This window comes from Lissotriton vulgaris, chromosome 8 (genome assembly GCF_964263255.1).
Source record: "Lissotriton vulgaris chromosome 8, aLisVul1.2, whole genome shotgun sequence".
In the NCBI taxonomy this organism is placed as follows: Eukaryota; Metazoa; Chordata; class Amphibia; order Caudata; family Salamandridae; genus Lissotriton; species Lissotriton vulgaris.
In genome coordinates this window covers 1,374,225,381-1,374,369,559 of record NC_141696.1, presented here as the reverse complement: position 1 = coordinate 1,374,369,559, position 144,179 = coordinate 1,374,225,381, and the positions used below count along the sequence as shown (strand labels likewise).

The 144,179-nt window shown below is 43.2% G+C and overlaps 2 protein-coding genes across 3 annotated transcripts; both read right to left on the bottom strand.

The window, feature by feature from the left end:
• Positions 1-38,015: 38,015 nt before the first annotated feature.
• On the bottom strand, positions 38,016-133,925 carry MRPS6 (mitochondrial ribosomal protein S6). The gene is made up of 3 exons (XM_086935355.1): positions 133,795-133,925; positions 54,849-54,988; positions 38,016-38,358 (listed from the first exon to the last, which is right to left on the bottom strand). Exons 1-3 carry the CDS (start codon positions 133,837-133,839, stop codon positions 38,175-38,177), a joined length of 369 nt encoding a protein of 122 aa, XP_086791481.1. The 5' UTR covers positions 133,840-133,925; the 3' UTR covers positions 38,016-38,174.
• Positions 111,394-133,989, bottom strand: SLC5A3 (solute carrier family 5 member 3). Of its 2 annotated transcripts, none has more exons than XM_086935353.1 (2): positions 133,795-133,989; positions 111,394-115,568 (listed from the first exon to the last, which is right to left on the bottom strand). In XM_086935353.1, exon 2 carries the CDS (start codon positions 115,287-115,289, stop codon positions 113,151-113,153), a length of 2,139 nt encoding a protein of 712 aa, XP_086791479.1. In that variant the 5' UTR covers positions 115,290-115,568; positions 133,795-133,989; the 3' UTR covers positions 111,394-113,150. The 2 variants fall into 2 exon arrangements, with proteins under 2 accessions (XP_086791479.1, XP_086791480.1); XM_086935354.1 differs by having other exon boundaries at positions 133,582-133,827.
• Positions 133,990-144,179: the final 10,190 nt, after the last annotated feature.

The window sequence follows — 144,179 nt, the reverse complement described above, 5'->3', positions numbered from 1 at the left end:
GTTGAGTACCACGGGACTCCTGCAGGACCAGCTGTCAATATATCACTAACTTTTGAACCATAACTTCTCCAACACCACTGAACAGATTTACACTAAATCACAAAAACCCACTCTCTGAATGAAGATCAAGCTTTAGGTCAACTTTGTAGTAATTCTATTAGGCTGCTTTTTCTAAAATGCTTCCTAAAATTCCTATAGGATATTGCATGGGGAATACACTTTTTGGTACCCCCCTTTTACTCGGCCCCCATTTTATGGATAACCCTCAAATCTTTCCATCCCAGAAGAAGCGGAGATGGATAAACCTTTTTTAGAAAGTTTCAAGAAAATGTATCAATAAGCATATGTACATATAAATGAATGGTAATAACAGTACTAATACTAAGACAAATCTTCACTTTACAGAACGTTATTATGTGTATTTATTAAGGTGTTCCATAGCGCTTAAATATCACCTACTGATCACTTCAGAGCGCTGGATATACAGAGTTCAGCCAATATGTACTGAGGAAATAATGCAGCGACAATTAATAGCTTAGCAGCAAGGAAGAAAGCAGACACTGTATTTGCAGCCCTGCCACTGGCTGACATAACACCACACATTGCAAGATTATTCGATAGCTGTATTTAAAGGTCCAGAACCAGTCGCCCTAAAGCCTACCTTTATATTATTAACATTGGAGGCCAGGCTCCCTAAAATAAATACTCCTTGATACTGCCCTGCTTATGGGTTGAGGGTCTCATCAGTAGAAGGAACAAACACTGGCAAAGCCAAGTGATCTGATTTGCCTGTTGAGTCCTGACTTAAACATTAAAAATGCCTGTCTGGAAGGAAAAAAAGCAAAACTGAAAATTATTATGATTATGTTCTGTACACTGTGCCTCTATTTAACTTAATGTGTGATGAATTAGTGTAATATTGTGTTATAAAATAGTCCCTTTGACACCGCAATGCAAGTGCTCTACAGGAGGCAGAATTATAAAGCAGCTAATAGAATGAGGTGAGAGAGAAATGCGTCTCCTGGCAAATACCCTGGGGTATATTTTAAAGAATTTGTCAAATATGTACCAGACAGCTGTGCTGTGAAACCAGACCTAAGAAGGGGAAAATAACAACATTGATGGCCCTGGGAAGGACCTTGGCTAAGTGAGGGGAGGCCTGTGCTGGTGATAAACAACGTCTCCTCACTGATAATATGGACTTCAGGCATGAAGCAATGGGTAACAGAAGAATGTAGGGATGAGGAAATGACAACAGATTGCACTGAACACAACAGAACCTGAATTAGATATATGGGATGAAGTGCTGAATTCAAGAAAGTACACCTCCAGCAACAGACCTCTCTGATATTTTAGAACATTTTCTGCAATTTATAATTAAGATATTACAATAATAATTTAGTTTGTAATATAATAAATATACGTAAACCCATCTTTGCAGCAGATTATTAGAATATATGAAGAAATAAATAAAACATTGATGATATAGAGCAAACGGAAAAGTTGATGCACACAGACAAATATTTGACGTATGTGGATGAAACGAAATTGACATCCAGTGCAATTACAGTGAGGGTAGTTTTGATGTAGTAGTTTTAATATTGTAACATAAAAAAGTATTAAAGAGATCTAAGGAGACTGCTATAAAATTAGTTTTGAATAACTTCTATTAGTAGCTTGTTTTACGCTTTGAAGAAAAACACCAAGCTAGTCAGATGACTGTGTTGGATGTTCTGTAACATAGAGGTCATTGTTGAAATATGTGTTGCATCTAATAGCCCCCAGACTAGCCACTTACCACAAATGCTAAATCTGAATAAAATATTGTGTGTGCGCACAATGGCACTGTGCCTAGTACGTGTTGTCTATCTATTACAGGATTGTTTGGAAGAAATCTATGCATTATAATGTACTGTGTGCTTCTGTGATTTGAGCAAACCTTCACTATTCCGTACAGGAAATGCAAAATTGATTACAGCAGGTTCTGGGTCACAGGGAACAAAATGGAGTGCATGCAGTTTAGGTTTAAAGTCTGGGTGGTGGTGTCAATAAAGATACAATAGAAGCAAAATAGCCACAAGATAGTGATTTTGAAGTCTGTTTGCAGCTAGGGTAGAAACGTTATGCATGAAGCATACTGTTAGCCCTCTCTGCAGGGTCACTCTCAAACTTTTTTTGCCTTCACCCCTTCCGTTTCCTGAACCCATTTTGGTTTTAGGAGTCTGTGAACTTTACCACTGCCAACCAGTGCTGAAGTGCTTGTGCCCTCCTTTAAACATGGTAACATTGGCTTACACCCAATTGGCACTTTTAATGTACTTGTAAGTTCCTAGTAAAATGGTACTACATCTATCCAAGGTCTGTAAATTAAATGCTATTGGTGGACCTGCAGCACTAATTTCACCCCTCACTTAAGTAGCCTTTTAAACATGTCTCAGGCCCGCCATTGCGGCCTGTGTGCGCAGTTTTAAACTGCCATTTTGACCTGCAAAATAAACCTTTTGCCAGACCTAAACCTTCCTTATTAATATATGCAAGTCACTTCTGGGATAGGCTTTACACAGCCCAGATGGCCGGGAGACGTGTTTGAAAACTAGGACATGTACCTTTAAGTTTTATATGACCTGGTAGTAAAAAACTCGAATGAATTTTTCACAACTGCAAGGTCTGCCTCTCCCATAAGATAACACGGTCATTTACTAAGTGATAACTTTCAACTGGGAGCAGATAGGAAGGTCGTGTTTGGTGTCTACAAAAGTATCATTTAAAAGCCTCTTTAATGATGAAGTTGGATTTTAAGTCACAATTCTGAAAAAGCCACTTTCAGAAAATTAGCATTTTCGTGTCCTAATCATTTGGTGCCTTCAGCCTGTATCCTGGGTAACATGACTAAGTGGAGCTGACAGCTGGTCTTTGTGTATTCTTCCCATACAGTGAGATAATGGGGAAATAGGATTGGCCATCTCCGTCATGATTAGGGGAGGAGATGCCACCTACCACATTTGCGCTTCACAAAGACTCTGCCTGAGCACACTCACAAAGGGCTTCACATTAGTTTTGTGTACCCCCAGACAAGCTGGTGTCAGGATATGGAGGAAACAACATCCAGACAATTTTGTGGGTGGAAACCCCCAGAAGCGTCTCCCATTTCAAAGATGACACAAAGTATAAATATTGTACCCTCAGACCCAACTCTTCAGTACACTTCTGATCCTCTGGAAGACTCAGAAGAAATACTGCTATGCTGCTCTTTTGCAAGAAGGACAGCCCTGCTGCTCTGCTACCTGAGTGAGAAGGAATGGACCTGCACCTTGAACCCAGGACCACAGGAGTGACTCCAAGGGCTAGTTGGCTGGCCTCCTGATCGGAGCCAAAGGGACTAAAATGATTTCAACCATCTTGAGCTCTGCATCTGGAGTCTGCCAGCTGTGAGTCCTACCCCGACCAAGTGGTGCCCCTCCAATCTTGGACCTTTTGAAACAGGGCTAAAGGCGCTCTGCCAGCCAAGCTGTGGTCACAATAGAACCGTCATATCTCGGTCTTGGGCTATTCTTTCAATCTGACTTCAGGTGTTGCCCATCTCCTAGTAGTCATCCTCGAAGCCTCCGCGCCAGTTGTTTCTTGACCTTCCTATTTTTCTTTAACCTTGAGCTTTCCAGGTCAGTAGTTGCCTGGTGGTGTTTGACACAGGCTTGAGGATGGTTTTACCTATCCAGCCCCAGTGTCTTATCAAGATTTCTTCAAGAGCAGGGAGTTGGAAAGTCTGCTGTCATAGGCCGTTGTTGATGATGGTATTTGGCCAGTGGATTTGGAGGATTTTCCTCAAACAGGGGTTGATGAAGGTCCCAACTTTGTTGGGGGTGGACACTGTTGTCCTCCAATTTTCTACTCCATACAAAAGGACCAATTGTATGTTAGTGTTAAAAAGCCAGATCTTGGTTTGACGTGTTAGATGCTGTGATGGAAATTGTTTGTTTCTTCTCAGATATATTTTGTGGCTTTTGAAGAGCATTTTTCCTCATACACCTATACCAATTTACACTATTTCATTGCATTTGCTAGGTAAAAGCCTCCTGCTATTGGTTGGACAAGTTGGAAGCTCACCAAGATTGCAGCTGACTGGGGATTCTTTGCTCCAGAAAAATGATATAGCTAGGAATCAGGAAATTGGCAGCATTGGTGGTTCTAGTGGTTTGAAAGAGGACTTTTTAGAAGTGGGCGTCTCTATTTGACAATTGTGTGCACCAAATAGGGACCCTTCCTTCTATTTAGGATAAGGGGAATACACTACTGAAATAATCTGTGCTCAACCCCTTGGTAGCTGGGCACAAGCAGTCAGGCTTATCTCAGAGGCAGTGTGTAAAGCATGTGCAAATAATCAACAGTAATACAGTGAAAACACTACAAAAGGACACTACACCAGTTTTAGAAAAACAACCAATATTTATCTTTGTAAACAAGCCGAAACCGATAAAAAGCTGACATACAGTAATCCAAAATAGACACTTTGCAAGCATAACTTCTAAAATGCAGTTCCTTGAAGCTGGTAGCTCTGCCCAAGGCTACCATGGTGCTGAAAACAACAGACTCCAATGTTCCAGCCAATCGCATCGGAGCAGGCTGGCGTAAGTGTCAGCAGACATGTAAACAGTACCTTTAGTTCTGGCCAACCGTGTTGGTGCAGGCCAGCCATGGCAACTGTTGCGGTTGCGATGTGAAGCGTAGTGATGTGGCGTGTGGTGCAGGCAGCGGCTCAGTGATGGTTGTCCAGTGGTGTGAGACCAGGGCTGCAGAGCTCATTGAGGCAGTGCTGACAGATCACGGTGCAAGCGATAGTCTCATTTGATGGGAGCTGGCGTCGGACCAGACCGTGGTGTGGGATGGGGCGGTGTGTCGTGTGACGTACGAGCAGTGCCCCGAAACCATGATGCGGTCATGTGTGATGTGGTCAGTGGGCAGCATCCTCGTCGGTGAGACCAGGTCGGCGTAGTGAAGCGAGATGTGCGGAGTGCGGTGCCCACAGATCGCGTGCAATCAGTGGCTCAATGGCGGCAGCGGCCGTCATCATCGGTGGACCAAGGTTGCGGTACGAAGTGCGACGGTGCCTTCAGGTCACAGAGCCAGCAGCGGTGTCTGTGTTGGTGTCAGCTGCTTTCCCCCTCTGAGGCAACTGAAACCCCTGTGCCACGGCTGCACCCAGAAGTAGGTGAAGTCTTTGCTGTTCCTGAGACTTCGTGAAAAGGAGGTAAGCTCTATTCCAAGGCCTTGGAGATACTCAGGAACAAGTGAGGAAAGTTCAGTCCAGTGCTTTCACTGCCCAAGGTAGAAGCAGTAACTGCAGGCCAACCCAACAAAGCAACAGCAGAATAAAAGGGGCAGTACTCCTCCTGGCAGTTCTTCCAGCTCTTCTTCTTGGCAGGCTCCGTGGTCCAAATAAGTTCTAGAGTTCTGGGGTCTGCGCCAGAATATTTATACTGTATTTCTCTTTGTTCTCTTGGGCAGAGAGTGTCTGTGCTCAGTCCAAACCAGTTTGGTCATCTCTGGCCCAGCTTCCTGGCAGGAGGTGGAGACAACATTGTCCAAGGCAGACCAGGCTCATTCAGGTGCAAGGAAATCTCCTCCCACTACTCTAAATGCAGCCCAGGTCTATTCAGCCCAGCCCTGACTCATCCAGGAAAGGCAGGACACATCTTGACCCCCCCACTGGCTATGTGAACAGAATGCACATCCCCAACCCCTGTCACTCCAAAGACAGACAGTCAATCCACAACCCAGTAGAGGCACACTAGATGGCTAAGCAAGAAAATATCTACTTTCTAAAAGTGGTATTTTCAAACACAGAATATACAAATAATGTTAACTAAAAGATGCATTTCTACATTCTGAGTTCAGGCATACTAAACTCTATTTCTACCTCTTGTCCCAATGGGAAGATATACTCGCAAAATGTTACCAAGTATTCCTCATTCTATCCTATGGGACAAATAGCCTTTCAACAGTGATAAACAAATTACACTATAGTTTACAAGTTGTGGGTCATGGAGCACGCCGTAACAAATCCAGATTGGTCTAGCAGAACCAGATGAGGAACTAGTGTTTTTATCCTAGCGGCTATCATTTTTGCTAACATTTTTGCATCAATATTGATGATTGAAAGAGGCCTATAGGACTCGCATTGATTTGGAGGCTTATCCGGCTTTAATAATGTAACAAGTAGGGCCTCTCGAAGAGAGGGTGGCAATGTACCCTTCTCATTGGCTTCTGCATAGACTTCTAATGACCGAGGGGCCAGATCCGACACGTAGGCCTTATAAAATTTGCTGGGCAGCCTGTCTATCCCTGCGGCCTACCCCATATCTAGTTGATGTAAATTTTAGACATTCGACGAATCGTCAGTCATATTTCCGGATCTAGATTGGGATGTTTGGGAAATAGAAAAAAAACAGCAGGCCTTTTCCATCTAAACACCTAGATTCTTTTAAAGAGCAACTCTCAAAGCAGGATGAGGATAGAGCATTAACTCATGGCATTTAAGTCAGAAAGTAATGTAGTACCACAACACCAAATTGCACCCACTCTCTCTATACTATTTCCAAAAAGTAGTGCTGCTTCACAGATCTTCTGAATCGATACACCACTTTGCAATTACGCAAAACATTTTTCACCATTGGGGCATTATGAAGAAACTCAAAGGCCATCTGGCCCAATCTGGGGCAAAGAGAATCACATGTGTTCAAGTAACAAATCTATTGTTTTACTGTCTGAGGTGCAGTGAGATATTTAAATGTATAACAGAGGGGAAAGGCTCATGATGATATAGTGTATCACTCAGAAAATCAAGGGTGTATTGTACGTAAAAGGTAGGACATATCCCTTACGTATGTGACATGTCCTGGTAGTGACAAACAGCCATTTTGGTTTCTCACTGCTGTGAGTCTGCCCTCCCATAGGAATGCATTGGGTATTCCCTGATAAGTGTTTCAGTGGTAATTCCTGATATGAGAGGAACAGGTTTGTCAAGTTTGGTATGTTTGGAATAGTAATAATATATGCTGCGCAATGGTGTGCGCACATTTATTATCACTATTTTAGAAATGCCACTTTTAGAAGATAATTATATCAAACAAAAGGCTCAGGGGAAACGGAAAATAGTTAAAACATTGGAAAAGTATCCTTTATGATAGTCAGAGAAGCCCAATAGTATCAAAATGATATATGTATTTATTTTATCAATTGAAAAAAGTTTAAGTTTTAGACATATAAATAATCTCATGCAAGAAAAACGCTGGTATACAACAAAAGCAATACATATAAACCAGACAGGTGGCGGCAACAATACATATCACAAAACACAAAAAGGAACACCATAAACATAAATACTGTGTCCTTATAATAACTTAAGCCACAGAAAAGCGTTGACGGCATGCACGTGGAAACGAGTTGGCGTTTTTGGAAATGAATATGCGCCTAAAAACGATGTGTTGGTGAACAAATTACTATATCACCACTGTGGTCATTAGGTGCCCCTTCTAAGGTCTTTGATGATTCCTACATTACGCTATTAAGTAGCAAGGCTTCACCGTGCAGTGATCTATTTTCAGTGCGATATTGAATCTCGATGCTGGAGGACCTGAATGTCTATCGGTCTATGCCGCATATTTTAAAATAGAAGATCTCTTGTTCAAGAATACCTTTTGAGTCCTGAAGATGACCGCTAAATAATGTACCGGTCGAAACGCCGTCGACGCCGTCGATGCTTTTCTGTGGCTTAAGTTATTATAAGGGTCCACCTCCAGGCACCACCAAGTCTGAATTCTATAATGGCGCAGACGGTTGGCGTGGCCAGGCGAGGGAAAGGGTTTGGGGGAAGGAACTGCTGGAAGAGAGACCTTCAAAATAAGGACAGGGACTTGTAAATAATTCAACGCACAACCCCAGAATCACCCCTTTTATCACTGTGGTATGTTCATATGAGATAATCTCCTGCCTCCTTTAGATGTAGTCCTAATGTTGTCAGATTGAGTCATGCACTTGGGAAATAGATAAAACACATGTAACCATATCAGTCATGTGTTTAAGTAGCAATCTATGCATGTATTTTAGTATTCATCACAGTAAAGTGAACCTTACCAAGCTTCAGCTTTGTTCGTGCTGTGTCTTTTCAGTTTCAGGAGTGCTGTAATAAAGGTAGGCAGTTCTGGGGTTATCTAGTGTTCACTTCAACTCGTAGCAGCTACTGAGGTCCCCTCTTGGAATTATTCAATGAGTTCATCAAACATAGTGGGACCAGCCTCGCTATTTACATATAGTTTTGTGCTGATATTAAGTGTCTTTTAGCCATACTAGCAATATTGCACAACGTTTTAGGATTAACCTAAAAGTGCACTTTATGAATAACACAAAGCCCAGTTGCGATCACTTAAACAGGGCAAAGCGCTTTCTTGAATTGTCCAAAAATTAAAGCTTTCCAGGTGCTTCACACTGAAGGCAGCGTGGGGCGTGGCTTGGACCACGATCATAGCGGACGCTTACCTGAAGAGCTCCGTCTTGGTCCCACATAAATCCTACTAAAAGCGAGAGTGGGACCCTAGACGAACGCAGTGGCTAAAAACTGAAGTTCCGCAATGGCGGTTGCTGAGTAGTTGTGATCTGGTCGGGACGTGGCAGAGCAGCAGAGGGGCATCCAGTTTGGGGATAGGAGTGACAGACCGGGAGCTGTGAAGCCAGCGGTTGTGGCTGTGAGGATCTTGCAGTGTGCATATCAAAGTGCTGGGAGTCTGGTGGGAGACCACAGACCCGACCCGACTGGTTGGAAGCAGCTTGAACGGCTGAACGGAATCCCGGGAGGGCACACAGGTCATATAGGCCCGAAGAGGGAGACTAACTACGACACCCGTTTACGGTGCACAGTAACAACTGGTGAGGCAGCAACGCATAACGGATAGGTCAAGTACCAGCTCCGAGTGTTGTGCGGCATCAGTGGATGGGAATGTCGTAAGGCTGGGAAACAATCTAAAAGATTGGTGCGCTCAGTACATAATTTTGCATATATGCTCCATTGACTCAACTCTACCCGTGTAGCCTTGAGCAAAGATAGCTTGGCACAGTGGATGGCTGGCTAGCGCTGGCACATGCTAGAGGTGGGCGAGTACTCTGTTGGACCCGCGACCCCCCTGCGGCAGAGATCCGCCAGAGGATTACTAGAGGGTATAGAGGCTGTGGAGTCTCGGCGCCCCAGCTGGAACTATCTACGAGCACCACACAAGTTGCGCCAGCCCTTTTTTTATGTCTGATAGGATGTCTGACGAGGTTCGACCGAGTTGAAGCATCAGAAAACAAGGCAAGGGAATACATTACCCAACACTTTGGATCTTTTTCCCCCAGAACAGTAGTCAGGAGGTTGGGGAAATAGCCAACAAAAACCTTTCCTTGCACCATCATCTGGATGAGATACTAGAGGCGATCTCGGACACCAAGGCAGAGCTGCAGCAGGATATTGGGGCGGTGTCAGTGGGACTGGGTCTGCTGCAGGCCAAACATCATAAGTTGGCGGACAGGGTTAAGTAGGCTGAGAACACGCTAAGCAAACTGGTGCCGGAACATAAGCAGGAGGCAGCCCATCTGGAGGTGACAGAATTAGAAGGGAGGGCAGAAGACGCTAAAGGGCGAAACCGCTGCAATAATGTCAGATTTGTGGGAATTCCGGAATCAGTGGAAGGGGCAGACATGCTGTTGTTCCTCGGAAAGTGGATTACTGAAGTAATGCCAGCTGGTATACTATCCAAATTCTGTGCTCTGGAGAGGGCGCATTCAGTGCCGGGAAGACCACCTGCAACGGGACGGCCCCCTAGACCTGTGGTTGCCAAACTGCTCCATTATAGGGATAGAGAGGCTATCCTACAGCAGTCCAGATCTCATGGCCCGTACATTATGAATAACAGTAATGTCTCCATGTATCCAGATTTTACGACCAATGTGCAGGCACAGAGAACCTCCTTTATAGCAGTTAAAAAAGCATTAAGGGAAGCAGGGCTGCAATACTCTCTAATGTTTCTGGCTAAGCTCCGAATAGTATTAGATGGTGCCACGCACTTTGCACCCCCCCCCCCCCGGATGATGCATGGACCTGGCTGGAGGCATATGGGAAGGGGGCTCCTTTGCTCAGTTCTAAACCGACCTCCAGGGGGGAGAAGCGTGGTGCTAGGACCAGGATAGGCCGCCCCAATATGCCGAAAGCTTTACAGAGGACAACAGTTTCCAGACGCAACAGGAAAGGGAGGCCGCTTTGAAGGGGGTAGCACAACTTCTGTCACTCATTGTCCAAGATCAAGGTGGTGACTCCTCATCTGATCCAGTCAACCCCTTGTCTAACTCGGAAGACCATTCTGGGAATAATGCGGAATTGCCGGAACTAACTCCACGCACCGCTGATGAGATTGCTTGACGGAAGGGCCCAGGGACACTCCAAACATAGATGCATGGGACACTTCCTTGGTAACAGAGATGATGTTCACTAAGAAGCAGATGGGGGGAACCTCGCCATTTTTGATGGGACCAGACGGTCAACACGCCATATTTATTGACTTTCCTTCCACCCCACACCAGAGTGCACCGCCATTGAGCTGAGGGGGGCGTACTGCTTATAATGAAGTTTTCTTGCAGGTTTGGGCGAGCTGACCGTTGTTGATCCGCTCGTGGGTTGGGGAGTTTTACTGTTGGGTTTGTTGTTTTATACCAGGGTGACCCAGACAGTCATTAGGGTTGGTGCTCTGGGGGAGGTACAGGGGGGGGGAGTGGGTTTACGCAGAGAGATGGCCAGTGATTCTAGCTTTGCAGAGGAGGTTGAACTCCTGACCTGGAACATCCGGGGTTTGGGCTCCTCCTCCAAACGCTACAGTATCATGAATTATATACAGGGTAGGGAAGCCCATCTAGTAATGCTACAGGAGACCCACCTTACGGAGGTGGAAGTGGCTAGGTTGTGACGTCGATGGCGAGGACAGCTATTTGCAACTCATTACTCTGCTTTTGCGAGGGGGGTGCTTGTGAGGATCAGGGCTGGTGTCCCTTTTCAGGTCTCCCGGAAAATAATAGATACAGAGGGGAGATTTGTTGTGGTCAGAGGCAATTTGAAGGGCAGGGAAATAATACTGGGAGTGCTTATGCACCAAATTGTGAACATATTTCCTTCCTCTATCGGCTTTCTGGAACACTGGCAGGGGTAATGGTGGATGATTTGTTTCTAGGGGGCAATTTTAACTGTGTGTGTGACTTAGGAGGGATAGATCTACTCCTCCACTGAGAGGTACGATAGCAGCCACTATGGCTAAGGGACTTAGGAACTGGATTGCGGGGTGGGGGTTCATAGATGCTTGGAGATTGCACAACACACAAAAGAGAGAATATTCCTACTACTCCCTGTTTAACCTACAAACGAGATTAGATATGTTCCTCTGTTCAGATATGCTGGCCCAATGTTAACTAAGGCTCAATACCCAGGGAGATCCCTCTCTGATCGCAGTCCCTTACCCGAAAGGGCTCCCATCCCACTGTGGAACCTAGATCCCACCTTACTGGAAGGCAAACAACACCTCTCTGAAGCTATGCCACTTATTTTGAGAAAAACCAAGGGACCGTTAGCTCCTTCTTGGAATGGGATGCATTTAAGGTGATAATCCGAGGACAATGTCTAGGGCATGTAGTGGGGGCTATAAGGGAGATTGCCCAGGAACTTGAGGCCCTGGAAGCTCAGATACTGCCATTGGATAGAGAGATAGAGGAAGGGGCTGAAGTGCAGAGTTGACTAGCAGACGTGAAGAGTCTTTAAAACTCCACGTGGGACTGGTTAAGGACACTGGATTACCGAACATATCAAGAACAACAACATATAGAAGGGAGTAGAGCGGGGAGGCTAATGGCCTGGTTAATTAGACCGGAAAGCAGGGGAGCTCCAATTCCTGGTATCTGTGCTATAGATGGGCATGTAATTTGCTCTCCAAGGAACATCAATGACTCGTTCCAGGAGTACTATGAGAAATTATACGGGACCCTAGGAAATGTACGGGGAGACAACTTAATTAAATATCTGGAAGGGCTAGGATTACAGGGATTAGACTGGTGACTCTCGAGAATCACTGCCACTGCCGGTAAAAGTGGGGGAAATCAGAGCAGCCATCAAAGACCTAGTGCGGGTAAAACACCTGGGCCAGATGGCCTCCCAGGCGAATATCACTCCTCCTTTGTGGATACACTGACCCCGAGGTTGGACCAGGTATATGCGACTGCCCTAGGAGAGAAACGTCTACCGCCATCTATTAGAGAGGTGCTAGTGATTCCTTTACCGAAGGCATAGAAAGAGTTAGCAGAGGTAACGGAATTTAGGCCATTGTCAATGTTAAACATTGATTTTAAAATCTTAAGCAAGGCGCTGGCGACTAGGCTTTTGCCACAGATGCAAAGATTGGTCCATACAGACCAAAACGGTTTTATTCCTTCACGCTCCACATCCAACAACCTGAGGAGATCATATAATGTTCTGTTTCATAGAGACCTGGGAGGGTACCCCGAAGCCGTGGTAGTAGCTGTGGACCTGGAAAAGGCCTTTGATTCCCTAAGATGGGACTTTTTACTAGCAGTAATGGGGAAGATGAAGATGGGTGATGGCTGGTCAAAATGGGTCTGCCTCTTGTACGAGAGTCCTAGGGCTAGAGTGCGCACAGGTAACACGTATCTGCCCAGTATTCCATAAATAGAGGAACCCACCAGGGATGACCCATGTCACCATTGCTTTTTGTTCTAGCCATGGAGCCACTGGCAGAGAGACAGGTAGGAGGGTGAGAGGCTGGGAGTGACTCTTGATGGGACTCACCATATAGTATCACTATACACAGATGGCATACTGGTCTATCTACGCAATGGATCTCGCAAGATCCCAATAATGTCACGCGTATTGGAGGAGTTTGCTGAGTTCTCGGGATTACGTATAAACAAAAAGAAAACATATGTGTTCCCGTTGAATCCTGCCCTTGCCCGACCACCGAACTTCCCCACTGGACCTGGAATGGGCGTCAACATCTTTCAGATACCTGGGAATACAGATTTACCATCGTCAGGTGGACCTGCTTGAAGGGAACTTTGGAGGTGCCCTGAGAACATTGCAGGCAAATGTGTCCTTTTGGCTAGGGTGGCTTTGTATGATATGGTGGTATTACCACGGCTCTTATATTTCTTCGTCAACCTGCCTGTGGTGATCCTGAAGATTTGGTTTAAGACCCTGGACACATTACTAAGAGATCTAATGTAGGATGGCGGCTGTAACAGGGTCTCCCTGCAGACATTGCGACTTCCACTCACAGGGGAGGACTGGGTGCTCCCGATTTCGAAGCTTACTACTTGGCGGCTCAGCTCAAGTGGTTGGCCAGGTGGCTCGATGGAAGGGGGCTTGATACATTATCACTGCCGGTTAGCAACACTCAAGTGGCCCTGCTCCCTAGAATGCTCAACTGTCTCCAGAAGATTCAACACATGGGGACATTACTCTCAGTGGCAGTAACAAGTTGGGATAGATATACGGCAAGAGCTAAAGATACACTGCTTTATGCACCAAACATACCACTAACGGGATTACCACAGGTAGGGATGCGTCCACCTCTTACTCAGCGGCAATTGCAGGGCTGGGAGGAAGCAGAAGTGTTGTCGGTTGGAGATTGCTACCAAGGTGGTGAACTGCTTCCATTAGCTGAGTTCCTGGAATATCATGGCCTACCATATCTTATGATAATTCAAAAACTGTCGACTTAATATTCGATACATTTTAACTACCGTTCTCTAAAATTGAGCTTCCGGGTAACCTCTATGAAAATTCACTTTAGGGGCTTTAAATTACATCAATCTCTCTGCATCGAAGAAATGAGTTTGTAGTAATGAGATAACATTTAAATGAATAAATGTTAGAGAGTTATTTAACAAGGAAAGAGTTGGACAAAAAGTTAATAGTTGTCCCTTAATATTACAGATATCATGAAATCTGTTACCCACTTCGCCTTTTAAGCACAGTGATTTGAAAGAATTCTTTATCTGAAACTGAGTGCAGTGGCACCGGTGAGTCATTTAACAAAATAGGATGTTGTTAGACACAGGGTGTCTGCAGAGATGACTTATGAGAATGAATGATCATGGTTTGTTAAATTGGGTGCATGGTCTGCCAAACTGAGTTGCTGGCAAGAATTGGTTTGCGCACTTATAACTTGAGATAGGCACAAGTGTACAAGAGAGGTATAAGATAGAGTAATCAATCTGTCAACGAATTGTATGTATTAAAATGATCGGAATTGCAGTATACATAAAAGATGATCACTGTTTGTATAGTGATACACATGTTCATTTGTTTTTATTTTTGCAATATAGGTCAATATAGACCCCGTTTTTTAACTAAACGTACTGTCCTGAAGAAGGTGGCCCTATTGCGAATATACCACTGAAACGCGTCGACGCCCAGAGTATATATTGTGTTAAATATGGAAAAGGCAGCAACAAGTTAGAGACAGGGAGTTTAGACCCATGCCTTTTGCTGTCTATGTAGATACCCTCATTAATATTGAGAAGACACAGTGAGCTATCTTTTTTATATTCTCCTTTTTAAATCGTGTTTTTTAATTGTTGTGGTTATGTATATGAATTGATGTTTTTTTGATGTGATCAAATCTTTGTGTAATACACATCTGTGCATTTTTTTAAAAAACTCATTAAAATATATCAATGTTTTGATAAAAAGTTGTAATCGATTTAACCACATGGCTGCTGCGGGGATTTTTGCGCTGTGCTGCAAATTGCCATTTTGCTGGCACCATGACGAGCTCAGCTCGTCATCAGCACACGACACCCGTGGGTGATGACGAGCTGAGCTCGTCATCAGCATCGAAAGGGTTAAAAGTGCTTTAATCATTAATGAGTGCGGGATGTATGGATTATAAGTATGGTAGCAGTAGAGTATTAATTGTTGAATATAAGGGAAATTCTTTTTTAACTTTACAGTTACTGGGTGCTCCATCCCTTTGGATCTCCTTGAGTTCGAAGTTTTGTTCCCAACCAATCTCATACACATAGCCACAGCAGGATCGAATCGGCACATCTTGAAGTCGCCTGAATGCTGCATGTCCTTCTCACCAGAACGCTGACCGATACCGGTTTCTTCATGTTTTCGTCAGTTCAACGCGATACACGGACAGCCCTCTGCCGTCGGTCCAGGAAGTCTGTCAGAAGAATAGCGAGCAAGAAGCAAAGGGTGGGCCCACTTTATAGTGTAAAGCCTCACCTAAGATGGCCACCACTAGAGCTTGCTGGAGCCAGTTGTTCCCGACACTCCAAAGCCCGGTGGAGGACGGCACCTAAAAATGAAACACAGACAAATGCTAGGGTACAACAGAAAAACAAAGAACAATGTTATGGACGGTGCTGATCATAGACAGGGCATGCTGGCATGATGTAGCCTAACAACGGAGTCAGGGCTTATACCTTGCATAATGTCCATATGCTTTCCCGCAGGGTAGCACAGCTACGCGGAGAGGTGACAAGACATCCAGGTTCCAAGGACTGCCAGCCTTGGCCTTGCCAGTACTCCCCTCTCCAAGGCGACCCAGTGGAGCTGGTTTATAGGATGAAGGAGATGGAAGCACTTTACCAAGTGCAGAGCATGCATATTCTCTGCTGGCTCCCAGGAATCATCTTCTGGACCATACCCCTTCCAGCTATAAATACCACAATCTAGGACAATGGCGTCTGGAGTCTAGGACACGGTGCACTTCATATTCCCCATGGTCCTGGACTACAAGTGGAGGCGACTTCACCTTACAAGCTTGTGGTGCAGGTTTCAACAGAGATGTGTTGAACACTGGATGCATTTTTGATTGAGCTGGCAGTTTCAACTTAAAGGCTATAGGGTTGATTTGTTGTATTTTTGGATATGGTCCAATGAATCTGAGGTGAAAAGTCTTGAGAGCCAAACTTTGCCATCAACAGCATATAGTGGTCCAGGACGGCATCTTTTGTCTGAAGAACTTGGTTGATTATTTCTGTGACTGCTGGAACTGTATTTGTATCCTTCGGACAGTGGATTGGAAGGTAAGTAGGTTGGAAGCTGTATGTGCATAGAAATGGCAATGTTTGAATGGATGAATGGTGAAATCAGGTAAGTGCTATTTCAGCAAACTAGAGCAGATGGACCCAAGTGTCATTGGCTGTGGTTCATAACACCAATTATGCTCAATCAATCAATAAATCAATCATTGTAAAGCACACTACATACCTGCGAGGGTCTCAAGGCGCTGGGGGGGGGGGGGACGCTACTGATCAAACAGCCAGGTCTTGAGTATCCTCCTGAAGGTCAGCAGGTCTTGGGTCTGTCGTAGGCTCAGTGGGAGGGTTTTCCATGTCTTGGTGGCGAGGTGGGAGAATGTTCTCCCACTGATGGTTGTTCTTCGGATGAGCGGGACGGTGGCGAGTGAGAGGTCGGCGGAGTGGAGCTGGCGGTTGGGGATGTAGAAGGAGAGCTGTCTGTTGAGGTAGGCTGGGCCGGTCTTGTGGAGTGCCTTGTGTGCGTGGGTGAGGAGCTTGAAGAATATCCTCTTCTTGATGGGGAGCCAGTGCAGGTTTCTCAGGTGGGGGGTGATGTGGCTGTGGCGTGGTACGTTGAGGATCAGTCGCGCCGAGGCGTTTTGGATACGTTGTAGTCATTTGATGAGCTTGGTTGGGGCTCCCGCGTAGAGGGTGTTTCTGTTGTCGAGTCTGCTGCTGACGAGGGCCTGGGTGACTGTCTTTCTTTATCTGTCGGGATCCATCTGTAGATCTTGCGGCGGAGAATGCAGAGAGTGTTGAAGCAGGAGGAGGAGATGGCGTTGACTTGCTTGGTCATTGAGAGCGTTGAGTCGAGGATGATTCCCTGGTAGCGTGCAGGGCCAGAGGGTGTCGGGGCTGCCCCCAGCACCGTCGGCCACCAGGAGTTTCCCAGGCTGAAGGATTGGAGCCGAGGATGAGGACCTCTGTCTTGTCCGAGTTCAGTTTCAGACGGCTGGTCTTCATTCAGTCAGCGACTGCCTTCATTCCTTTGTGGAGGTTGGCTTTGGCGGTAATGGGGTCCTTGGTGAGGGAGAGGATCAGCTGAGGTCGGGCTGTCGGGCTTCGTGTGCGAGCGGGACCATGTAAATGTTGAACAGCGTCGGGCTGAGGGAGGATCCCTGGGGTACGCCGCAGATGATCTCGGAGGCTTTGGAATGGAATAAGGGAGGCGGACGCTCTGGGTTCTGCCGGAGAGAAAGAAGGTGGTCCAATCCAGAGCCTTGTCTTGGATCCTACAGCGTAGAGGTGTGCGCGTAGTGTGCAGTGGCAGACGGTGTCGAAGGCGACAGAGAGGTCTAGGAGTATGAGTGCTGCGGTCTCGTCGTTGTCCAGCAGGGTCCTGATGTCGTCGGTGGCAGCGATGAGGACAGTCTCGGTGCTGTGGTTGCTGCGGAACCCTGACTTAGGTTTTTTGAGTAGGGCGTTGATCTTAGCGTGTTTCCAGTTTTCTGGGAAGGTTGCGGTCTCGAGGGCGAGATTGATGACGGTGCGCAGGTGGGGTGCGATGGAGCTACTTGCTCTGTTGAAGACGTGGTGCGGGAATGGGTCCGAAGGAGAGCCGTAGTGGATTGTGCTCATGGTCTTGATGGTGTCATCGATGCTCACGCTGGCCCAGGCTAGCAGGGGGTCGTGGTCGATGGTGTGCGGAGGGTCTTTTGTGTTGCTGTCTGTTGGGGCTGTCTGGGTGTTGAAGCTGTTGTGGATGTCTGATATCTTGGGGTGGAAGAAGGTGGCGAGGGAGTCGCACAGGGCTTGCGACGGCGAGATGTCGTTGGTGTTGATGCTGGGGTTGGAGAGTTCCTTCAAGATGTTGAAGAGCTCCTTGCTATTGTGCGCGTTGTTGTCGAGGCGGTCTTTGAAGGAGGTCCTCTTGGCCGCCCTGATGAGATGGTGGTGGTTGCGGTTGGCGTCCTTGTGTGCAGCGTGGCTGTCCGGAGTTTGTTCACTAGTGTCTGATTCAGACGCTCAGTTTGTCCGTCTGTTTGTGGGTGAAAACTGGTGGATAATGCCGAGACAATCTGTAGGGCAGAACAATACATTTTCTAGAACTTAGCTGTGACTTGAGGGCCTATGTCAGAAATTAATTTCTTTGGGATGCCGTGTAAATGTACAGTGTTATGTAGGAGTAAATGCGTTAACTTTGCTGCTGTAGGAAGTTTTTTTAATGCTATAAAATGCCCTAATTTCGTAAATCAGTCCCTTTCAAGCAGAAGGGTGGCGTAGCTCTGATCATAAAGCAGGCCTGTGATACAATCTAAAGAAACACATATTCCCAATGAGCAGGTGGTGTTGGAAATGGGAGCAGGAAACCCTTGGTTTTCCGTGGTCACTTTTTGCTCTAGCACAAACCTCATACTCATTGGTCCAAGTAGTGACATCTTGCCTCAGTGTGGGTCACCAGACATTTCTTTGAATAGCAGTCTTGGTTTGTTGTACACTGGGAAGTCAAGCACAAGGATGCTCATGATTCCACTGGAAGACTGTCCTTCTTGACTGCAGAGTCGGTGAGTATAACTTGGAATCATGAATTTGTAAGCCCTGCATGTGTTTCCTTTGGGCTTGTTGAAGCCATGATTGCCAGTCTACAACTTTAAAGTGGTAGTTTACTTGTTCTTAAAAATACTCAGTGGTTAGCACATTTAAAACTCTGGTTGGATCCAGGACAGATTGTGGTGGGTGACGGAGCAGACTCCTGTCGGGTTAGAGCATCAGCCTTGCGGTTTTCTATTCCTGGCCCGAAAATGAAAACAAAATCAAATGTAGTCTATACAAGCACAGAACTAGCCATTGGCCTTGGGTACAAAAAATAAGGGAGAAGCCGCAGGGGACTTGAAAGGTCTGAGAAACCAGTTTGCATGGTATTTATCTAGATATTCACATGGGTGAATATTGTCTTTTTCTGACAGTGCATGGATGCAACAACTTGGAATCACTGCTCCAAGTACCATATCTAGTTGACAATCATATGTGCGGTGTGACGGCAATTCTCTGGCTTGTCGTTTCGCTAAAAACATGATGGAATTGAAAATATTGCTGTAGAAGTAAGACATATTTCTCAGCTGCAGTAAAGACAGAATGTCAGGTTTCGCCTACCTTTAAGCAATTTTCTGTGCAATACAGAGACAAGGCTGTGATCGAGCGAAAAGTCCAGTCTATGCTAGGATTTTGTACCATTAACCAGGGCAACACTAAGATAAATCCATATTGAGGGTCTGTGTTTGAACTCAAATCAAAAGAACATCTTTGTGGTTTGCATTGTAATTGGTCCAGGGGTTAGCACTCGCCCATCCAGAATTTGGACATGTTCTGGATATTGTTAACGTTCACAGGGTAACTTCAATTTCTTTGCCAGTGTTTCATTGACAAAATTGCCCGTAGCCCCAGAGTCTGCTAAGAGTGTGATATTGTCAACTTGTTCCAAACCCAGTAGTAGCTCCATCCTCAGCACTGTGACAGATATGTTGGGAGGCTGGTCATTCCTGATGCTGCACTAGGCCTGGTTGTATGTGTATGAACCATACTTGGATATTTATTGAACGGACTATCAAAGGGATTCCTTTCCGTTGCGCCCCTTGTCTCAACCCTATGTTGTAACTGGGTCACCTTATCCGCTAGAGCGGCTGTAGTCACTTAGGACTCCACCAGTTTTTGTTGGACTTCAACTAGGGCCTTCATAATGTCGTTCAAGGTAGCCATTATAATATCGAGCCAGCCGGGAGAAATAGCACTTGTGGCTCGCTATTCTGTCAAGTGTGGTCTGCGTATTCCTCTGAGCTTGCTGGCTGATTATAACACACACAGACTGGAGAGGCGGGGTGAGGGAAACGGTTTGGGGGAAGGAACCGCGCAGAGGGAGACCTGTATGATAAGGACAAGGACTTGTAAATGATTGAACACACACCTCCTGAATCATCCCTTTTATCACTGTGGTATGTACATAATCACCTACCTCCCATAGATGTAGCTCTAATGTTGTTAGATTGCATCATGTGCTTTGAAAATAGAGAAAACACAAGTAACCATATCAGTCCTGGGTTTACCGAGCAATCTGTACAAGTAGTTTAGTATTCATCACATATCATCTCACAGTGAAGTGAACCTTACCAAACAACAGCTTTGTTGTTCTTGTGTATTTTCAGTTTCAGGAGTTCTGTAATAAAGGTAGGCAGGTTCCTGGGTTATCTTTTTTTCACTCATAAGCCGTTACTGAGGTCTACCCTTGGAATTATTCAATGAGTTCAACAAACATTGCAGGGTCAGCTTCGCTATTTACACATAGTTTAGTGCATCCTTTAACCATGCTAGCATTAGTGCACAAAATTTCAGGAATACACATGAAACTGCATTTCATGAATAACACAAAGTGCAGTTGCGCTCACTCAAACAGGGCACTGCACTTTGTTGAAGGTGCTTAGCGCCAATTACCAAGGAAGAGCCTGCACGCTCTTACCAGGAGGCTTGACTGACTTCATACACACAGCAAAAATGAGATTGAATCGGCACAGCTTGAAGGCCCCCGAGTGCTGCTTCATGGGACATGTAGTTTGTGACGCTCTAACACTCTAGTGGAGGACCGCACCTAGAAATAAAGCTCAGACAAATGCAAGGGTACAACGGGAAAACAAAGAACAATGCTGAGAGGTGACAAGGCGTCCAGGATCCATGGGCCACTAGCCATGGCCTTGACATGATGTCTAACATGCACACAAAACCCTTATGCTGTCTACTGCCATGGTTGTACAGAAGGTCGGTGATGTCTAGTAAATTGGAGGCTGTTGTCCCTGAATTTGTATTGTTGCTAATTGAATCTTTTCGAGGGTATCAATAACCCAATGCACATTCAGTTGCTCTTTGTTTAAGTTTTTAAAGACAAATCTGCTCTTTTGCCAAAAAGGAGTTTTCTCTCAATAGGTCTGCAAGTCCTCTAAGAACCCTTCGGTTCTGTTCAATGTATACCTTCCTAGCGCAACACTTTGTCCGACAGACCTAGCCATTATAACTGCGGTATCTAATCCAAGTTGAAAGGTATTTAAAGGCTGCTAAACCACCATGAAGCAACTCTGAAAATGTATGTGGCAGATTAGCTGTGGCCAGCAAAGCTATTTTCAACAAAGCATAATTATATCTAGCTGGGAGTCTCGTGGTTTTAAAATCCTTAAGATAAAGACTACCCGGTGTAAAAAGTTTCCCAATTAAATGTAGTTAGTTACACTTTGTCTGGGAGAAAACATTTCGATTGTTTTTTACACTAAGCAGCTGACCCACTAGGCTCTAGGGTGCACAGAAAGATAGAGTGTGAGGGTGCAGCCCTATATTTACAGAAGCCTGGTCTTGCCACTGCTGGCACTGATTGAGACATTCAAAAAACTTCCTTCACATGGCCCTGATACCCTACTTAAGGGTGAACTAAAAGCTGAACTTTGTTTTTCAGGGCGTATTTCCATGAACAGAGATGACCTAACCTCTACTCCAAGGACAGCGGTTTGAAAGGTTTCTGTGGCTTTCTTCACAACAGATGTGACATGCCTTGCTCAACCATCAGATGGCCATCTGAAGAGAAACAAATTTACCTCCAAAATGGTTTCTAAACCACTTTCATTTTGCTTGTCAATCATCAAGTACGATGTAAAGTTTTCTGGAGTATAGGCCAAACGCACAAAGTTTAGGACTAGCAATTACTTAACTACGGTTTTCTGTGAATCACAATTAGGAAACTGCTATTCCAAATGCACGAAACTCATTTAGCGATTCTTAATGGGGTTCCTAATCGACCTACCTCATGAATATTAACTCCTTCCATGCTCATGACGAGCTCAGCTCGTCATGAGGCACACTAGAGCTGTGCTCATGACAAGGTGAGCTCGTCATGAAATAATGCCTTTCAAGCTTGTCCAGCACAGGACGGGAAAAGCCATAGCAGCCAAGGTGTTAATGAGGTATATCTCAATTTGGGACCCATTAGGAATTGTAGCCATCACAGAGATTTGAGTTAGTTAGATGCAGCCCGTTTGCCTTAAAGGAAAATGGGAATCATTTAAAAAACGAAAATAAAAAGTTTAAGTTTCATTTTTTTTTAGAGTGGTCTGTGGGAACACGGCCTGGTCTTTCAAATATTTATATCAACTTTTATATAGGGGAGACAGCAAGGTATGGCGCTTTTCTACTCCAATGGAGGCATGGAATTGGCTGGAGGACTGCGAGTCGAACACAACACAAGAATCGAAGTAGGGACACATCAGAGACTGTTGAGATGGGATCAGTAAAGGACAATGCAGAAGTACTTCCTCACAAGACAGACCCTTTTAAGGCCCACAGGCAGCGAGTATGCGGTCTGGTGTGTGTGTGTGTGTGTGAGTGTTTGAAAACTTTATTCCTTTTTTTTGTCAAACCATAAACGTTGCAGATAAAAACAATACAAGAAGTAAATTTCATAAGAAAACAGCTTAAGAAATTTAAAAAGACCCTAGAGACCCAACAGGGCTCTACCAAACAGATCATTTACAATTCAAAAAACCTCTGTCTGCCAAAATAACTATCAATTCAGTTACACTTAAATACGTCAATTTTGTTAAGATTCTACTAGACATAGCACCTCACCCTGTATATAGTGCTTTTAGCCAAAAAGCCCGAAATGAAACCGCTTAACACATTTAAAATTCCTAAGAACACAGTAAATCAGAATGCGTCCAGATCAAACCATTTAAATTTCGTAGCCCTATATCAGACACTATTAGACAATAAACATTCAATTTTCTTTATAAAGTGAATAGTGCCTTTAGCCAATGCAGAAAAAGAACTCAAACACAGACAGGCACTTTACCGACAGATAGTTGTACAAAGTACATGGTGCCAGTAAAAAAGTGCAAGAAGGAATTTAGGAGTCTCCAAGAATACAGATATTCTTACAGGGAGAACAAGGCAATCATTTTCCGACTTTCCTCCTCGAACGAATTGCAGGAGAAATAAATCTGTAGATCATCTCACAGATATATGCTGATTGAAGTAGCTGTAGAAGGAATTAGGCTGGCCTGCACTTTCTAATATTCAGCACCCTCAAGTATGGTTAAATGTATTCCCTGCGCAATTGTCATATAGCTGGCAGAAAAAAGAAAATGCAGCATATTCTGTGACAAATTACAGTCGCAAGGACAGGGATCCAAATAGGTGTTGTTATATGTTTTACCAGGATACGACCCCAGAAGATGCGCAATACCAAATCTGAAACTCGAAAGAGAACATTTTTGAGAGGAGCTGAAAGGGTACAAAAGATTTGGCTCAATTCCATTATTGGTAACCAAGGGTAATTCCATTGTTGTTATCCAATAGTGGTCTGGTGTACCACTGAAAGACTCTTGGGGCATTGAGCAAACCAAGCAGATATGTGGGCCTAGCGTGAATACATCATCAGGCCTAGCGAAATATGGACTGGACCGAATACACAGCTAAGACCTACTTTTCTGTATCTGACATATTCATAGCTTAAATATTTGATCTTTATAACAGCTAATGATGAAATTGCACTTACATTATGCATTGGGGGGAAATGGGGGTGGCCGGTGGGCCGTCACGTGGTTTAAGCCCACCAACTCATGGTATTGTTGATATGAGGCGACAGGCACTCTGCAAATTGGGATGGTGGAAGGTTCTGTAAACATAGTGCAGGGTAGCGGGGAGGGGGGAATTACATTTTCAGGGGTCATGTGCCACCTTCAAGGTGCGGTAGACTCTGCATGTGTGTAGTGGGAAGCGAACAAAACAGTGATACGAGGCTATGCACAGGCTACAGCAGAGGGGAGGAGGAAGGAACAGAGACTCTAATATGAAGGCCTAGAGAAGAAATTATAAGACGTGAAACAATGACTAAGAAGACCGGGGCACAGGACATGCATGTCAAACATCAAATCCAAAGTAAACAACAGGAAATGAGAGACACTGTTGAAAATAAAGCCAGGGCGCAGGCCAGAGCGAGTCAGAGTAGGCTTTATGAGGTTGGGAATAAGGCCAACAAATGGATGGCCTGGTTGGGGAAGAGAGACAAAGAAAGAAACTGGGTGTTAGAGATCTGTACTCCTCAAGGGGAGACTCATAAAACAGGAGAGGAGACAGAAGCAGCATTTGCTGATCATTATGAGACACTGTATACATCAGACTCAAGCAGAACAGGAGCAGATTGTGCGGAGCTCTTCAGAAATGCTGATCTCAACGTGCTATCTCTAGAGAATTGTGAAGAGCTAGGTAAGGACCTCACAGCCGATGACATAGGCCATGCCATCAGAGATCTGTAGTCAGGCAAAGCAGCTGGGCCCAACAGTCTGCTGGCCAAATTGCTTAACGGAATGGCATCTGAGGTGGTATCACATATGCTTACTATGCTTCAGGAGGCATTGGAGTAGGGCAGCCTCCCAGTGGACCAACGACTAGCCACAATTGTAGTCATTCCAAAGAAGGGCAAGCCCCCTGAAGACAGTAATTCACATCGGCCAATCTCACTACTGAATATGGAGGCAAAGGTGATGGTAAAGGTAACAGCGACCAAACTGAGTGGTGTAATAACGTCCATAATCCACCCCAATAAATCGGGCATCATGCCCCACAGAAGTACCAGGCTCAACTTGAGGAGTCTACATGGCGTACTACATATTACTACAGAGAATCAGGAAATTGCGGTGTTGCTGTTGGATGCCCGCATAGCGTTCTGACAGCAATGAAGAACGAGTTACTTACCTTCTGTAACAATGTATCTGGAAGAGACTATGTCTCTACCAGATACATCGTTACCGAAGGTAAGTAACTTGTTCATCTGAGAGAGATGTTGTATTTTACTTACTGATGCTTAGAGTGTTAACATCTAGAACCTTGACTATGTCATTGGAATGCACAGTATCAAGTGGGACTTCACTTGAGCTTGCAGTTGGAGTTAGGCTTGACTGTTGGTGCTGCTGGATTATCACTCCTCAATAAATAATATTTATCTTTTAAATATTTGAAGACAACATTATTACACTCGCGACGAGGGACTCAGCTTCATTGGGGACAAGCATAATCAGCACCAATTCGCCTGGAACCTGGACTTCATTATTCTTACAAATCTTGATGTGATTTACAACTTTCAAGTGGATGAATTTATTCCTAGCGCTTCTTATTGGATATTGGATTTAGCGCTTCTCATTGGATATTGGATTTATTTTCTCAAAATATCATGCACACAAACTTCTGCGCAAAGCCCCGGCCTGTAGATTACAGGCTGTGGATGTGCGCAGAATAGGTGCTTCGGTGGGGAGTCGTTTAGACAAAATGCTCTGAACGTGAAGTTTTCCCCTGCCACGTGCCTAAGGGGCATTTCTCCTGCTAACGTGAAATTGATCATCCCTCAACTTTGAAGGGGGCTTTGCGCAGAAGTTTGCGTGCATGATATTACAGATAAGTTTATAATTTAATTTCCTTATCACTTTTCTTCACCCCGCCTCTTATGGGTTTGGCTCCTTAGTGAGGGCTACCTATGAGGCTAGGGTTTATACGGTCCTGAGGAATGCTGAGCTGATGTTAGGCTCTTGCAAGAAACATGTCGACCGTTTAGGACATTTGGTTCGAATTAACTCAACTCTAACCTCAGTGAGGAAAAAGAACCCTCAGGCACCAACTGAGTAGTCGGATGCCAGTTGTCTTCATTGGGTCCTTATTATAAGTACGTGAACACTACCTAGCAACAAAAAGGTGCACGGTTAAAAAAGAGTGTGGGCTACTCCCCAGACCAGAACATTATTTTAATATAGGGGTAGCTCTAACTCTATTAAAAACAGTTGTGCAAAATCGGACAACCTTATTACAGACGTCTAGCCGCAGATTCCTTAACTTAGAATAGATACAAAAGCCATACCCATATAGGAGGCGTGTCTGCGACACACCCCAATAAGTTGCTGAGGCAACATAGCCTTCAACAAGGGGACGACCCCTCGTGGGGACCGCAACCAGCGCGGCCACACCAGACCATGAAGCTCAGAAAGAGCGAAAAAATTTGGGAAGCAAAGGTACCACAGCATGAAAACCTGTGTGTATTCCGGGTGGGAGAAAGAAAATCATAAGCTAGATATGTCTGTGTGAAAGGGAAAGTTCATGACTTTGCAAGAAGTGGAAATGAACCCAGGGACTGATGGATACGCAGCATCAGACGTGCTGACCGTAAATAAAATCCAGAGGGAAGACAACTGGTATGACAGAATCAACACACACCGATCCAGTATGCACAACAGTGGACAAAAACAACAGTTGAATCCTGTACCAGCCAAATACGTAGCACAGTAATGACAGGATGCCGATCCATAAACATAAAGTGCCAGTAGTAGTACAAACAGAAGACACGCCGTTGGAGAGTCACTCTCTTATGAGGCATGTGAAAGGGCTGAAGGCAACCATCAGAAGCACCCAAAACAGGACTACAGTAAGAATGATTGTCAAGTGGAAGACTGGACGAAACAGAAGCATACTGTGCGGATGGTAGAACCACACAAAGTAGAACAAGAACCCTCCTGTAGGGTTGTGTGAGCAGCCCAGATGCGAAAGACGCAATAGCAAGAAGGCAACTGGCAAAAAGGGGCACCAAGCAAGCTGGACATCCACATAAGAGTACTTAGGCGAGCAGACTGGGTCAATGACCACGGACACCGAATGAAGGAACGTCGACAGCATGATTTTGCTGTGTACCAGCACAGCAGATATAGAGGCAAATAAATATGCCCAAAAATGAAGTGTTACACAGAGGATGCAAAAAGTACCAAAAGTCATGATGAAGCAGAAGTGGACAGAACAATATCCAGACTGGTAAGCCACATTAGTCCTTCACCCGAGAGGAGCAACGGTCCCCCGCAAGACAGAGGAGGAGACGGAGCTAGACACGACAGTCGGAAACAGTCAAGACAAACCGAAGGGTCCAAGGACTCAAGAAGCGAGTATCCTAAAGAGAACACTCTCCTATAGAGTGGTACAGCAGGAATCCAAGAAGTGTGTAAAACACCTGTATACGTAAAGCAGCAGGGAAATGTGTAAAACTAGCTGTTGAGAAAGTGCCCCGAAAACGAGGGCACATGGCAAGGTACAGTAGAGAGGTACAGGGCGAAATCGCCACCTTGAAAGACAAGCCCAGTAAGGGCTGAAGTACGAAAATTTTATTTACCCCAGCCCTTAAAGGGGAGGGGAGAACCAGCACCACCGAAGTGGAAGGATCAATGCAAACATCCTATGACAGCAATCATACCAGGGTGCATTCCCAGGTTGCACCAACACTGAGAAGGGTACCACCCAATCGTTATATCTTGGCACAAAAAGGGGAAAAGGCGTCAGTGGTGAGAACTGCGCCTGGACTGAACAGAATAAGGCCCTAAGATCACAGCGTCACAGTGATCCTCTGCCCCATTAAGGGCAGAGGATCACAGTGACGCTGAAAAAAACCCCCGTGAGTACAGGCGAGGCAGAAGCCATACGGTAAGGAACCCATACCGAGGCAGGGAAGGACGACCTGAGCCTACTGTACCAACAGTGCAATGGAGCGATGCTAACTTCAGGATCACAGAACGGCATTAAAAAGAAGCCCACAGCAAGATTGTGGTGAAAAACTGCATAGGAGCATACCAAGGCTAAGGCAGTCACCGAATAGCCTATAAATACCCCACATAGGGTATGTGTCGACCCCTGCGAGGGGGAGTCCTCTTGGGCAAAGAACACCTTCAGAGGACTGAAAGGAAAGACAGAACCAGCGGTACGGCTGCACGTAAAGAATACTTAGATAGTGGAACCACCGCCCACACTATCCGGGTGCTACGCAGAGTACCGGGACATGTACGAAATCAGACCAACAAGGCAACATTGCCTACGCAGAATAAAATACTGATAAGGCAAAAAGGACATGCCGCAAGAGTCACGGTAGCCCTGACATGAGGCGGGAGACCTCTGAATCTGTGTGGCTATTAAAAAGGTGCACGCCATTGAAAGGTAGATCCCTAAGAGCATCCAGAACATTACCAGGGAAACGACTGTCTGGCAGCCAAGCATGGCAGCGCAAAGCCACTGACTGAGCAAGAGCATGTCCCACTGAGTCAGTGGCGTCAAGAGAAGAGCGGAGGGAGAATTGTGCCATTCCCCTGCCATCATGCAGAAGGCAGATTAATTCAACCTGCAGGCCTTCTGGAATTGAAGGTAGAAGAGCCTCAACCAAGTCCCAAAGGGAAGAGAATGTGCTGCGAACTTGCAAGCTGTATTCAAGGCGCGGATGACAGCACTGGCAGAGGCAAAAAGATAGCGACCACATGCATCTAACCACCTAGACTCCCTGGTGGCAGGCAACAGAGGCAGGGTGGAGGAAGACTAAGTTGAAGGCTGCCTGAACAACTAGGCCCTGAGCCCTAGGGTGAAGGGACAGACAGAGCCGATCATTAGGGCCAGGACGGTGTCCACGAGCTGTGGCCCGATCAACATGGTCACCCAAGGAAGGCCTTGCCCATGTGCCCAGCATGATGTCAAACAAGGATGTCCCAAGGTGCAGCAAAGGCTCCACTTCAACCGGCTCCATATGGAGAAGATCCAACAAAGGTTCAGAAAGCAGATAAACAACAGGAGACTGAAAACAAAATAGCAGCCACCCTGTGAATAGCCCGTGCGTAGGCAGCACTAGCCTCAGTTGCCATGCGGGGAGATGACAATCACCCATCCGTAGGGGATGGCTGGAGACTAACTCGTCCACTAGACAGCAACAGTGGAGGAGCCGGGGGCTGATCTGGAGTCCACGCCACACAAGGTACCTGCACAATGGGCCGAAACAGCCGCAGATCAGGGGAGTCCAGAAGAAGTCAGCGTGTGGCATAAGAGGAGGCTAGACGCCAGCATCGGCATTGCCAGACGCCGTGTGGGTGTCGCTTTGACGTCCGAGGAGTGGGGTGGAATATCAACCTCCTGAAATAGAAGAGACGTGGATGTCTGCACCGGCAACGACGGACATCGAGCAGGAGTCGTCTGGACATCGACGACCTTCAAGGGGGACTCAGGCTGGGCGCCGTCCGACGTCGACCCCACTGCAACATGTCGGGAACAGGACGTTAAGCCCGGTGCCGCCTCCGTCGACGCAGGGAGCCGTTCAGGGCTATGTGGAGATTGACTGGGTGGGCTAGACGTACGACTGGGAGGACCCACTGGGCCGTGTCCCGTCGTTGTCGAATCAGCTTCGGAACCGGAGTCGATGCACACAGGCCGAGCCAAGGACGAATCAGCCAGCGAAGACCCAACATGAGTGCCTTCCACCTCTATGGGACCCGAAGGCACACCAGGGAGAGGGGGAGACCCAAAATAAGAGCGGAGTGCTTCAGAATAAGCCTCCATTTGGGCTTGTGTCGCTCCGGCACACGGAAAGGGCGGACGCCCATCCCTGGCAGGGAGCAAGAAGAGCAGGCGCCAGCGTCACGGGTAGGGATGGAAGACCTCGTGGACTTACGTTTGTGCTTACCCTTCGAACAACGTCTGCGGGAACGACCTCCGTAGTGTGCTCGATCCAGAGGGAGCGGAGCGACGAGAAGTTGCAGGATCGGACAACCGTGCGGCCAGCAACCGTAAGGACTTTGGTTTCATCCGCTAACAATCGTCGCACTCTTTGGAGTCGTGGTGCACCAGAGGCACTACCTACAGATGGTGTGCGGGTCCGTCACGGACATCTGACGTGCACAGGTGTCACACGCCTTAAAGCCTGAAGGCATTGAAAAGTCCCAAAAAATAGGCCAAGGAACCGCTGGTTTTCCAGGATCCACGTTGGGACGCGGAAAAGAAAACTGCAGTCACCGCCGTGGGTGGGGGGCATATATGACTCCGCTGACATCACGTCCGTGGATGTCAGAGCGGAAACCGTGCGGCGCCGCCCCTGGCATGCAGAGGTGCTGGTGCGGAAAGTTTTCCGGATCCAGACTGACGCCTGGGGATATTCTACGTTAAGGAATCTGCAACTACGGGAAAGTCACAGCCCGTTGCTAAACATAAAGGTACGAGGCAGGGATGCACACTCTCTCCTATGCTCTTTGCCCTGGCCCTGGAGCCTACGGCTGAGTGGGTAAGGTGCGACCCGTTGATAAATGGAATAACGCAGGGTGGCTGGGAAGAGAAGATCTTGTTCTCTGCCCATGACATACTTATATGCCACGAACCCCGCTCCTCAAGTGGTCGAATACTTCACATATTCCCGCTATTTAGCAGCTACGCAGGCTACCAGATAAACTGGGACAAGTACCTCCTCTCTGTGTTGGCCGGGCCGCCTGACCTTGCCACCCAGCGGACGAGCCCTATTGATTAAAAAAAAAGTTCAAGTACTTGAACATAATGATATCGAAGTCAGAACATGAGTTTCTAAACGACAACTTATTCACACAACAGACTAGGCTGCGTGGGGATGTGATACAATGGAGACGATTGCCACTTTCATTAATGGGAAGAGCTGCCCTGTTTAAAATTATGCAAAAAACAACAGTTGATGGACAGAATGCAGAACAATGTCATACATTCACCCCAGTACTGAGATCTGGGCCTAAATCCATCGTTTTTTTGCACTCCACCCCACCCCCTTTTGAAGCCCCTTTTGTACCACTCTGTTTAAAATTATGGCACTGCATCGTTTGTTATATGTCCTTCAGAACACCCCCTGTAACGTACCACCAGACTTTTTGGGGGAAAGTCGACAGCAAATTACTACAGCTCTTATGAGACAGGGGAAGTTCTGGGATAGCGCTGCACAAGCTACAAAAGAGAGTCTTTGAGTGGGGACTGGAAATTTTCGATATCATGAAGTACTACTGGGCTACACAGTTAGTCACAATGAATAACTGGGTGTTTGTGGGAAGAGAGGAACCTGCCTACAGAGTAGATCGCCACTCGATGATACGGAAAGGGTACCCTGCAGCACTTTACCATAGAAAGATGGGAAAACAGTTATCATCACACACACAAACAGTAATATACGTATGGAGCGAAGCAACAAAGTTCCTGGGTTGGGAGGGCAAACTAATGGAAAGGACTCCCTTATGGGATAGCGACTTCCTACGGGAGGGTGGTGAATATAAGGGCCTTCGGAAATGAGGACTTCTGGGGATTGACTACCTAGGAGATGTATGGAGGGGACAAACACTTATTGATTTCGAAGATCTAAAGGCAGAGTATCAGATGACTGACTCAGGACAGTTCTGTCACTTGCAACTGAAACACGCATTGAGGGTTCATATCCCAGAGGACGAGCAAATACTAGAGTTTGCGCCACTCGAGAATAGGGTATTGCTAGATCCAATGTCAGACAAGGCCACCTCCCTGATATACAGGAAGATAATAAACATTACTCCAGATCCCCTGAGAGCCCTCTGAGAGGCATTGGAGGCCAAACTAGGCATACTAGAGGATAACGATTGGGCAGAGGCATTATAGAGTCATAGGGAGGTGTCTGCAAGGGCACGGTTCCCACTCATTCAAATCCATATTTTACATAGATCATACACCTCTAGGGTAGTATTGCACCATATGGGCGGCAGCAATACTGATCGATGTCCTGGGGCTGTCAGGAGGTGGCCGCCTTCTTCCATATACTATGGACCTGCACCCAAATCCAGCCATATTGGATGGAGGTATCGCTGGTCATGTCCGAGGTGGTGGATCAGGAGGTCACGTTAGAAGCTAGATGACATATACTGTGTGTGACAGGAGTATAACCATTGCTGAAATACTCAAAGATCTGGCTCATGGTAGTGATATAATGGCAAAAAGAAATATAGTAAGGGCGTGGGGAGCAGACCAACCTCCGGCATCGCAGAGTGGCAGGCAGACCACGCAGATGAAAAGGTGGTGTACTAAAGTCGGGGTGCCTAAGGAAGTGGGATAAGATATAGGGTTGGTAAGTGGAATATAGAGGTTTTTGAGGAAAATACGACCGTAGAAGATATGCTGGAAGGGCTTGTGCTCCGAGAATTCATAAACAAAATGGAATATCATGGAATATCATTGAGGTTGAATTAATTAATACTATACGGCAATAGAATAATTGTACTGAATGTGAACGAACCTGGAACCCTCATGATGACTGTCCAGGAAACTGTGTGCATCCAAATGTGTTGCTAAGCTTTGTTTAATAAAATAAAAAAAGAATTAACAACATACATACAGGGGAAGGGATCCCATGTGCAGCCATTCCCATTTGTGGACTTTTCCAACATCCTCTGAGGAGTTGGTAAAAAATTAATGTTTTGTTGCAAAACATTCATAGATGCCACTGCGAATCAGTATTAGGAAGGGCCACCTTAAACACATCCCTTCCAAACACAGATTTGCAAACCCAAATCGCAATTTGGTTTTTGTACATTTAAAAAACCTTTATTGCAAACCATGCCGTTTCTCTCTGCCCCTCTTGTTATCAGCTTCAGTTTGAATATGAGACAGGGATAGGTCTCAACGCATCCCTATCTCCCATCCGCCTGATTTTGAGTCCAAAAGACACACAGATGTTGTCCATCAATTTTTCTTTTTGATATAGAGTCCAAACAGTATAACTTGTGGAGTCTCTAGAATTCGTCAGAAGTAGAAGTTTACATCTATTAGAACTCAATCTGGTGCAAGTTTAGGTCAGGGTTACAAACAAAGGGTATGAGAATGAGAGAGGTCGGTGATGAACTGAGGAATCAGCAAGGGGGGTCATATTGCTCAGGAGCAAGTGCCCTCACACACCAAGATGGGTGTCATGCTTCATCATAGGGCATACTCCTTGTCAGGCCGGCACTGCAATGCCTGACGGGCACCCACAAGGAGGGTATTTGCCAGAAATCGTTTATTTTTGCCGTACATGAAGTGCGAGTATAGATGTGGGACTGCTAGTGTAGATGGGTGGGTTGTATGATGTTACAACGCATTCCGTTGCAACACATGCCTTTTCCACGCATGCGTTACAACGGAATGCCATTACCACGCATATGGTTTACCACGAAAATGCCTTTACCACGCATACTTTTACACAATTTTCTTTGTTTAACTATGCATGATAATGGCATTTTCATGGTAAACCGACTGCATGGCTGATTATGTACTTCAAATCTATACATATATTTTTTATTAAGCCTAACTTAATTAATTATTATAATTAAAAAATATAATTACAGTTTCTTTGTACAGAATTTTCCTTCTTCTAACACTGTTCAAGTGGTCCTTTTTCTATTTTAAATGCAGTATGTAGAAGCGCGTACGTAATCACGTCGTTAGGGAGGCTCATCCCATGAACGACAAGAGGCACAGAAAAGCGTTCTTTAGGTAAGTTTTGGGGGTTTATCTTAAACCCATTTGTTGTTTTTTGGGGGGGGGGGGGGGGGCGGGGGAGTCCCCCCGCACCCCACCCTCTAAGCCCCCTTTTTTTTTCGACCTTTAACTCACATTCCTTTACTACGTATTTGGTAGAAAGGATTGCGTGGTAAAGGTTATACGTGGTAACCACGCATGCGTTGTAAAGCAAGCGTGGTTAGTGCATTCGTGGAAATTGCCGCGTTGTAGTGGCTGTTTCCCAATGGGTGTTGGTGAAAGTGTGCTTAAAATCGACTAAATGGTACCCTGACAGTTTAATAGGTAGGTCCTTTCGCCTGTTTAAAAATGTAATAGTAATGGCTGTCAGCAGAGATAATGATCTGTGTCAGCTCAAAGTATTCTGTATAGGTGGGTCGACATGTTTCTTGTTGCTATTAGTCGTTGTCGATCTGATGGCAATTAATCAGATAAGAGCTCCCTAATTTACACAGTGGTTGGAGTCATATTACATATATTAGTAAAGGTCACCAATCACTATTTATCCCTGTAAAGTGACCTGAAGTGTATATAAAGATATCTTCAAGAAGTAGTCATAGGAACTGGCCAAATTTGGGTAGACGTTAGGGGCCCCATTGGGTGAATGAAGAGCTCCTGCTATTTATCAGTCTTAGTCTTCAATAAAACAGACTGAGGCAGAGTTGAGTCTGACAACAATAACATCAATGACAAAAATGTCAGTGGTCAGGTAACCATGGTGCTCGCCAGCTTTGGAAGCTTTGTAGTAACTAATTTCAAAGGGATTGAAGAGAAAGCAGACAACCGGCCAAAAGCCATTGGCTCTTTAAAACCCTTGCTTCTGCTTCTGTGGAATTTCTCGAACAACTAAATTGCTTCGAAGAGGAAAAAAGTTCTTTTTTTCAACTTCCTTTTGCTTTATGTGCTGCGAGAAGAGGTGGTCTTCTGTTTTTTGCTGGGCCAAGGAGAATGGCTGCTATATTTTTCCCTCGATCTGCAAGAATACCTGAGACGTTTCTTGAGAGAATGCATTACCAACTTCGCTATCTTCTTTGCAATGGTTTTTGGAAGCACTAGAACATATAAACAGCAGAACGAGGCTTAAGATTAAGACACCAGAGGAAGTGTGTGTCTGGATTTGACATCTGGCACTTGCAAGACCGGCATGGTTATGGGAGAGACACCCAAAATGTTGACAAAAGAGAAACACCTAAAAATGTCAAAATGACCTACAAAATTGAGTTCAAGTTCCAGATCATGGGCCAAAGATGAGACAGAAAAATGAACAGCGCCAGTGCCAAGACATCTTAAGTAGCCAGACTGGTGTCCTTTCCAGTGCTCTTGCTTCTCCACTCACATCATCATTCAGGACCAGTTACAGCAGAAAAAATCTAAAGTCCCGAAGGTGAAGCCTGCTACCCAGAGCATTAGCAGCTCATAGCCACATATCTAGCCTTGTGGGTGTCCGCAGTAGCACTGTGTAGATAATCTGGTTTACTGTCGGAAAGAAGATGCCAAGAAAAAAGGCATAACGGTTACAGAACATAAATTCATATGCCAGTTCTGTCTTAACACCTTGACTGCTGCAGCAATTCCCCCTCTGTGCTGAAAATCCTTGGAATCCATTGTTCATGACGAGCTCAGCTCGTCATAAGCAAACGACAAGTGTACTGCATGACGAGCTGAGCTTGTCATGAGCATGGAGGGGTATTAAGGTTTGTTGATGATAATATTGGTTAGCCCTGTCAGCCTTAGGCTCGTCTGCCTCTACACTTTTTGCCTTACTCCACCAATTTTGCTGGTCTCGCTTTTGTTGGCCTTAGGATCTGTGTACTTTACCACTGCTGACTAGTGTTAAAGTGTGTTTGCTATATCCCTAAAACCTGGAAACACTGGCTAAATCACAAATGGCACAATTTATGTCCTCATATGCCCATGATAAAGTGGAACTACATGTACCAAGGGCATGAAAGTTAAATGCTAGTGGGCCTGCAGCACTCATTGCTCCATCCACTTAAGTAGCCTTCAAACCATGCTTCAGGCCTACCATCGCAGTCTGTGTGTGCAGTTTTAAACTGCCATGTCAACCTGGTAAAATACACCTTTTACCAGGCCTAAATCTTCCTTTTTAATGCATATTAGCCACCTTTTCAGTAGTCCCTAAACATCCCAAAGGATAGGGTGCAGTGTATTTAATAAGTGAAACATGTACTTTTAAGTTCTATTTGTCCTGGTTGTGAAAACCGCAAATTCATTTTTCATTACTGCAAGCCCTACCTCTCCCATAAGATGATAATGGGTTACCATATTACATTTTATAAGTGATACATTTCAACTGGGGTGTCTAAAGGAGTGTAATTTAAACCACTCTTTAAAGGTTAAGTATTTTAAGTCACATTTCTTTAAAGGCCACTTTTAGAAAGTTGTACAAAAGGGGGTGGTGATGGACGGAGCATCTGAATCAATCAAACACTCACACCCAGTCAAAAGATCTGGGTTTAATCCATCACCGTTCTTTAGCCCACTCTGCCATGCCAGTGCAGACATGGCTATATGCAAATCAGTCTGACCCTGTGCCTCATGGGAACAGTCCAGCCCGAACTGCCAAGCCATGTCTTCCCTGGACCGGTTTCTGGCATTCCAGCCGTCTTCAGCACGGCTTGCTTGAATCCAGTGGCAAAGTGAGCAAGGGACTCACGTCTGAGCATACCCTGCCACACTTATAGCAGCCAAAAGCAGTACAAACGGTGATGGATTAAACCCAGATCTTTTGACTGGGTGTGAGTGTTTGATTGATTCAGATGCTCCGTCCATCACCACCCCCTTTTGTACCACTTTTAGAAAGTTGGCATTTTCTTGTCCCAACCATTGGGTGCATGCATCTTGCATCCTGGTTCACATGACTAGGTGTAGCTGGAAGCTGGTCATTGTGTATTGCTCCCAGACACTGAGAGAACGATGGAATAGGTGTTGGCAGGATGAGCTATCTGGGACTTGATGAGAGTCGTTGTCACCTACCACACCTACATATTACAAAGGCTCTGCCTGAGTACACTCACAAAGGGTTTGACGCTAGTCTTTTGTATCCCCAGACAAGCTAAGGCCAGGGGAGGGTGATAGGGAATACAAAACACATCTGGGGTGGAAACCTCCAGAATCTTCAACTACTTCAAACCTGGCACCAAGTATGAATATTAGACCCTGAGACCCAACTCTTCAATACACCTCAGAAAGACTAAGGAGGACTGCTGTGCTGCTCTGCAGCAAAACATGACTGCTACTGTGTTGCCCTGCTACTCTTCTTCCCTACTGCCTGACTGAAAAGGTCTGGACCTGCACCTTGAACTCAGGATCGCATGAGTGACTCCAAGGGCTAGCTGGCTGGCCTCATGATTAGAGCCTTAGGGACAGAAAAGGCTCCAACTACCTTGAACCCAGCACCTGGCCTCTGTCTGCTGCGATTCTTGCCCATCAAGTGGTGCCACCCCAGTCCTGGATCTTTGGATGCTTGCCTGAAGGTGGTCTGGTAGCCCAGATGTGGTCCTGTGAGTAGAACCAATGCAGTGGGATGCATCTCCTCGCAGCTGCATCAGAATCGTCCCTGCACAATGCATCCTTGACGCAGAACCTTGCATCTCAGCCTCCAGCTTCCTCAGAACCTCCACTGAGCGATGCATCCTCAACACAGGCCTTCGCCTCGCAAGCTCCTTGTCAAAGGCATTCTCATGACCACGCAGCCCTGCTGTTTTTTCAGAAACACAGAAGTAAGGCATCCTTGACACAGGATCTAGCAACACCCTGCAAACAGGATTGAAGGTACTTTTTGAGCGGACCTACCTTGGTCCCTATATCCAGCCCGCACTCCATCGCGTTGTGGCTGAACTTGTGACTTTGCCTCGTTCTGGCTTGACCAGATAACAACAGTTGAAGCTCTGCTTCCAAGCACTATTTTTATCTAAATATTTAAAATTGCATATCTCCTGTTCTACTAACTGGGTTTTTGTCGTTTTGTCGTCATTAAAATATCATCAATCTTTCTAAATTGGTGTGGGAGATTTCATTGTCTCTAAGTTAAGTCTGACTGTTTGTGCTAAACTACCAGAGGGTTAACATAGGTTAATTTGGGGTTTTCTTCTGACTTCACCCTGACAGGCTTTGCAGTTGCTGCTTGACTAGGGTTTCACTCCTCGCCACTAGTAATTCAATTTCCTACAGTATCCCTATATAGAACATAAATGGATTCCTCCAGAGACCCAATATCTCAAAACAGCAATCAAGGAAACCTACAAATACTCTAGTAGTTTTTTTCTGAACACTCTTGGAACTAACTGCAGTAGAAGATTGAAGAAGCAATACCCAAGAGGTCGCTAGGGGCCTCTTAAGTAACACCCACCTTCTCTACCCCAAAAGCAACATAATTCAACAGTAGAGTTAAATAACAGGAACAAATGATATTACATTTCCAATTGTGAAAGATAGTTTTCATCTACTCTGAAGATAGCTAGTGAAACGTTCTTTGTTGAATACTGTTCATATAATAACGTAGTCACATTAGGCATCTCACCAAACAGACATAATGACTAGCCATTAGCTAAATATTTTGTGCATATTTATTATTTAAGAGGAGTACATAGTTTGTGCATTTTTTCTATTTTGAAAACACATTTTTTAAAGTTTATTAAAAAAGCTATTACAAGAAGATAAGTCCCTAGAAAAGGTAACCCGGGAGGTGCATCAGGAAGAGCAGGCATTCATTTCTTCTTCCCGTATAACTTGGCTGCATAGTCGACAGGGACCATGCCTAAACATTCTTGTTCTGATTTTTTGGCATCCTGATTTAAGACTGTTGGCCGGATCACATCAATGTCACGTGCTAAGTGGTCCAACACACTTGGGATGATTGTAGGCGGTGCATTAAAATCCACAAGAAAATACCTGCATGGAAACAAAAAGTGTCACAAATGCTATTACTTTAAGGTAAGGTTGTTCCATGGTTCCCAGAAATACTAGTAACACTAACCTGATGCTCTACCTAAGCAGTACACAATTTTTGCTACACCTGATAACCAGTATCAAACACATAACAAACAGTCAATTCGTGTTTAAAGAAGCATATGTAGTAGCTTAAAAAAATCTTACATTTTCAGTCATGTAAAATAAGAGATGATGAGCAACGCTACTCATGTAAAAACCCATAAATTATGATCTTTTGTTTGTAAATTAGTTTCAAAAAGCTACTCTGCAATTAGAATATGAAATCACAATTATAATGCAAAAAAAGTTATGCACCATCGTTTCCAATGTCACTACCTAGAAGAAAAATACAAATATTCAAAGCATACCCTGGCATTCAGACTTTCCAACTCCCAACTCATGAAGAAAGCATGAAAAGACACTTAGGCTGTGTAGGTCACAGCCTAAGCATGCATGCATCAAACACTACCAGGTAAGACCTAACCCGGAACCCTCAAGGGAAAAGGAAAAGAGAAAGGCCAAGAAACACCTGCCGTCAAGGCTTAAGGCTGCTTACAAGGAGATGTGTTACACCTGGAGTCAGAGTGAAAGAAAAGCCCAGCACAGAGATAGCTGGAGAGTCCCGGTTGATGGCCTGCACCCCAGAAGAGGTAAATGTAAATGTAAATGTAAATGTACAGGAATTTATATAGCGCAAATCACCGAGTGGTTTCTAAGCGCTTCGTTAGGGAACCCGTCCTGGTATTACCCTGTGAGATAACCCCATCAGGGTATTCGCAAGGTGAAAGCCAGGCATCCCGCCGCGAGGGGCCGTTGTGGAGATTAAGCAAGCTATTGCCCAGAGCCGCAGAGTGTGAACCCGTGAATCGAGTAGGCACCGGAGAGAGAGAATTTTCGAGTCCATGGACATTTTTAGGACTCAAGACCCCGCCGAGCCGGGAATTGGACCCTGGTCCCGGGCTGACCTATGCTTCCAGGTCTGCCTCCTCTAACCAGTGAGCCACAGAGGTAGTAGGCATAAGTAAGTAATATCGTTTGTATGATATGGTACAGTATTGTAAGGTATGGATTGGTCAGATTTTAACATAGGAGCACTAGATCATGTTTGAGTTTGGAAAACATACGGCTAGCAACTTTCAATAAATCTCTTGACCACTATGAAATGCCTGTGATGACGTTCTATAAATATTTTGTGTTGATATTCTATAAAGTACTAGCAGTCATTAGTAAATTCAGCACATCTGCCACCAGTGCAGTTTGGCACTCACGCCCAAGGACAAAGGATGGTGAAATTCTAAGGAGGGAAAAGATCTGAACAAGACCAAACCTACTCCAGAGCCACACACATACATACAACACTTGTTCATTCTGTAGAGCCTGTAAAGACTAGCCCTAAAACAACCCTTCAAAAATCCCTGTAATCGACAAGCAAAAGAGAATCACTCTTCTAGAATTGCTGGAGGCATAGCCCAACTACAACGCATCCGGAGACGCAGCAGCCCATGCACTTAAAAAAGGAGAAAGCTATCAAAAGATTAATTCATAGGACATCCTTTAGCTGCCGGAGACCGAAACAGCCCAAAGGCAAAATAGTGAAGGAACACAGATGAGCCTATTAGGTCGGGCTGTAGAGTCCAGACCAGATTGGACAAGTTGTCTTGCCATGCCAAAACCATCAAGCACCACCTCTACAATGAGGACACTGACATGATCTGGAAGGAGAGGAACCACCGTCTTTCAAAGGGCATTTGAGTAATCCAACAACAGACAAATAGTATTGCAAGAATGTAGGGGCCCGCTCCCCTGACAAAAATGCTTTGTTCTTCAACATAGCTAAATGACACTACTCATCAGACATAGGAGAGGAGGACGAAGCAAAAGAAATATCACTGCGTCTGGGAACTGAAGAGGAAGGCCACTACAAAACATAGTAGAGGCACAGAGGACAAAAAGTCTGGTGCTTCCTTAGCTTAGCGATAACGCTTGTGATCTGAGTATGAAAATCTCTGGAAGCAAGGCACGCCTACCGAGGCGCACAACGCCCATTGGGCTCAATGGGCTTCAGCCCCCCCTCCCCCCCCCCTCTCCCACCCCCCACCCGGCATGTGTGTCAGCCCGGCTAAGACAGCTTCCCGGGCACACACACAGCCGCACCAGCGTACTTTACAGGTCTTTAAAAGACCATTTACTTGCTAACGAGACTTTGTTTTGTTTTCACCCCTTCTTAGAGCCCCTGCATCTCCACACTGCATATGACTGGAAGAATCAGCCCCCCCCCCCGTCCCCGAAATTTGTCTCTAGTTGCGCCTCTGCTTCTACCTGCCTCTCAGGGCCAAGCGGGCCGTAGCGGGCACTGGGCGTTTTCCCAGTGGGCCAGAAGGGTGGAAGCCATTTTGGACATGTGGGGGCTGGTTTTGTTACTGGGGGCAGGTTTTGCAGCATTGGTGCAGCAGTAGCAGTCCTTCTCTCTAGCACTCCTCTCTCCCTCCTCCCAGGGCTGGTCGAGCAGATTGCCAGGACTGGTTGCTGTTCCCAGTCCAGCCGTGCTGCCTCCTACAGCCCAAACAGGGACCTTCATGCCCTAAGGATGGACAACAATAGTCCTCATAAGGAGGAGCAAGGCTGTAGAATATCAGTCAACGAGTTAGTCTTTATCTCCACCATAGGTAGAGGCAATTTCAAGAATAAGCAGCGTCCCACAAACTAAAATGGAAAGAGTCCCCCAAAGGGCGGTTCAAATACCAACCATGCACAAAACCAGAATCTGGAATCAAACCACTACGGATGAAAATGCAAATAGATCCCCATCAAAGAGTAAGAAAGAGTAAGAGGACAAGCGAAAACAGCCTCTCAGAATCCAATAGCAGCATCAGAATGCAACCTCATGGTGGGCAACGCATTAAAGCTGGAACTAGAGGCAAAGGAACACTCAGAGTCCAGGAACCCAGGCAATGCCATTCCTGATGTCCATTCCAGTATATCAGACGAACAACTCAAAAAGGCCTCCAGAAGAAGAACTGCAGCCAGTGAGGTAAAACATTTGTTGAAAAGACCAGCCAAGTCGACTGACACTGAGACAAGACCGCCAAAGAACCAAAGGCATCTTGTAAATTGATACTTGTATAGCGCACTACTCACGCGAAGGGTCTCAAGGCGCTTGTATGAATACCGCTGTGGAACCCATCCTGGCTTTCCCTGTGAGGCGTCCACTCCTGGGCACCCCCAAGGTGGAGGCCAGGCATCCTTAGCGTTGTGGGGGCCGATGTGGAGATTAAGCAAGCTATTGCCCAAAGTTGTAGAGTGGGACTCCATGATTGGAATAGGCACCGAGGCGAGAATTATCAGGTCCGTTGAATTTTGAGCCCAAGACCTGCCGATGCGGGGAATTGAACCCTGGTCCCGGGCTAGACCTCTGCATCAGGGTCTGCCGCTCCAATGATTGAGCCACACTTCTCCACATCTTGAGGTTCGGAGGTGCACCAGAGGAGGCTGAAGGAGGACAGAGTATCACTGCTAAAGCCTGTGTGAATGTCACCACGTGAGCAGGGTGCGCACCAGGAAGGCTGGAACACAATGCGGAAGCAACAGGTCCGGCACTGGAATGTAGACGCTAGCACCGGGCCATCGCTGAACTGGGCAGGAGCCGAGTTATAGGACAACAAGGTCAACATCAGGGAATGGGTCCCACTGACAAAAAATACCTGCCCAAAAACTAAAGTGGCACTAGTTTGGGGGTGGAGGTACACCCTTCAAGCAGACACAATCACAAGAGGTAAGCCCTAACTGTGGGGCCATCTCCTTAGAATCACTCAAGCAGCCCGACCTTGGCCCAAACCTGGAGAGATGACGGCCCCCGTTTACTGCATTGACCCGCACAGACATCCAGATGCACAGTGGAGCAAGATGAGAAGAAGTCGAGCAGAAAGTGTGAAACAAGGCAAGGCGCAAATGGACACCTAAGAAATAATGACTGCCACTACAAATAGAGAAATTCAAGGACAGCACCCTAGATCCGCAAAGGGCATGGAAAAAGCACAGATGTCAGTGTCCCCAGTAGCGACGTGCACGGTTACATAACATTATGAAACTGGCGGAGCCAGAGTCGAGGCAGTGTCAAGGTCCCCCCTGCTGTCCTGGGAGAGCTGATTTGTCAAACGTTATTGTTGTTGCATCTGCAGGAGCCTTGCCAGCTCCAGCTAGAGTCAAGGAAGATGTATGAGGTGAATAATCTGCAGGTAGAAGCCCCATCAGAAAAAACATACTATTTGCTTTGAATTACTGTAACCTTAGGACAAGTAGTGTAAACATACATGAATTACTAAAAAGATTTTAAAAAGGACTAGGATTGCAAAGAAAAAATATATAAAAGAAAAGGATTGGCCAAATGCACTTCTTTTTAGACCTGTGTCCACATGTGATCAGACATGTAACTCACAAGACCCAACGCCCCTCGCTGTGGTGGGTGGAAGCAAAATCTGAATGACAGCAGAACAGACTAATGATGAAGAGGTCTGGCCCAAAGCTCCTCTAAGTATTATTTATATGCTTTCATTTGTAGGTATGAAATTGACCAAAGCCTTTTGATTTTAGGGGCTTTTAGTGATCCATGGGTCTCTTGTTGTGCTACACACAGTTTTCTTCTTTCCTCTACAGCATGGGGCATTTAGTCAACCTACTTCGGCCACTGACAAATTTCACTACGAGTGAGGACATTCTGTGTTTTCACGTAGAGCACAACCCCACACAGAAAGTTGTTCCCTTCAGTGCCAAGGGGGACAATGTTATGTTAGCTTGTTGAGACCCAACATTGATTTTTGTTTACAGGCAACGTGTTTTGTTACTTGGCAGGGTCACTACAGCTACCACAACAATAAAGATTTTACAAAAGAAAACGGTAGCATGTTTTTCAAAAAAGGATCCATTTGGTGATGGCTTTATTATACCCTGCAACCCATCAGGGAAATACATGTGCCTGTGATAAAACAGATTTACACCCATTTTGCTTGGATTCTACAAAAGAAATGACAAGACAAAACAAGCATTGGAAAGCACAAAGTTTGGCAGCCGACGGCAAACCTATTGGCTTTGTCAATGCTTGGTTTTTTTTTTTTTTTTTCTAATGTTGGCTGGAGAGACAGCTAAAGCAATATCTAAGCCAGGGCTAATAAACGCAAATGCCCTCCCACAAAACTCTTTCAGCTCTCCAGAGGTGCTACCCTTCCAGTCTGTAGGGAAAAGGGCCTGGAGAGGGAATTGGGGCAGGGCTGCTTTGCATTAGTCATCCGGCCAGCTTGTCATGGCTCCGGCCCAGTGTGCTAGCCTCTCTCTCTGGTGAATGTTAATAATTGCAAAGCGGATGACTGAAATGCTGATCATAGGAGAGCGGGGGTCATTGTTGTAATGACCTTTCAACATGTTGACCACGCCAGACATGGACATACCTGAGGGTTTACAATGTTCTGAAACCCCTTTGACAGGCCAGCTATGAGGCCTTTGTACGGAGTTGAGTTCAGACTGTTCACAATTCTTCTGCAGCGCAGTGAGGTTCTCTCAGTGGCATATAAGCACTTAATAAACATAAGCAAATGTTCTGATGTTGCTATAATGTGATTTATCTCTGTATCCCGGAAGGCGGGGGCTGGTGCAGACACTCTGACTGCGTAGAATGGTGAAATGAATTGCATGCTGTCAAGCATTAACAGGTATTAATTGCCCTTGTCCTCATTATGTACCTTTGGCTAGGGCCCATAAATGGGCCATTATCAGCCTTTATTGTTAACGCTCTCAGAAGCGGGTAATAACAGGACTACCTTATGTGGACCAAAACCTGCATTTACACCCTGTGGCAACGCGGGGTGCCCGTGGCACGCACCTAAGACCAAAACAAACAGAACATATATTTGAAAAGTGTCCTAAAAAGTAAGCGCGAGTGCGGTATTTCGTGAAATAATCATTTAACACCCTGCCATTCCAAAAAACCTCGGGTTGGGTATGTACAGACACTGTTCAGCTTCGTACCCATACCTGCCCTCCCCCACCTCCTTTTTTTGTACAAGTGAAAGTCGGTATCAGCATCCGTAGAGGGCTTTCTTTGTGTTTCTCCCCTCCCACCACCTACATTTATTTTATCATGCCAGGCTTAGCGCGAGCCTTCCCCTGGTGTCTCTTTCACAGCAGTGGAAATTTCCACAGTGCTGATAAGTGGCGGCGGCAGCGGCGGGCGGGAGGGAGGGGCGGGATGAGGAAGCGAAGATGCCACCGCATTATCTGGGCTGGTGCTTGTTCTGAAAAAGTGCGCCACCTTTTCATACCTGCAAACACACGGAACCAGCGGCAATGTGATAATCCTGCCCCCTCCCATAAAGCTTTCATATCGAGGGGAAGCAAACGACGTAGGTGCGATGCTTGGAAACAGCATTAACGGGCGGCTCGTTTTAAAGACGTTTACATTTTACAGTAAATTGGTACTTCTGTAAGAAGTGATGCATTTGCAGGGTACGGATCTCCGGGGGCGTGGGGGGTCACGGGATGCCAGCGCTGTGAGACTGCTGCAGCCAACCATGAGACGGGGTCCTATTTTAAGCCCCGTGAGGCTGAGAGCGGATTCTGCTTCAGCTCCCAGTGATGTCATGAAGCAGAGGAGGATGGCTGGTAAAATTCCACTCATTCTGTCACCAGCGAACTGAGCTGTTTTTTTCTTCAGATGCAAATAAATGTGTTGTTCAGATGCAGGGACGGGAAACCCCTTATCTAGTCATTTGATACTTTCAAGGCTGGCTGGCTGGCTGGCTTAAGGAAGGGAAAACAGAAAAACGGTAGCATGTTTTTCAAAAAGGATCCATTTGGTGATGGCTTTATTATACCCTGCAACCCATCAGGGAAATACATGTGACTGTGATAAAACATCAGATTTACACCCATTTTGCTTGGAATTCGAGGTGGGAGTAAAAGTAGGCAACTTGATTAAAATTTCCCCACCCACATACATTTCTGCTTGTAAGTGTACCCGTTTCCTATCAATTTTCTCCTATCAAGGGTCACTAACAAAGACATGCTCACAGACCTATAGCTGGTGTGAACTCCCACCCGCGGATGGGGTTATTTATGGGCATCGTCGGTCTGCAAATGCTTATCATTAATGTTGGAATAGAGACTCATTGGAAGAGCAAGCAGGGAAAGGAAAAACGGTACTAGGTAAATAGAACGGAGAAAGAAAGAATGATTATTGGAAGAAAGGGTGAAAATTAGGAAGTATGGATGAAGGAGTATGTTCAAGAATGAGTGGGTGAAAGGATGACTGAATGCTAGGTGGATGGACGAATGAAAGGATGGGTAGATGGATGAGTGAGTGAATGGATAGGTGAAAGGATGGCCACAGGGTGGATGAGAGAATGGATAGGTGGATGGACAGCCAAAAGTATTGCAGAGTAAAGGATGGATGGATAGGGGGAGGGACAGGTGAAAGGATGGCAGAGTAAAGGGATTGATGAGTGTGAAAAGATGAGTGGATGGATGGCAGGGTGGATCAATGCTAGAGTGAATGGATGGCAGTGTGGAGGAGTGGCAGAGTTGACAAATAGATGGCAGAATTGATGTATGGCACAGTGGATGGCAGAGTGAATTGATGGCTGGCAAAGTGAATGAATGGATGATTGGATAGTAGAGTGGATGGGTTGATAAATGAATGGCAGAGTGGATGGATGGTAGAGTGGACTAATGGCTGGATGGATGGCCGAGTGGATGGATGAAAGATGGGTGGATGATAGAGTGGATGGATGGATGGCAGAGTGAAGGGATGGATGGCAGAGTGAATGGATGGATGGCAGAGTGGATTGATGGATGGCTGACTGGATGAATGAACGGATGGCAGAGTTGATGGATTAATGGATGGATGGCAGTGGTTGGATGGATGCAGAGTGGATGGGTCAATGGATGGCAGAGTGGATAAATGGATGGATGGTTGAGTGGATGGAAGCGTGGCTCAATGGTTAGAGCGGCAGACCCTGATGCAGAGGTCTGGCCCGGGACCATGGTTCAATTCCCGCCTCGGCGGCTCTTGGACTCAATTTCCCCGGACCTGCTAATTCTCACCTCGGTGCCTAGTCTAATCATGGGTCCCACTCTGTGACTCTGGGCAATAGCTTGCTTAATCTCCACAACGGCCCCAGCAGCGCTGTGGATGCCTGGCTTCACCTTGGGGGTGACCAGGAGTGGACATTTCACAGGAGAGCCAGGATGGGTTCCAAAGCGGTATGAATACAGCGCTACGAGGCCTCCGGGTAGAAGTGCGCTATATAAATACTCTACATTTACATTTACATGGATGGCTGGCAGAGTGGATGAACGGGTGTCAAGATGGATGAATTGCAGCGTGGATGATGAATAGCAGAATGGATCAATGGCAAAGTGGAATGATCGATGGGTGGCAATGTGGGTAGATGGTATAGTTGATGGATGGCAGAGTGGATGGATTAACGGATGGCAAATTAGGTAGGTGGATCGATGAATGATTGAAATATTGAACAATCAATGAAAGAATGGATGATAGAATATAAAATTGAAATAGTGGACATCATTAAGTGGTTGGAAGAGTGAAAGAATGAATAGATAGGTGCATGGATGGAGGAGATAAGGAAGCTGTTCTAGGGAGGGTTCAGCTCATTTGCTCTGCTTGCTTTGAGGCATCAGCGCTTTTGTTCAAAGTGGGGGCTAATTTAATTTTCTCATACATGCCAACCCTCCCGAATCATCTGGGAGACTACCGATGTCAAGGCTAGTCTCCCGCCTCCTGATTCCTGCATGGAAAACCAGATTCCTCTGCGGGTTTCAGATGGCAGGGGCTGGTCTTGTGTGACTCAGATTATGCACTGCCTGTAACCTGCTCCTGTAAGCAAGTGCACACAAGTTTTGTTGCCCTTTCTCTGCCTGCGACAGCAATTTCTCTGTTCTCTTGACAGGTAAGGAAAAAGCCTTATATTTGAATTTTTAATATCCGATCCTGCAGCAGCACACTTGCAAGTCCCATACACGGCAATAGACCCGATGCAGGCCCCAACAGAAGTTAATGGGAGAAATACATTCTCCCGATTAGGTTTTAAAAATCTCCCTCTTTCCTCCTCCAAAATGCTGGTATGTATGTTTTCTGGCTACTCCCTCGTCACAGAATTAAGGGCCTGATGTACAAAGCCACCTGCAATTCACAAAATCGATTTGCAACCACAAAATTGCCTTTTTATGTACTAAATCCATTTAAAAAATGTCATTTGGAAGGGGGGTGTTTAGGGCATCCCTTCCAAATAGCAGTTCCTTAAGATATGTATCAATGTTTTCCGACCAAAACCTAGATGCAAAACAATGAAGTTTTGTTTACGTCTCAAAGGAGGTAGTAACCTATTTGCAGATGGGAAGGAGTCCCCTTGGTACCTCTTCCTCTTTGTGAATGTTAAAATAAAATAAAGTTTGCTGTAGAGTGGTCAATGGGACCACTATCAACTCTCATACAAACAAGAACATTTTTTGTCTAAATGCAGACCCATTTCCTTTAAGGAGAAGAGGCTGCATCTGAATTTTTTGTTTTGCTTTATTTAAAATGTGACAAAAGATACCCCTAGCAGGCCAACATTCCTGTGATGGTACCCAATCGTAATAAGTTGCAATTTGCTTTCTACCACATGAATATTAATACAGTAGGTCGGACAGCAATCTACTACAATTTGAAAATTTGGGATTAGACCTATTAGTGAATCACAAGAAGGCCACCTGGGTCTAAACAGAGAGTAGAGAAAAAGAGTTGGAGAGTGCTGGAGTATTCCTTTTATAGGACGATTCCCCTCACCCACCCATAGGTGACATGCTTTATCACAGGGAAACTCTTGACATTGTGAACCTAGTCGCAATGCGGGCTACAATTCCCTCTTTGAGAGGGAGGAGCTCAGGGATGTTTTAGTGTAGTAGAAGAGGTCTCCTAAAACCTGTGAGAAAGCAGGGTGTGTTGGAGGAAATCAAACAAGGTGATTAGTGAAAGTGGGATAAAACTAACTTTAAGGTACACCATGAAATTTTATTGGGGCATCCGTAGGTAAGACTAAAAACAAGTCCTATGAGAGGAGGGGATTCAACCTCTCGTAGAAAAGTGTTGGTCAACATGTTTCTACCTTATACCCTCAGTAGAGGTGTGGCGGCTTTCATCAGGTACCAGGAAAGAATAGTGAAAAAAATAAGAGTCAAAAGGTTGTTAAGCGTGTGTCGCAAGAGCCTAATCAACCTTGAAAACGGAATACTAAACCATTGGTTGGAGTGATTTTCACTCAGATGGATGTCCACTGGTAGAGATGTTCTACCTGTAGAGAGACAAGAAATCGGGATACATACATCACTGAAAACAAACCAGCACTCAGAAGGATGAGTAAATAAAAGAAAACAAGTGTGAATAATCAAAATGTGAATTTCCACATTTGATGAGTATCTTAGACCAACTTTTAACATTAGTCATGTCAAAACATTAATGTATTGGAAGCTTGCCCGCATTATTCAGTTAAAATTAACCAACTCTGCCTCGGCGTAAACTCGAGGGAGCATATGTGTCCTGTAGATAAGGGAAGCATATGAGCAATCAACTCAAGAGCTCAATATCGCAGTAAGCAAACATACATATAAACAAACATGGTTCAGGCCTGCTGACTGCAAACATATGAATAATTAATGACTCCAAGTTCAAGAGTAAGATTTAAGGCAAAATACTGGTAACCCTCAGGGAACATATGATCGAATGCACACAGGAATAACTGTCAGTTAAAATGATTACACATATTCTGATTGATCCTTTAGTAAACATCAGGTATACTGTCAGTTAACAGCTCTTTCCCCTACTCGGTCTGGGCGTTCTATGGCCCATACACATTATCTTTGTATGTCCTGTGAGACTGTGTGTCTCAAATTTTGTCCATGTGCTCCGGGTGTCCACTTATTAATCATTACCTTAGTCCATCACCGCACCACTCTGTGTAATGAATGATAGTTATTACTAGTCTCAGCACTTTGTGCTTTAAATACATCTATTTTGAGGCCCACCTTATTTCATAAGGTTATTACTGTGTGCATTCTATCATATGTTCCCTGAGGGTTACCAGTATTTTGCCTTAAATATTACTCTTGAACTTGGAGTTATTAATTTTTCATATGTTTGGAGTCAGCTGGCCTGCATCATGTTTGTTTATTTGTTTATCTGTATGTTTGGTACTGCGATATTAAGCTCTTGAGTTGATTGCTCATATGCTTCCCTTATCTACAGGACATATATGCTCCCTCGAGTTTACACCGAGGTAGAGTAGGTTAGTTTTAACCAGTGGCGTGGGGGCATTGCCTCACTGCTTTCTCGCAGTGCAAGAAGGCAGAAACATATATGGTAATAACTACCACCATTTATGTTTCTGCTTCTCGCACTGCGAGAAAGCAGAAGGGCCTGGTTGGGGGTGGGCGGTCCTGCTCGAGGGCAGGGGGGGCGACCATACAGTCAGTACCCACAACAGTGGGTAAACCACTCCCCCCCCCGGCCCTCAAACAGGACCACCCACTCTCCCTTTTTCTCTATGTAGGCTGCTGCATGCAGCCTACATAGAGAAAATGGCCAAGCTGGGACGCTCTCCACTGCGCCTCACCAATCACAACGCTGCCATTGCAGCATTGTGATTAGTGGAGGGGAGGGAGGGAGGCTGCCTTTCCTATGATGACGATGAGAGCTGCAGGAAATGGAATTCGAAAACGCTGGACGGCGGGAGTCGGATCCATCCAGAAGCTAAGGTGGCGCGGGACGGTAAGTTTTATTTGATTTTTTAATTAAACTCCTCCTGCTTCCCCCCCCGCGACGACCCCATTTCCAACCCCCCGTCATGCGGGCCGCGATTGTGAATTGGCATGTCTAAGTACTATTTCATAATTTAAAAATCACATTGTGAATGAAATATATCTGCAGTTTGGCCTGTGGCCAGCTACGGGCTCCACAATATTTCTATAGAAGACACAAAGGTGCATTGGGATATTTTCTAAAAGTGAACCCAAACTGACTGACTGACTGCCCCACAATACAGCATTGTGATCTCGAGCAGTAATGACTGCTCCATTTCTGCAGCAAATCAAAACCACTGTGAAATATTTTACAGCACAAACGCATTCCTGTCCTGCAACAACACTAACTTGTTATAGGCCCTGACTAAGTGACCGTGGATAGAGGACACCATAGGCCGGTGAGTCACTGCGCCACACGTAGAGGGAGCGCAACGAGCAAGACAGGCATGACCACTTTGAGCCAGAGAAAGACTTGGCGATCTGCAGATAGGCCATTTTATGTACACCGGAGACTTGTGGATTTCAAAACATCCGGGAGGGTTTGGAAGCATTGTGCGTGCAGAAACAGAGCCTGCCTCAACATCACCAGCCTGGGTGTTTCTGTACAGCCTGTTTGCTCGCCTCACCACTTTGAAATGTCACCAGCCGCCACTGTTTTTAACTGACTAAGCGGGTAAGCTTCCAAAACATCAACTTTTTCACAAGACTAATGTTAAAAGTTGGTCTAGGATACTCATGAAATGTGGAAATTCACAATTTGATTATTCGCACTTGTTTTCTTTTATTTACTTATCCTTCTGAGTGCTGGTTTGTTTGCAGTGATGTATGTATCCCGATTTCTTGTCTCTCTATGGGTACAACATCACTACCAGTGCACATCCATCTGAGTGAAAATCACTGCAACCATTGGTTTAGTATTCAGGGTTTAAGGTTGATTAGGCTACTGCAACACACGCATAACAACCTTTTGACTCACACCTCTATGGAGGCAGAAACAGGTTGATCGCCACCATTTTATGAGAGGTTGAATTCCCTCCTCTCATAGTACTTGTTGATAGTCTAACCTACGGATGCCCCAATAAAATTTCATGGCGTACCTTAGAGTTAGTTTTATTCCACTTTCCCTACTCACCTTGTTTGATTTCCCCCAACACACCCTGCTTTCTTACAGGTTTTAGGAGACTCTTCTGCTACACTAAAACATTCCTAAGCTCCTCCCTCCCAGAGAGGGGGTTGTAGCCCGCATTGCGACTAGGTTCACAACGCGAGGAGATTTCTCTATGATGAAGCATGTCACCTATGGGTGGAAGAGGGGAACCGTCCTATAAAAGGAATACTCCAGCACTCTTTCTCTATTCTCGGTTTAGACCCAGGGACCTTCTTGTGATTCATTTCTAGTTGTGGGGAGGTGGCTCATGCCGGTCTTTAAATCTCCTCTGGCTCTCTTCAATATGCTAACAGACCTATTATTACATGCGTCAGTCTGAAAAAAATCCTTTCCTTTAGGAAAAAGGTTGGTGGGCAATTTGTGAGCACGTTTTGTCAACCGATATTTCATATATTGGGCCCTTAGTGGTAGAAATACTGTTTTAGACTTTCTTATGCTACTTCTAAGGAAACTGTGTGCACCAGAGAGGGTGGTAAGATATTTTTACAGAAAATTCTGCCAAATGTCAATTTCTTTAAATATTAAGCCTAGCTTGACCTCTACCATCTTTGGAACTACTTGAGCCTAGCCTCCTCCTTTCACTACAGGCATGGTATCCTTTTGGTTTCAACTGCAGCAGGATTCTTCTGATCAGCCATGAGAGCCCGAGTCTCCATTACCATTTTAATTAAGTGCTAAGATCACTTTTGTTCATCCGTAAGATCTCCTTTTTTCAGAACTAGGGTCTCAGTATGTGCTTGAATTACCCTCACTGTCCCTCACCTATGATGTTAGAGGGTACTTTCACCCTAAAAGGCTATCCAGGTACTGGTGTGAGTGGACAGTAACGGAAAGCAATGTAATTCATCACAAACACATTTAAATCTTCCTTATCTCGTTATTTTTGTAACTTCAAAAGTGCCCAATAAAATCCTAAATCATATAGAATCATAAACACATTTGTCTTATCTAGCAACTTGTCATACTGTTCACATCAGTTCTACTCTTATTTCATGCATTTAAGTTCTATGCCAGTTTTCAAACTGTTTTGTTCCCTTCAAATTAATCTTGATATTAGTTGCCTGATTCATACAACCTGTCATATAAAATACAAAAATATACTTTCGGATCAAATACGCAGAATATTTCTAATACTGAAGAATGCGATCATTAATTTAATTATGTGAACACATATTTTGATTTGTATATAGTCAGGATATTTTCTGGGGTGACCATGCTAATTATAGAGTAGGACTAGGGTAGATAAGTGTTGTATAAATCAGGCAAATAATACCAATTTTCCTTCCTTTTGATCCACAGTCCTCTATCTTCACACATGGCAGCATCGCCTAACCCACCCCTGAAGTCTCCAGATAAAAGTCCATGACCATCAGAAACTTCCACCTGCTCCCCTTGGCAAGGAATACAATCCCTCTGCTTCCTCCAAATGTGAACTTGCACAAAGGTATGGGTGAATCCTAGAAATAACTGATGGTCAAGGTGCATTCAAAAGGTCTGGTTGCCCCGGGCTACCAGGGAAGATGGAGACATCATTATGGCGATGCTTGCCCTGCCAGTGATGACAATTTATATAACCTGCAAGACATAGTCTAAAGCCCCACAATGCAATAATATATCATATGAATATCAGGGACACAAATAAAAAAGGGTTGCATTTTTCCCTAAAATCTTTTTTTTTTTAAACTTTTTTTATCAATAGAGCTCCACTATCTGTCTGGTGGTTGTTAACCAATTTTGTTACAATTAAATTCGGAGCGGTCCAAATTGTCTTGTTTAAAACAGAAATGAAAATCAGGACAGAGAATGCGCAGGTATGCCAGAGTTGTTGTGAGAAAGCTCAAATTGTACAACAGTTAATACAGAGGGCCAGGTTCACAAACCTTTAGACTTGAAAGTTGGAAATCTACTCACACAGTCTAACATCTACACACTGAGTAGAATTTTGTTCTGAATTTCATGGAAATTACAAAGAATTTTAGGAGGACTTCCAGAAATCTGTAACTGGTGCAGATTGCTAAATTTACTCCTGTAAAATTCCATTTACGCATACTGAAAAGATCAGGCAATGTTTTGTATGTGGAAATGAAAAGCCACAGCGCATTTGTATTATGTACATTTTGTTCTTTCTTTACAGAGAATTTTTTCCCTTACACCCTTAGAAATCATGGAAGAGTTCTGTCCCCATTTCGACCATAACAATTGATGTAGTCCTACCCTTCACAGGAGTACATTTCCAAATGCTTTCAGGATGGAAAACGGTCTCTAAAAGTTTTATGAATATTCCAAATCGTACAATTCTGTGTCGTCCATAAACCTTTGCTGATGGGTCAAAATTGGGCAGCCCCTAACCCACCTTTAGAATAGATTTCCTCACATATAAACACCACCTACTAGTGGAACTTCTGTTAGGAAATTTCAATTTACAAGGCACAAATCTCCCCATTTCTTATTCTGGATTTTGCTTCTGTAAATGATGTCAGTGGCAGGTAAATTTCACAGACATTCGCATAAGTTTAGTGAATCATACCGCAAGACAGCAAGGTTTGCTTCTGAGGAATAACTGCAGACAGTTTATCAGCATATGGGGTTTTCCAAGAGGTAATTACCTTAATGTTATGTGGGGTGTTCAACTGTAATCCCAACAAAATAGGAAATCAATAAAAACTAGAGAAATAAATGTGCATGTGAGTATGCACATCTGTTTTTTAATCAACTCGCTTGCCACAGACAGGTCCTCTGGACAGTTCTTTGACTCTGCCAGCGCAGCCCCTCAGAAAGGCAAGCAGAGATCAAACCAAGCATTACATACTGTTCATGACTCAAGAATACTAAAATGGTCCTTTCCTCCCGTCCCAATGACCCATGCACAGTTGTCAGGGTCATCCTACACAAAGCTTGACACACCTCACTGGTCTCTGGTCAATAGCAGGGTATCTTGTTGACGAGTTTGCTTCAAAACATTTGCCTATGAAATTGTGTTTGGTATCAGGACTAGTCTGTACGGGTTTTTCCCCCAAGAAGAACCTCAAATCAAGCCCTCAAGAAGCAAGCAGCTAAAAACAACGTGCAAAAGACAAAATAACACCAAAAAAACACATAATGCATCAACGGAAGACGCTCTGTTGACTCAGTTAGAGACTCTTAAAATAAACATCTCCTCCACTGAAATAAAACACCTATAAGTAGTGGTATCCAAATCTTGCTCTACCAGGATTCTGAATTGAATAGATTCATGCTCACTTACCGCCTGATTTGACCTCACCCAAAAATGTCTACATTTTCTTTATTTGAATTACATGGTTTGAATCAGCATTAACGCTGGACTTATAACAAAATTCATTTCTTTCTTGGGAACTAGTAGGTAAGATGTAAGATGCCCAACCAGTCAGTTAAAGAACTAGTTAAACACATCTTCAGAAGGCTGTTTTTTAACACATACCCTCCTCTGCTGTGCCGCATGCTATGTTTGGAGATTTTATATGGAAGCGCCCTCTCGCCCAGGTTTTCCAGACTCCTTACAATTGCTCCTCGATCCATCAAAGCTTGTATGGTACGCTTCAGTGTCGCTGCTGTCTCAGGCTATTCAAGATAAATGAAAAGAGGTATAAGATTAGGCGAGATATCAAAGTATAAAATTAGTGGGGCCAAGAGAAAAAATGAAGGTAGAATTAGCATTTTCACAGAGTTAACTACAAAATAAAGCAATCTTTAAAAAAAAGAGAAAATACTGAAATGACAAAGTGCTAAAGACACGATCTATAGGAAGGTTAATTATTTTCTGACATACAATTTACCAATTCCAGTGAGCAGTGCTACGACATAATACAAAAAAGCACATGCAAGGCGGTAAGTAAAATATTTGTGTCTCCTTAGGATTATATAAAAATGCATTTTAACCCCTCCTCTGCTGGTGACGGAACCACTCCTTCATCAGCCGCGGTCGCGCTGTGCTGATGACGGAGCGGTTCTGTCACTGCCCGCTCGGAACGCCTGCGCGGCGCAGATTCCGCGCCTGCGCTGAACGATCCATTGAGCGGGCGGGCCAGTGACGGAACCGCTCCGTCATGAGCACAGCGCAACCGCGGCTGGTGACGGAGCGGTTCCGTCACCAGCATGCGCCCGCCACGCGCCTCCCCGCCCCCTTAGCACTGCGGCGGAATAGCCGCCGCAGTGAAGGGGTTAAATTGGTTATGAAAAACGAAGTATGTTTTGTATCTGTATGATAAACAAAGAAAACAATGGCACTGCACACTTCCCAAACCCAGTCCTGCAGAACCTCTCCTCTGTGTGCTATTCAACAGTCATGCCGTTTAGGATAGCTGGTACGTGTCAGGGGGAATTCTGCCAGTCTCAAGGAATCAGAAATAATGTACAGAACCTTTACAATCTAATAAATCGTGTAACCCTTTACAATTACATCACACTGGATAATGTAATAATAGATGACTTAACTATGAAGTAACCATGGGAACTATGATTCTCTCCAATATCATTCTTTGCCACAAGATGGTAAATATTTGGTGAACTGATTCTTCATGCCACGGTTCAAGTACTGAAATCTGATTTTGCACAAAAGCATTCAAGATCCCTACAGCTCCATACACAGCCTTCACAAGTTTCTTTCAAATGATTATGGAGCCTATTAGGATGGCGAGTAGACTTTCGTCCGCCCGCCATCCCTGCGGAGCTGGGACCGTCCACCATAGGTGTGCCGGTCCCGCCCGCTGTATCAGGATGCACCCGCCACACTGGCGGGCGCATCCTGGTAGTTTAACATTGCGGACGGTGTTGCTGGCTGCAGTACCGTACACAATGTTAAAAACGATGTTGAGCATTGCGATGCACAACGTGGCAGGCACCGGGCGTTGCCTGCCACCTTGGGTATTGCAACGTCGGGAGGTACCATAGGTACCCCCCAGGTGCAGCACCCCAACCCCATGGGTCCTGTAACGGGCCCCAAAAGTGATTTTCCGTATGCCTTTCCATGCAGATTCTCCGCCATGGAAAGGCATATCCCTCGCTGCCATCGTAGTATGAATGGCAGAGCCTATTGTTGTCTTTTGCCGCCCAGCCGGCAATCATGACGATTGCCGACCAGCGGAAAAGCAGTGGTCGGACTTTCCGTCCGCCGGGGTACCCCCCGCCATGTTAATATGGCGGGAGAAAATGTGGTTGTGATGGCGGGCGAATGGGCACCGCCGGGCGTGGCAGATCCGCCCGCCATCATAATCACCCCCAAAATGTGGCTTCTGGGCATGCTCCACCGTAAATAAACAGCATGCACATTCTCATATACTTTGCTGAAAACATAGGAGAAAATCCTTTTTCACACTCGTAACTGGCAATCGCTTACAAACTAATGCCACACAGATACAAAAATGGTTGGGGGCAATTTCAGAGCCTAAATCCATTGCTGGCATCCAGTAGGTAGCAGGATATTAGAACTTTTGCTGAATCATAGAATAGGAATATATAGAGATCCAAATTAGTTGTATGCTTATTGAATGAAAGAACAAATTCACAATTTAAAAGGCACTCTAAATCAATATATCTCAGTGTTTAGGAGCTCAACTAGCCATTAAGAACGATTTAGTAGACATTCAGGCTTAGGTATTAATTGGCAGAGGTCAGAAATAGTCATAGTTCAGTATGGGAGTAGCAGCGACACAATTGTGTGGATCGAAATTAAACAAACATATTAAGTATGTGCCTTATTATCACTATTAGGTGTGAATCTTCCAAATTAATCTAGACATAGTCCTTGAGAAGTCTGACTGAAGATCACTAGGATGCTAGTAGATGTTTGTCTAGGACACATATAGAAAAAAGGAATAATAAAAGAAAGCCATTAGCATAGTTGTCTTCCAGTATTTCTTGGATTCAAATATTTGGGGATTTTCATTAATGAAGACCCTAAAGAATTGATGCACCAAAATCTAGGATGATCCTTATGGAATTGTCAGTGATGGGGAAGGCAGCCCTATACAAGATAACTGGCAACATTTCTGTATATGCTGCAAAGCACACCATATGACTTCCCAGACAGCTTCTATAGTTTCACAAACGAGACCTTTACCAAACCTAAAACTGTACCACCTGGCAGCATAATTACTAGTGTAGAACAAATGGGAATACGTAGGGCAACAGGATGCAGCCCTGTTGGCCAAAAGAAGGGCATTGTAAACACAAGATGCACTGAGAGAACTATATGGTCGGGGAACCACACGAGTCACTCATACCACGACCGCGACTGTCATTACGTTTTGGAAAAAAACAAGTCGAGCAATGGTATGGAAGGATAAAATAATATCGGAAACACTGCGGTTGGAGTCTGGAATTCTGGTTGACTTGAAGATACTCGAGGGGTTTTACACAGGAGACCTCCTGTGTATATCTACGGTAGGTGACATCTGGGGACCCCCAAGACATGGTGACAATTGACAAACTTAACCACCAATATGAATTGGCAGATTACCAACATTATAACTATCTACAGATCTTCCATGCCCTGGCCATATATTCAGCACTATTGTGCGACATGTCAGATACATTATGCCTGGAATGCAGAGTGCTGGCTGACCCTTTACATAGACACAAAATATCACAAGTTAAAAGAACATTGGCACAGTAACTGTCAGACATCACTAGGTTGACTTAAAAGTAAATGGGAGCAAGACTAGGAATTCCTGGAAGATACAGACTGGGGAAAAGCCTTAAAATACCCAAGAGAGGTTGCAATACGATCTGTCTTTCACTTGATACTGCTAAAAATACTACTTTGAGCCTACAACCCCGGCATTACACTTTTTAAGATGGTAAGTTAGAAATATATAAATGCCAAAGAGGGTGTAACCAAAGAGGCACGCTGATACACACATTATGGGAATGTCCACGGCTAAAATACTTCTGGTCATGGGTACACCAGAATGTCTCGAGCAGCACTAACATGGAATGGGAGCTCAAACACTTCGTCTGTTTGGGGATCTGGGGAGATCAAACAATGACAATGTATACCATGTTATTCTAAAATTTTACACTCATTGTGGCCAGTGTAATGAGGCTATGGGGGAAAGATGGCATGTCCCGGGTGTCACAGTGGGCACCAGAATATGAACTGGTGCATGCTGGCTAAGGAAGCAGTATACAAGGCAATTCTAAAATATCTGGGGCCCATTGCAAGAAATTCAAGAACACAACTGAACAAATGACCACACGGGCCACACAGTGGGGACAAATGTTAGATCGGTAAGATGCGCAGCCAGTCCATACGGCCTCCGAGAAGAGCCGGGTATATGCCTGATTGGCAACCCGTGGGTATAATGCCTAACCGTCTGGAGTCAGCAATATATGTATTATTGAAAGAATGAATTAATGAATATGGGGACTTATAAAGCGTGCAGCTACTACTAGTGTCCCGGCGCTGAGCCCAAAAGCAGGAGGACCAGCTTAATCTTTGAACAGATGGGTTTTCAGATGTTTACGTAAGGTTTTAATAGCCTGACTGCTTCTCGGGGAACAGGATGAGTATTCAAATGTCTGGCAGCTAAAACGGAGCAGGCCGATCCCCCCCATTGTTTTCCATCTGGTAGGAGGGATACACAACAGAAGGGATGATTGTGATCTCAGAGAGCTATTGGAACAGTATGGGATCAATCGGTTCTGTATGTATTTAGGGTCAGTCCTGTAAAAAGTTACGTGTGCTATAGTCAGTCCTTTAAAGATGACCCTCTTCTTCACTGCAGCCACTGTATCTGGTTGTGGAATAGAGATAATTAGGTGCATTTAGGCAGGTTAAACATGAGGCGTATGGCCATGCTCTTTACCTTTTGAAGTTTTTGTATCTGGTAAATCAAGGTACAAGACATCAACATATTCAAGTCTCGACAGAATCAGAGCTTTTACCATAGCATCCTGAGAATTCAGCAAGAGGTTTTGATTATAGCTGTGACCTGGGGCTTAAGGGATAGTTTATTATCTATAAGAAGTCCCAGGTTCCTGGCCATATCAGTAGGAGGGGGCCGGCGGAGGTGAAGCTGTGCAACCGGCAGGCCAAGCAATGGACAGCCTAGCAGAGGATTGTTTCCAAATAGTAGGACCTCTGTTTTATCAGGGTTGAGCTGTAGGACATTAACCCCACAAGGATCTCCTGGGATTTTAACTGAATCATGGAAGAGAATTAGTGGCACTTACACAGATGGTTGTGAAAAGAGCCACGTTTTAAGCACCAAGTTAAATGTTGATGGAGTTCCAAAGAGAAAGGCCCAGCATCAAAATGGTGCACCCACCTTGGGAAGGTCTGAAGAATCTAGGAAGAGTCAAAAGTGAAAGCTTAGCTGAATGAACATCTAGCAGAACAGTGTAAGACTAAGTTTTAGTCAGAAATTGAGGACTCGAGCCATAAAAATAGTCTGTGAACAATGAAAAACCTTAAAAGAAACAGTTCTGACATGTGAGCACCCGCGGAGATTACGAGGCTTAGAAAACAACTCTTAAATTTGCTAGTGGCTACAATGAGCCTGTAAAACATTGTTTACATTAAGGTAAACATGTGTAATGTCGCCTCCACTTGACAAAATAGTAGTCCTGCGGAAATCTCAACTCTGGCACAAATGAGTTTGCACTAAAATCTCAGCTATAATTTGTACAGTTATACCACACATACATTCAGTATCATTGCATTGTCCCAAATCCAATTTATTTAAGAGTTTTATATAGCGCATTTGTCTGTTAGGTTTCATAAAATACTGAGTACAGTTAGAAATCTCTCAGCAAAGATGCTGCGACAAGTGGTTCAGACCCCCGGGACCATGCACACAATTCAGCGAAGACATCGCAGACTTCATCAGCCCGCACGCCCTCGCCTCCTCTGACTACATCCTCCTAGGCGACCTCAACTTCCACCTGGAGAACAACAAGGACAGCAACACCACCACCCTGCTGGACAACCTCGCCAACCTCGGACTCAAGCAACTGGTGAACACCCCCACCCACTACGCCGGCCACACGCTTGACCCCGTCTTCTCCTCCAGCAAGCACATCCCCTTCAGCCACACCACCGGACTTCACTGGACTGATCACAGCTGCGTCCACTTCAGCTTCAGGAGAAACAGGACCCACCACCACCAACAACAGATTCCCCGCCGGAGCTAGAGCAAGATCACCGCCGAGCAGCTCACCACCTCCCTCCGCCAGAACCCTCCCGCCAGCACAACGGACCCCAACGAAGCAGCCAGCAACCTCACAGAGTGGCTCACCAACTGCGCCGACCACCTCGCACCACTAAAGAACCCTCCCAGCAAGCCCAGAAGCAAGAAAGCCCCCTGGTTCACCAACGAACTCAAGGACTCCAAGAAGAACTGCCGCACCCTCGAGAAAGCCTGGCGCCACAATCAGACCTCAGACAACATGACCGCCCTCAAGCACGCCACCCGCAAGCACCACCAGCTGATCCACACCACCAAGAAGACAGCATTCAAAGAACGACTGAACAACAACGCCCAGGACAGCAAGGAACTCTTCAGCATCGTCAAAGAGCTCTCCAACCCCAGCGCCGGAAACAACAACATCACAACCTCGCAAGACCTCTGCGACTCCCTCGCCTCGTTCTTCCACCGCAAGATCGCCGACATACACAACAGCTTCGGCGCACTAGCCACACACCCAATTGCCGAACCAACGCCCCCTACCACCACCCTCTGCAACTGGACCCCGGTCAGCACCGAAGACACCACCTGCACGATGAACACCATCCACTCCGGATCACCTACCGACCCCTGCCCTCACCACGTCTTCAACAAGGCCGACTCCATCATCCCACCCCAACTGCGGGACATCCTCAACACCTCCTTCCACACCGCCACCTTCCCGGAGAGCTGGAAGCACGCCGAGCTCAGCGCCCTCCTGAAGAAACCAACAGCGGACCCCCACCGACCTCAAGAACTTCCGCCCCATCTCGCTCCTCCCTTTTCCTGCCAAAGTCATCGAGAAGACCATCAACAGACAGCTCGCCGCCTTCCTCGAGACGAATGGATCCCTCGACCCCTCGCTGTCCGGTTTCCGAGCCAACCACAGCACCGAGACCGCCCTGATCGCAGCCACGGATGACATCAGATCCCTGCTCGACAACGGGGAAACAGCAGCCCTCATCCTACTGGACCTCTCTGCAGCGTTCGACACAGTCTGCCATTGCACCCTAGTACAGTGCCTCAGCAACACCGGAATCCAAGGGAAAGCACTAGAGTAGATCATCTCGTTCCTCACCGGAAGAACCCAGAGAGTCCGCCTCCCCCCGTTCAGATCCGAGGCCACCGAAGTATTTTGCGGCGTACCACAAGGATCATCCCTCAGCCCGACCCTCTTCAACATATCTACATGAGCCCCCTCGCAGCCATCGCACGCCAACACAACCTCAACATCATCTCCCATGCCGACGATACCCAGCTGATCCTCTACCTCACCAACTACCCCTCCACCGCCAGAACCAGCCCACACGAAGGGATGAAAGACGTCGCCGAGTGGATGAAGAACAGCCGCCTGAAACTGAACTCAGACAAAACGGAAGTCCTCATACTGGGATCTTCGCCCTCCGCCTGGGACGACTCCTGGTGGCCCCCTGCCCTGTGCACCACTCCCAAGCCAACGGACCACGCACGCAACCTGGGCTTCATCCAGGACTCCTCCCTCTCGATGACCAGACAAGTCAACACCGTCTCCGCATCATGCTTCAACACCCTGCGTATGCTCCGTAAGATCTTCCGTTGGATCCCCACCGAGACCAGGAAGACCGTCACCCAGGCACTCGTCACCAGCCGACTGGACTACGTGAACACCCTCTACGCCGGAACCACAGCCAAACTGCAGAAAAGACTCCAACGCATCCAGAACGCCTCAGCACGACTCGTCCTGGACATCCCCCAACACAGCCACATCTCCGGCCACCTGAGAGACCTGCACTGGCTCCCCGTTAGCAATAGGATCACGTTCAGGCTCCTCACCCACGCACACAAGGCTCTCCATGACCTGGGCCCCAAGTACCTCAACGACTGCCTGACCTTCTACGCATCCACCCGCCAGGTACAATGGACCAACCTCGCCCTCACCGCCGTTCCACGCATCCGCAGAGCCACCGCCGGAGGAAGATCCTTCTCCTACCTGGCAGCCAAGACCTGGAACTCCCTCCCATCCACCTTCGGATGACCCAGGACCATCTTTCCTTCAGGAAGCAACTCAAGAACTGCCTGTTCATGCAATAACCTACCCCTCTCCCCCAGCGCCCTGAGACCCTTCCGGGTGAGTAGCGCTATACAAATGTCATGATTGATTGATTATGAAGTACTACGGGGTTGCAGCTGATTAACCATTGTCTGCAGTAATCTGTATGGTTCCAACATTTGTGTGAGGTGAGCGAGTGTTGTTATGTGGTAGGTTGAATTTTGGTTTAACTTTCGGTGGGATTAGTTCGGTTACCCAGGGCCTGCAAAAGAACCTGTTGGAATCCGTGGTGGGTGGTGGAATCAGGCGGGGAGCGGTTATTATTTCCTAGTTGGACCTAGGTATTTTTCGAGAGGTAAAGCTTTGATGGTTCTTTTGACTAATGCTAAGGACAGGTTTGTGCGTATCTCCTGTGGAAGTGAGTTCCAGATTCTGGGAGCATGTCCAGAGAAAGAGCATATGTATAACCATTCTTGCTTGTATCTGGGTGTTTCCAGTAGTAGTGTGTGTGAGCTCTAAAACTGTAATTCCTTCCTGACCATGTCAGTTTTCTTGATAGGTATGTCAGAGTAAGCTGGTGAAGAGCTTCACATGTAAAATACACAGTCTTGAAGATTCATCTTGCTTCAATCGCAAGCCGGATGAGATTGGGTGTAGAACTGGGAATGGGTTGGTAATATCGGACTTGTTAAAGGCGCCTAATTGTAACGAGGACTACAGACTACAATTTTACTTTGCTGCAAACACTTCCATGAAGTCTAGGAAAAGGAGGTGTATGCAACCTTAGTAAAATAACTGTGGGGCTATATATCAGTGCTTGAGAAGTTATCCGGTTCAGTGATCAACAACATTTTTGTATTCGCAATGCAACACTTATTTAACACATGGCTTTAGGACAGTTAAAATGTGGTGCACAATTCCATCAATCTTGACAACTCTATTACAAGCTTAAAAGTAAATATTCTAACACATGCAGGGGTTTCTCACGCCTTCGATATTAGGGCTGGGTTAATAATTTGCTAACATGATTAAAAAAAATTAGCAGCCTGGCGCTCTGAGGGAAAAGCTGAATCTGTAATGTGGGAAACATTTACACCTACGCAAGGTGACCTCTCCTTAAATGTGTTGCAGCTTGAAATACTCAAGAACAATGAATTCAGTGTAAGCAGTGAATAAACCTCTTGTAACATTTCAAAAAGGAATGGACGCCAAAAGAATCACATAAGAGCCAAGTGATTTATGCATTGTAGGACCAGAGCTTTAACTTAGATTACAATACCATAAATTGCTGTGATCGATTATCGCTTTTTAACAACCACCACTTCAGTAACTGCATATTTTAGGATGAGACCAACCAATTGGGATCCGAATCACAAAGCATTTAGGGTGTCCTACCTGAAACGTGGGTACACAAAAAAAAACTCTTTTTAAAAGCAAATTTCCGACTGAAGTTTAGAAAACGAGCACAACTGCAATTTTAAGGTCAGAAAGTGCACTTTAAGGTTTGCTACACGAGGCATTTGGAAAATACAATGTTTGGCAGCATTCTTATATCTCCTGCAGGTAGTTTTCCACAGTGGATAGACAGTCAATTTTGCACCTTATCAAAGCATATCTGCATCACATTAATGCAGTAGAAATTGCCCCGCCTCATAGAAAATCTGCAAGGGTGACTGCATTTTTACATTAGTTTTGAAATGTCAGATTTTTTGGAGGAAATCTGCTGCCAATTTAAGGGAAACGAAATGTAAGTAGATTTCCAACTTTCAAACTTGGCCCCTTGATAATATAAATGTTCACATCGTTCTTGAAGCAATACACCACTGTCAACACAGCAATGGCATATTAATGTTAAAATATTTCCTACATAAACAAACATTAGTTACAGTAGGACTTCTGTGACCTATAGAATCCCAACAATTCATTACTGCCGGTGTGTGACCTAGTCCTCTAGCATCAATGCATCATTGCTTTGCTCTCCTGTGCAAGTAAACTTTACAACAGACCCCCTAACCTTTAGCCTCAGGAATGCTTCCTGCTATGTTACATCTCTGAAAATGCAAGCACAAAGTCCAATTGCAATGGCCACAAGCGCTGTGTTCAGTAGATTGAAGGCATGATGGCTCGTAAGACGATGTGCAATTTTTCCAATTTTGTGTTCTTTTAATTCATTCAAAGTGAAATAGCATACTTTAAATGTTTTTTGGGACAAAGACTATTCTTGAGGGTCCAAAGTGGAGTCTGATGGGGCAGGGGAGAGGTGTGATACCTAGTGTAGGAGACTAAGGCAAATACTGATGATCACGCCGTAAAAGCTGCAAGCATAACAAGGGGACCAACCGTGGTACCTGAAGCATGGTTGGATGTAGCCACAGGTCTTTGCAGTAAAAGCGAAGTCACACCAGAAATGATTTAAGGGAAGAGATCACTTTCCTTATTTGAAGCAGACTAATACCCTCTAGACTGAGAGCAGCTGCGATTAAGCATTTGAAAATTGTAACAGAAAAGACTACAAGAATTACTGAGTATGGAATAGGACAACATTTTTCTACCGGTTAAATCTTGATTACAATGTGATCTTCGTCGGAGGCAGCCTAGGTGAAAATGTTCAGTAGAAAAAGAACAGCACCGAGAAGGATGAAGCAATGAAGCTATCCGGGGGGATAGTGCCCTTTCTGGATAGTTGCTCCTCCTTCACCCCGATCTTCTCAAGCTCACAAGTAAAGAGCTTTTGACAAACAAATGTCCCACAAAAAAGGTCCTTATCTTCTTAAGTTATGTTTGAAGCATTGTCATCTGGCCTGGCCTCTGGGCCTCACTCCTCTAGAGCTCAATTGTGCAGGGTTCCACACATCTTCCCAGCAGCCAGCCATCTAACTGGCTGTACATTTATTAATAGCCTCCTCTTAAACTGGACCTTCTCAAGAGTTCTGGACCTAAGACCCTCCAGAGGCAAAATCTCCTAGTACGCAGGCAGCAGAGTTGATATACAAAATGTGTGGACACAGTCTGGCACTGTCTCTCCTGGACTCGGTCTAGCTGGACAAAGATTAAGTCAGGTTTAGGAGTAGCTCTCGCAATGTTATTATAGCAGGCTGGCAGGGACTGCTCAAGCACAGCAGACGTGAAGGTTTGCCTCCTCCTTCTGTTTCAATATGGTTCTAAAGTACCAGAGGGACAGGTATGAGTTTTTAAACTTGGGCACAACCTTGCCACCGGTCGGTAATCTTTATCCAATCAATAAAACAATTCTTAAAATCTACTTTCCCATAGCTCCTGTTGTGGAAGGATGGCTGCCTTGTGGCACCAACCCTGCTAGAACTGTTTTCAGGCAAGAATCCAAAACCCTGATGACAGCTGCGTGGCTATGAAGCCCCTTTCTTCACTCACAAATAACTAGTTCAGCCCAATCAATCTCAAAGGCATGTTAACACTATCATGTGGTCCAGAATGTTCCACAAAGCGTGGAGCTCTTCACGAACAGATGTCAGGGCATCAATTCCAGGCCAGCACATCGCTCACCTTCTTAGTACGGTATGTTCTTCCTTGAAACAACAGGGTTTGAGACCAGGCTTGCAAGAGAATCTGGTCACTTAATGCAACATCCACAATGACGCATTTGACAAAAGGACAGCCATAACATTTTACATAACTGGCAGGATTCTCAAGATAATAAATACATTATTTCCATCACAAGGATACGATTTTTCCCATTTTAGTGTTTTGCTGACCTTTTGCAGAGCTAATTTAGTCTTTTGCCTTTCAAACACAATCTTGAACACCTACAATTTGAAAAATCTTTCCAGAACCAAAATAAACTTGTGTGGACAGACTTTTCAATCATATTCTGAATTAGCCCAGTTTCATGTGTTTGCAGAGACAACGTCTTATGTAGGTTTTCACCTTAACATTTGATGGCCACAAAACAAGGCAACAGTTTATTAGAAACGTGGAAAATAGTACATAGTGTATCTATAATAGATGCAATAATATATTACAGAGGTTTACCCTCAGAGACTCTTCCTGTTTGCAGTACACTTTTTTCAAAGTCAGAGCCAGGAATAGATGTGTGTTTAATATTAAGGAATACGGTAAACACATCAATTAGCTGAAACCTATGTTCTGGAGTTCATAATCGTAAGTAGTATAATTCGACCAGTTCAGTCAGCCTTCACTTGTTCCATTCCTGTGATAAAAGGAATATTGTATTGCAAAGCCCTCTTCCAAATTCCCCCTAACTACCTGTAAAAAAGTATAAGGCAGACCCATGCCTAATATTAGTGTACAGATGACAGCATCACGGTCCGCATACACTTAATGAAGCAGGCTCAGTGCATTCTTCAAGGGAAGTTATTTACCACTGGATTTCAACCTCCTGTTTTTAGCTCTGAAAACAATTGTAGGTACCAGTAACCTCCCTTCAACACACTGCATCATCAATTTATGCGCATCATTTGTGGTCCTTCCCAAGTCAATTCAATCAATTGGACAGATTAGTGTATGTTTATGTGTAGGATAAGCAGCTGTTTTTTTTTTTAAAACAGAATTTTATATAGCGCAAACTATTCATTTTTTTGTTAGGCACGCGGAGATTAAGTGATTTGCCCAGAATCACAGGATGTTCAGCTGTCATTGCCGAGACTTGAACCCAGTTCCCCAGATTCGAGGTCCACCGCCCTCTCCCCAGCTGTTCCCGATAGCAGGAGAAATGTTTCTTTTCAGTTTCACCTCCTGTAACCCTGATTTTACAATATCATCATTGTTTGGTTGTTTCCATTTCTACTGGGTAAATCAGGGCCAGAGAACACGTTTGACATAGCAGGGCGTTTGCTGCTGTTCTCGAGGGTCCATCTGCAGGCAACCTTATCAGGTCTGAATCCACAAAACAACAATTGAGAAGTCATACTTAGAGGTGGGTTGAGAAATGTCATTCGAGGAATAGCTACGGGCTATCTCCGAAGATCCTTGATAACTTTTTCTGAGAATCTGATTTTTACGTAGCATGTTTATCAAAGTCTTGTAGCTTTGGAGTACAAAAGTTATAGGATTTTCCATTACTTTGCCCGCCAATACATATTTTACCAACATTCAAATAATGAAACGCTGAATCTCCTGTGCAGGGTCTTTAACCTCTAACCTACATGTCACAAAGACTCCAACAACCAAAACATTAACCACATTGGGCTAATCTTATCTATAGTCAATAAAATCTTGAGGATGCTGCTGCTCGTGCCAACACTTTTGGAGTAAGAGCATCAAAGCAGAGAGCACAGGAGCCTACAGGACCTTGCATTCTTTGCCACCTTAGGTATATTTTTCTTTCAGGTTGGGATGAGTGCATAACAACTGGGATGAGAGTGTAGGAACACATCTTCAAACCACATACATAATTGCTTGCAGATTCTTGCTCTTACCTTCAGCTACAGAAGAGGGCCTGGTGGGTCTGGCCATTACTTGGTAAATTGCAAGAACAGTATTATATAAACAAAAGGAGTGGGGTTTGAAATGTTGACTGAATGGCAGTGGGGTGATCATGAAACCATAATTCGAAAACAAACTTGAAACTATTTCATTTTCAATGAAATGTGGCAGAAGCCTAGGAAAACCTTTGATGCTGTGGCCAACTAATTTGGGATGAATTTGGATCCATAAGGGTGCCCAATCAACACGACCGGTGAGAAGGAGCTGACCATTACTCGAGTTTCCATTGCCTTTTAAATTAGAGATTTTGTAATAACCGAGAAGACTGTGATTCATGTATGTCTGGAGTATAGAAGGCACTTGAAATAAAGAATGTACACCTCCTCATGCTACTGAAGGCCTTTGGCAACTTGCATTGTAATGTCGCCTCAACCCTAAAATGCTCTCAGCTGGTTTGAAACAAACCCGCAATCTAGCTAAAAGACTGCTGTGAACACAAGCTCATCTGCAGAAGGACACTTCAAAGAGCTTACAGTAAGATTCTGACACAATATGGGAAAGAAGGGATCCTGTTGCATTCTCAAGACAGGTGAGGCTATCTTTGCGTGGTTCATCTACAAACTAAATTTTCAAAAAATCTAAAAGTTAGATTTTTTGGATATTATCCGGTCCAGATAGAGTGGTATCAAAGCGGAAACATGGCAAAGAGCAGGGCTGACTACTGAGCAAGATATGGCGCATTATAACAACAAAAGGGGGTGCCAGTGCTGATAATAATAAATGAGAACTGTGATAAATCCTCCACTAACTGAAAATCAGATTCAGAAAAGGGAATGCTTCTTAGTCGCAATTTTATTATATATTCAATAATCTTTTATAAAATCAATTTTTACATTTGAGAACGAAACATTGAAGGGAAAAACAAGAATGCAAAGGGGACACAAGAAAATGCAATCAATTTGGAGCGAACCACCATTCACTACTGCAATCATATCACTTTCACCATACATTCAAAAACATACAAACTACTCTCACACATACCATATGTACATTATCTACAACAAGAAAAAAACGAAAAGCTGGTACTGCCTTAATATGAACACAATATTCGCAATTCGTATTGAAAAATAGAACACTATCAAAAGTTTTTTCAATTTAAAGCAATCTTAGCAAATTCGACAGAAATAGATAGTGTCCAACAAATGGCAAGGGATCTATGCAAAGATGTAACTCGTAGATCAGTTGGCAGACCAGTAAGGAGATGGGCCTACGCGTTTCGAATCTCCTTTATTTCTTTGGAGATTCTCATCAGGGCCTCGGGCAACTAAACAGAAGGAAAGAAAGAAAATGGAAATTTTTCTTTTAAAACAAGGAAAGTTGCATGAATGACAAATGCATAACAGGTAGACACATTAATAAATCTCATAGGCTAGTCACACACTTCAGAATCTCTTGAACTCAGTGGGACCCCAGTCTCGATATATCTATTAAAGGGGACACAAAATGGCGAAAAACAAGGGTACAAAACACTTTAGTCAAGACTCAGTGCAACTAACAACAAGGGCTGCTGCAGAATGACACATCAAGGTGAACCTAGTAACCACACACTGGTTGGCTGCTGAAAAGAGTGGTCAGAGTGGTGGGAAACTTACCACCTAATGTTGCTAGCGGTGGTCCAGGACGGAGAAATATTAGGGAGGTGACCAATTGCTCTGTGAATAGATGAATAAGGAATAGTCTCAACACGGGGGATGTAATTAAGGAGACAAGAAATCAAAGAGTGCAAGCCTCAAAAGAATCCCTTACCGCTCAGGAGAGCGTGAAGTGTCCTAGTGCTGATGGAGCCGAGTTTGGAGGGTGCCACGTTAGCCAGGGACTGTAGGGCGTCGTGTCTTTTTTATATTGCGGGAGGTTCAAAGTCCTGTATGACCAAAAGACAGGGTTTAAGGGAACAAGCCTCATGTTTGGATAGCGCTATATAACTGGGCAAAGACGTGGTGTCAAACATCACCTTGAAATCACGGATGGGAATGCCTGACTCAATCAAGCATACTCGGCGATGAAAGCAGCGTCAGCACAAGCAGGCGAAAGTCCGGTGTGCTGTCAAAACATAAAACACACGGTGGCAGGAGTTAAGGAGGGCAGCGAGAGACGATGGCTGCACACAACTGAAAAGGCAGGCTACGAGGCCTGGGGGGCAGGCAGCATACACTTACCAAATCCGAGGACGGAGGCATCGAATACCCGCAGCCGGTCAGCGTCGCGGCAAGCACTGATCACTCGCGCATGCGCGTTACCTATTCGCGAGTGGCTAGACGTGTTATAGGGAGCCTCGCCACTGTAAGGGGTTGGCTCAAGGGCGGTTCTTAGCAAGCTGGTGACTCCCAGCGCTGCAATACAACATGCTATGCAGCGGGGGTTTAAATACGAAGGAAAAATGCTGGAACCCCTGTAGGGGAGGGGTGAGGGGTAATTAAGGTGGTTGGGGAAGAATTGCAGACCAGGCAGCAGGCGCAAAAAGTACACACCACAGTCCGGGGGATTACAATTTGAAGATCTCGGAGAGCTCATTTAAACCTGACACTGCAGTGTCAAATTTAACAATTAGCATAGCTTCTCTTCTGGATAGAAGGAGGCTCATATCGCCTCCTCGAGGGTTCTTTTCTATCCTGGATATCACTGTCCACTTAAAGTCATTGAGTCCATGTTGCTTCTTGTTCCAATGGTTTACTAATGGAGCATTTTCAACATTTCTCTTCAGTCTTGATTTGTGTTGCGTTATGCGTTGTCGCACTTCTTGCTCTGTCTTTCCAATATACAGACAGTTGCATGGGCATATGACTCCATAAACTACAAATTTCGATTTGCAGTTGCTGAATACCTCATGCTTCCATGATATTCCCCTATGTTGAAAAACAGTACCCTGTACGGTTGTTTCGCAACAAAGGCAGGTGCCACATTTATGATGACCTAATATGGGTGTTAGACCCATCATTTGACGGAGAGATGGTTGGTTCTGGGTATGCATTGCGGCTCTTACCACATGGTTTGCCACACTATTCTCTCGTTTGAAAGCGAATAGTGGGGGATCTTCTAGGCTATCATCCAGGTTACGCACCAGATGCCAGTTTTGACCAATGATGCGTTTAAGCTGGTTCGCATTCGGGCAGAAGGTTGTTACACAGACTTGTCGTTTCTGTTCAGGTTTCTTTTTTCTCACACCATGCAGAGAAACTTGTGTCCAAACTTTGTGATAGGGGGTACCCCAAAAGATTGGTGAGGGATTGCATGAAACGAGCAAGGTGGACCCCCTGCGAAACTCTGTTGGAACGCAAAAAGAAACCTGAACAGAAACGACAAGTCTGTGTAACAACCTTCTGCCCGAATGCGAACCAGCTTAAACGCATCATTGGTCAAAACTGGCATCTGGTGCGTAACCTGGATGATAGCCTAAAAGATCCCCCACTATTCGCTTTCAAACGAGAGAATAGTGTGGCAAACCATGTGGTAAGAGCCGCAATGCATACCCAGAACCAACCATCTCTCCGTCAAATGATGGGTCTGACACCCATATTAGGTCATCATAAATGTGGCACCTGCCTTTGTTGCGAAACAACCGTACAGGGTACTGTTTTTCAACATAGGGGAATATCATGGAAGCATGAGGTATTCAGCAACTGCAAATCGAAATTTGTAGTTTATGGAGTCATATGCCCATGCAACTGTCTGTATATTGGAAAGACAGAGCAAGAAGTGCGACAACGCATAACGCAACACAAATCGAGACTGAAGAGAAATGTTGAAAATGCTCCATTAGTAAACCATTGGAACAAGAAGCAACATGGACTCAATGACTTTAAGTGGACAGTGATATCCAGGATAGAAAAGAACCCTCGAGGAGGCGATATGAGCCTCCTTCTATCCAGAAGAGAAGCTATGCTGATTGTTAAATTTGACACTGCAGTGTCAGGTTTAAATGAGCTCTCAGAGATCTTCAAATTGTAATCCCCCGGACTGTGGTGTGTACTTTTTGCGCCTGCTGCCTGGTCTGCAATTCTTCCCCAACCACCTTAATTACCCCTCATCCCCTCCCCTACAGGGGTTCCAGCATATTTCCTTCGTATTTAAACCCCCGCTGCATAGCATGTTGTATTGCAGCACTGGGAGTCACCAGCTTGCTAAGAACCGCCCTTGAGCCAACCCCTTACAGTGGCGAGGCTCTCTATAAAACGTCTAGCCACTCGCGAATAGGTAACGCGCATGCGCGAGTGATCAGTGCTTGCCGCGACGCTGACCGGCTGCGGGTATTCGATGCCTCCGTCCTCGGATTTGGTAAGTGTATGCTGCCTGCCCCCCAGGCCTCGTAGCCTGCCTTTTCAGTTGTGTGCAGCCATCGTCTCTCGCTGCCCTCCTTAACTCCTGCCACCGTGTGTTTTATGTTTTGACAGCACACCGGACCTTCGCCTGCTTGTGCTGACGCTGCTTTCATCGCCGAGTATGCTTGATTGAGTCAGGCATTCCCATCCGTGATTTCAAGGTGATGTTTGACACCACGTCTTTGCCCAGTTATATAGCGCTATCCAAACATGAGGCTTGTTCCCTTAAACCCTGTCTTTTGGTCATACAGGACTTTGAACCTCCCGCAATATAAAAAAGACACGACGCTCTACAGTCCCTGGCTAACGTGGCACCCTCCAAACTCGGCTCCATCAGCACTAGGACACTTCACGCTCTCCTGAGCGGTAAGGGATTCTTTTGAGGCTTGCACTCTTTGATTTCTTGTCTCCTTAATTACATCCCCCGTGTTGAGACTATTCCTTATTCATCTATTCACAGAGCAATTGGTCACCTCCCTAATATTTCTCCGTCCTGGACCACCGCTAGCAACATTAGGTGGTAAGTTTCCCACCACTCTGACCACTCTTTTCAGCAGCCAACCAGTGTGTGGTTACTAGGTTCACCTTGATGTGTCATTCTGCAGCAGCCCTTGTTGTTAGTTGCACTGAGTCTTGACTAAAGTGTTTTGTACCCTTGTTTTTCGCCATTTTGTGTCCCCTTTAATAGATATATCGAGACTGGGGTCCCACTGAGTTCAAGAGATTCTGAAGTGTGTGACTAGCCTATGAGATTTATTAATGTGTCTACCTGTTATGCATTTGTCATTCATGCAACTTTCCTTGTTTTAAAAGAAAAATTTCCATTTTCTTTCTTTCCTTCTGTTTAGTTGCCCGAGGCCCTGATGAGAATCTCCAAAGAAATAAAGGAGATTCGAAACGCGTAGGCCCATCTCCTTACTGGTCTGCCAACTGATCTAAGAGTTACATCTTTGCATAGATCCCTTGCCATTTGTTGGACACTATCTATTTCTGTCGAATTTGCTAAGATTGCTTTAAATTGAAAAAACTTTTGATAGTGTTCTATTTTTCAATACGAATTGCGAATATTGTGTTCATATTAAGGCAGTACCAGCTTTTCGTTTTTCTTGTTGTAGATAATGTACATATGGTATGTGTGAGAGTAGTTTGTATGTTTTTGAATGTATGGTGACAGTGATATGATTGCAGTAGTGAATGGTGGTTCGCTCCAAATTGATTGCATTTTCTTGTGTCCCCTTTGCAATCTTGTTTTTCCCTTCAATGTTTCGTTCTCAAACGTAAAAATGGATTTTATAAAAGATTATTGAATATATAATAAAATTGCGACTAAGAAGCATTCCCTTTTCTGAATCTGATTTTCAGTTAGTGGAGGATTTATCACAGTTCTCATTTATTATTATCAGCACTGGCACCCCCTTTTGTTGTTTATGATATAGGCTCAGCCTTGCTGATTAGAGCCAGCCCCATTTTGTTTTCACGCATTATAACAACAGCACACTATTTGGAAAACCAGTTTAAAGTTTCATGTCATGGTCCCACTTAGCTTGTGCAAGCGATGAGTAAGAAGCTAAAATAATCGCGAATAAATATTTGTTGTTTTTTGAAAAGAGATCCTAGTGTAATCTGAGCTCTGCTGCTTTACTAAAGTAAAGCACAGTCCGCTCTTCAACAGATTACTAAAACTGATAAGCTGTGAAATAAAACTGATACTTGTTCATGGACTTGCAAGAAAAGGTTTACATCTGAGATGGAGGTTGAAATGGGAGGTCCATTTATAGACTTAAGAAAATTTTTCTAAAAGTGCTGCAAGCCATTTTACAAACACCTTTAGATGCCAAATGAAGGAGTAAACCAATATTTTGGGACAGCTGGGCATTTCTGTTTGCAGATGCGAGAGAAACAATTATTGGTAAATGCATTAGATTTCGCCTATGTAATTAATATTACTTTTTTTGAGTTGTGAATTTTAGCTTGGTGAGCAGTTGTACAATATAAGTTACTGAAACTTCATAAACGTGTTAGGAATTGTTTACTGAGAAAGGCAATGTGTGCCTTAATAGAATTTTTCACACAATTATGGATTTGCCACATAACCCATCATCAGATGCATAATCTGCAGCTTAAAAAAAAAAAAACGTTTTCGGCCCAAAAAGTTAAACAGTTCCTAAAAACGCAGTGACACACAGGAGAATGTCCTTTTCAAAGGTTGACTGGTCACCTTTCTGTTGCTTATTGCTATATTTGGTGTTAAACCCCTATTTGGGAGTTAAACCCCTGCTTGTCAGCACTGTCTGGGCATAGGTTGTACACAACCTATGCCCAGACAGTGCTAACAAGTGCCGGAGGTCAGCGTAAGTTTAGAGACGGACACCTCCACCAGCAGGCACATGCATCCTTGCCTCACCTATGCATGGTGTACTTAAAGCCAGACAGCTGAAGAAAGCAAGGCTCTGAGTCAGAGTGTAATGGCTCGGATGTGGCTCAACGGCCACAGCTGCCGCCTTTGGAGCTGGAGAACCAGGTTCAAACCTCGGCATCGGCTCAACTTCCTGTGATTCTGGGAAAATTACTTAATCTCCCCATGCCTACCAAAAAAATTGATGTGTCATCCTGTAATGTAACTGGTGCTCAAATAAAGCATATCCATCTCGCGGTCTCAAAAATCTAGAGTGCAAAGTTGCCCATAGGCACGTGCGCAACCGTGCAACCTTTAGTAAATGTAAGCGCTAGTCTTTAATGTATGTGTGATTTTGCTCCTTATAAATAATAATAATAATATCATAATGCACGCTTCAAATATATGCTAACAGAAAGCAAGTAATTCAAGCGTGTGGTTACCTAACAAATGTATGCAGCTTGTCAGCATGCTTTAAACAACTCCATTTTATTTGAAAGGAGTCAGAGCCACAAAGCGTACAAAAGCAGACATTAGAAGCACAGTTCCCAAAAAGTTGCACCAGTAAAGGCCACATGCCACATGTTTTTGGTTTTGATGTATTTACATTTTTTATGTAGTGTGAACTTCCCCCAAAGGTACAGGAACACTTTTATGCAAGCTACAGTTACCTTACACAAACACACATTTTTAATTGATGGCACAGTGAGATTAAGTCATTTGACTAAAAAAGAAAGGATGTTGAGGCTGCGCTGAGACTTCAACCTGGTTTCGAGTTTTAAAGTCGTCAATTTTGGAAGTGCAACAATGGAACCCTTATCTCATCTAGGTGGTAGCTTTTTGCATATATGTTATCCTGCTCTTATTTGTAAAAACATTTGCATTTCCTCTTGTTTAGAATGTTAACTTCCTTCCATAGGTTCACCTTTAAAACAGGTATGTATGCACACAGAAAATAAATAAGCATACATTTGTCAACACCATGTGCGCAGGGCACGCAAAGATGAATTTTAAAGACAACAATGCCAAAGGCACGCAAAGATGAATTTCAAAGACTACCATGCCAACGTGTTGGCAGAGTAAGAGAATTAAAGGCCTAAATACCCAAAAAGCTAATATGTAAATAATTGCTGTAGAAATAAAAAAGCACGCTTTAAATGCTTGCACTCTGGAAATGTTAATTAAATGCTGGACTAAGGAATAAAAGTATAAGATAAATAATAAGGGTAGCGAGTGAAATGTAAGTATTGATGTGTGACACGGTTGGGCTCTGTTGCGTAAAACAGCATATTTCATTTTATTGGTATTTCTGTGGGGGGATTTTAGAATTAAAGTTACAGTTTGTAGCGTGGTCCTGCCATTTAAAAGTGCTGTTAATAACAGCTACTCGTTTGAGCGCTTTTACATGAGCCCTAGTTCCGTTACACAAAGGCACATTTTTTGGGGGGGTAGATACAGGAGATTAAGTGAATTGACCACATTTACAAGATGTAATGCTGGTGCTGAAACATGCACCAGTTTTCCTAGTTCCCAAGTCGGTAGATGGAGACGGCAGTAATGTGTGACACGGTTTCACACGAAAATGAGCAAGCACTGAAAGTTATTAATCAAAAGAGGTTGAAAGCCTATAAAAAAAAATCAAATTGACCAGAGAATCAAAGAAAGGGAGACAGCAATGCTGCCAGGGAAAGTAAACAAAATGTGCCATATGGTTTAATGCTGCCAGGGAAAGTAATGCCCCCAAAAGTCAGACACAAAAAGCGGATTAACAGTAATTCGGCAACGGAAACTGATAAGAGCCCCTTTTGAGATATATTGAATGCAAGAGATTTTAGGCAAAACCTAAAAAGCTGCCAACTCCAGATGCATGAAACCGAAATCGGAGGCTGGCACAGCCATCAAAACACAGAAAATAGACATTTATAGACAATATAAAAATGCCTTTGTAGCATGAAGACTATTGTACGCATACATAGCAATGAATAGTGCACCACTTTCTCATAAATCAAAATAATATTTTGCCATCCAAACCTAGCCCTAAATAGTCATTTAGAGTTTGTTACAGAAATGTTATGTTTTTCTGGTTCTTCCAAACTCTAAATATGGAATGAATTTCCTTCTCAGACATCGCTCTGGAGGAAGAAATGCAGTCAGTGTAATTTACTTTTTTTTTTCAGTTTCTCTAGAAACTGGAGGATTTTCAGCTCCCTCCAAATTTAATTGAGGACCACACACATAAATGTAAATCATGGTCTCTGGTATTGTCACTGCTTAGCAGTTCTATTAACCATAGTTGGTAGACATTCTACCGTACAAAAAGTCACTGACGAAATGGGAAACTAAAACAGTAAAGGTTGTGCTACCATACATTATAGGGTAGTACATTTATAGGGTACTACGATAACTTCACAAAGTATTGTACTGCAAAACACAGTAGCTAGTTCTCCTTTAAAGCACAGTTTACCATATTAGAACACATCTGCAATTGCAAGCATTACAATTCTCATTCTCACAAGAACTACAGGAACAGAGTGCAATAGAAATGATTGCCAAAATCTGGCCTCAAATTCAACAGTCAGGGCAGGGTGGCTCACCAGTACTAGAAGCAGGGAACACTGCAGCCAAAGTGTATATAACAACAACAAGATACCCAACATATATAATGCTCATGGGGCTGAGACTGTCTTGAACTGTATTTTGTCATGGATGCAGCTGGACGCATGTCTGCTGGGAATAAGAATTGAAATGCACCACCAAGCATATCAATCCCCTCAGATCAAATACTCAGGGACAACTTCTTGGATGCATATGCTACATTTAGACCTTACACCAAACAATATATTCACTAGCCCTTAAAGCACAACCCAAAGAACACCCATTGAGTCTTTGGCAAACTGAAAAAAAAATGTCATTGAAGAGGCTCGACCCATACAACATTAATCCCTTGAGAAAACTACTACCTAGTGACAAATGTTATGTCGGCTGGTATCAAATAGTTTAAAAATGATTTCAAACAATATCCTGATAAACTTTCAAAAAGGCGTCATTTCCCTGAAATAACCCAGAAACTCACACTGTTAATCAGTCTTTCAAAAAAAGAATTGTAGAAGTCGAAATCAACGCCCTCGTCGGTGTTATAAATTTGGAGCTCGTCTGGCAGTCAACAGATTATCACAAATACCTGAGGACAATAGCATTATACTAACAATCTCCCTCCCCCGAAAGGCCACTATAAGCTTTTCTGACAATGGCACCATCAAGCCCATAACAAAGGCAAGAATCTAGCAAAGTTTAAAACCTAATTTCACCTACTAGAGTGGAAAAGATCCCCTTGCTCCTTCGCCCCTAAATAACCAGTGAAGTGTTGTCTGGCCTACGAGGAGAATGCCTGATACAACAATGGACCCAGTATGCAGAAATAAGTTAAAGTGTGTTTACAAGACAAGGACCAACTACCCACTCTCTTCTGGTGAGCCCTACCCCAAAATCATCATATATGGCACATTTCCTACAATGAAAAAGTAGAATAATATCCTGAGCACCAACAGAAATTAACCCATACTACAGTTCCACTTGCCCACTCATCCACATACAGGAACTAATGCAGCAAAAGCAAGGGGCCATACCCAGCAAGAAGCAAGTCGCTTGTATAACTTGTTATACTGTGATCATTGTACAGTGTACTGGACTTCATAAGTCTCAAAACAGAGAGGTCTTCATCACCTGATTCAACCATCAACCACAATGGGATTCCCTACATTACCTAAGGAATAGGACCCCTTATTACACTCTATTGGGACCAACCAGCCTTGTGAGGAGAAACATTTGAACCCAAAAACTGTGTTCAAGAAACTTTTCAGTGAGTGTACAGAGAAATAAGAATTCAATGCTGCAAGATCAATGCTATCCAAAATGCCAAAATGAAATAAAACAAAAATTAAAACAAACTAAATCACCACTTACCAAGCGAAAAGGGGTGCCTCAATGTGGGCTTAAGTATGTCCTGTCATCTATGCATTTTTTAGGCAAGTCTAGAAAATGTTAAAGTCTTGAATACCGTTTCCAGATTACAGGCTACCACCCACTTTTCACTAACATCACACATATCATACATCTGCCAAAAGGTTACTTTCCCTTGCACCTTGAGCTTAGTGAAAACAGAATTTCTTAGAGCCAGTCAGACAACATCTGCTTGCTTTACGGAAACACATACTTTGTTAGATCTTTCAAAATTGAGCCACACAGCTTTGTTGGATTCTTTCTCCAAGACGATTTACAGGTTTTTTCAGACAAACTATGCAAATTTGTTCTGAAAGTATGAAGTTACTTACGGAAGAACTTGTCAAACATTCTTGATGATGTACTCAGATAACCTTTAAAGAGCCTCGAGGAAAAAAATGAGAGGATGTGTGTGTGGGGACAAACTTTTCACGACAAATGAGTGACTGGAAAGTGGCCCGGCACTCGTGGCTCTCTTAACGTTACATTATACATTATAGGTTATCAATTACTAACATGCTACAAAACAGACAACAGTATCATGGGTTGCACTTCACAATCCCATATGATGCTTTTGCTGAATTCAAATAAGTACTTTGGCCCCATACAAAGGGGCTCATTCTCACTATGTAAAGTATGCCATCATCATCAAATACTTTATTCAGCTCCACTAAGCCATAAAAGTTAGAGCAAATAAAAGAAGACCACATAAGGTGTTAAACTTCATAAATTTGAGAGAGACATGTTAAAACTCTAAAGGCAGGTATTGAAAGATATCTGTACGATAAGAGAATCCTTCAATAAGACCGTACCTTTATAGCGGTTAATATGTAATTTAAAACAGCATGTTTAACGGTTCCATTTCCATAGCAGTGCAATAAGCAAAGACTGCGGCATGAGGTCTAATTTTCAATGCTAGTAGTATAGGGAGGTCAAACCGTACTCTCTGTGCAGAGTAAAACGTGCCAAAAAGCAAAAAGTGCAAAGTGCTTTGTTCTCCTGGAAATTCACAGTGACAGCGAGGGAGAGACAAGAAACAAGTGCCTTTTACTGGGAAAGCTTGCAAAAAGTGTATAGTTTGGAGACAATTTACAATGACCTGGAAGTAAAGTGAAGAGCATGCAGAAAAACCCCAAGGGTGTTGTCTATCCCTCCCACTCTAGACTCTGCCTGTGACCTTTATACTTTTTGATTAAAGAGTGGTTTATTTGGAGTTAAAGAAATAGTCGACAAACTATCCGGGTTAAGATAAAATGTTGAGGCACCAAGTCTTTCAAAGCTCATTTTAATGAAATTAAGCCATGTAATATCCAGACAGTTGTCCAGCTTCAGACAATCCTGTAAGATTGTTCTGCATAGATGAGCTTCTGGGGTCTTCCAGATTTTGTGCCATAACAAAAGTGGTTGTAGCTTGATGTGATATTCTATATAATCAAGCCCAACCTCTTTGTGGTAAAAGGCTGATGGGGTAGAAGGTAGAACTGCCAAGAGACTTATACTTATTCGCCACAATTTGTAGAGATTTCCCACTAATGCACCCCCATTAGCCAGCACCAAATGTGGCTACAGGCATTTACTTTTAAAAATACAATGCATTTCTCTCGATTGTTTATGCCCCAGTCTTTTGGAAAATCTAAAAACTGCATCAACTGTTCTTTGGAATCGCATGGCTCTTGCATTCAGGGGAAATGTCCAGTTAAAATCTAGGTTGATCGGAATCCCCAAATACGTACAATGCGGAGTTTTCATGATTTCTTCCCCACCAAGTAAAAATTTTTGGTCTTCGCTAGTTTGGGGCAGCATTTCATTACAAAGGACTTAGTTTGATTTGTTTTTAAGTCCTAAACTACCCATAAAACTATTAAAAGCATCCAGCAAAATCTGGAGGCCATTAGCAGTTCTTGAAATGAGAACGGCATCGTCCGCATAAAGCAGCACAGGAATTTCTCTCTCATTGACCTTTGGCAGTACCTTCCCAGCAATTATAAGGTGCTCAACCAGAGTGTTAATATACATTAGAAAGAGAAAAGGTGCCAAAATACAGCCCTGTCTGACCCCAGTGATTGATGGAAAGTCCTCAGATAAATCTCTGTTCCTTCTGTACCGTACTCTGGCTATAGTATGTTCATGTAGCCTACTGAGTAGGGAGATTATTGCGCTGTCAATGCCTAATTGGAGCATTATGGACCACAGCTTTGGCCGTTTCACTATATCAAAGGCACATGTTGGGTCCATAAAAGTGAGATGGACACATCCTTTTCTGGGCTTAGTGTACTTCTGGAAGATCAGAGAAAGATATTGGGAAATAGCAGTGAGGCGGACTCTTATCTCCTTTTTTCTGAAAATAGGAACGATGATAGCCTTCTGCCAGGTCTTAACTAGGGGGCCTGTAATTGAGCTTTTTATAACACTTGTTATTAAGGGTGGCCAGAGCTGTGGGGGAGATTTAAAGAGGTCAGAGCGGATTCTGTCGGGTCCCGTGGGTTTCTCAGAGGGACTGCTCTCAAAAGCTATGATTACGTCTGGTACTTTTATTGAACTGCTTAATTCCAAGATGGCAGTTGGATCACAGTTAACTATTGTGTTAGGGCCTTCATTAAGAGTCTGCCCTTTCGGGTCAAAGACTTTGGAAAAATGAGCCACCCAGTCTTTGCTTGGGATAACACAATCAATTATTTGGAGGGCATAGTCCATGGGTTCAGGGAGTTTACTGTCTGCCAAAAAGCTTGGGAGGCTTTCATCTCACTTGCCATCCTAAGATCCTCCCAAGCCTTTTCCTTCTTTTTGAATTGCTACTTTGTAAATTTTCATAGCCAGGATTACTCCTGGCTGGTCTTGTGGGCCTTTACTCAGAGCAAGCTTTAAGAGTTTATGGGCTATAGAACAAGTTCCATTAAACCGCCTTGGATTGTGACTGGGTTTTGCCTCACCCTTGGTTAATCTGTCTGCCTTATAATTATTCACCCTGGTGTATGCAGTTATTACTTCGATTGGGTTTGCTTCTTTTTGGAGGACCTTATCTATTTTTGCTTGATTGTCCATAAGAAGATCTCTATGGGATACTTCCTTATCAAATTGCTCCCATTTACTAGATAGATCTAAATTCATACTATAGTCTATCTGGGGTTGAGGGATTTTAAGCGTGACCTTATCTAGCGGTATCTTAAGCTCCATTATGAGCAGGTTGTGGTCACTTAAACACAAGCCCACAACTTTGCATGCCATAATCACCGATGTCAATTCCTTGGCAAATAAAACATGATCAGTTGTGGAAATTGAACTAGGACTCATATATATCAAGAGTTTTGACGCACTCTACGTGCAGTAGTCTAAGGCGAAAATTACATTATTTGCAAGGATCACTCCATTTAGTGAGTCACCATAAGGGTTGTGTTTAAAATGTGTAAGGGGCTGATTGAATTCATCACCAACTCGGCATATTGGAGATACTCCAAAGGTACACATTTCAATATTAAAATCACCAACACAAATAATTGATACCTCCTAAAGTATGCAAAATGTGAATCAGATGCAACTATACCATAATTCAACTGATGAACAATATACTTAGAGAAAATTAAACACAGAGAAAGTGACTTGGTTGAGAATCACATGTTGGCTGATATTTGATGTGAAGTGGACACTGATTGACTAATAACGGACATCAATGGGACACTGGAATTTGTAACTTTTCTGAAAAACAAAGACTGAAAATCCAAAGAGGCTTGATTTATAAAAAAAACTAACTGGTGGTTTGAGATGGATGAAAGATCTGTTCCATAAAACTGATAATTTATGCATTTATATTTTCATGTAAACTGACAAATTGAAATAATTAGATGCCTCCCTTTCATATATGTGGGCATATTTAACCTACAATTTGAGCACTGTTCCTTATAGTGTTGGTACATCCTGACATGGTCAGACAAACTGGTTATCAACAAGAGAGCATGGGAAAGTGTAGTGGAAACACGCTTGGTCCCCCAGATAAGGTAGTATAAACAACAAAAGAGTGTCACTACTTCATAAGAAGAAGAAAGGGAGCATGGTAAAATCTTACTAGATTTTTAGAAAGCCCTCACTCACCAACCTAGTTGGTGACATGCTTCATCATCGGGCCCCACCAAGAGAGGCCGAGTGCCTCCCCTGTACGCTGTGATGCCAGAATTACTGCGGAGCTGTTTTTTGGGTGGTGATGGGGTGAAAGTGTAGTAGAGTGGTTTAAAAGTGTCTAAATTGTGTCCAAAATAACTTTATTAAGTGGCCAATCAGACACATTAAAAACATGGTGTAGGAAAAAAGGCTGAATAAACTGTTCAGCTATTTCCATTCAGTGGGATCAACATGTTTCTGCCATTGTGGTATAAATTACCTGGCATTCATCAGGACCTAAGGACTAAACCCCGGCAGTATGGGCGGGCTAAGGCCCACCCTGACGAGAGGGCGTGAAAGTGAAAAATACTTGTTAAAAGTGCAATCAATGATAAATGAATGGTTGCCCTGTAATTTAGAGAAACCAAATTGCACGTTAGATGTGAGAATTCTTCACACCATGGGTCTCAGGAGGGGGGTGGTGACGATAATGGCACACCGCACGCGTTGTCCGGCACCCATTTGGTACTTGCTTACGATCCTCTGTAACCGGACCCGATGGTTAAGGTCAGAAAAACACCATCACTTTGTGGAAGAAAGTGCAACGAGGACCAGTCATTGTACGGAATTTAGATATTCGATTAAAAGTATTTAAAAAAAATGAAGCACAGCTTTATTGGCATATGTGTGTGTGCGCGCGCGCATGACAGAGAGATGCAGACTGGGGTTGTGCCTGTGCACAGCGGTATGTTACACTTACAACGCAACTTTTACGTCGTAATGCTGTTACAACGCAGCTATTACAACGCAGGATCCATTACATCGGATGCCATTACAACGCATGGCATTACATAGCAGATGCTATTACAACGCATACCATTACATCGTAAGTATTGGTAAGTATATAATTTTTTTAAAATTGTATTTAATATTATATAATTGATTTAATTATTATTAATTATAAATAAAAATATTTATTTATGTTTTTAAATATTATAAATTAAATATATTAATTTAAGTAATTTTTTAAATAAGTATGAGTATAGGAGTATAAGTTTTGGGGTACTGAGGTATATGTTTTGGGGTGTTTGGGTATTTTTATGTTTTAGGGCAGGGTTTGGGTTTTGGGGTACAGGGGTGTTTTTAGGTTTTAGGGCAGGGTTTGGGTTTTGGGGTACAGGGGTGTTTTTAGGTTTTAGGGCAGGGTTTTGGGGTACAGGGGTGTTTTTAGGTTTTAGGGCAGGGTTTTGGGTTTTGGGGTACAGGGGTGTTTTTAGGTTTTAGGGCAGGGTTTTGGGTTTTGGGGTACAGGGGTGTTTTTAGGTTTTAGGGCTGGGTTTGGGTTTTAGGGTACAGGGGTATTTTTAGGTTTTAGGGCTGGGTTTGGGTTTTGGGGTACAGGGGTATTTTTAGGTTTTAGGGCTGGGTTTGGGTTTTGGGGTACAGGGGTATTTTTAGGTTTTAGGGCTGGGTTTGGGTTTTGGGGTACAGGGGTATTTTTAGGTTTTAGGGCTGGGTTTGGGTTTTGGGGTACAGGGGTGTTTTTAGGTTTTAGGGCAGGGTTTGGGTTTTGGGGTACAGGGGTATTTTTAGGTTTTAGGGCTGGGTTTGGGTACAGGGGTACAGGGGTATTTTTAGGTTTTAGGGCTGGGTTTGGGTTTTGGGGTACAGGGATATTTTTAGGTTTTAGGGCTGGGTTTGGGTTTTGGGGTACAGGGATATTTTTAGGTTTTAGGGCTGGGTTTGGGTTTTGGGGTACAGGGGTGTTTTTAGGGTTTATTATTTTTAAAGTACGACTTTAATTTAATTAAATTAATTTAATTTAATTTAATTTATTAAATTATATTAATTACAATTTTAAGTTTTATTCAATTATATTAATTAAATTAAATAAATTAAATTAAAATAATTACTATTATAAAATTAATTAAATTAAATTAATTAAATTATATTAAAATAATTAAATTACATTAATTCCATTTTTATATTTAGACTAAATTAAATAAATTAAATTAATTACAATTTTTAAATTTATTTCATTATATTAGTTAAATTAAATTAATTAAATTAACTTAATTACATTTTTTAAAAATAGATATACTTACCTATACTTACGATGTAATGGTATGCGTTGTAATACCATCTGCTATGTAATGTCCTGCGTTGTAATGGCATCCGATGTAATGGAACCTGCGTTGTAAAAGTTGCGATGTTACAGCATGCGTTGTAAAATAACGCTTGTAACATCATAGATCCGTGCACAGCACATGCTTACATTATTGTGCATCTTGGTAGCAGGAAGAGCGCAGTGTGCACGTGTGATCCAGAACTGAAACTACCACAAGCCTGTATATGTGAATCGTCGTACAAGTGAACATTAATATAACTGATGCTTTGCATTGATTTGAACAAGCTGTGGAAGCACAAGGGCTGAGGTCAATGTAAATTTGTATAGCACATGTGCCAATATTTTGGAACAGCTGAAAGGGATTCTGAAATCAGAAGAATACATATTCTTTATTATTTACATTGCAGGGCAACTTTAAGCAAGTGAAAGAAACAACTTTTAGGGGGTTATAAATCAGGAGACTTCCGATTAAAACAAGTGTATTGGAATGTATGGTATTGTGCAGTACCTTTTGACTATTTTGGACAGTTTCATCTTACTGTCCTTCTACTGCTGGTGCACGTTGGGTCTCTACATAGGAAAGTCCCTTAAGGTTAAAGATAAACCGGATTTGTCAGTTATCCCACATTCTTAGAACAAGAGTAACCCAATGATGATGTTGCAAACAATGTGCGACGAAGAACGAAAGGGAGCATTCGCAGAATTCTTATTTTGCCACAATGAATTTTTACAGTACTTTTACTCTATTAGCGGAAGACCACTAGTATACATTGGCTCAAAATGCATTGGTAAAAAACGAAGGTCCTGATTATGATGACAGCCTGCCACAGACAGCCTGTCGGTGGCTGTCTCACTGTTATCGTAATGCTGAATCCTGCCAGCCACATTAGGATGACGGGGGGATGGCTGGTGTAGGAGAGTAGGGTCTGCTTCCTATGGTCACCCCCACTTTTTGCTTTGCTTTACTGGTTTTCGACTTAGATATGGCTGTGGGCCTGCTAATCAGACCCACAGCACAGATGCACTCTCTCTAAATTCACACCATGTACTCTAGGTACATCAACAATTGGGAATTGGTTCACCTTGTTAGCCCCTGTAGAAGTGTACCATAGGTACTAAGGGCATAGGTGTAACCAAGGCCTACCAGGGGCTACAGCATGTATTATGCCACCCCTGGCTGGCCACTTAAATAGACACAACTGGCTGATCACTCAGCTGGGGCAAGGTTGTGTAACCACCCCTTGCTTAGGAGTAGTATTCCTATACCTACTTACATAAAGACACATAGTAACCTATAAGTCACTCAAATGGCAGGCCTTAACAATCCTGGAGGCAGAGTGCTTGGTTATGTGTGAGATGGTGCTCTAGCATGAGCTGAGCCTGTCTGCAGCTTTCGGAACCATGTCCTTATAGCTGTTCTATGATATTGCCATACCATATACTTTTAAGTGCAATATAATCGTCGCGGTTGAATACTAACTTTGGTTTGGCTTTATCCAAACATGTCGTGTAAGGTGTCATACGCTTTGGAATACTACCCCCTCGCCAATTCTGGCGACGGGGGTAGCATTCCACCCTTCTAGAGGGAGAAGACATGTTGAAACTACTGTACCTGGTTAAAGTTAACCAGAGCCCCAGCATCACAAAATGGATGCGGCTGCCACAGACACAAGTCTGACCTCCTGCTGTTGGGAGTCCTTCCAGTCACGGAGGTTTGGACAATAGGTTTCCTGCTTGGGGACCACCCCAGACAGGAGGATGTGTATTGGGACAGGGAGGGCTGAATAGAAACAGACACTGCCTGGAGCACACTAGGTGCTCCATGAATACCCCAGTTCAAACCGGTTGCTGGGGCACTCCAGCCCCAGCTCTGGCGCGAAACTGGACAAAGGAAAGGGGGTGTAACCACCCCCCCTCCTGGTCCCACCCATAGGAGGGACCTAGTGAGTAAACCAGCCCCCTTTAGTTGTATAATGGTAGGAGCTGACCCAGGAGACTTTAGATAAATCTTGGAATCGACTTGAGACGAAACTCTGGACCCTTCGACATTCACCTGAGCTGAAGACTGAAGAATCTCCCTTGTGGCCAAGGAGTGACCACCCTGGGCAACCAGGCACCATCCAGCAACTCGACGGCTTGCTTTGTCCCCGTTCCCGCCGGAACCCAAACACAGAGCCCGACAAGATCCAGACTCCCAGACCTCTCTGACCCCACTGCACGACTCCAGCACAGCTGAGCACCGTGGAAGGCGTTGGGACACATGGGACCGGACATCTTGGAAAGTCTGAAACTTGCTAACAGCGCAGCTCCTGAGGCATCTTTGAAGCTGTGCACTGGGGACTGAGACACCCCGACACCGAGCTCCACCTGCACCGAAGACCAGCCCTCCACACTCCACGAGATCTGCGTGGGGCCCTTCTGCTTGTGTTCTGCTCGACGCGTTGTCCGGTTGCTGGCCTGTTGGCTAGTAGCCCTGTGGCGACGATCCTTTTGAAAATCCATCGCTGGTCTGGTTGCTCCAGACTGGCCCTTGCTTCTCTGCAAAGGTGAAGTACCTCAGACCCTCCTGGTCGGCACCAGAAGCCTTTTCTGTATCCTGCGTGGGTTGCCTTTGCTTAGGTTGGTTGGCTCCGATCTTGAAGCCGGCCCCTCCATCTGCGAGAACCTTCGTGGGACAGCTCCTCTCCAGCACCTGGTCGTCCTTGACGCCTCCTGGTCCGCGTGGCTGTAACGACAAGCTTCACGACAGTTCCTGATTGCTCCTCGATGACGTCTGGTTCCTTCCTGGTTCCACCCGGTCACTGGCTAGTGACCTAGACTCTGTCCCCTCTGCTTTCAGGTCTTCTTCAACTCTGATCCACCCTTGGATCCACCCGGACATCTTCCTCCTGGTCGCCTGCAGCATCTTCTTCCAAGGCTCCATAGGAATCAACGAGAAAACCTGACACACTGACACCTATGCACCCGCAGCCCGTGGGTGAGGTAACGCGAGTACTTCGGTGTTCCTGTAGGGATTGACTATCCTAGTGTCCAGTTTTGTTAGTTGTATCTTCCTAATTAGACCGGAAGTGTCCTAAATCTCCATTTACTTACCTTTAAATACCCATTGACTTTCTATTGACTCTCGGTGAGTGTACTGACACTGCACGCGCTGCCTGTGGGCCTCCTACTCCTACCCTAAGGGCCAGATAGTGTAGCCCCAGCGATTCCCTAGGCCCTAGGCCTTCTCCTTTCCCAAGTTGTGGTTCTTATACCACTTACTTAGTATATGGTTTTACGCGCCCCTAGGGCCTAAATGTAAATTGTGCTATTTAAAGTACTTCTGAGTGTAACTTGTTATGTGCTTTTGCCTCTGACCTCAAAGAGTTCAGAGGAGTGTGTTAGTAAATAAATACATATATATTTTATATATATCCTGTGTGGTGTCCTTTCATTTGGTATTCAATATTATAGTCTAATTTTTTCTATTTCTGTTTCCAGATATTTGTCCTCTCCCACACTGCTCAGCCTTCAACGCGCCAGGATACTATTTTTTTAGTAATAGAGCGTGCTATAAAAGCCTTTAATAAAATAAATAATAAAATAATAATAATAAAATAAATTCAAGGGGTTACATATGGTAAAACAGCTGGCTTTACATGCTCCCAAGAGTCTTTTAGCCTAAGACTGTTCTGTCCACGCTACCTCTAGGATAGCTGGTCTATAAGGTTGACTTTACAACCATCACCATAAGGGTTGTTTGGACTGGGGAATAGTGAATATCATATACCAGGCCAACTTCTCACAGCTGGCAGACAGAGAGACCAACCGACAAGCATCCGACAGGCTCAAGGAGCCCGTCAGTCCGTCGGTCCCTACAAGAGTGGTGGTGCCTGCCAGGCACCGATGTAGGGATTACAATGTCCCTTTCTGCCCGCCCTTGCATGGCGGTTAAGCCGCCATAAAAAGGTAGGCGGAAAGGGACATTGGAGGCCTGTACAGCCCCCACCATACTCCCAGCCCTCACACATGGGCCCTGGGGGCACCTATGGTGTCCCCCTACATATCCCTGCACGATGTGGCAGGTACAGCATGGTGTCTGCCACATAGTGCAGTGATATGCAAAACGTGTATTTTCTGTACTGCGGCGTGTGCTGCAGCCCGCAGCACACGCCGTGATAAGAAATATACACTTTGTGTCAGCCTTGAAGGCGGTCGCATTGTAATTAGCATGGTGGGACTGCTGACAGCTCGTCAGGTGGTCCCATCACTGATATGATGGCAGTCGGTTAACGAGGCCCTAAATGTTTATAATGACACATATTTGTATTTTAGAGTTAAACTGAATATTGGAGGCATTCTACTCCATGGTCTTATGGGGGACGTTTTTTTGATTATTTCGAAAATTATATTTTCATCCTTATTTTGGATGTGTTTTCCATATGAAAACCGAAAAGTTGTATCTTAGCAACCAATGTGGCCTGAGGTAACCAATGATAAGGTACGAGTTCTCAAATAAAAACAACTTTTACCATGCTTTCTTTGTGGTTAAGGATAATTTGTGGAGATAATTTTGGAGGCGCTCTGCACTAATTCAATAAGTGTCCTAAGTTTTAGTAGTCCAAATGATGCATATTACCACATGTAAGTAGGTATTTTTGTTTTTTAACTATACAAATATCATTTTTATAGGTCAAAGTAAGCATTCATGGCGCTTCTTATCGGTTTATTACTACCCATCTCAAGGGTACTCATTTTATCGACCTCTGAAAAAAGTAACCAGGCTATAATGCGCACTTATGACTTGTTTGTTACATGTAGATGTTCATAGCAAGTGCATTACCAGCTGTACTACTTATTAAGAATATAACTTGTGGTCTACAACTTACACAGGAAGCGCTGCAAAAACAGCTGGTACCCACTGCATGTGACATAGGGATTGTGCATTGAAGCCGGCATATTTATACTTCAAAGATATTTTTCTGGAAAGATGCTAGCACTGCCCAGCTCCGTGGAAGTTCAGGCGTGACAGTCTGCTTTACTTGGTTTCGGTGCATATGAATATTTTTTCACAAAGCACTTTTTGTCCTGTCGGGCTGCTGTCACTTTTCTTAAGAAGCCTCGAGCTGCTACCTTGGGGTGTGAAATTCTGCCCCACAACATCAGGCAGAATTAAATTACTTTGTAGGCAAAACACGTGAAAATGAAAAATAGATTTAAATAAAGGGAGGTATTAAGCTTCACAAAGAGATAAATTAATTTTAAGACGATTAAATGATCTGCGATAATTATCAGGAAAATTAGCAGTTTGCATGTCTGGTATAATAAAAGACATTCTGCGGTTTTGAAGTCACAGGCTGAGCTCGCTGCAAAATAATATTTCGGGGTGCGGTGGAATAGTTAAGAGGAACAGAGAACGTTTGGTTTGTTTCAAGACACAAATCACCTTTCTCTTTAATCAACAGAGTGGAACTTGCACAAAGAGTAGCTAGAGAAACAGTACCAAGACGGAAATTGCTCTATATACTAAAGGTCGAAGGAACCCCAAAATCGAGAGAAAAGACAGTCAACCCCTTCAGCACACTGCCAAATGCTATTTAGAAACACGTCAAACTGCATGGATACAAACAGCAAATGAGAACGTACAAACATAACAAAATATATGGGCCACCATGCTGATAAATCTGACTCGTGTACACTTTCAGGGGTACCGAAAAAAGAAACAAACAAAAAAATACTAAGTTTTCCGAATCATCTAAATAACGTGCTAAATACAAAAATTGAGGAACCATATTCAAAATGTTGTACTCCAAATTATGAGGCCATCGGAATCAGGCTTCAAATGCCCCCTCTTCTGGTAGGTAAAAGAAGAGGCTTGGCTTCGTGTTTATAGTGACCGCACTGTTGAACAGCAAGTTATTTATAGCATAAGATAAAGAAAAGCTATTACACAGCTGTCCAAAGCACAGGCTTGTTTTATGAGTGACAGCATGTTTTAGATTTTCATACAGCTCACCAGCAGAACTAGATTATCAAACCCTATCCCGTGTATATTTATAAGAGAGATTTGCCTGTAGTCAACTCATTTTAGATACATAATGCACAACGAAAATCTTTGTGGGCTGGGAGAGGCGTGTTCAGAGAATGAGGAAGGTACCATGTCTATATTGAGCCTAAAATGGATAAAAATGTTAACATGCACCAGCCCACACAGCTCCCCAAAAATGTATCAGTTAAAATTGCACAAAAAGACTTGAACTATCTATGGCTTGCAGCTAGTTAAATTGATGTTTGATGCTACTCTGTGATCGGAATGTCACAGGCAAGGTCACTATGGTACCCTGTCGTTCAAAACTTAAAATCTTTATCAAGACTTTGGGCCTATTTATAGTTTGGTGGACAGAGTACTCTGTCAAAAACCTAATAGATGTCCCATTCACCATATTATATGTGCAACATAGCTCATGACACTTTGTAATACGTCAGACGGATTTCTGCTTCGTTGTGACTGAGAATCCCATCCTAAATATTGCACTTTGTCTTTCATGCTCTAGGTGCTAAGAACATTTGGGGTTTGAAAGATAAGGCCATCACACATTTTCCTTAATCCTTGGAGTCACTGAGACAATCTAGGAATATCAAAGATTGGATTGCAGGCACTGTGTACTCACACAGTGCCAATGTAAAGTTGGGCTCTCAGTCCCTAAATCTTTGGGGTTACGCAGGTAAGTAGAAAAGGCTCAACTCAAAGGAGTTAATGTGAAGGTTTAGTTAGAAATTGTATAAAAAACAGTAAGCATAGTTGCAAGATATAAAGCAGCCTATGGACGGTCTAGTCAGGGTTATTTTTTTAATACAAAGTACTAAGCCAACGCTGTATTCATAGAACACATAATCATACACCCTTTTGCACTTGAGCTATTGTTGGATTTGGCACTTTCTGCAGTGTCATTCCAAACCTTTATTTACCTTTACCACTACTAACCATTGATAAAGTACTTGCGCTCCATCCTCTAAACATGGTAGAATTGGCTTATGCCCAATTGGCATTTTTAATTTGCTTACAAGTCACCATGAAAGTTCCACTACATGTACACAGGGCCTTTAAATTAAATGCTACTAGTGGTCCTGCAGCACTGATTGTGCCACCCACTTAAGTTGCCCTTCAAATATGTCTCTGGCCTGCCATTGCAGCCTGTGTGTGTGGTTTTTAAACTGCCAAATCAACCTGGCAAAATAACCCTTTTCCCAGGCCCAAACTGTTATAACCTGCTGTTGGTTGTAATGCATTCTCTCCTTAGATTTTCTATTCCCTGCTGTTCAGCCGCCAGTGTGTGATGTCATGGGGTGTTGGCGAGTGCCTGAAGGAGTGGGACAGGTAGAGAGAGGGCTGAGCAGAGAGGATGCTGCTCCTGGTGGAGTACTTTACTACGTATCTTGTAACCTCTTCAATAAACCTACAACCTGTTAGTCTACATGAACTGGCTACCTGAATCCTACTTACCTAGAAGGTATCTTTAATTGGAACACTGGTGAAGACCGACAAACGAACCTACATGTGAGAGAGAGACTGATGAAAACAAAGAATAGACGGTACATTGAAGACAAAGCGAACCTACGTCTGCGAGATATTGATGGAAACAAAGAGAAAAAGAGATTGAAGATATAAAAAGAGAAAAAGAAACATCTGTACCCCACCAGTGTCTTTTCCAACATAGAGTGTACGGACAACATAATCAAAAGACTGGAAGCCTAATATAGTGGCTGCTGAACAAAAATGATTGCTACACTGGCAAGCGCTGATAAGCTATCACTGATTGAGCCTTGTCTGGTAGGAATGCTGATTTAATTGTTTATTTATTTATTTTTATCAACGATACTAGTGCCAAGTTTATCATGTAGTGACTGTTGAGAGGGTGAGCATTTACCTGCTTGGCAGCGACAATTGAAGGCCCTGCTTTGATTTGGCTACCAGGCTCGCGTGTGTGTGAGGCAGTGATGCGGTCATGTGTTTCCTGCATTGCCCATTGTAGTTTTCCCTATGTTAGCCTAATTGTGCATGTTGTAGGCTGCATTCCTATTTGCACACCTTACTATATAAACCTGCTTGCTTTTGTTTCACACTGTACTTTCACACATAACCTGCATATGTTTTTGTTTTCAGTTCCTTGCCTGGGATTTAGTCTAAACACCACAGATAAGGTCAAACATCAATCCCCCTTGTTATTCTCTCTTGTCAGGCACTAGCACCTAGACACAACAGCTGCTATTTGGGAGCACACGTCTAGTCATATAACTGAGCACAAGAGTACAGGAAAACAAACAGAGCAAAAGTTCTGGGGCAAGACTGCTACATCAGCTGAGACGTAGAACGTCCATCTGTGAAGGCTGAGGAACGGGGTCTGCCATTAATCCCAGAGATCTTGGATATCTAATCATTTAGCTTCAGTAGAATGGGAGAGGGGTTTTAGGGTATTCTGTCTTATAACACGACTGGGCTTCTTATGGTATATGGTTTATTGGCCATGCTAACAGTATTTTTAGAGTGCATTTTGTTTCTAATTGTGGCACAAATACTGCATTAAAGGACACAATAGTTCCAATAAATATTCTAAACTTCCCTTGTGACTCTTGTCTATCTTATTGTTGACATGTACGAGTGAGAAGGCGAATGGGTGTGTCTTGTAACCACAATCCCTGAGAGGGTCCAGAATGCTGTTCTCTGGGATGCCAATTCACTTCCTTCTCTGGTAAGGGTAGGAGGGCAAGTAAGGTACTTTAGCTGGTCGGATTTGGGCTCATAGGTACTGAGGTGGTATGGTGACTCAGTTTCTACATGCCGATATTCTATGATCCCAAGCGTAGTTTAGTTCCCAAGTAGAACCCCTGCAACAATGCTGGCATGATAATCACATTTGTAGCGGTGCTTGCAGTGAAAACCCATCATTCTTTTCTGGTGTGGGACCATGCATTGAGCTGCGTGACTGCAACTGCTAAGTGCTGGTGGTGAGCCTTACTTCTACAGAGAAAGGCATCCTGTCATTCTTACAGAGTGAAGAGATCTGCACTGATAATTGAACCGGCATAGCAAGAAGTCACTGTGTAGAAAGTGAAACAAGACTACAAGACTGGTATAATGTGGTTGTGAACAGTAAATTAGGACTAATCCATCTAGCACCCAATGGTGAAGGACAGAGAGGAGCTGAACCAAGGGTAGAGTGAGGAACAGTTAAACAAGGTGTGGACATGCATGAGAGGGGTGCATTCTATAGCCCTCTGGAGACACAAAGCAGCTTGTGGTCTCCCAACTAAACTAACTGCATTTAGAACATGCATCAAGAGATGTGGGAATTGTCAGTGTTCTGAAAATTACAATTCTTGATATGTTCTACACTGGGTTCTCACGTGGTACTTGGGTGTATTGGGAAAATAACCCTTTTCCTAGGCCCAAACTTTCCTTTAAATACATACAAGTCACCCCTAGGGTAGGCCATGGACTGCCCCAAGAACAGAATGCTGTGTATTTAAAACGTTGGATATGTACTTTTAAGTTCTACGTGTCCTGGTAGTGAAAAACTCTTAAATTCGTTTTTCACTATCGCAATACCTATCTCACCCATAGAATAACATTATAGTTGCCTTATCACATTTTATAAGTGTAATTTTCAAATGGAAATAGCTAAGCAGTTTGTGTTTGTTGTCTCTGGAATCACAATTTGAAAACCTAACATGGTGAAGTTGGATTTTAAATTGCAATTCTGAAAATGCAATTTTTAGAAAGTTGAAAACCACATACCAATGCCAATATTGACTATTCATTTATACAAACGTGATTTTTTCTGTGACCACTCTGTTTAATAGCAGTGATCACTGTTTACTTTTTGATCACTATTCATATCACATTGAGATTAATCATACGAAGAAGCAACATACACACATATCATAAATATTACATTAATCCCATCCAACATACATAATCAAAGACATTAGATATAAAGAAAATTTACAAACAAGACAAAACAATAGAAAAATGACAAAAATGTCAACGCATCTAACAGTTCTGAATTGTAATTGGCCAAGCGCGATCTAATATTGATTTCACAAGGAAACTGTAATTGAATCACAATTTGAAAACCTAACATGGTGAAGTTGGATTTTAAATTGCAATTCTGAAAATGCAATTTTTAGAAAGTTGAAAACCACATACCAATGCCAATATTGACTATTCATTTATACAAACGTGATTTTTTCTGTGACCACTCTGTTTAATAGCAGTGATCACTGTTTACTTTTTGATCACTATTCATATCACATTGAGATTAATCATACGAAGAAGCAACATACACACATATCATAAATATTACATTAATCCCATCCAACATACATAATCAAAGACATTAGATATAAAGAAAATTTACAAACAAGACAAAACAATAGAAAAATGACAAAAATGTCAACGCATCTAACAGTTCTGAATTGTAATTGGCCAAGCGCGATCTAATATTGATTTCACAAGGAAACTGTAATTGAGTTATCACCCCTGAATCAATGGGCACAGCAACCAAACACTATTCTGCTACTGTAACCAGAAGTTTGCCACTACTAAACTCCAGCCAGCCTGCCCACAGCGCCTGGCCTGCTCATCCCGCCACGCTGACCACCGCCAACGACACTCTCCTTGTGCTCTGCAACCCTCTCCAATGCAAATGGGACACTTGGCATAAAACTTGAGAAGGTAAAACTTTAGCAGGACTAATCAAGGACTACCAGCCATATTCATCAATCTCCCGTTTTGCGAGGCCCTAATAGCGAATTATAGCGATTCGCTATTAAGGACTCGCAAAACGGGATTCATGTAGGATTAGCAAAATTTATTGTGATTCCTACTGATTCCTTATTTGCGATTAGCAAATTGCTAATCGCAAATAAGGAAAAACTCCCCATTCATTCCTATGGGTCAAAAGGCCCATAGGAATGAATGGGGAGTATTCCTTATTTGCGATTAGCAATTTGCTAATCGCAAATAAGATTGCGATTTGAAGGGTGCCAGGGGTGTCCAAAGGACACCATGTAGCACCCCTCAAACGCACATTTGAACAGGTGTTGCGCACACTCATGTCCAGAGGACATGTGTGTGTGTAACATGCAAAAGAAAAAAATGCACTAAAGTGCTTTATACTCTTTTTTCGCAATTTACCACGAACTCAGATTTCGTGGTAAATTGCGACCAAATATTGCGAATTCCAAATTTTTTCAAATGGGTGATGAATTGGATTTAAGGAATCTCTATTAGAGATTCCTTAAATCCAATTCCTCGCAAATATGCGATTTCGGTAATAGCGATTTTTGCATTTGAGATGATGAATCCCAAATGCAAAAATCGCACTCGCAAACGGCCAGATTCTCAGAATCTGGCCATTTGCGAGCGCAATTCAGGTTCATGAATATGGCTGTATATCTGACCCGCTCTCCATAACAGTAAGCCTGAACTTTTGGTTCTGACCGGTCCGGTGCGAACAGAGAGCCACAGTTGGCTTTATGATTTTAGGTGCTATTTTACAGTTTATCATTTAAAAATTCATAACTCTGGTTCTACTGATTGGATTCTTGAAATTATGTGTCTGGTTTTATTTATTAAATTAAGCTCTATTTTTCTGATCTGGTGTGGGATCTTTCTGTGTGTGGGGTTTTCACTGTTTTACTGTATGAAGAATTGCACAAATACCTTCCATATTGACTCTAATTTAATCCTGACTGCTCTGTGCCATGCTACCGGGGGTTCAGAACAGATTAATTTGGAATTTCCTTGTTTCTTACCCTAACTAGGATTGTAGTTGCTGCTTAACCAGGGCTCACACCCCAGTCAACCAGTAACCCAAATTTCTAACAGCTATGAATAAAGACGCTACAGGATTTCAGCAAAAAAGAGCCAGTGAATACTAAACCTAGCAAACGAGGAGTGTGTTCATATCTCATTAGGACATCAATTTGTCCATTTCAGATCCCAAATGGATGATAGGTCGCTACAGTGATTGAGGTGGCTGATTTCCAACAGGAGCCAGCTATTGTGCATAAATGACAGTATTCTGAAAATAAGGAATTCTGAGTAACTTTCCCAGCGTTTGTAGATAAAAAATAAAATAATGTAGATACTTGTGGCATCCACAGATGGCAATTTGTTCAATAGAATGGTGGTGGGAACACCACTTGCATCTGACTTCCTCAAAAAGCATGGCTCATTTATTCCATTGGGAATTTACCCACGATCTGAAGCCTATGACACCGTTTTGAAAGTTCAATGGCTGGGTTCTCCATCTCCAGATTACCAGGATTCGAGCATGGAATGCAAAAAGACAGAGGGATTGAAAAGAAAAAGAGGGGAAGGCAACAGAGCTGTTCTGAACATTTTCGCCAGGGCTGTCTTTGGTTTCCAGTCTGGCCTTGCCAAAAAGATCACAGACACTCAAAAACAGAACTAGTAAGAGCTGAGACAGTAGACCAAAGTTACATGATCCACAAAGCCAAATTAAAAGAAGACACCCCCCAGGAGCATTTATACCTCATAGCCCGCGTTTAACTGCTTCTGGTTCTTGCTTCCATCAAGAGCTCATGCAGAACCCATGCAGAGTAAAAAATGTAAATCATACAATTCAATAAAATGTGACACAAACAAATACACTTGGAACAATGGACGCTGATGTTTTACACCAAATATACTCATCACCTTGAATAACTGGTTGTGAGCCCTGCTATATTCATAATTATCCTTCGAAGTGGGAGGATTATAATTCACCAGCCAAAACATCAACTCCTAAAATGCCGTTTGTAATAACAGGCTGGTCGCAATCACCAGTAGAGTAACAACAAATATGCAAAATACTTTATGCAACCTGTGCAGGAAGAAAACAAGATTCAACTTCAGTCACTAAAGTCAAGTGTCCGTGTTCACAGTAAAGTGGGATGGAAATAGGAAATTTTGCATAGTTTCTGTTTGAAATTGGGTTCCTGGTTGGCAACGGTATGCACCCTGTCCAAGAAGAAACAACAATCCTTGTCAAGGTAAGCTAGATACACACTAAAAGATACCCTGTACTCACCATCTGGTAGCTTGGCACAGAGCAGTCAGGCTTATCTAAAGAGGCAGTGTGTAAGATATTTGTGCAAAACACACACAAACACACACACATACGATGAATTCAACACAAAAAGACTCCACAAAGGTTTATACAACTACGGTAATAGATTATAAACAAAACAAGACTAAAAGGACAAAAACCCAATGTATAGAAGTTGAGATATTGAATTTAAATAGAATAAATGCAGTAAAGCGCTTAGAAGCAAGTAGCGCTAAAAGGTTCCTTTAGGGTGCGCTTGACTGGAGCAAAGTTTGGGCTGACCTCATGGAAGCGCAGGATGGCTAAAGGATCCACGCAGAACCAGGTGAACAAATAACCCTTCCTGGCTGCAAACAGCTAGATGCATCAATCTTCTCTACTCAGTGAAGGCGATGTGTCAGTTTGGAAGAAGTGTGCCCGAGTCAAGAGGCGTCGAGCCATGCGCTGGATTCTGCCAAGCAGTCGAGAGGCTAAGTCAATCTCAACAAGCTGAAGCAGGGGCAATACACTGTCCGATGCGTTGATCTCGGGAGGCAAAGCACAGGTTCCGATGCGATGCGCTGATTTTACTCCCTCAACCGGGTGGATGCGCTGATTTTTCTACACACAAACAAATCCGTGTGACAAGTATCTGGGCCACTTCCAGTGAGCCAGGCGTAGGGGCAGAGGTAGTGACTTTGATTTCTTTGAGTCTCAAGCAACAGGAGGCAAGCCAACAAACCCTTGGAGATCACTTGGAGTGTCAGCAGGGTCAATGGGCAGCAGGGCAACGCAAGAGAAAGCAGGCCTTCCAAGTCTGCAACAGAAAGAGGAGTCCTTTAAGCAGCACAGCAGTCCTGACAGAGGTTCAGTTCAAGATCCAGAAATGTCTGATTTTAGGGGGTTCATAGACCCAGTACTTATACCCAAAAGCGCCTTTGTTGTGGGCGGTGACATTAAAGCAGCTCTCTTAAATATACAGGTTCCCCTTTCAGTCCAAGCCTGCCTGCCATGCTATCTATGGGGTGAATCAGGTCCTTGTTCGGGGGCGGACACTACCTATTCAAGTGAAGTGTTAGCCCCTCCCTTCCATCCTACCCAGGCATGGCCATCAGAATGCACATGTATGTAGATGGGTACTCAAACACACCTATCCTTCCTGCGTTGAGGCTGTCTAGAGGGAATGCACAAAATGTAGCAGTCATCCACCCCAGAAGTGTATTGGAGACAGGGGTCAGGAGAACACACCAGTAACTGCAGAGAAATGTCCACTTTTTTAAAGTGGCATTTGTAAAATAGTAATGTTAAATCCAACTTCACCAGTAAGTAGGATTTATCAATACTATTCCAAACATATGAAACATTAAAAAGCTACTCCTCTTTGATCTGGAATTACAGTTTCAAAGTGAATTAAGAAATTCCTCATTCTAACCTATGAGAGGGAGGAGTAGGCCTCACAGTAGTGAGTGAGAAAAAAATAGGCTGTTTTGTCTCTACTATAAAATGCAAAACATAAAGGCACATACCCTACCTTTTACTTATATAGCAACCCTGCCTGTAGGGCTGCCTAGGGCCTACCTTAGGAGTGACTTATATGTAAGAAAATGGGAGTTTAAGGCTTGCCAAGTCGTTTTTAAATGCGGAGTCAAAGTGGCAGTAAACTGCACACAAGGGCACTGCAGTGGAAGGCCCGAGACAGGTTTGAAAGGCTACTTATGTGGGTGGTACAATCATTGCTGCAGCTCACTAGTAGCATTAAGCCTACAAATCCTGGGTATTAGGGTACACCACATTAAAAAGACTTACACTTAAATAGGTCAATCAGGTATACATCAATTACGCACATGTTTAGAGAAAAAGCACATGCATCATAGCACTGATTAGCAGGGGTAAAGTCCTAATGCCAGTAAAAAGATGGAGGCAAAAAGATTGGAAGAGGATCACCCTAAGACTGACAGGTCAAACAGTTTCACAGGTCATATTTAAGGATTTAAGGTTCTGTGAAACATGGATGTCTTGTAACCTATTGGAGCGATATATATTGGGTCAACGACTTCACAGCCATGAAAAAAGCATCTTGGAAAATACAGAAACAGACAGGTGGGTCCACTGGCACTTCAAGCTTTTGGATCCAATTAGTGTGGAAGCAATAGAATAGCAAGACCTCTGCCCACAGGTAGTAGCAGCTGGTGACATTTGAAAGTGGTAGGGCGCAAACTGATTTGCATACTGCACTGTAGTGAGTGAGCGCAGCGAGCGATTCCGAACCCCATAAGGGGGCTTTGGGGGGGGTTACTGCCCCAAGAAAATTTTGAAAAAAGAGAAGAAAATTAATGCATTTCCAAGCAAATTTGAGGAAGGTTAATAAAGCAATTGTGAAAGTGCAGTTATTACATTAATAGATGGCATAACATAGGTAGCTGCTTATACAGTATACCCACAGAGCTTCATACATTCCGTCCTATTACGCTGCTGAATTCAGACTATAAGACTTGAATGAAAATCTCAGATCTAAGAGTAGAAGAAGTTGCACAGCAGTTGGGAGACAGCCTTTACAAAGCCCTCTGTCCCACTCGTTTTTGTACCCTCCTGCCCTCTGTCCCACTCGTTTTTGTGCCTTTCTGCCCTCTGTCCCACTCGTTTTTTGTGCCTTTCTGCCCCCTGTTCCACTTGTTTTTGTGCCCTTCTGCCCTCTGTCCCACTCGTTTTTTGTGCCTTTCTGCACACAGGCAGCAATATCTGCATGGAAGAGCTTGTGAAAGCCTTATGCATGCATGGCTCGAGCCGTTAGGCCACATCTCTTCTCCAAAGACGATAACAAATACAGCCATAAATACAACCGTCAAACACAGCATACTGGGATTCATACCAAACCCACTGGAATAAGAATGCAGCACAGACTTGTTTTATGGCGCTTCCTATTGGTTCCGTCTACAGGGATCAACAGTAGTGTCATGGGTGCGAGACCTAGAGGAAGAACTAACAGTGAGAACTGAGAACTTATATGATAATGAAAGACTTGCAGTTGTGATCTGAAATGATGCATCACGTATCGGTGGGAAGGGGGATAAAGAGGCAGCAGTAGCACCCACTGAATAACAAACAGAAGTCTGTGTAACAGAGGTCTGACAATTGTTAATTATCAGACAGGCGTGTTAGTAGAAGAAACTACAGGATGTACAAGGCTCTGATACGGTAATGAAACCATTGTCATTTGAAGATTTTACAGAAATATAAATGTATACGATGTAATAAAACTGCATGATCTACATCAATGGATCTCATAAGAGCTACAGGAATAGTCTTGTACCAGAGTTGCGGCTACAATGCTACGTGCAAGAAACAGACTTTCGTACCAGAAAATGATTACTTTAGCCTCTTCGCTGCTGATGACGAGCTGAGCTCGTCATCAGCCACAGTGGTCGTCTGCTGATGACGAGCTGAGCTCGTCATGTAACGCTGCTTTTTTAAATTTGCCGCACACAGCGGGAAAAGCCGCCGCAGCGATGCGGTTAATAAAAAAAAAAATTACTCAGTAAAAGATAATTGGCAGCTACCTGGACTGGGGGCTCAAGCTAGACTATCTAATGAAACGGAAAGAAGCCTGGCTGGTTCCTATCTGAAGTGGCATGGCGGGCGGAAAAATCACAAATAAAAATGCAGCCCCAACAAATTGCAAATGGTCGAGATAAATTTAAGCACTGCATCTAGCACTCTTTGTTCAGGTGAGAGCAATGCCTTTGGATTTTTTTTTCATATAACAGCATCTTGAAGGCCACAGACATGCCTGTTTAAAGATGTTCCAAACAGCACCTCTAAGCCCAGTTGAAAGGTTTATTCCTCATTGCCAGACTTACAACAAAATGGCCTGTGCAGTGAGAGGCAGCTTTACGGCTCAACCATAACTCAGCTGCCTTAAATCACCAGTAGTGTCATTGGGCCATATGTGTCCAGCCTTTTTCCCGTTTGCGAATTGGAAAAAGCCTTTTGGGATGCATCATCCCAAAAGGCCATCACAACATGGAAAATTGCTAAATTTGCGATTCTCTATTTTGCCACTGCAATTAAGGAATTGCAAATTGCGATTCCTTAAATGCAATTCTGGAATCACCAGAAATTTGCTATTTGGCCTTAAGGAATTGCAAATTACCACCAACTTCAAGTTGGTGAAAATTTGCGATTTTCTTTAAAAAAAAGCACTTTTTGATTTTTTTTAAGTGCCATTTGTCACACATACATGCCCTTAGGGCATGTATGTGTGCTAAATGTACCCACATGCATATTTCAGAGGTGCAACAGGGTGTCCTTTTGGTAATCTTGCAACCTTGATTCTCAATTTGCGATTCTCTAATTTTGAATCGCAAATTGAGAATGTCTTCCCATTCAAAGTAATAGCCTAATTCCTAGTCCATAGGAATGAATGGGAAGGTATTCCTTAATTGCGATTCTCAATTTGCGATTTGCAAATAGGGAATATGTAGGATTCGCAACATTTTATGCATATCCTACATACATCGTATTTTGCGATTCTCTAACTGCGATTCACTAAAAATCGCAATTTGAGAATTGCAAAACTCTTTTTTGATACATGTGGCCCATAGACTTGATATGGGGCTGAAGTCACTCAATGCCCCAAACAAGGATTACTTTGGTGCATAGTTTTTTTAGTAAAACGGCTTCCTTTGCTCCCCTTCACAAAGGCAGAGGTCCAGGAAGGTGGAAGCCGTATGGTATGGACTTTAACTTCAAGAAAACTGGACCCCTCAACTGGTGAAAGGAAATGGAGATCAACCTCGACAATTTCTGAAAATTCAATAAATGGGCTCAGATATGAAAAACCAAGGCAGCAGGCCTTTTCCATCTAGGCATGCAGAATCTGGAACATCCACATATCCATCAGGTTCGCCCAATGCAGCTCAAATTTAGGAAACCGTTGAAGACTCAGCTTTTTAAAGAACACTGCATCGCAATGCACTACCCAGCCTCGCCAGTTACTTGTTGCCTTGGTGTGCCTGTGAATATGTACTTTTGGCTAGGTTTGCACTATAGAAATATCATACACATACACTGGTCCAAATTTTTTTTTTTTAAATAAAAATCATAAAATATAGGTGCTGGACAAAACTATAAAGCATGGACTCAAAAGGGCAGTTAGAATGGATTGGGGAAACTAAGACATAAAATACGTGGAAAAAGGAGACCTATTGAGAATAAATGTCACTTTCTTTCAATCTTTGTGTGTGAACGTTTGACCATATTGATAGAACACTCAGCCCCTTCTCTAGGCCATGAATCATTTTAATGTAAAATAAAAATATAGCGCATGAAGACAGATGGTCACTAGGCTTGCTATACCATCCTCTTCGTGCCCACACTCCTTTTTAGGTCTCTCCTACGCAGCGCGCATGCGCTGATAGGAGTGACCTAATGCCATCAGTCCCCTTTTTAAGCCACAACAGTGCACGCGTTCCATTGCCTTTAATGGCAACGCATGCACGTGTGGCTATTCCCTTGCGGGCTCGAGTGCTGACACCATATGTTTGTAATTAAATTGCAAACATATGGTGTCAGCGCTCGTTCACGTAAGGGAAGCAGGTGCAGGCCCCATCCTCTCTCCCTCCCCCTTACTGCCAGCGCCTATTTTTGCGGCCAGCTTGTTGTGAAATAATAGGCATATAACATTGAAACTATTATCTCAGAGTGCAGTAGGGATCACAATAGGTCCTGATGAGTGAAGCAGTGGGGGACTGCTCACGAAACATGTCGACCAAGTAGAGAGTATAACTAAACCAGGATTTACTCCCTCCTTCCCCTTTTTAACATTCCCAGCCAGAGATACGAATAAAGTCTATTTTTTCTACTAGCCAGGGAATTTTTATCATTTTTTCTATCCAACACCTTTCCCTACCACTCAAATTACTCACACTTACCACATCTACAGTCTATTACCACAAAATCAAGTGCTCCCGCGTAGTCGTAGGTCGAAGCACACCTTTCCCCATAGAGGGACAGGAAGACCCCTATGATGAGGCATGACACTATGGGATTCATAGTGTATGAGGGGTATTTTAAAAACACATAGTGCTTTCCCCGCATTCAGTGACGGTGGTTAGCTAAAACAACACATCATATGCACAAATATGTATATTTAATAAAAAGCTCTAAAAAACAGATCAAGGATAGAATCTCGTTGCTTATTATTATTATTATTGCATTTATTGAGCGCACAGCTACCCGGAGGTTTCCCGGCGCTTGCCTTGGGAACCCGTCCTGGCTTTTCCCTGTGAGATAGCCCCTACAGGGCATCCCCAAGGTGAAAGCCAGGCATCCCGCCACAGGGGGGCCGTTGTGGAGATTAAGCAAGCTTAATGCCCAGAGTTGCAGAGTGAGAACCCATGAGTAGAGCAGGCACCGAAGCGAGAATTATCGAGTCCGTGGACATTTGAGCTCAAGACCCTGACGCGTCGGGAATTGAACCCTGGTCCCGGGTCTGACCTCAGCTTCCAGGTCTGCCTGCTCTACACCGTGAGCCACACTTCTCCACAATATATAATGCTTGTTGGTAGCAAGCAAGGACAGTGCTGTTGTGGTGCCGAGTGATGATGTGGTTGGGCTGAGTGATGTGGTGGTGTCCCAGAGTGATGTGGTGGTGTCCCAGAGTGATGTGGTGGTGTCCCAGAGTGATGTGGTGGTGTCCCAGAGTGATGTGGTCGTGTCCCAGAGTGATGTGGTGGTGTCCCAGAGTGATGTGGTGGTGTCCCAGAGTGATGTGTTGGTTTCCCAGAGTGATGTGGTGGTGTCCCAGAGTGATGTGGTGGTGTCCCAGAGTGATGTGGTGGTGTTCCTGAGTGATGTGTTGTGTGAGGGTGTGAGGGGGTATGGGTGAGAGGGTTATGAGGGTGTGAGGGTGAGGGTGACGGGGGTGAGGGTGATGGGGTGAGGGAGGGTGAGGGTGTGTGAGGGTGAGGGTGTGTGAGGGTCTGAAGTAAATGGTGTCAGGGCAGACATCATAAGACAGAGAGAAGAGACTGCATGGTGACTGCGTTGGTCAGTTTCAGAATCAGGAGGGGCAGAGTCAGCACAGTCTGCGAGGGATCAACGTGTCTAGAGGCAAAGCATAGCGGATGTAGCATTGCAGCTAGCAAGTCGAGTGTTTTCAAGCCGAGTGTCCCTAGAGAGATGGCAACACAGCAATAGCATTTGAAGAGCAAGGCTACTGTAAACAAGCACTGTAGGCTTTCACTTTCGTCCAGAAACAAGCTCTCGGCATTGCTGTGGCGGGGGAGCGCATTCCTTTGAGGTCTGATGCGGGGGAGCTGCACACTTCTGAAGTCGGATGCCGAGGCACTGACAAATGGTGGTGTGTTATGTGGCTGGCGATGGTGTGCACACGCATAGATCACATGAACTGTATGCGATCCGCAGCCATTTTGGTAGACTTTTCTTTTCCGCTTACTATAATCTTGCCGGAGCAATGCGCAAGCGCATTGGCTTAGGCAAGACCTAAAAAGCAGCGGCAAAGGTAAATAAAAAGCAAATCGTTTTTAGTCTTCTAAGACAAATCACCCAGCTTTTCAGTTATTTTAATTACAGTTGGGCATGCTTATCTTCCTTTGCTATTAAGCAACTTTTATTCATTGACTATAGTGTATACAACTTTAATTTGACCTGGTTGTGACTATGTACTTCTTTTTCCAAATGGCCATACTACTGTATCTGTTGCATTCATCGGTTCACTTTCAGATTAAAAATAATTCACCTTTCCTGATTTCCATGAGTGGACCTCTCTGAAATTAACTTTTCAGTCGTATCAAGTTGATTTTAATACACTCTCTAGATAATGTCAGCTTATCAAATCTTGTAGTGCTTTCTATAGTGTCCAAGCCTATTTTCCATAAAGAGATTCTCTGCCACATTTACTCACTGATAGAGGAGATAAGGTGGGTGAATTGGAACACCTAATTTCACTTGCTTTAGGGGTATCTGACGTGTGGGTGGGGAGCTTGTTATCAAGATGGTGTGTGAGTGTAGACCAGACCCCTGTGATAGGGTTTTGTTTTTGGGTGTAGCCAGGTGGCACACAACACTAGTTTTCATCTTCTCTACCTCTTGAAATGGCCGGGGTAGTTTACATGTTTACCATTTATAATGTGAGCCGTTTTGTTTAGTGTATTTATACTTGAAGGTTAAGAGTATTTGTAACTTGGCGTTTAACAGAAATCAGCAAACGATAAAAAGGACGACAAGAAACCAGCAAAAGGTAAAAAAGGAGCCAAGGGCAAAGACGAAAATAAGTAAGATGACGCCAAGGAAGAAAACCACTCTGAAAACGGCGATACCAAAACTAATGAGGTACCATTAACTGTAGCAATTCAGTTCTGTGTGAAGATTCCGGTTATAACAATAAAATAGTCTATATAAATAAGGATAATTGTTATTCAAATCTGGTTTTATAACAGGAATCCCATTCTAGCTGATAAAATACCTGAAATGCATGTATGATCAACACTTAAGTTCTTAGAAGCTCAGTGGGATATACATTGCAAGCCATCAGCTAGTAATGACAACATTACGGGAACTGTTAAGGGTAGAAGAGGACCATACACAACACATTTACGGTTGTAAACATTGATTGTGAATGGATAAATGTTTTAAGATGCCCTTCGTGTCTGTTTCTTGATTGTACCATTGTACCTTTTTGTATAAAAACATATATGCATTTATGATTAAATTACTTGGTCATTGTTTCAACAAGAGAAAGTCTACATTCTACAGCTATGTGTTCACTTCAAATGTTTTAGAACTTGAGAAAGCAGGCAGACTATTGTCATTAACGTCTGAAGTTGCAAACAGGTCTGCTTTATATGAGGGTCTGTCCTGAATAATTTTGCCCCTGGAGGTTCTTCTCACCAGGTTACAAAATGAGGGTACTGGTATTACTGCAAAACCAGGTTACAGACAACTTATTAGCTGATTTAATACAGACTAATTATAAATTGGTAAATGTCACATACCCCAAAAAAACGAAAAATTATTCAGGACAGACCCTCATATAAACAAGCATTGGCATAGCCAATAGGTCTCGCCTTTGGGACCTTATAAGTGTTTAGCCGTGCAACAGTTGTTGCACCAAGGATATTGTGCAGCATAACTAAACACTTATAAAGTCCCAAAAGCAAAACCTATTGGCTATGACAATGCTTGTTCTTTGTTACTACTCTGAACTCATCGATATAAAAAGTACAAATAAAAGTAAACTTTGACTCAAGATAAATGGACACTGAAGTGACATATTTTAAATGCTGGGAGGGTCATAATTAAGCCCCCTAAACAGAAGATTGTGCATGTGCTGGGTTTTGTTTTGTTCAGTATGGTGTCAGCCTTCATCAGAACCTTAGAATGGCAACAGAAATATCCTGTTTTCTGACTGGGTAAGGTAAACAAATGAACATAAACCAGAGTCTCAGGGTGGCTCCACATCTTAATACATGAATTTGCGAAAGTATAAATATGTTTAACCATTGTCCAAATTTCACAATAGTCTTTAATTTAAAAATGTTTAACAATCTTGGAAATTTGTGTACCTCCAAGTATCGGAAAAAGGTCCTAGCTATTGAATACCCCATTTTTCTGAGTGTCTTTTCATCCAACACCTAAAATAAATAAAATGCTTCAGTATTTATTTTTTTCACATTTAACTTTTAACTGGAGAGCTGGTTCTACTTTCGAATTAAAGGCTAAAGCATAACACAGCTAAAGCACACGATTAGACAGGAATAACACAACATCATTGGCGTAAGATAAAATCGTATAGTCCGAGTTATTAGGAAAAGGCTCCAAAATTCTTCCCTCATCCTGCAGTAAGGCAGCAAAGGTGTCTAAATCCAAGTCAAGCAGAAGAGGGGAGCCAGAGGGAGAAAGACTTCAGCAAGTTCTCACTTTAGGTAAGACCTATCTGGTAAAATACTATTTGTTTACTAGAAGGCATACATGGTTGCGATTGCACATAAAACACGAAGGGACGAATCACCAAAACAAGGACTTGTGTCTTCCAGATCTGTCGCTGTACCAATTGACCTTTTCTTTCCCTGTGGAGGACTTCAATAAAAGATGCAATCGCTGAATAGCAATACACACTCATGCGATGCATTGATTGCAACATGACTGTAAGAAAATCTCAGGTCAGATAAGCAATGTTACGTCCTTAAGTTCAGGGACCTCTTTATGGAATATCCCCATCATTAAATAAAATCACAAAACACTTTTCTGGAGGGCTTTGATAAGTTACTCTGAATTAGCTTTACAGAGACTGTATTTTTATACTGTTTATCATTTTAGTTATCGGTTTTAAAGATGTGTTTGCCCAATTCGGATTTTAACAGATATCAGCTACTATGTACAATTATATCTGAATTATCATCATCAAATGATGATGATGCAGAACTATTGTTTAGAACTCACCTCTTCTCACTGGAAGGGAGGAACCATTTTGGCCTTCAAATTCTCAGGGATGCTGAAACCCATCAACCACACAGGCTTTGAGGTAAACTCCACAACGAATATGTCATTTTATTCTGCATGCTTTTCCCTGCATGCTGTTAAAACGTGGTCGTTACAACAGCAGCATTGTAACAATGCATGTCATGACCCCGCAAATTGTAACGACTTGATCTGGGGGAGGTGAGGGGGGGGGGGGGGAGGCGCTGGATGTAGGAATAGTATAATTTACTATTCCAATTCCAGAATGTACAACAGTAGGGCAGGTGTTGGATTTTAAATCCAACACCTTCTGCACCCTCCGCAAGTTGCTGTTTTGACTTGGGAATTAATGGTATGAGTTGTTACAATGCGGTCGTTGCAACAAGCGCGTTGTAATTCCCTGCTTGAAAAAGGATTCGTGGAAACGATGTTTATCCTCCACAACATATGGTCATGGTTTGGTAAAAGGGTTGAGAGATACCTTGGGCAGATTACAATTGATCCTCTATCATTTGTGCAACTTTCTTTGCATCTTTGGATATCGGCCTCTGATTAACTCAACAAGAGCTAATTTTCAGGCAGTAATGCAATCCAGTTCTTGTGCACAAACGGGACATGATAGAGGCTGAGGGCTGTTTGAATTCCTATAGGGTTTCTAGTCCTATGCCACTTGATCTATTTAGTGGATGAGTTTCTGATTATTGAAATGCAATATATGTGCTTCTCGGTCTAATACTGGACAGAAAATGAGATCCGTTTTATTTGGCAAAGCTGCAATGGGTGTGGGGGGTGCTTTCATAGCTTTGCAATCACATGAATTAAAATTTGATTTGTAGGCATTGATATTCTTGGTCTTTGTAAAACCAGACAAAATCCGCAAATTGAAACCAAGCTGAACGATCGACAAAGATAGCACCGATGGAATGGCTTCTTAGACATATGGCAATTCAATATACATCTGAAACAGTCCAGGGGAATTTAAATTGCTCTTAGGCCCAAAGTGAACTCATCAATAATGATACTACTTGCATTTATGTATTATGCGTGTGCGTTCATTTTCAGAGAAAAATGTTAGGAGGGCTTTTGCTAAATAAAGTACATTCATTCATATGCTCAGACCCTATTGGCAATTTATGGTGTTGGTTTTCAGCAGTGTGGGCTGGTTTTGTGCGGAGGGGACGGTTTTGCAGGAGCCTTGCAGTATGGGCCCCAGTAACAAAAGCAGTAGTGAACACTTGTGCACCCCCTCTCCCACCAAATTGCAAGGGTTGCTTTTGGTTCCAAGTCCGGCCGTGGCATCAACTGCAAACCAGTAAATAGCATGGGAGCGAGCGCACAGAGAGTTCGGCAAGTGAGCTGATAAAGATTAATAACTGAATTACTGATCATACGTAGATGGTGCAAACCTAATCATACAGAAATGGTAGGCAGTGAGAGAAAACGAGGATAATTGCAGCATTTTTTACAGGAACAGAAAATGGTTTTGAATCAAACAAGAAGCACATATTGTCAGTAGGGTTAGCAAAAAGTGTGGAAGACTGAAAGCAGCTAGGCAAGAGAATAATGGGATGGGTAATCCAGAGAAAGTGATGAACTTCAGAATTAGATACACGATGCTAGCCTAGATAGGTTCAGGAGGTTTAGTGACATCAAGAAATTAACAGCATTAAGACAGGAGGTTGAAATATTAGTCGCTTATTACAGTTAGCGGGTAACTACATCTGCAATGTGCCAGCAAAGTGGTAAGCTACATATTCCTGAACATTGGCGAGAAATAGGGGCGGAGTAGTGAAATAGTGAACATTAGGAGAAAAATGAAACCTATGAGGCCGATATCGTAGGATAAATCAGTCTCTAGTAAAGAGAAAACGAGCTTAGTTAAATATAGTTCAAACAATTAGATGAGAATGACTGAATTCGTATAGTGCAGGAATGGTGTTGACTGACAGCCTTTTGGCTTTGTCAATGTCTATTATATTTTGAAATAGTACTTGTACGACTGTTATGGAGAGCTGCTGGTCCATTGCCAATATTAAAGAAACAAATGGCTAAAAGCAATAACAAAAATAAGGTTCTCAAAAAGCACACTCACTTTGCCATATTATTCCCTGGCACTAAGGCGAACTACTTTCTGTGCAGATATGCTCATTGTGAAACAGAATGCCATAATTCACAGTGCTGTCAGCCAATGGCTGAAGTCGACTGTCCGACTGTCCCACTGCCCCATGCTGTTTGCTGTAGTAGGCCAAAGAAAAATTTGAATGACCATAACAATTCATTTTAGTAAAATGAAATGATTTTGTCTAACTTCAGTTTAAAAACTGTAAACCAAGATATGGTAGTTCAGACACCATAAAGCAGATGAAAGAAGAAAATCTCATGATCAAGTGTGCGGATGTTGGTTGACAGGATGGGGCGAAAAGCAGGGAGAATTGGTACTAGGTATACAATAGTACAGCCGCAATTACAATGGTGTAATAAAGTAGAACAAATGGCAAATCAGAAAAAGGGAAACAAACTTAGAAGAATTCCAGCCAGATACTAAAAAAGGACCTCAATAGGGGGCCACGATCAGGGCTATAGTGAAACCACCAACAGGGAACACAAATAACTAAAATAGGATAAAACAAAACATTAAAACCAGGACAAGGGAAAAACGAAATGGTGACAGACAACACACTTGGATGTACACAGGACAAAATAGGAGACAGATATAATATATTTGCAAATGTACACATGCATTATGGACATAGCTAAAGCACCGGGGCATCCCAAAAAAACAGAATGGAGAAAAAGAATGACAACTTAGCTCGAGGTAAAAATATATATTTATTTAATTGTATCACTAGCTGCAAAGTACGTATGAGTTACACCAAATATCCAGCTTTGAAAAGTAATTGTCTAAAATGTATTTTACTTCCCACTTCAACAAGTAGAAAGTAAAATTCACCGAATTTTGAATTTTTTTTTTTAAATCCGGTGCCAGTCACAATTCTGTTATTTGAAAAAGAAGAAAAGGAAGCTAGATTTTTAGAGCTCGAAAATACATATATTCAAGAAAATACGGGCTCAACCCAGAACCAGTCTAGCTTTCATAATGCATGCCAGCTTTTATATGCAGTATTCCCCATTATCAAAAATATAGTACTTTCCTCTGCTTGGCTGGCTGGTATAGATTTAAGGAACTAACAAGCGATGCTCCTTTCCATTTCGGTAGGATCAGGAGTCAAGCAATAGATAACAGTGCAGTGGTTAAGCAGTGTTCAAAATTGTAAGGCCTACAATAATTGTAACTGGTTTACACTAAGGCAGCAAATTTAACTTCTTCAGCAATTTCAAAATGTTTTTTTGGTTACGAATGCCACAATAGTTGATATGCGGTGAAAAGTACCAGAAAACTGACATTAATATTCTTAAAACTGTACCAATGAAATAATAACGTAATTTGGGGTTTTTCCTTTGAAAAAAACAAAAACACATTTACAAACCTGGAAAAAACAATAGGAAACACTATTGCATGTTATAAATGTACATCAGCACAGAGTTGGGAGCATTTAAGTACTTTGTCACTGTCAATACGGCTGTATGGGTAACGTGTACAGATTTGGTACAAATACACATCTGGAGCTATTCAGGACTGCATGGTACTGATATATTGTGAAGTTGGAATCAAGCATTGAAAGCACATAAGTGGCCAACCAATAACTTTAGTAAGACTGCTATATGGTTAGACTCTTTCCGGCCAATTCCTAAACTTACCAATTAACATCATACTGCAGTTGGTGTTCAACAAATTCAGTTTGGAATTGATTATTCAATCTGACTTATTGAAAAAGGGCACTACAATGACGGAAAGTCCAGACAGGTTTACTCCGATACCTAAATGTGCCATTTACCAACTATTCCCCAAGAATTATTGGTAGATACATCAAAAGTGAACCGATACAAACATTTAGAATCCTTCTTCAGATTCAAGGTATTTTAATCCAGCAGTATTTACATATAACATGGTTGGAACATTTGATGAACTAGTTGTAGAACATTTCAGATTAAAACATTTCAAATTGGTTTAGCCACATTTAGTGCCCGTGACGGCAGATCTTCTGTAGTGCTATTTTGTCCCATGAATTTAGTCCCAATAATTTAGTGACATGGCACACTACAACGTTTTAAACGTATCCTGTTTCACAGGGTCCACAGAGGTTTTTTGCCAAGGTGGATGCAAAGACCATCACTTAGCTAGGTTTCATATTCTGTAAAACAATCTCAAAAACTATTTAACATTTTTTGTTTTTTTCAAAACATCTTCCATTGAAGCAAAAGTAATATGATCTTCAATACAAGGGTTGAGTTGGCACCAATGCCTAATTATATAGGTGAAATTATTTGGTAAGGGTTTCAGTGTCAAAAACGTCACCAGTTTATTCATTTCTGGGGTTTTGTAGAATGCCAACATGCTGCCTTACGGCAGCTTCAGAGGACATGGAGACCTGGGTTATCGAACACCTACACTATTGACAACAGCAGCTTTGACACTCTGCTTCATGAATACAAAAACACAGGACTCTTACAAAGAGAAATACACAAACATGGATATGCCAACTGTGCATACGCATAGTAGACAAACATTGAGAACTCGTTTCACAAGTGGAGTCTCTTCCAACATTTGAAGACAAAGAGTTTCTTCTGCCACCTCATCACGGATGGTTCTTTTGTTTGAGTCTTCAGTTTTACAGCCACAGAACCATTGCATGAATGTCGAGCATTTCCCAACACTCTCGGTATCTCCAACCTCTAGAGTCTTTCCCATTAGAGCAGCCTGTCCATTGGAATAACAATCTATGGGTGTCTCGGCTTCAGAAACACATGAAGAATTCACATGACTCTCCTCGTTGTAAGCCATCAGGAGTGTGATATCCTCAGGCTGGACCTTAACAGGCCCATTGGGTTTACCATTTGGAATCATATGCTTTGTGTCTTCAGTGCCTGTAATGGCACTCTTGTCTGGTACTTTGGAATGATCTTTGCTAGGTTTGCTTTCTGCCACAGTCTTGTTTTTCACGGCCCAGAAAGTAGTGGTTCGGATCTGTTCCTTATCTGGAGGGGGTGTAAGAAGACTTACAATGATAGTGACAATTCCAGTGATCCAAAACAGAGCTGTGGCAATGTACATGTAATGGAAATGCTTAATGAAGCTTGGTCGATTGTCAGGTAAGTTGCATTCAGGAGGGCGATAGACAAAGGCAAGAATCAGGCGGGTTACACCCAAAACAAAGCCAACCATTCCACCCCAGAATGCCCCTCGCTCATTGCAGCGCTTCCAAAAAATGCCCAAAAGAAACAGGGCTGCCACTGGTGGAGTCAGATAATCTGCAACTTCTTGGATGTAAAGGTACATCTGGCCTCCTTGCATTTGGATAATAATTGGTACCCACGCAATGCTGATGACTACCATAAAAGCAACAAATACTCTTCCCACCAACAGGAGTTCTCGAGACGATGCATGCTTTCTCACAAATTTGTAAATATCAAGTGTGAAAATTGTGCTGGCACTGTTAAAAATAGAGTCCAAGTCACTCATAAGTGCTGCGATCATTACAGCCATCATGAGTCCACGTAGACCAACTGGAAGAACTTTCATCACCAAGCGTGGATAAGCAATATTGGAGCATCCTGCTCTGCTCCCACATACTTGCATGCAGTGCTCTGGGGTGACACAGGCAATATCATCAACAAATAAAATCCTGGAAATCATTCCAGGAATTACAATGATAAACATGGGCAAGATCTTTAAAAAGCCAGCCATCAATGTAGCTCCTTTTGCATGAGAAAGATTTTTCGCCGCTAGAACCCTCTGAACAATGACCTGGTCAGCACACCAGTACCAGACAGAGGCTGGGGTCTGACCAAAAACAAAACCAGGCCAGGGAATGTCTTCATCTGTTGGTTCTCGCAACATCTTTAAGGAATCAGGCTTCGGACTTACGTGGCAAAAGTTGGTATTGGTGAAGTTGTGGGTCAACAGTATTGATGTGATGTTTGGGGTTGCCAACATGTACTTCCTTTTCATTTCTTCAAACCCACCTACTTCAATCATGCTGATAATCATAAGTGTGAGTGCACCAGTAATCATGAGCAAAGCCTGTAGAGTGTCTGTGTATATGACAGCCACCAGGCCACCTGTGACAGTTAGTATTGCAGTCATGCCAATCAGCAAGATGATAGACAAATACAGATTCCATCCCAGGGATTCTTGAATAAACAATGCACCAGCATATAGGTCTACAGAAAGTTTGGTGAAGATGTACAGAATTAAAGACAGTATGGCAAAGTATATTTGTATTCTATGTCCTCCAAAGCGTTTGGACAAATATTCAGGCATGGTGTAAACTCCTGATCGTATGTACACTGGAATAAAGATCCAACCTAGGAGCTGCAACAACATCAAAGCATTGAACTCCCATGCACCAACAGCAAATCCACTTGCGGCTCCAGACCCTGCAAGTCCAATGAAGTGTTCACTTCCAATATTGCTCACAAAAAGAGAGGCACCAATGGCAGCCCAGGTCATAGAGCGGCCAGCCAGAAAGTACCCGGAGACTGTACTTCTGTTGGATTTCCACATGGCAAAAAATCCAATGAATAACACAAGCACAAAGTACAATGCCACAACAGCAATATCTGCAGCTTCCATTGAGGCCTTCATTTTTCCAACCGCTCCAAACAATTCTCCAGAAGTGTAACACAATGTCAAGTTTCTTAATCCTTACGGAGTATTTGAATCGGACTATGGGTAAGGTGCCATCAAAGCTTTGTCCTTTGGTTTGCTGTTTTGTTGGTGGTTCACTCGGAGATAATAATGTTCTCAGCTTCTTAATTGGAACTTAAGCACTTTCCACTGGCATTCCACAAGATCAGCAACTTTGGTGATGCCGAAGAAATTCTTAACTTCCCTTAAGTTTAGCGAAGCCTACTGTAACCAACCCTGCAAAGCAGCAAAAACAAGAGACAAAGATGGAATTAGAGTAGGGCAGTAATTCTGAAGAGACAATTCTAAAAAAACGAAAATGAAGGGCACTAGATCATGGTGGTATTTGTGTATGCGACAGAGTACATTTGGGCATAAGCATTCCTACTGCCCTGTATAATCCTAATTACATGCAATAAACGTATGATGATCATATAAAACTGTATTTTAAAATCTACATGTGGCGCACAATTACTTTACATTGGAAAATAGTCTGAGAATACAATATATTGTAAATGCAAATTTCTGAGGTTGGTTGATTCTCACCTCAGCCCTTTGCAAGGCATGGATACCTTTAAAAGGTTCATATATTACATTATAAGTAAGGACATAAAAAATAAAGGGGGGTAAAAATTATAGAAACTAGAATACATTTGTGCTTACAAATACAGTCCAGAGCCTTATAGTGCAATATATGGGTACCAAAACTAACAGCTCTTGCAAAACGATCAAAATGCATTTTGATCATTCCAACGTATTTCCCAACATAGGCCCAACTGGCACCCTTTAAAAGTGATAAATGGAATAGTGTATGTGAAAAGATTGCTATGTACCATTTAGGGTATCCTATACTAATACATGAAGTATAAAAATTAAGAAATTAAGGGGTGAGGTATAACCAACCTGAACATGGTTTCACTCCAGTAAGGATCACATGACAACACATCACCAAAACGATCAACAGTAGCATTGCCGATGACCCCATACATGATGAGTCTTCAGTACAGTAGGACACAGAATAACTTTTGCAGATTCGCAAAGCTTCTGAAACTGTGTGTGAGCACTTCATACATATTCAAAGCCTTGGTGGTTTCCAAACATTGATACACTAACTACTACAATGTTGTCATCATTGAAACCAATTGATACTGTGTTACATGCTCTTACATGCCTTTAAAAATCAGCCCCAAAACATCCAACTGCCTATATATTATTAACTGCATATGAATATCCATTTTATATGATTTGGGGGTCAATTCACAAAGACATGTAAGAGGGATGTATGACGTTACAACGCATACAACGCATACCTTTACAACGCATGTTTTACAACGCAACATCCATTACAACGCATACCATTACAACGCATAACATTACATTGCATGCAAGGTAAGTATTGGATGGTGTAGGGGAAAAAATTACTATTCTAACTCCAGGGGGTGCAACAGTAGGGTAAGTGTTGGATAGTGTAAGGGTACTATGTGTTGTAATGGTATGTGTTGTAATGGCATGCGTTGTAATGGCATGCGTTGTAATGGCATGCGTTGTAATGGATGTTGCATTGTAAAAGTTTCGTTCTAATGGTAGTGCGTTGTAAAAGTTGCGCTGTAAAGGTTGTTTCCCATGTAAGAGTACTTAAAAGAGCACTACAGCAGTGCTACTTTAAGTACTCCAAAATGATTTTTTACGAACAGACCCAGTTATGACTAATATGAATTACTACTGCTAGTCTTCATTTTTAGATTGCACGGAGTATCACTTTATATAATTTATGTAACTTTTTTATCATAACAGCTATATGTGTAGCATTCTTCTTTAATCCCGTTTTAATACTTTAAATATTAGCATACAATAGCATCAATGTGTTTTTGTAATTACATACATTTTAATGATTGAATACTGATATTTTATGTAAAGTGTGTTGTTTTCCCATTAATTGTATCAACTATTACTATTTTGTATTTAAGATTGTATGTTTGTTACTATTAAAATGCACCTTCACTTCAAAAATTTTGGAACTATTTTATCATTTATATAGCACTTATACCCCTATGTGGGGCGACAAATTACTTGCCTACATGAGTAGCACGTTACACGGTGTATGGTGTGTGATCGGAAGGATGTTGTCTTTGTTTTGATCCTATATGGGAAGTCTTTGCATGTCATGCGTGATGACCACCAAGGTGCGGTTACTGTGTTATGGGAAGCAGCATGTTGCAGTGTGGTGAATGACGACATGTGAGAGACAGACGCACAGTTTTATGGTTTCTAGTATGCTGGTACCTTTGAACAGCTCTACAGGTCCCTTTATGGAATTTTCTTTTGATATATTCTGCTTAGCTGGCTTCGTTGGAGGGCGACAGAGACGTGGAAAGATCGGTTGAGATGGGCATTTTTATTATGATCGAATATCTGAGTGTCTATGAGATGTAAAGATGTGGTCAGATTGTACAGCTATTTGGGACCTGCAGTTATAGACTATATTGAAGTTCTCTAAATTGTCCAGCAATGAGGAACAGATCTCTTCAGTTATTGCATGCCTGTACATTTGATGATGCCAGTTTTTTTTTTGGCTGTACAGTAATTGTAAGGGTCAACCCTCGTAGCCGAGATGCCTTATATGAATTTAAGAGGTATAGGAAAAATTTGTTCCTGACCGCAGATAGTTTTTGTATGGAGAAAACTCTTCTACATACCATGAATAAAGCTACATTTTCTACCACATTCACACATGTACTCCAAACATTTTTGGAGTCATTTGGGTGTGAATGTGGTAGGGAAAAAACCTTTGGAATTGTTTAGACTATCCTGTGCAAACTACCTTTTGAATAATGAACCCTGTAAACCTCCTCAGTTAACATCAATGTTTCAGTACCTACTCAAACTTAGTGCTGCAGTATATTCGCCGTACTTGCTGATTGCAATGCTTTCAAGGGGATTCCCACACACAATGGATTGAGGCAAATCCTTCATGCTTTTCAAGCATTTGGTCAAGCTTAAAATGGTATAATGGCAACTTTTTGAGCTCTCTACACTCCCTAAATAGGACAGCATGCACAGTAACAATCCACTGAACAGGTTGCAAATGTGGGATTAACAAAACCAGAACCTTTTGCAAATCCATCAGACAAAAATATAAAATTATATATTTCTTTTTAAATCACCTTTATTTTTGGGACAGTTACGGCAGCACTAGGGAGCTGGCAAATATTCTCAACCGCAAGGCGTAGTTTTCAAATACCACAACTTGAAACTGCACAAAACATCCATTTGTGCACTACTAGACAGCATCACAGCTCAAACTACCATAGCTTTCAAGCCAATTCATGTTTGCACCAATTTATCTACAAAACTTTTTTTGTTATTAAACAAATTTCTTCACAGAATTAGGCACTTGCCATATAGGGATCATATGGTTCCATCCAAGTTTGGAAGAACAATTATAACAGATTTATATTTTTTATAAAAATACTCCACAGAAATGCATAATTCAGGTCAAGCTTCGCTACTTTTATTTCCCAAACTCAAGATCTTTAGGTTAATGATCTTTATTGTAGAATTACGCTGGTTAACTCCCCTAACGCAGATGATTTGGAATCCCAAAAAATATGGGAAATGTCCAGCCAAGGAGAAAAAGAATCTAACCTTTCAAGAGGTTGTGAAACACACTGCACACGCAATAAAACCAAAAAGGTATGATGTACCTTCGGAGTTTGATAAAATTCCCAGGAGTAGTTTCAGCTTCGTCCACCAAGGATGTGAAATCTTTAAGGTATGTGAAAACTACTCATTTGGACTATCAATAAAAAAGTATTCCTGTGGGGATATAACCAACAAATCAGGACCATGCAGGCCAAAAGCATACACCATATTTGAACTCGTGGTCTCTGTTAGTCCATATTCCAAGCCCAGATACTCTAGAAACGTGTAGCAGGGGAAGAATTAGCAAGGAGAATCAGCACCTCTGGCACCACACTATTCTTTGTATCTGTTGGTTATATGTTTTTAGTCAAAAAACTTAAAAAAAATCTCATTTAAAGTGAGATTTTGTGCATTTCATAGTTAACTCCGCACCCTCTCTAGAGTATGTTGAAAGCTTACGTGCAGATTTTCACATCAAGAAGACAGAAGTAAAGCAGAAGGGAACTGTACTGTTCTCTGCCAACAACCTAACATATTTGTGGGGACTGGCAAGTTCTCAAGTCAACCCAGTCTCGAGTGTGGAATGTTGCAAAGGCAGTCAAGTATTCCCAAACTACAAGTAAACCTTGCATTTGTAATTTTTCTGCCAAAAATAAAAATGTTAAGAATGCTAATGAACTTACAGGGATGATAAGCAAAATGGGAAACCACACTAGGTTGCTGCATATCAATTGGGCCATAAACGTATCAGTTATCAACAAATTATGGATTGCAAGCTAAGGTGCCTTACTGAATCGCTACAAGAAGATATAAAAAAAACTTTCCTAGCCAAACAATAATGATTAACAAAATTAATGGGCATAAAATTAGTGCCTCTAACTCTGGTCTAGTTAAAACAAAATAACAGCAAATACATTTTATTTATAACTCTTAATAGTGACATCTGGAACACCACATAGGAACTTAGAACTGTCCATGCAGATGATAAAGGACAGCATTATTCACCTGAGTGGTTAACATGGAACTTCATTCTGGGACAGACTAGAAGTATGTTTTCAAAATTTACTTGTTCAAAATAAAGAGCACTGGAGTACAAATAGTTGCTCGAGGATTAGATGTTTGCTGTCGAAGAGAAGAATGGATATATTGGGCCTTAAGAGAGCACAGAGCCCTACCGGAGGGTACAAATAAAACATGCACAGCTACTTTGGGAGAAGTCTCTGAGCAGGCGAAATGGGAGATTCTTTCTGCTCTACATAGAGCTCAGTTGAGAGAAAAATAGGTAAACGGTTATAAAATGATAGGAAAAAAGTGAGAACTGATCTTATCACCAACCTCCGCAGTACATTCCAAGTGATTCCTGGTAGCACAGTGTTCAGTAAACTCTGCAAGTCCAAGTCAACAGTTTGTAGAAATATCCAAAGGCTCAATAAAAGCCTGGAGATGTGGCTAGACCCTAAACTCACGATGGACCAAAAAGCAACAAAAAATATATTTCTGCTAGTTGCTATGGCATTCTGAGACTTTCAAGGAAGTTTCTTAAGCTCCTTCCTCTCACATCCAGAGAAATAATTATACAGGCTTTGGTCCTGGCACATCTGGATTATGGGAACGCCCTTTACCTTGGTTCGCCCTGTTAGGTGATCAAAAGGTTTAAAACTGAGCAGAATGCAGCCGCTCGACTTCTTACAGATACACCCACGCAGTCAGTCAGTCTCTAGGGCACTGAGAGACATCCACTGGCTCCCAGTGGAAAGTCGGATTCAGTTCAAATCTATCTGCATTATGCATAGGACGATCAACAATAGTGCCCCCCAACCAAATCCCCCCCCCCCCCCCATTTGCTACGATCATTAGTGTTCCTTTACTTGCCTAAGACATTTCATATATCAGCCTCTGTTTACTTCCTGATGGTTCCCAAGATTCGTAGATCATGCTGGGGTGGACTCTCCACATCTTTTTTGGCGTCCAAATTCTAGAATTCTTTCCCTCTTGAACTACGCCTTCTGTAGCAAAAGCTCCCCTTTTGTAAAGCCTTGAAGACCTGGCCGTTTAGGGAATAACTTCATTTCTCTGATGCTTCTACGGTATCTGTTGCAGCACTGGGACGCCTCCTGGTAGACATGCACTATAAAAAACTACAGAATAGAATAAGTGGAGACGAGACATGCTGCAGCAGGAGGAAACCGAGGAGAAGGGACAACAGTGCTGCAGCAAGACAGAAAAGCCGCAAAGAAATGGGGCAACAGTGCTACAACAACAGAGGAGAGTAGCTGCAGCAAAAAAAGAGAAAACCAGCAATATTCTGTTGCAGCAACTGCATGAGGTATCAAAATACAATGATGCTGCACAGGCAGTTGACACATACACACATGGGCTCCCAGCCACTCCAACTTTGAGGCAAGTCACACCAGTAGTTCTCACATGTAAACAAAAACATTTAAAGAGAAGGAAGATGTAGGAGTATCTGAGGTAATTCCTTTCTACAGGAGGACAAACAAAGCCGCCATGGTATACTAGCCAGAAGAAAGATCAGCAGGTCAGACTGCAGCAGGAGGGTGAGACGAGGGAAAATAGATCATTCGAAATTGTAAGACCTAAGCGAGTTTAGCGTTCATAATACAGAAGTGCTGGTATTCACTATATAGAGTCCCCATTTACTTCTGAGCATTGTTGGTACTCTCCAATTAAATGTATTGCAGCAGAGATGAAGCGCAGGCACTCTCCCTTTCGCACAAAAAATAAAAAGTGCAGGCATTGGTACCGGACAGTACCTTCCCATTTAAAGCACCGAATTCCCCCTACTTAAGAAGTTAAGAAAGAGTGTACACGCCTTCTCTCCAATACAGATCCAGACACGTGACTGAGATTAGTGTCGTGAACACTGGCTTTTTTTCTTTCTGACAGAAAGCAGGAATAGATCACAAGTATAAGGTACGTGGTTTGAAGCACGTTTTATTTTCTACAATAAGAATAAATAGGTGTGAGCCCTTATCACAAATAATCAGGTTGAAACTTAAAATCAGACTGAAAAAATGATATACACCCCCATTGCCAAGAAACAGCGTGGACAATGAATCTGATAACGGAATGTATTAAACTAAGTTAAAACAGGTTGACATAATGTACTAAAAAAAAAAAAAAAAAAAAAAAAAAGTAAAGCTATAGGGTACACGCAGCCAAAAACACTGATGAATGCCACAATGACATTACTGTGTTCATATGTGTGCTTCTGCATACCTCGAGTTCTGTAGCTAAACTAGACACATTACTGCATGGGCATCCTTTCTGATGAGTACTCCGACATGTTGCAAGATCAGTACTACAGGACCCCCACACTAGAGTTACTTTCCCACCATCAAATTAGTACCACTATGAATATAAGGTCGTGTCCCATGCAAATAGTGAAGCCAACCAGTAAAGTCAATTCGAAAAATGTGCTAAGACATTCAGTGCAAATGAATTATTACAGCGTGCGGATCTATGGTGAAACAATGGTTTGTTTTCTCCTCCCACAAGGGTGAGATACTGGTCAGCATAGTCTTAGTAAATTAAGTTTCTATATTTAGAAAAACATTCTGTCTCAATAAAAGTTCTCTGTAGCTTTTATGAGCAAGGTAAGGGCTGCCAATAAAAATGCATAAAAATAGAACTCCACACATTCAACTAAAAGGAGGGTGGCATGATCTGCTATAAACCAGAATACTTAAAAGAAGGTGGAACTTGTTCCAGTATTTCAGCAACGACTGCAACAAAACCTAAACTTTACTCACCGGGGGTGAGTCTGCCCGAAAAAAGTTGCTTAATCCGGTAAAAAAAATCCTCTAATCCTAACTGATCTCTGCTCATGGTGCAGATAAATGTTTAAGTGGTAGGTGCATACAAAGAGCATTGGCAAAGCCAATCTGTCACACTCGCCTTGTGATTTACAAGCCCCACCCACTGGTTGTTTCAATGTTTGTAGCCACTGCCCACACTTCGTGTGATTGAGTGAAGTGGAGCTGCTAGTAGTGTGGCTCACTGGTTAGAGGCAGCAGACCCGAGAGCAGAGGACGGCCCGGGACCAGGGTTCGAATCCCGGCGCGGCAGGTTTCTGGACCAGGGTCAGCGGACTCGATAATTCTCTCGCCTCGGTGCCCACTCTGATCAGCGATCACACTCGGCAACTCTGGGCATTAGCTTGCCTCATCTTCACTAACGGCCCCACCAGACCGCTGGGGATGCCTGGTCTCACCCTGGAGATACCCATTAAGGGACCATCTCTCAGGGAAACCAGGAAGGGTTTCGCAGCGGTCGAAGCGCCTTGGGACCCTACGGGTAAGTAGTGCGCTATATAAATGCCTATACATTTACATTTACATGGGGATAACAGCAGCAAGGTGTGCAGAAAGGAAGCAAAGGCCCGGCGGCTGAAGAAAGGAGCGTTTTGTGTTTAAAATATTACACGAAAATTCACTTTTCAGGGGAAAAAATGTATATAAAATGTATGGCGATTGATAGAACTTTTCAGATGTAAGCAGCTTTTCATACATCCAAATGGAGGTTAATGGATATGTCCAGTGCTTGAAATGGAGAAATAAAAGCGCAGGTACTCTGTACCAGAGTGCCTGCTTGTTTCTGCGAAGTGCCGGTACTCTCCCATTAAAAGTATTACGTCACTCTGGAAGAGTGCTGGTACTCTCTCTCTCAAAACAAAAAAGTGCTGCTACTCCATACCGGACAGCGCTGGCCCATTTAAAGCACTGGATATGTCCATATAGCCATTACAGGGACCCGGAGACAAAGCTACTCATTAAAGCTGATCCAAGATGATATTGACAATATCTCAAGCCAATGACGGAGTGTCCTGCACCAAAGAATGGCTGAAAGAGCACGACCAAAAGATCATGAGCGTATCATGTTTTTATATTGTGTTAAATATCTTGACTCGCAAGAGCAGTCCAGTGCCGAAGCAGTGGATGTCAGATCTGATATATTGCAAAGACACCTTAAAGACTTACGAAGAACAATTGCCAGCCAGGTCCAGGCCAAAAGACTTTTGGGCAACCTTAACGGAATATGATCAGACTGACATCCGTGCAATAAATGTTAAATCGGTATGCTTAGTCCTGCATAGAATGCCCACTTATGTTTAGAAAAGAGCCGAAACTCACTGTACAATGTATACTGACATGGTATGTTGAAAACTCAATAAAAAGAACTTATATATCTTGACTTGCACCCGGACCTTAAAAGAAAATCTAAAAGGTAACTGTTCAAATTAAAACTAAGCTTGGCCCAAATGACCTAGAGTAAGGACTCAAAAAACTCAAAATGAAAATGCACACATGTTGCACAAAAAAACAAGAAAAAGTTTTTTAAAATGTAGCGCCTGAACCATATAACTTGCTGTTCAAATCAGAACAGCCAAAACAAGCTCACTTGCAGGCTTCACCAAGATTGACTAATGCCACCTTGATATGTTATTAAAGTCGGTCCTTTCTTCCTTAGGTCAAATAAAGGCACAGATGGTGCAGTCTATGGCGCTGATTAGGAGTGGGTAGGTAAATTCTGACCTATGTGTAAACTCTTTCATACATGGGTCAAAATTACAAGTTTGGTTGTATTTAATGCACCCCATAATTATTCAGATGCATTAAATACCTCAGCTGTAGTTAAATTTCAGCAGGTTAAACCTGCCCACATTTTGACAGGGATAATTGTACAGTATTTACCGTACCATGCGGATTTTGGTAAGTTAAACATCAAAATCAGCATGTTATTCCCCTCAAACTTGTTATAGGGGTTATGATGAATAACGTACCCATGGTATCATTATTTTACCATGTACGATAAATAACTCCTAAATCAGGGCCTATGACTTTTCTCAAATGTTTTGCTATTTAGGGTGAAAAAATTATCACAGCTGCGTGGGTGGGCAAGCACATTTTGTGGGGGGGAGCAAAAAACATCTGCCCAATCAAAGAATATACTCCTGGCTCCCACCTTGTAGGCAGAGTCAAAGCCCCTCTCTATTATTCACCATCGAATTGTCTGGTGGTAGCTGTGCAAGGGGTGGGGCTTAACCCTGCACTTCATCACACCAATAGATTTCTCAATGTGGGCAGTCACGACCATTTGCGTAGAAAAAAATTACTGCTCGAGTAGAAAATGTACTTGAGCGGCAGACAGAAACAGTGCCCTCTGGCATGCCGTGTGGTGCACTTCATGCTCATTTTACAGCACGAAACAAGCTCCTGCCTCTAAAAATCAGAGTACTGTGCTGAATTCCACCCACCCACGGAACGCAGTAGAATCCCAATTCTTTTCACAGTCCTCTTTTCGTCACTGCTACTTACAATTAATTTTTTCTTTGTACCTTTGGGACTTGAAAAATTTCTTATCCAGTCTTAGAGTTCTGAGTACACATTTGCCATACTTCATCAGTATCTTAACTCACATCTCTAATTTAGTATCTGCCTACTTTATGTGTACATGCGTTCAGCAATTCATGTTCATTAGCCACACTTGGCTGGACCTCCAATAAGAATTTAGAAAAAAACATGTCCTTAGAAGCCCAGTAATTTAACACCTGAACCCAAAATTCAACTTACAATCACAACATTAACTTCACTCGGTTATGCTAGCATGGCATTGGACTTTGATCCTCAGAATGTTTTTGGAGGTACGAAGATGAGGAGATACTTTTTGTTACTGGGATCTCTGAAGTAAAATGAGCAAAGGTGGTTCGTTTGCAGTTAGCTTTTATAAGATTGTCTAGTGGAGTTTTCAAATAAGCTGACAAAAATGTGGCCCTTTATTGGTCTTGCCTCCCACACACTTGAAGTTCCAAAAGACCAATTGTGAACTTACCAGGTAACTATAGTGGTTTACAGCCCAATCACTGGTTGGCTTTTTGTCACTCATTTGCTTCCTTCCTATTCGATCTCATGTTAGTTCCTCTTCAGGAGCATATCCTCTTTACCATCATGATTTGGTGGATTGTATCCTTCCACTTCTAACATTTAGGGAACTACTTTTTTCTTTTTGGTTAAACACTCCACAGGAGTCCATGTGTTTTCCAAATCTCTCCCTTGTGAACTTCTTCTTTAATCACTACATGACAGTGTGTGAGTTAACCAGCTCTCTCCCAAGTGAGGGCACTCCACTTACCAAAGAGCAATTTCACTCGAATATTATTATTATTTTTTTTGCCAATCTAACTTTCACCCGCCACCCTGTACTATTAAATACAAAACAAACAAAGAAAATAACAACAGCCATGGTATTGCACAGAAAGTCAGATGGGAATGGGGCTAAAAAACAGGATTATTTGTTGAGTAGATATGCGAGGGCTTTCGGCAAATCTTCACTTTGCTTATTTTTCTCTTTCCAGTCTATTTAGATTTTGGCTTTAGGTCTATGGGAGGCTTGAGAAACTACACTTTACATGTAGTTTGGGGTTTTGGGTGAAAAGAACCTTCTAGATTAGCATTTCTATGCAGTTTGGGCACTTGAAATAAAAAAAACTGCGCAGAATCTCTTGGAAAACATTAAAGAATTTAGAAAGGCTTTGTGCACAGTGCTAAGGAAATAAAGCATTAAACAATTAATCATGGGTCTTTGGAATTAACTTTAAAATTGTAGGTGATAAAGCGCAAAGGTGCTGGGTAGTATACACCCTCAGAAAAGTACTAGAGTGTAACAGAAGTTTTAGCCACAGATGGTATGAAGCTACAAGAAATATTATTTATATATTTTGGGAGTTTCATAGGAGTGGGATGTTTTCCATCACATTACTTCAGAGCACAGAAAGTCTAAAAGGGGAAAGACATCAGGCTTTAGAGTCTGATCAGTTTGCAAAACCTTGAAAGACCTTAATTATTTGAAAGCCACTTTCAGCAAAAAAGGTCTACTAAAGGCAATTTTGAAAAGTTAGGTTTCAATAGTTCTCAGAACCACATACAGAGGATTCACTTCAGGGGTGTGTTCAGGACTCTCCATATGCTAGGTATTTATCTCTAGACAAGGTCAAGGCTGGCCAAATAGGGGAAGATCATGGCCCCAGAGAGTTAGGCAATAAAAAGCTATGCGGCTACTTCGGGAAATCCATCAAAATGTCTACTCAACTGCACTCTTGACAATTAGACAAGAGTTACTTGTGAGAGGGTGATGCTCTATGTTTAGCCCCCGTTATTCTACAAATGGGTCGTGGTCTTCATGCCCATTGGAATTAGAATGCTACTAACTGTACAGAGGTACAGCTAAACACAAAGGGGCTAAAGGAAGAGGAAAACGCTTTTTGAGTGTTTATCCCAATAAGCAAGAACCATATAAACTTTGAAGCAGCATTGAGAAAGGTTATCGAGCCAACTCTCATAAAAGAAAGGAGCATTGACCACTCCCGCCACCACAAGCATATAGGAGTGTTTTCTCTCTTTGCATCCAGAATGCTGCATTTGATAATGTTACCCAGTTTACATCATTCTAACGACTTTAACTATACGTTCGAAACTTACTCCAACAATATATATGCCAATATTCATCAAAGGACAATTTCAACTTCCCCTTACTGTAATTAGAGGCCGCAATAAACATCAATGCAAGCTCACTGTTCTGTGTCAAGTTCATTAAGAGCTAACAATGCTTCCCTAGAATGCGCACTTGATGCAAATAGAAAGGGAGGCCAAACACTCAATATGCCCTCCGACTAAAATATAAAATCCTAATTATTCTTAATAGGCCACATTGTGGTCCTGCGCCCTAAAGCGGAAATAAAATACTCACCAGCCCTACCTAGAACCATTTTCTGAGGTCGCAGAAAGAAATTTGCCTTACAACACTATTCTCAACAAGGAAACTGTTGCCAGGTCACTATGTCAAAGATAACTTTCCAGTCCTGCCGAGCCAGTTCCACCTGAAGGAAGGTTTCCACTATCTGCCTTCGCCTTCCTTCTCTGTTAAGATCAGGAATAGGCAGGAATGTGTGCAGGGGAAAAGTCCTCTTGCACTGTTCATTTGATGCCCCCCCCCCCGTGCCAACAGGGGCATCTTACCACCAAGGTGGCATGAGTTAATTCTGGAGCAATGCCGATTGTTAACATTGTGACATATACGTTTGTGCTCATCAGAACACTTAAAAGGAGAACTTACACAGGTTGGAAAAGGGTCTGGTGGCCGCTGAACTGAAGGGATTTTTTTTTTGCTTTTTTATTGTGGAAACTCTCTTTGGGATGAAGAAACTGTATACTGCTTTAAAAGATACTGCAATGAGAGGCTGATTTCTTAAGAACAGGCTCAGTGTGGCAGCTGCCTTCCCATAGAGTCGGGCCTAACATAAGAAAAAAAAATCGATCTGCTAATCATTGATAAGAAAAACCTGGGTAAAGGGGAGGGGGGTAAATCGCTGCAGTACACTGCAGTTTACCTACACATCCATGCCTGAAAGTGGACATGAAAGAAAACAAAAAGTCCCCACTACCTAGTAGCTTTAATTTTAGGTAAGGATGATTGCTTCAATTAACAGCTCTATTTTGTGCCAGTTTCTGAATGTGTCAAACATGCCCAGAACCATGACTGATTAACAGAAACCTGGATACAAACACATGAAATCCCATCTACAGAAGATGAGAATGCTTGTGGTCTAACCGGTTATTCTCATAACCGGTTCTTCTTTCTGCTTTATAAAAAAAGATATCTATTCATTACAGACTTGCCAGTTAAACAAAAAAAGCTTAAATGCACAGAAATTAGTACACACGCTAAAACAATTGCATTACTCAAAAGCAATACACCAGCGGAATATACATTCTCCACTCCGAAACGATATTATTAATAATGCACCAATATACTAGCTAAGTCATAGGGGTGTGGCCCCACTTCAGTGTGTGCTAGGGATATTCAACCACTTTATGCTCATCCGCATGAAAGAGCGCTCCTGACACGCCCAAATCAGAATGTTGGTGCAATACAAAAAAAAACGAGTAAATAAAATAAATGGCTATATAGAAAATAGGGCTGTGTTCCGAATCAACTGTTGTAATCCAACATTACATGTGTATTGCAAAGCGCACGTCCACCCAACAGTATTGTAGGGGACCAAAGATGTACTTGGTAATCGTAACAAGCATTGCCAAATGCTGGGGTTATCGAATACCAAGGCTGCCTATACTTGTTTTCACCTCATGCCTCTTCCACCACCGCACACTCCCCAATTCTGCATCTCACACTTGCAGTCTCTTTTTTTCAGCCCTGCTTTGTCCCTTTGCCACATGTTCCCTTAGTCTTCCTTTTTGGGATTTCACTCCTCTTGCTCTGTATCCAAGTCTGGTGATGATAAATAACACATGGTCGCAAAATAGGAGTGCAGCTCTACACCACTGGCACAACATAAGCCCAAGACACAAGTGGGACACACAGGATTCCCATAACTAGTGGACTGAGCAACGACTCAGGATATGTTTGTTTGCATGGGTTTATATGAAACTGTGTACTAACCATTAGTTTCAAGGTATTCTTGTATTTAGTCCAATTAATGGGGAAGCCCCAACAGATGAAGCTACTGTGAGCATTCGAGGAGACAACTGCTGCTATAAAGCATCCAGAGAAAGATCTCCCAGACACACAAAACAGATTCCATTGAGGAAACGGAGCACAGAACATAGGAAGGTTATAAGAAACCACTGCTACCTTGCTTAGAACTAAGAACATAAGCTTTGACAAGGGAATAAGACTTCCCTCTTTAGTAACTAACAAGTCAAACATTTTAAAGCTGCTCCACTGCTAATTCTGTTAGATTTAGTTATTTCAGTTTCAAGTATAGAGCCAAGAAACAGTTTTTTAGAGTGGGCAAATCATTGGGAAAATCTAATTTCAGAGCCAGCTTTTCCATTATGAATATTCAGAGAAGTAGAGACAGTAGTATTAAAACTTTTACCAGCATTTAAAAACAGTCCCTAGTAAACCTGGCTCAGAAAAAGTAATAACAAATGGACAACTGGAAGTAAATATTATTTGAGCTATGTGGATGTATACAATTATACTGTAGACATTTTACACTGTTAGAAACGTGTTGAAAAATATGAAAAGTACAGAACAGTAAGCGTCTAAGAGAGCAACATACGCTTTTAGCACTTGCAATACTATGTTTGTCTATCATTTTGGGATATGCTCGAAATAGAGAGGGGCAGTGCTAACATTTGCAAAGTGTGAACTGACAATAGAATGTACCTCAATTTTCATTTTGCAGACGTTTTGCAAGTTCTAGTTTTCTAAATGCTCACCATAATCAAAGCACTTGTAAATTAAATAAGGAAACTTACAGTGCTGGAAATTATTGTTTTTCTTCTTTGTCAGAGTATTTTATAAGCCATGATTATTATTATGCTAATTACCTCGGTTCGCTAACAGCAAAGATAATTATATTTATGTTCTCAGTTACTAATTAAAAATGATTGAGCATATTCCACCACAACTAAAGTGGTCTTCCTGCACCACAACTAGAAAGGTCTTACACAGCACTCTGGCTTAACCAACAACAGAGAATGGACAGGAGGAAGTCCCCACTAGGGTAACCACTTTCACGTTTAAATTCCTATGGTGATTATATGAAAGCCTTGTGATACAAGACTGCCAACATCAGTAAATGTACCACATATGTTCAAATGGACTGGCACCCTGTCATATTTGTTTAGAACAGCCACTGACTAACTACACAAATACTTCACAATGACTCCATTATGTGTGAATGTTCATCTTATGTGCTGTTCTGAAAGTCTGTAACTCCCCAGACCCTTATGAACTAATGATGGAAACCACTACCATAGCCAATGCCAAACAAGGGTACTCTTCAATGCTCGTGAGTAATGCAGCCTGTACTTGCGTGCAAACCAAAATTACCCATTCTTTGTCGAGCATTATTTACTTGCAGAATCCATTGTGTGCATTTCCAAAAAATATTATTTACTTCCAGAATACATTATGAGCAATTCCAAAACGTATGTCCAAAAATTAGTGCTAACTATCTTATGATGCCACCCACCATGATAACTTTGCAATAGTCTTGGTCACACCTTCAAAGATTTCTGAAAGGTCTTGCCCAATACAATTCACATCGTTTACAGATGACATTACATTTTTCTAAACCTCTAAAATCCAACCTAAAACTTCACTTAAATCTAACTAACTGGAACCTTGTGGAATTGCATGGTCAAGAGCACTGCCAACTGACACCTCATACACCCTATAAAAATTGAACACCACACACACTATTGATGTCTAAAAGTTCCTATGTGGAAAGTAATACTGAGTCAGATTAGCCTTTAACCCATTTTTCTCCAGTTCAGATATAATAAAGGAATGTTTTGCTCACAGTCCTCTGAACTCCTCAAGAACATATATTCTTCTAATACAGTCATTCAGGTAAGCACTAATCCAATGGAAAAAGGGGAAAAAAAATCTTCTCTTTATCCAGAACTGCTTCCCTAACAATTATCAATAATAGACATTCCACTGCGTTCCTTTAGGATGTCACCTTGGGTTTGAGACCTACTGTAACATTATTGGCTGGCTCTTTAAAGTATGGTATTAAATGGTACTGGGTGGCAGCGAAGGTTAGGATTCTACACTACTCTGGGAAGCACAGTGGAACGAAGGATGGACGCGAGTTAGGTAAGAAGGTAACATAATTCAATGTTCTCAGATGCAGTATGATCATCTCCAAAATTGAAGAGACATGGCATTGACAGCGTTTGATTTGCAAAACATCAAAAAACTGTACAGCCAAAGCTTTTCCTAAAAGGCCTGTTACAACGGTTGCCCAATGACGTGGCTGCACTAGATCAATGCGGTCTAAACTGTATTGCACCTCATGCCTTTCTTTCACTACCCTAAACGCCCCTAATCTTTATCTCATCGTACACGTTTTTTTCATCCATTTCTATAATTTGTTGCCATTTTATTCGTTTTCTTTTTCTCCTGCTGCTTGCTTCCCTGTCTCCCTTACTTTGGGTTATTGTAAGTGGGCCAAGTCTCAACGGTGCTAAGCACCAACAGTTTTTTTAAAGGAGGCCTCGAAACGGGTCTCTATCGGGCTCTGTTTTGTGCTCTGGACTGCAGTGACAGCAGGCACATCAATGTACGCGTACTGACACTTCTCATTAGTGGAGAAGTTACAGCATGAGGTCATGCCAGGTGAGCGTTGTTGGGGGGGGGGGGGGAAATCCTTAAAAGAGAGTCATTTTCTCCCTGGATTTCCCCTTCTCTTTTTAAAAAGCTGGAGCAGCAACATCGTCCTGGTGACACCTGGAATATAACTGGAAGCTTTTTCAAATTTATATAAAACACATAGCTGCTGCATATTTATCTTATGCAACTAACCACCATTGGCAAAGCCAATAGTCCTGACTTGTAGGTATGATGCTTCTTGTTGTATCATATATCTGGATGCAATGAAAGAAACAGCAAAGTACAGGCCGGGCGGAACACTATGCCAAGCACAGATTTTTAGCTTATGTGGGTTTAAGGCACGCTCTTAATTACATTGACCACGCCCCTTTGAGTGTTTTTTTTTACCCCACTTAAAGCCCTACGGGTAACGATAATAAATCTCGAGGCCATAGTGCTGGCGACGACATAAACAAAACTGGGCATCATGCATTTTTTGCAAATGCACAATTCGCCCAACTTTGGAATTCTGATAAGCAATATATGCCAAATGAAAATAAACTGCGTCAAAAATAATGTTGAAAGACACTGTAATCTCAGGCCAACTGTTGTCGAAATGCACACAGTGAAGGTAGAAGCAGGGTTAAATAGCAAGCATTCTTCGGCACTCCTTACCTTGCGATTTAATAATTCCGAATTGTTACTCTCAAATCTTGCAAGAATTAGCACCTAAGAGAGTCGCGATACACGATCCTTTTAAGGTCATGCGTTTTTTTGCCTTAAATCATAAGGGCACAAACACACATCCAGGTTCCCATGTGCTGTCTGCAGTCTTGGGCACAATGTCTAGCATTTTCTGAAATTGGCTGAGAGCATAACCACACCCCTATACTTTGACGTCCTTTCACCCGTAGCTTTCAGACTACGCCAAGCCAGCGTCCACTGAACTGTTTGTATGTACTCTATAGTAACACGCATTTGCCTAGTAATGCCCCTCCTGCAAACACAAAGACAGTCCTGTCTTACATTTCGGCTAATCACTTTTACTTCAGACATCACCACACCTTTAATGTTACTTTTCTGCCTGCAGCCCTTACAAGTAAAACGCATCCTTTACACGTAAGCTACCTGCTGCTCCTGAAGCGACTCACGCCCTTTTCATTGTGTCCCTACTGCCTGCATCCTTTTACTGATGCCATGCAGACTGCGCCACCTTGGTGTGCTGGGCACAAAGTCCTTCCCTCTGCTGCCATGCAATCACTTTGAGCACGCAGAGGGTGATGCATACAAGTTGCTGGTGTTATACCTCACACTGGGTTGCCTGCACTCCCTGCTGTCATGCACAGCATCTACTATTTACCATGCTGAATACACGCACATCTCACCTTACCCTGCGGCGCCTCCTGTTCCTGCGGGTACACCACCTCACCTTGTGCTGCCTGCACTCCACGTGGACCAGCCTTACCTGGAGCAGCCGCCACTCCCTCGAGGCACCTCGAATCCTCCGTGGCCTCGCGCAGCCTGCGGGCACGCGCGCGCACACACCCCTTCCTTCTCCTGCCGGGTGCCTGCCAGCCTGACACGCTCGTGCCCTTACCTCGTGCTGACAGCAGCCCTCGTGCGGCGGCCGCCTGTGGAGGACAAAGACATAAAGACACAAGGCAGGAAAGGGCCTCACCCGCTGCATGGCCTTGAGGATGAGAGCTAGCTCGTATCGGGGCATGGCAGTTGGGCACACACGCTGCTGCCGGGGCGGTTGTTCGTACGTCCTCGGTCTCAATCCAAGGGCTGAAGCCGCGGCGGCAAATGGTACTACTGCGCTGGTAGGAGCAGAAGTGACAGCTTTGGCCCGTGGCGCCGCCCCTTTAAGCGTGGAGGCTGACGGCAGGCTAGACTCGCGCGGCCCGCCCTGTCCCCGCCCCTCTGCCTGGCACGCAGCTGGCACGTAGGCCGCGCCTTTTCCGGCAACAAGCCAGCTTGTGGAAGATCACCAGGGTCGTAGTTGATCCAAGTCTGTCACGCCGCCGACTGGACGACCTTCACGCCCGGCCGGCAGCCCACTGCGAAGGAGTCCCACCCACCTCCTCGCAGCCTAAGGCAGCCGATGTCCACCTACAATCTGTTGCCTTTCTCGGAGAAGGGAGGGCGCCACCTTTAAACCTTGAATACATGTAACGCTGTTTGCCCCCATCAACCGGTAGAACGAGGTTATAGCCTTTGGGGGTGGTTAGTGCGTTGCGCGTTGGTCATACCTGCTGCAGCCAGCAACTGCCGGTCGATGTGCGAAAGCCACATTTTTTAACCATATTTTTTGTCCGTTGGAGGAGCTTATTGCCTACGATATGAGGCAGGTTGTACCGCCCTGCCAGCCTAGATACTCGCCGATAACACCCCCCCCCCAACTTGGCCACTCCCATTAGTACACATTCCACTTACACATTTATGAATAAACTGAAACCAGCCACATGTTTAGATTCTTCTATGGGAATACTCTACCTTACATCATTGACCTCATAAACACAGTGGTCAAGCATAATTTAAGATAACCAGGCCATAAAACATTACAGTGTAAAAACTCATTCTGAGTGCCACAAGTCCTTCTTACAGAATCATAAATCATAATTACAAGGCAGGTCATAAATCACGGTTGACAGGTCCTACATACAACCTCTCTGCCATACATAACTGATTTCAACAGAATCATAAAACGTTGTTAAGGCCTGCCATAGGAGTGACTTATAGGTTACTATGTGTCTATATATAAGGTAGATATAGATATACTATATCTAAGTAAAGGGTGATTACACCACCTTACCCAATCTGAGTGATCAGCCTCTGGTGTCAGTTTAGATGGCCAGCCAGGGGTGGCTTAAAATATGCAGCAGCCCCTGGTAGGCCTTGGATGCACCTATGCCCTGGGTACCTGTGGTACACTATACAGGGGCTCACAAAGGTGACCCAATATCCAATCTGGTATGTACCTAAAGTACATGGTGTCCATTTTATAGGGAGAGCAGATAGCCTGGAGCCCTGAATAGCAGGATCCCAGGCCAACTAAGTCGAAAACCAGCAAAACACTAGGCAAAAAGTTGGGGTAACCATATAGTCAGATATCCACCTTCCTACAGGGGGGTTGAGTGATTTGTCTAGAGTCACAAGATGTTGCACTGACGCAGAGACTCTAACCTGCTTCCCCAGTACTTCTGGCAACCAACATTTCCAAGGGTTGAGGGTCCGTGTTCCAAGAGGACTGGCATCTGTGCAACAGGTCGTGAAGAAGTGTAGGAGCCCTGACGCACTAAGCATGCACTAGTATATAGCTGTGACAGTGTTGTCTAGGCCGTCTGGGAAGCAGGGATCCAATCCATAGTTGTTTGGAGTGCCTCTGTGATCCACTGATGCCATAAGTAGGGGTGCTTTGCAAAGCTCAGCAAAACTGTAAAAAATCTCAGCGAACACACGGAATTGCTTGTTCCGACAGTTCGCAATGCTTTTTCTGTTCGCGAATGCTGTTTGCGTGCTCGGGGAGAAATATCTTGCGAACACGCATTTTGAAAGCACCAACAAGCAAAAAATTCCGCGAAGCCACATATCGCGAAATTTTTGGCAATTCCGCATTCTCCGCGGAACGTCAGATTACCCAAATTCCGCGAGCGGAACGGAATTTACAGCCCATGCCTAGCCATAAGCCAGGAATCATTCATTTTCAGTCTCTGATGCACGCCCCTGGCTTTGCAGTTTTCTCACTAGTGCTGCTCGCTCCTTATGGCTCTTGAATGCTGAGGGCTTTACCAGAGAGGATTTTCTATTGCATCTCTTCAACTTGGTGATGGAACGGGCGGACAACCTGGTCCCTAGGGGGTACATCTCATCCACCGGAGCAAGATCAAGGCCCAGGACAGCATTGGCCTCCTCAAGGGTGCAAATTGCGTGTCTCCTTCTTCCACACAAAAAGAAGTCAGAAGGGGTGTCCCCATTGGTACTGAACCCCTTTTTTCTTGTAGGAAGAGTGTGGCCACCCACAGTGCCAGGCGTCACTGGAGGTTGAGTGGAGAGAGATCTTGGACGATGTTAAACTTCGCATCTTTGATAGTGATGATTACCTTTGCATCTTTGATAATGATGATAGGCAGATTGCGGATAGCAGCCATGATTAATTATTACTATTTATAGAAATGGAGGTGAGTAAGGATGTCCCGGGGTTTTTGCTGGTTTGCCTGCTATGTGTGAGTGCTCCTGTGGGATATCTTTGTCCACCAACTTTGGCGCTATGTTTCGAAAGAGTGGCATCACATATTCCTCCAATTTCCTGTAACCTGCCTGTAGTAGTACACTCCTGATGCTGATGTTAGAACAGCGTGATCTATTTCCAAGATCCTCTAGATGGTGATATAGGTCTGCATTTCTGTTCCTCTGTGGTATCGGTTCTCCAGGCCTACATATTCCGCAAAACCCGCTACACAATAAACAGACGTTGGCACGGAAACTGGAAAATGCAAAAGACAAGTTTATTAAGACCCCATGGGGTGGTGGTACATTCCTACAGCACCCTTCGGTAATGCAAGAAGTATCACACTGAACATCGATGTGAGACCTCTTTTATACAGTTTTACAGTAATAAAAAGAGAAGGCCGAACACATTTACTCAGTTTAGGTACATATAAGGTCATTTTTGGAACACAGCCAACTCATGGGAGGGGTTACAATACCACTGGTCAGTTTTGGAGAACATTCCTAAGCGATGACTGTCCACTAGTACAGAGCGTTTAACTGCGCATGTGCGAGCTTGACCAATACTAAAAATAGCCTGTTGCTGGGCAAGTTTAAGTGGTCAGTGGTACAGAGAAAGGACAAAAGGGCATGCTGACCACGAGGCAACGCGTTCATATAAAATGGACGCCAGTGTTTTCAAAATGGCTTCCGAACACCATAGTCAAGTTAAGGGGAAATTCGTGTAGCAAAGCTTAACGCTAACCTGATCACCGTCAAATTTCGACAGACGACCCTTTTAGAGTTTAGCTGAAGCTACCTCATAGTGGACATAATCGGAGTATTCATCATCGATATCAATGGACATAATATTTGCTACTTCTCTATGAATCATTTGCTCATTCTTGACAATAGCTCGTTTGGATGGGATACAAGCAGAAAGGCACATGGAACATAACATAGGGCCACATTGAATGCAGAGACATAGAAAGAACAGTATCCCAATTATTACACATAAGATAGTCAACAACTTCCAACCCCAAGCACTAAGTAACGTCCAAAACCACCCCGAAAATGTCCAAGTACCATTATCAGGATGTATCTCAGCAGCTATTTTATGCAACTTAGAGATTGCATCATATACAGAGGGTGAATTATCTGGCAAGTACACACAGCAACTACTTCAGATAATACGGCATGCACCCCCACGATCAGCTAATACTACATCTAGAACCATTCGGTTCTGGAGCGTTACAATTCTGGTAATTTGAAGTTCCTCAGTCAAATTCCCTAAAGCAAAAACTGTCTCATTGGCAACAGCTTCTACAACACGTGTCAGTCGTCTTATTTTTCTGCTATTTAAAGCAGCCCCAACAAATGAGAAAAGACCTAGATTAAAATCAACATACTGCTGCAGAGAAGTATCAGTCTGGTCTATCTCATCGAGAGCTAATGCTCTCTTCACTCTATTCAATATAAAACCATGGTACAAAACAAAGTCATTATGGTACATAGGTGGGGCAATAAACACAGGGGGTAATACAAAGGACACATAACATGTTCCTAGCCAGCCTATAGGGAGACAGTGATAACCTTTATTTCCACAAATAAAGTAAGTGTTTCGTGAAGCCGCAAAAGTAATACCATTTGGAGTGTCAAAGGTGAGAGTAATGTTACATTCACTTCTTCCTACTGGGATTGTACCTTTATTTCGTACACACAAATCAGCCTTCGTATCAATGACGGTGATTACATGCAGGCTGGACATATTTAAATTTCTTTGGTTAGTATAAATACGTGGTGAAGATACATTATCTGGTCGATATTCTTCCCATTCAAATTTAGTTCCTTCAGCTTGTGGATAACCATCTCGGTCATTAAAGCAGACCTTATTTAGTCGGAAAAGTAGTCCACCTTTTGTCGGCCATCGCAAAGTGAATAGAAGAGTGTACCAAGCATTACAGGAACCATTATGAGAAAATGGGAGAGGAATAAGCGGAGTGCCTCCTTTCTTTTGAAGTCCAGGCAACATTCCACATACCCAACAGTTCGAAGTGTTCGTCATATTATGGGTGTGATGCAGAATCTGGATGAAACTATTATTCAGATAAGTCTGTCTGTGTCGTTCTTCATGATAAGGCAAAGTAAAATGACAATGTTCAGATAGAATTGGGGTAGTTGGCAATAAATGTTCTCTTGCTGGCACCAATAGTTCTACCACCCAAGCTATCACTGCTATCACCACAATTGTTATAACAAAAAGTACTGCACCAAGAATTCTCTTATTCCGCATCGTAGAAGATGCCATAGTTCAAAGTACAAATGTCTCAAAAAGAAAGCAATTAAAAAAATAAAAATATGAGTGCTGAGCTCCGAGGTAGCCGTTGGTTTCTTCTCCGAGATTCAAGACGGGTGTCGCTACACTTGGCAGAACTGATCCCCCCCCTTGATATTCCCGGCTTCCGTTTCACAAACCGGGAGCGGTAACTCAACCAGTCTCGCACAAAACAACTGCTTCTCTTGGCCGTAGATTATATCTCTCTCTACCAGAGACGATGTGGTCCGAGAAGGCTTCCTCTGATTCAGTAGACGTTACAGCTGGGCTCTTCTCTTCGTCCAAAATGTCTCGATAATCAGACAGCACAGTTGGATTCACCAGGTCCGGAGAGACGCGGCGACAATGAGTCGAATGCACCCACCGTTTCTTGTTCGTAACTCGCACAGCCGTACTAGTCGCTAACAGCACTTGCTCGGGTCCACGCCACCTCGGCTCCAAGCTGCTTGTTCTCTCAAAGGACCTGACCATTACATAATCGCCAGGACGAAGATTGTGAGCCTCTCCAATGGAATTGTCGAGGAGCGCTTCTCGAACCTGTTGATGAATGGAAAGTAAATCATTTGTTAATCGTGCCAAATAATCGTTCATCATTATACAAAGCACATCATGTAACAATCGAGACCTTCCAAACACCACTTCATAAGGTGTGAGGCCAGTTCGAGAATGGGGCACTGATCTGAGAGATAGCAATGCCAGAGGCAGAGCATCCGGCCATTTCAAAGACGTGGATGCCACGATCTTTGCTAGCTTCAATTTCAGAGTAGCATTATACCTTTCCACAAGACCTGCTGACTGCGGATGGAATACAGCATGAAATTTCTTTTTTTTTATTTCTTTTTTTAAAGTTTTATTGTTTTATTGCAAGGAAATACAGCAAAACATGATAGACAAAATAACACAATATGTTCTAAAAATATGTAACAGTTTTTGACAAAATACAGGAAAGAAAGAAGAATAAGTCAAAGAATAAAACAAATTAGATTAGATCCACTCGGCAATTGGTGCCCAAATTTTTTCCCCCATGGTTCTTTTTTTAACCCCCTTTAACTTATATATAGCAGATTCTATGTTGTACATAAATAATAATTTTTCCCGCCACATAAAAAACGTGGGGGGATCGGGGCTAATCCACTCCTTAGTAATACACGATCTGGCTGCAGCCATACAAAGAAAGAGAAAATAGGAAATTGGTCTGGGCCTAGTAACAGTATGGTCTATACGGAGTAGTAATAATTCGGGAGTTATCTTAATCTCACATTTCAAAATAAGAGATAAGAAGGGTTCAATATGTTGGTACAGCATTGAAAGTTTAGAACAAAAAAAAACATGTGTAATTCATCGGCTGCATATAACCCACACCGACTGCAGGTCGTACCTGCCGTCGTACTCCATTTAACAATTTTACTTGGAGTGTAATAAAGATTATGGATACACATAAAATGTTGGGATTTCATCATCCCGATTATAAGACACTCTGCAGCCATTTTAATCGACAATAAAGTATCAACATCTGGTATACCTAAACTGTTAGCCCATTTCAACTGACATTGACCTAAGTCATCCCCATATTCCTGCATTAAACTTAAATAAATAACTCCTATACGGGGTTTTTTTTGCAAAAGCTCTAACAATGGAGTTTTAACTGGAGGAATTAAAGGATGATTCTGCAGAAAGCTACGGAGTTGAAGAAATTTAAAAAAATCATTTCTTCCCACAGAGAAATTATTCATTAGATCCTGAAATGAAACCATTTGATCATTATAAAATAAATCACCCAAGTACCTTATTCCTTTCTGCTGCCATCTATACATAGTTAAATCATGGAAAATTTCTGGAAATAGATCCTTTGATGTAAGGGAAGTGTAAAAATTAAGTTTCCTTAGTTTTATATGTTTTCGAACTTTTTGCCAGATTCCAAAAGCTGATTTCAGTATCTTATACTTAGTTTTCTTGTGATAGCTAGGCTCTACCATTCTCAAAAAGCTGCCCTTAACTTTCTCACCCATGATCATTTGATAAATTGATGGAGTCTGACAATCCAGCAGTTCCACTCTATCTCCCATAATTAGGGGGCCAATGTATTGCAAAGCGGCAGAAAAATAATAAAAAAGAAAATAAGGGACATTCCATCTGCCACATTCATTGCTAAGAATCATTTTCTTAGCGGCTTTCCTATGGCGTTTATACCCCCATAGAAATCGGAAAATAGTTCTCTCTAAATTTCTAAAGGAAAGCAGTTGAAAATCTAAGGGTATTGTGCAAAACAAATATAATACTTTTGGTAAAATCAACATTTTTAGAATATTAAGTCTGCCAAAGAGAGATAAGTGTAGATGATCCAGGCGCTGCAGTGAAGTATTAATTTGGGATACTATAGGGTTTAGGTTGCGTTCTGGTATCTTTTCTATGAGTAAAGAGATTTTGATTTCTAAGTATGTGACTTCTGGAGTAATAGGGATGTTTGCAGGTGGATTTTCTCCTGAACAAAGAACACACTAAGGAGGAGACTGGAAGCAAGATGGCGGCCGCTACTGGAGCCGTGTGAGGAGCTGCGTTTGTTTCCGTCCGCTGGCCGACCCGACCTGGCTTGTTCAGCGTTGTTTGCTACATCGGCGTCTGTGATTCCTAGGACTCTCCGAGGCGTGGTGTTTGTGGGAGAGAGACCAACTTGCATCAGGGCCACTGCTGGAAACCTACCAGGACCGTCCGCTTTCTCCCGCTGTGATTCAGGCGGGATCCCAGCGTTTCAGCGTTTCCACATTACAACGTTTCAGCTGTGCTCCACCTATCCTTCTGTGCTTGAACCGGCTGCTGCGTGGTGTGCAAGGACGCGATTCAAGGCGTCTGTGTTGGCGAAACCTGATACAGTGTACCGAAGCAGGAAAGCTGTTTGAAGTTGCTACTATTGTCTTTGCTGTAACAGTGTTGCAGTTTTGCCAATTTTCCACGGCGCTCGGACTGACTGATGTCTTGAGTGCGAGGACGCGATTTAAGGCGATTCAAGGTGATTCAAAGCGTCTTTGCTTGGGGAAGCTCGGAGAAGGCGGTGGGGCCTTGAGACCAACACCATAGTGTCTCAGCTGTCTTTACTTTTTGTTTCCGTGGCGTTTTGAACTGGTCATTGCGTGGAGCGCAAGGACGCGATTCAAGGCGTCCTGGCTGGTGAAGGCGGCAAGAACCGTGGGGACTGAATTGGAAAGTCCTTGAAAACTATTATTGCAATATTGTAGCAGTTTCCTGAGCTTCTGCAGAAAAATCAAGCGGTGAGCGGATATATTTTTGCTAAGCTTGTTACATTGCGGTGTGTGAACATCTTTTCAGCAGCAGGCAATAACTGATAAGACATAATTGACATAATTGAAAGAATAATTTCTATTCTTCAATTAATTAATCGAGAATTCAACTATGGCACCTAAAGGCAGAGTAACAAAAAAAACACCACTAATATGGCAAATTCTGCAAATACCACCCCAGGTGTTGCTGAGACATCAACTACAGCAAAAGTAACAGATCCAGAAAATCGTAATTCACAACCAAATGGCACTACTAAGGAGCCCATTATACCTGATCTGTTAAAAAAAAAGGTTACAACTAATCCTAACAAAAGTATCATAAATGAGCTGACTCCCTCTAAGGTTCTATCACGTGCTAATTCTAAAAAAACTGATGCAAGTCACCCACCCAAATCTCCTGCTGTTGTAGCTCTAGATGAGGAAGGAGCCGGAGTAAGAGGGGGAGTGAATGATGACGCACTATCTGAACTTTGCCTTGCTGTAGAGGGAGTTAGAGTCTCGCCCAGGTTGAATGAACATCAAGATGCAGAGTCTATAGAATCAGGGGGCCAATTCTTTTCAATGTCTGATGTATCAATAACATCGGAAGGGGACCTTAATGAAGAACTTTTAAGCGAGGGGCATCTTCTTGAAAAAGACTGGGCGGATGATTGTAATCAAATCTCAGAGGAAGATATGCTTGGGTCTGATTTCTTAACAAATGAAGGAGTCCCTAATACTGTTCGCAAGGTCATAGAGGCGAAAACTAATGAGAATATAGGTGCCATGAGCCAACCTCAATGGGATGGGGCTGGTGCGAATAATGAAATCGATCCTGAATCTCTAGAGTTACTAGAGGAAGCTGAGGAGGTTACACTAAAATCCATATATAAGTTACAGACGTCAATGTACCGTTTGATCATGACTCATAGAGAGGAAACTAAAGCTGAGGGTCTCCGGACTCAAGGGGCTGTACGTAAACTTCAGAATGTTGTTCGGCGATTGGCCAAGTCTAGTACAGATACCAATTTGAGAGTACAGGAGACTGAAACGCGCATTTCTGCGGTAGAGGATGAGCTAACTCTACAAAAAAACTCAATCAAAGACTTGGATAGTACTAGACAAGACGTTGACTGGAAATTAACTGATTTAGAGAATCGTGCACGTCGTAACAATTTACGTATTTTGGGAGTTGCGGAAAAATCAGAAGGTAAGGATGTTCGACGATTTGTCATAGAGATATTTTCAGATGCCTTTCAGGATCTTAAAGGATGGGACTGGGACAAAGAAATCATAAGAGCTCATCGTTTTCCCTTTAACCAAAAACTTGATCAGGAGGGGAGGAATAAACATCCAAGAGCTATTCTTATATGTTTGCAGAATTATCTTCTCCGGGAGATTCTATATGACCTGGCTAGGCCATCCAAAACCAGAAAAGGTTTGGGGCATGAATTCTTTGTCAGACCAGATTTCTGCTCCGCAACGGTTCAACAACGCTGGAGACTTAAACAGCTAATGGCACCTATGCAAGCTAAGGGGGGGCAAACCTTCTTACTAAACCCAGCTAAGCTTAAAGTTGTGCATAAGGGAAGAACCTTATTCTTTGTTTCGGAGATCAAAGCACAACAATTCCTTGAAATCATGTAATAATGTCCGATAGGATAGAGGCTAGGGATAACAGTGTATTTAGTTTGAGTGGGCCAACCCCCTAGCAGTGTCTTATGTTATTATCTCTCTTTTTTTCTGCCAGATGCATTCTATTTTTTGTTCTCAGGTTGGACTGGCCCGGGCGGAACTCACAGCCCATACTCACTTACCATCAATGAGGGCACTAGCCCTTACGCTTCTGGTGGGGGGGTGTTGGGGAAAGGGAGGGGTGGGGGGGAAGAGTGGGGGCTGTGGGTGGGAAGAATTTTTTTTCCTTTTGGGGTGCAAGGTCATACAGCTGGAAGATGTATTTGTTTTGTGTTCAAGATCCACTTACGGCAGGTGCCAAATTTTGGAAATGGTTGCTAATGTATCTTTGATTAGGCGAGCTTATCCTAAAAATGTTACACAATGGCTATATTGTCGATATGTTCCATCAATGTATGTGGCTTAAATGATAAAAGGAAAAGGGGTATAATGGCTCAGATGTTAAAAACTATGCGGGTGGATCTAGTCTGTATACAGGAGACTCACATTGCCTGGTCTAACAGAGGGAGTTTAAGAGATCTTGGACTGGAAGTGGTAGGGTGCTCTCGT

Coding starts and splice junctions, on each gene's coding strand:
- MRPS6 (XM_086935355.1), bottom strand. CDS start 133,839: ATGCCCCGATACGAGCTAGCTCTCATCCTCAAGGCCATGCAGCGG. Junction 54,989..133,794: donor TCCTCAAGGCCATGCAGCGG/GTGAGGCCCTTT, acceptor TATCTTGAATAG/CCTGAGACAGCAGCGACACT. Junction 38,359..54,848: donor ATGCGGCACAGCAGAGGAGG/GTATGTGTTAAA, acceptor GTTTCCATGCAG/GTATTTTCTTGTGGATTTTA.
- SLC5A3 (XM_086935353.1), bottom strand. CDS start 115,289: ATGAAGGCCTCAATGGAAGCTGCAGATATTGCTGTTGTGGCATTGTAC.